The 144,179-nt window shown below is 37.0% G+C and overlaps 3 protein-coding genes and 1 long non-coding RNA gene across 18 annotated transcripts in view; 2 read left to right on the top strand and 2 right to left on the bottom strand.

Moving 5' to 3' along the window:
- The first annotated feature begins 44,931 nt into the window (after positions 1–44,931).
- Positions 44,932–98,551, top strand: brip1 (BRCA1 interacting helicase 1). 14 transcript variants are annotated; one of them, XR_006156577.1, is made up of 26 exons: positions 44,932–45,096; positions 45,515–45,634; positions 45,799–45,910; positions 47,135–47,323; positions 47,430–47,572; positions 47,667–47,831; positions 56,544–56,846; positions 59,077–59,298; positions 59,738–59,937; positions 60,162–60,294; positions 60,378–60,532; positions 61,125–61,293; positions 61,401–61,541; positions 61,753–61,914; positions 68,668–68,839; positions 68,913–69,034; positions 73,561–73,673; positions 73,776–73,858; positions 74,157–74,435; positions 75,471–76,133; positions 78,275–78,598; positions 78,684–78,777; positions 78,858–78,914; positions 81,848–81,925; positions 91,832–91,913; positions 98,328–98,551. XR_006156577.1 is itself a non-coding variant. In XM_042739628.1 (24 exons), the coding sequence occupies exons 2-23, from the start codon at positions 45,542–45,544 to the stop codon at positions 78,883–78,885; spliced, it is 4,062 nt and encodes a 1,353-aa protein (XP_042595562.1). In that variant the 5' UTR covers positions 44,932–45,096; positions 45,515–45,541; the 3' UTR covers positions 78,886–78,914; positions 98,328–98,551. The 14 variants fall into 14 exon arrangements, 9 of the variants coding, with proteins under 9 accessions (XP_042595562.1, XP_042595564.1, XP_042595563.1 ...); XR_006156574.1 differs by having other exon boundaries at positions 81,842–81,925; XR_006156576.1 differs by lacking the exon at positions 81,848–81,925.
- Positions 98,552–99,650: 1,099 nt separating this feature from the next.
- On the bottom strand, positions 99,651–122,245 carry tbx4 (T-box transcription factor 4). 2 transcript variants are annotated; one of them, XM_042739624.1, is made up of 9 exons: positions 121,967–122,245; positions 115,780–115,925; positions 115,452–115,546; positions 110,736–110,855; positions 109,184–109,331; positions 102,357–102,509; positions 102,166–102,254; positions 101,861–102,096; positions 99,651–101,191 (listed from the first exon to the last, which is right to left on the bottom strand). In XM_042739624.1, the coding sequence occupies exons 2-9, from the start codon at positions 115,921–115,923 to the stop codon at positions 100,545–100,547; spliced, it is 1,632 nt and encodes a 543-aa protein (XP_042595558.1). In that variant the 5' UTR covers positions 115,924–115,925; positions 121,967–122,245; the 3' UTR covers positions 99,651–100,544. The 2 variants fall into 2 exon arrangements, with proteins under 2 accessions (XP_042595558.1, XP_042595557.1); XM_042739623.1 differs by lacking the exon at positions 121,967–122,245 and adding an exon at positions 118,993–119,474.
- A 9,208-nt stretch (positions 122,246–131,453) lies between these two features.
- Positions 131,454–139,450, bottom strand: tbx2b (T-box transcription factor 2b). Its single transcript, XM_042739620.1, has 7 exons — positions 138,671–139,450; positions 137,600–137,867; positions 136,271–136,417; positions 135,142–135,218; positions 134,787–134,953; positions 133,593–134,200; positions 131,454–132,987 (listed from the first exon to the last, which is right to left on the bottom strand). Exons 1-7 carry the CDS (start codon positions 139,030–139,032, stop codon positions 132,553–132,555), a joined length of 2,064 nt encoding a protein of 687 aa, XP_042595554.1. The 5' UTR covers positions 139,033–139,450; the 3' UTR covers positions 131,454–132,552.
- A 264-nt stretch (positions 139,451–139,714) lies between these two features.
- Positions 139,715–144,179, top strand: part of LOC122139824 — a 7,675-nt gene continuing 3,210 nt past the window's right edge. Inside the window, exon 1 of the long non-coding RNA XR_006156573.1 lies at positions 139,715–140,285. This is a non-coding gene — a long non-coding RNA (uncharacterized LOC122139824). The remainder of the gene's footprint in view (positions 140,286–144,179) is intronic.

Here is a 144,179-nt window from a genome sequence, read left to right as displayed (position 1 = left end):
TGAGGCAGTCTCAATGAAAAAATTATATTATATAGACAGAGAAGTAAATACCAGCTCAAAGAAAAAGTAAATATAAGTGAAAGGTTCCAGTCAAAGGAAAAACGAATCACAATAATGGTGAAACACAACTATTTGTACTATTAACTTACAATGCAGCAAAATGCTTTGTTTTTATAGCCATTTGTTGAGTCATGAAAGAAAATGTATTTAGCCTGCTCTGATGTCAAGGTAAGATTCTAAATTATAAAAAGCTTTATTATTAAAGTATTTACAGTGAATACATTTGGATCTATAAACACATGTGTTTATGTAACACCTGCATTGTCCTCATCCATACCTCCTTGCAGTTCAGCAATAGTGTTTTCATGCCAGCCTCTCCGCTCCTCTGCAACATATTCAGGTCAATCTGTGTTGCTCCCACTTCTTACTCCTCCAAAAAAGAAGAGTGTAAAGCAGATTAAACGCTCCTTTAAGATGATTGAAGGAGCACAGAAAAAAAAAATCTGAACAGTTTCTCCCTGCATGCAGAAACAGAAAACCAAAACCAGAGGAACATAACACACTTGGCTAACTAGTTTGCACCAGCTTTGCAGAAGCCAAGGTTTGAGTACAGTCTGGTTCAAGTCTCTGTGATGGATGGAGGTACAACATCCTTACTTGCCCAGACATCCATTTCCACTCAAGATACCCATCTATAGGCTGGTCTCTAGTGAGATCTCTATTGCTTTGGGCAGGCGATGTATCCCTATCACTCTGATCAATCAGAGAGTAAAAGGGCTCGATGTGTGCAGACGGGAGGGGGGTCTGTAATTTAGTATATGAATGAATAAATAGATGGATATTTCCAGCGCTAATCTCTCAGATGACTAAAATACTTCTCTCGTCTGAAGAAGCCCATTGTATGTGATGAGAGTTTGATTGGATGTCTCCCCTGGGGTGCGCTCTCCATTAGCTAAGGTGATATAACAGGTAATCAGGAGATAATTAAAAGGCTTCAATAGTGCGCACGCGGTTGGGAGGTTCAGAGTTTGCCGGGGAGCAGGAATTGCATGATGCACTCTCAGTGACAGGTCCTGTACCACCATTTTAAGGTATGCTTCACGCATACAGTCACATAAATACACACTTTGAAAGTGTTGAGTTTCGTGAACTAAAGTCATGACCAACTTAGACTAGAAGGATGACAGATACTGGAATGTAAGGTTTTTTTCTTAGCACAGGAGAGGCTAGAGAAAACCAGGGTTGGGCAAAATTTAAAAGTGAACTCAGTTCAGAATTTGATTTGAATTGGCCATAACATTTAAAATTACAATTCAAATGCTATAACAAGTGGAATTTAATGCAAGGTAATGTATTCTATGAATAGTCGAACTGCAATTCTGCATTATGTGTGCTACATATTTAAACTGAATTCAAAATCAGAAATTAAATTGGAATTTAAAAGTTATTCTCAATTCTATCCTAAGTGGAAAAGACATCAAGAAAGAGGCACGCAGGGTACACAGTCATACAGCAACAGGCTCTATTATCACATCTGTTTGATACTGACTTGATATTGACACAGACATGGGCATACATACTGTGTGATCATTGCCTGATCACTCCAAATTGAGACAATTTTTACAAATATGTCAATGTCTATTTTCTGCTCAGTTTACAGCGTCTCAGCTGTAAAGATTGCTTGCACTTCCCAAGTGGTACAAGAACACACACTTAAAGTGAAAGTTCACCCAAAAATGAACATTTTGGCATCATATACTTCCAAAACTGTATTAGTTTCTTTCTGTGAACACAAAAGAAGATATTTTGAAGAATGATGGTAATCAAACAGTTGATGGTCCCCATTAACTATGGAAGTCAGTGGGGACCAACAACTGTTTGGTTCTTCAAAACAAAACCTGTATAAGTTATTTTCTTATGTTGAACACAAAAGAAGATATTTTGAAGAATTCTGAATAACCAAACAGTTCACAGCTTCCATAGTAGTGGTCAACTGTCTAATTACCAGCATTCTTCAGAATATCTTCATTTGTGTTCAACATAAGAAAGAAACTTATACAGTTTTAGAATGACATGAGGGTGAGTATATGACAAAATTTTCATTTTTGGGTGACCTATTCCTTTAATGAGAGTGAGAAGTAGGTGTGTGTATGTGTGTAGGTTGAGGTTACGTACATTAATGTCCCAAAAAAAGATGGCAAAAATTGGTTCATAAATAAAAATAACACAACAAAAAGTCCCCAATGCGTAGTCAGAAGACTCAAGAGTCATTTGAGGCTGAATCAGATCAAATAAATATGTTTAAAAAATAATTACATTCAAATTTAGTGTCTTGTTAAGAACCCTAAAGGTGTTGAGATGCCACTTCAGCACTGCTGTATTGGCTAACCCATGTTCGTCCAACCAAACACTCCCCTTGGGTTTGTGGCACGTTAGATTCTTAAATGCCCTTTAAGTATCTAATCGCCTCAGTAATTACTTAAATGACCTCAGGCCTGAGGATCACTTGAAATAATTATGAATTAGGAGGCAGGGAGAGGACCCTTCATTGGGGAGATCTTCTAGTTAGAGGCAGTCCTTCACGTGGCCCCGCTGGGGCCCAGAGGAGCCGGAAGCACACAGCCACACTGTCACACAAAACTCTGCTCTCTCACTTTCTGTGAGCCAGTTTTGTCAACAAGCTGTGCTTTATGGTATGGACACTATACACATGATTTAGACCGTGTGTACTAAATTCAGACATTGCAAGAGCATGTGTGCAAGATAGGGAGGGTGAGGAAAATGAAGGGGAAAGAGAAAAAGTGTACTATCAGTAACACTGTGCGTGTATGTTTGCTTTCAGTACGGTGTCGATGAGCCTCCTCGCTGTTATGCGGAGCAGACTGTCAGCTCCCAGAATCCCTGGCCCATCAGCTGTGAGATTGATCTCTGTCAAAAGCAATCCGTCAGCCCGCACACAGTCCGCCATACACACAGGCCTGACAGCAGATGCCTATTTTCAGCTGAGAATAAAATCAATTGCTGGAGAATGAAGAGCATAATCAGCCGCTGATTGATCTTATTGACATGTTTCCCCGGGGAAGGGCCTCTAAAGGGTTACAGACACCACAGGGAGGAGATGAGCCAGTTCAAGCCATACACACACACACACACACACACACACACACACACACACACACACACACACACACACACACACACACACACACACACACACACACACACACAGACACACACATACACACACAAAGATACTGTCGCATACACTACTGTGTATGCAGAATTACAAACAAATATATTTTTCTATTAAAATTCTGCAAAGTGCTTATAAACTCTTTGCATTAATTAATATAAATACAGAAGTTGTTTTGAAATACAAACAGGTAATCAAGTCAAATAAATTTTTTTGAAGACTACATGAAATATAAACAACCCTGTTCCTGGCCTAGTTTTACATCACGCATCAGTGCCTGTCAGTACATTAAAAAAGTTGTTGTTTTCCTTTCTAAATAAATGTTCTGATCTACATCATGACCAGTTAGTTTAAAGTAAGATAATAAATTAACATTTATAATAAAAATGATAATAATTTTCTAAATCTTTTTTTAATTCAGCAAAGTGCTCATAAATGCTTTGCATCAATTCATATGAATATAGAAGATGTTGTCAAAGATAAACAGACATTCAAGTCAGATTACTGTTTTGAAGAGAACGTAAAATAAAAAACAACACTATTCCTGGTTTAGTTTTACATGACATAATCAATGCCTGTCAGACAGAAGGAAAAAAGAAAGAAAGAAAGAAAGAAAGAAAGAAAGAAAGAAAGAAAGAAAGAAAGAAAGAAAGAAAGAAAGAAAGAAAGAAAGAAAGAAAGAAAATATTTTCTTTTCCTTTCTAAAACTATTTTCGTGATCTTGTTGATTGTGAAATTGTTTTAATATTTTTTTCTATTTTTCAAAATTAGCTACATAACTCATTATAATGTGACCTTCACAACCACCATCAGCTGGGTCCCTGATCCAATCAAATCCAGAGGTTTCACTCTTACTGAAGTCAACATTTAACAGAAGGGTAACAGTTTAAGGTCCCATTTGTTATCATAGTTAATGCATTTGCCAAGATGAACTAGCAATGAGCAATATATTAATCTTTGTTAAAGTTTTTTTTTCATTGTTCATTTGTTAGTTCACAGTTTTAAAAGAAACAATTTAAAAATTGTATTAGTAAATGTTGTACTTAAGATTAAGTTTAATAAATGCTTTATTGTTAATTGTGTTGTGCTTAAAAGCATTGCAATGTGTTTAATATTCAAAACATTCCCTGTAAAAAAAAAAAAAAAAAAAAAAAAACTTTTGGTTTTGCAATTTCATAATACAAATGTAAACCATTGTTATTTACCAAGGACAAACACATACTCAACTTCAGCGAAAATTTACCTGCCATTAACACAAACAACTAGTATCCTCACCAACGCTTCTCAGTTCGACTCTGCACGCTGAGCACTGCTGAACTAATCTAAATAAGTCGTAGCATGTCCATTTAAAGACCTTTGCCAGACTGTGTGTGTGTGTGGGGTGTGTGTGTGTGTGTGTGTGTGTGTGTGTGTGTGTGTGTGTGTGTGTGTGTGTGTGTGTGTCTTCATAATGATAGTATTTGTAGGGGGAGATGCTAGCGGGATGCTGTTGGAGATGGGAGGGTTAACCTGGTGAGGCCCTCTCTAATGAGTAAGCATTCAGCGGCCAGGGCAAGATAAATGGAGCCGACGCTCTTCTGCAGCAGTCAGCAGGAACCAGGGCCTGCGGCTTGTTTGTAGCAAATGGAGTGCGCAAAATATCAAAGGCCAGCGATCCAGAAGACGCCCTGGTTTGACAAATTTTAAATTAGCCAGAAAGAGTTGGGGTGGGTTGTAAGAGAGATAGAAAACGAGGGAGAAAGGAGAGATGGAGGTAAATGGAGAGAGGAAGAAAAGGGTACAAATTATGCAATCCTTTGTGTTTCACGACACAAGTGAAATCTATACTCTCTCTGCAAACCCCCCCCAACCCAACCAAACCCGGTGTTTTTCCTCCTCTATCTTTTGTAATCGTCTGCTATTATCGCCATTATGAAAACTGTTATTATTCCGACTGCCTAGATACAAGAATTGCTGTGGGTGGCGACGGGACTCTGGGATCAGTGGATGTTTACTCCTTCAGCTGCTCTAGAAAACATGAAGTCCCACAACACGGCCCTTTAGAAAGAGGAGGAAAATGGCAAAGGGAGGGAGTTTTTGACCATCTTCGCTGCTTGTGCCTACTTCTTTCACTGTGAGAAGCCTCTGCCTCACATAGTCTGTCATAGCATTCATTACCAGAGTTGCTGCTGGCATAGTCGCTTTCAGAGATTAAAGCAAACAGAAATTTTCAGTAACGACGGAGCCCAGTGTGGAAACGGTAATGACTGTAGCAAAGTGTCTGCCCTGGAGCCTCGTTCCTCCTCTCATACATGCAGCTCAAATCTTTAACAATTTACACTCAATTCTCTCGCACAGTCCACCCGTTCGAAATGGCACACGTTAACCCTTTCAAAATCTTATTTTTTTTTCTACCAGGAATGGTCTGATGGACGTTATGACATCTTGAAATAAATTGTGAAGACAACATGTTGTTTTTAAAATTTTATAATTACATTTAATGTTGTCGTTACACTAAAGCCAGAAGAAGTGATTGAAATAATATCTGAAAAATATTTACTTTCAAGTAAATATTTACTTTCATGATTTTTGGCCAGTCTTTAAAAAATGATGATGATACAATAATAAATGTAAAATTCTTTAAATATTAAATATGAACTTTATTTATATTTTATTTTATTTTTATTTTGCAATTATTTTTGTGTAAACTTTTCAGTGGACTGACAAGCATCCCATTACAGTCACATAAACTGAACACTAAAATTGTGACATCATCAGAAATGGCAAACTATGAATCTACAGCTCTGTATGCTGATTATAAAAAACTGAAGGCCTATATTTCATTCATGTATTTTAATGAATAAAGTAAATTAGTTAAAACAGTTTTTTAACTTCCTATTTGTCAAATAATCCTGAAAAAGTATCATAGTTTGCACAAAAATATTAAGCAACTGTTTTCAACATTGATAATAAGAAAAAAACTGGCACCAAATTGGCATATTAGAATGATTTCTGAAGGATTATGTGACACTGAAGACTCGACAATTACCACTAAAAAACTAATCCTTGGCATTAAATAAATAAATAACACAAAATAAACATAATACACTAAAAAACAAAACAGACTTTAAAAAAAAAAATAAAAATCAGAATATTACTTTTTTTTAAGTTTTTGGGCAAATAAATGCAGCCTTGGTGAGCATAAGAGATCAAAAATATAAAAAAAATGCTGTGTAATGAGTTAAAAATGAATTATAATACATGCTAATTCAAAACTTTATAGAAACCAATTCTGAGTTGAAATTCTTGTGATTTTCCTGATTTATATAGGCTGCAGTGTAGAGTGTTTCAAATCAGTCAGTTACAGGATTACATTTTAATAATGCTGCCTATGCAGGCAGAAGACAGCAAGGCAGTTCACTAGGTTTTGAAACAGAGCTTACTGTATATCTCTCTGTAAATGCTTTAAGTCAGTCACTAAATATATAGAAAACCGTAGGAGAGGAAGTCAATGCACTATGACGCTGTGAGCAGGGCACATGTGCAGCGGTGGAGCAGCAGCGCTCAGTTTAATGCACTCGCAGCGGTGCCATGCAGGGACCTGGGTGTTTATTTCCACTGCATTTCATGCATGACTTCTCCTCCGTTTGGGTCACAGGCAGAGGCGGCCTTCACGAATAACACTATGCCAAAACAACACAGCAATCTGCTCCTCTCTACGGTTAATCTGATTCTCCATTATGCCGTATAACTTCATAATAAGATGGAAGTAAAATCAAGACAAGCCAGGACACATTGCACCTAAATTGCGCACATTTTTTTTTTTTTTTTTTTTTTTTTGCGTGTTTGTTTTTCCCCTTATTTTCTTCTGTTAAGGCTTATTTCCTTTTACTCTCTCTTCTTATGGACTAATTTAGCGCTCCAAGCCCGCCTGGTAAAGAGTTTTCTTTTACTAATGTCAATTTACAGGCTAGCAAGAGCTGCGTCTAATCTTTTCCTACTCATTACACACAATTTCCAAGTCGTTTGGCCGACACAGCTATTGGCTCCTCATGGTGTGTGCAGTGAGGGGTGCTGTGATTGTTTATTATTTATTTACCCCACACCTCCCCTCCCCACTTTCACAAGCCCCCCAATACAATTTTCTATGAATAATCAAACAGTGCCAGAGAAACCAGATCTTGAAGTCTGTTCTGTCTTCATGCAAATACCCACACAGTGCACAAAACACACACAAACAGAATGCAATGTGGCTTGCAAACACACACACACAAAGTGCACCTGCATACACTGAGTGCAAATATGCTACAACCACACAAACAAACAATTCAGCGCTGCATCATAAAGCACAAATATGCACTTCAGGATGCACACGGTCATGCGTGCTTGCACTCATAAAATCACACAGCAAAATGCGCGCACACACATATAGTGGCAAACATCAACATACGTATCAAACCAAGATGCATCTGCAAACAAATTATGCTAAAGCTTTTCATACTCATGTTTTGGAATCAAATATATTATTTGATGTATGTGAGACAGTTTTATGACGTGAACTCTCACTCTGCGGGTTGATTGCTGCAGTATGAGGGCCGAGACCCTACAGACGGGCCTATTCCCAGTATGCAACAGTTCTACCTTCATTCTGTCTTTTTTACACAACGGGGAGACCCGGCAGCCCGTGACTATCAAAAGCCGCACAGGACAAACAAAATTAATTAAACAGTGGCATGTTTGACACCTAGCTGTCTCAGTTTAAAAAAACCATTAAAGCATGATCTGACACGCTGTCTCAAAACACACACACTCACACACTGATTCTCTCTCTTCCTGTGCCGCCGTCACACCACTGTCCAAACTGCATAAGAAACGAAGGAGAGAGAAAAAGAGCAAGAAAACATTCCTTGAATGTGGTACACTATGGTGTGCCATATTTGATGTATTTTATTTATAATTATATATTATTTATATATTTTATATTATTTAATGTTTTTCTATGGTTAATTTTAATTTAATTTTAAGTGATTAATATACACATCATTTTATATTTTAAGATGTGTTTTTTCATGCATTTTTTATGTGTATTTTATGTTTACTGCTAGAAAGTTACAAATCAGATTTGTATACTCACTTTACACATGTAATTTTTTTTTTGCTGTGCAGGCAAATTAAGCAGCATTATTAATATTATTGAAGACTGGAGCAATGGCTGCTGAAAATTCATTCAATTCAATTTCATTTTAAAATACAGTAAAATAGAAAGAAATTATTTTGATAATATTTTCACATTATTAATGTACTGTATTTCTGGACCAAATAAATGTTGCCTTGGGCATTTAGACACCTTTTAAAAAATTACTTCAAACAATGTTACCCAGTCTGGTATTTTATTTTACATTTTATTTAACATTTTTCTTTAGATGCTTTTTAATTTCTATTTTTGATGTTTATTTAATTTAATTTAAACATGTTGCAAATTTTGGTTTCAGGCCTAAAATGAATTTAAAAAAACACTCATATAATATTTACTGTGACAGAAAAAGAAAACTTTAAGATCTTATTTTGTACTATATTCATGGAAAGTATCATTTATGCTTACCCTCAACCTACAAAGACCGCTGAAGATGGCCTAAGACTGCAAAAATTCTTTGAGTCTGAAAACAAAAACAAGACAAATCTTCAGCACCTGAGCATGCTGCTTCTATACCTACAGGAGGAAAAGGTCAAACTGAAGTCGAAGGGTCTTCGAGTCCTTTACAGTGATATAAAGTGGCTGACCATTACAAAGGAGGGTGTTGGGTGAACATTAGCGTGGGCCCTGCAGCCAGGTTAGCAGGGTCACCTGAGACTGATGACTGAGGCATCAACAAATCTGGTTTCCATGGCAACCACATGGAATTATTTATAACAGTTGCTGCCTATGTAGGGCTAAACTGTTCACTCACAAGGTACTGTAGCATCAAGTGAGAAGGGCACCAAGGCTGCTCCTATGGTTTTAAATTAAGTAACATATACTTTAGTTTATGATATTTAAGTTTAAATCCAGTTGTCCTAACCAGTGCTTTACACAACTAAGGAAAGGAAGAGCCAGAGTCCATCTTTGCCTTACCCATAAAAAAAACAAAACAAAAAAAAAAATTCATTACCTCAACCAATTCTGAGGGCTATTCAGAGCATTGAGGTAATTGTGGTGTTTTTCATTAAAGGGAAATGAGTATCCGGAGATGAAATTGGCTCATCAAGACCAGTGAAGTGTTTGTGCTGAACCAGGACAGTGTCTATGTATGTGTACATGACACAAACACACACAGAAATATCCCATACAGAACTAAATTGTCCCTGTTGCTATAACTGCAGGCTCTCCCTTCTGCTATTATGGCAGAACATTGGAAAAGAAACTGTCTGAGAGAGAAAGAAATAGATTATGGGATAAAGGGGGAAAATGGAGAAACAGGAGATGAAGAAAATGAGGAAGACTCTAAAATGAGGGCTATGATGAGTCTTCAATCCATTCAGCTCAATTGAGACTGGAAAATAGGAGTGAGGGACAAGTAGAAAACACATAGAGAAAAAGAACGAGAGAGACGAGGGGACATGAGGACATTGAGGGCCGTTGTTTGTGGAGTCCAGGCCAGCAGTCTGATGCGGCAGAGGAGCACCAGGTCACTGCTGTCCAAGTGAGGGGTTGTGGTGCAGATGAGGTGGTGTCAGGGGACAGTGGAGTGGGAGACCAAGCTTTACAGGGTCATTTCATCTGTGGCTGAGTGTTTGGTGCTTATAGGCTAAAGAAAGTGAATAAATAAAGAAGGGAGAAGAGAAGTACATACTCTGGCCTTCATCAAGAGTCCTTTAAAAAGTACAGCCATTTATCTCTGTAAAAGAAATATGAGAGGAGGAGGAAAAGTATTTCCAGTACTTTTATATTATTCAGTTTCAATAGTAATACTCTCATACAATACCCATACATATGTGGGATTTTTTGATCTCTATCTATCTATCTATCTATCTATCTATCTATCTATCTATCTATCTATCTATCTATCTATCTGTGAAGGATTCATTAAACTAACTCAAACCTGAATTTACAAGTTTTTTGACCAATTCATTTAAAGAACCGACAAAAACTAGTAACATTGTAACATATTATATTAGGGAACACATATTCACTATTAAATAAGAGTTTTCCCTTGATAAGTAAGTAAGGTAGTTGTTGTACAAGTTATGTTTATGTGATTTGGTTAAGGGTTAAGGGATCTAGAATATGGACATGCAGAATAAGGCATTATTGTGTGCTTTATAAGTACTAATAAACAGCCAATATTCTAATAATATGCATGCAAATAAGCAACTAGTTAATAGTGAATAGTGTTCCCTAATCTAAAGTGTTATGGTACTTTTTGTCATGATTTATTCACCATCAAGTTATTGAACATAAAAGAAGACATTTCAAAGAATGTTGGTAACCAAACAGTTGCTGGTAGCCATTGACTTCCATAGTATGGAGGAAAAAAAAATATACTAAGAAGAGTCAGTGGCTACCAGCAAATGTTGCCAGCAACAAAATGTCTTCTTTTGTGTTTAACAGAAGAAAGAAATTCACATTGGAACAAGATGAGGGTGAGTATATGATGACAAAATTTCTTTAAAAATGACTAGGTGGGAACTGGTAACAAAGGCATATCAAAATGACATATATTAATACTGATGTAATATGCAATTTGTTTTGATATTTTGATATAAACTACACAATCTCCAAACACCTCGAAAGTTTGTCCACTGAATATGTACGTAATGCATGAACAACCAAGACTGAGTCTTGTGCATGCACTGCTGATGTGCAGAGCAGGCCAGTGCTTTATCAGACACATGGGCAGCACAAGTCAAGCAAACAGACGAGTGAGCTCCTCGAAAGCCACGCTCAGCACTTCCCATCTCTCTCTCTCTCGCTCTTTCTCTCACGGCTACGTTAGCACAATACTTCCAGAGGTTACCATTCAATTAAGCTGCCTGCTTGTCTAAGGCCAGACAAAGACCTCTCATTCCCCCCACACCTCTCTCCACATCTCTCCCCTCCACCAAACTTGTAATTACAATGTTCAACACTCTGCTCTGCCATGACCCACTGTAAAATATGACCATCAATTCTGCCATTATCTCTGCATCCGGATTCCAGACCGATGGCCATGATTGGGCGGCTCGTGCCGGGCGTCAGAATGAAGAATATCACACCACTATCTGTCGTAATGAATTACTTTAACTTTTAACCTCACGGATCTGCGCTTGAACTTATCGCCACAAATCATCACCTTTTTACTTTTCCCTCATGCCCACTTTTAACAGCAAACACTAAATTAAAATATGAAGGCACTCCATTTAGGAAGATGCTGCTGCAGCATTTGTCTGATAGGTGATATGGATGATGGGTAAAATTGAGTAGAAATAATAAAAATGATGATTTAAAAAAAGAAGGGCTATATCCTTGAAAACACAGAAAACTAATTTGAGCTGACGATTTTAGGTGTTAAACACGGCCTGTGAAGTGCATGCGAGTCTGAATCCTTGACCACAGCTCATTTTTTCTCCCTCATCATAAAACAATATGAAGGCATGCTGAGAGGACTGACCATTACTGAAGGTCATTCAGATGGACGTGCTATATTGTTTGCATTCTCCTGCGCCTGTGTCCTTGGATCTACGCTGCATCCCTAAGAGCTTTAGATTCATGCATTTAGTGGCTGGAATGCTCACAGATCCCAGAAGCGAGTCTGTCTGAAGCGGCACTTTTTCTCCCTGTGTAAGCCGAATTCTGGATCCTTTTGTTTGCAACAATTTTCTATCCTTGAATGAGCTGACAAGCATTTTAATGGCATGGTAAAAATGCAAGGGCCAGGAGGGCGCAAGGCCCTGAATGGAGAGTGATGAATGGGCAGTGGGGCCGGTTGAGGCGCGGGACAGCATCATGACCAGGGCACTTTGCCAGCATCCGCCGTAAGTTGTAAGGCACCTTAGTAGGCATAAATTCCAGCAGACACTTATTAAGGTCTTTGGCACAAGCAATTGGCAAAGGTACACGCATTTGCACAATGGTGATTGAGATTTGGGCTTTCTACTGGAACCTTAAGAGATAATTTAAAGGGATAGTTCATCCCTTATACTAGTCAAAAAATTCTGTCACCCTCAAGTTGTTCTAAAACTGTATGACTGTTGATGCCATGTCAAGCTAATGCATTTAAAAGATATAAAATCAAATTTATGAGAATTAATTCACATTACAAGATGTTGTAGCATTATGATATTAAGTAATATTTTGAGAATAAAATCTAAATCATGAGAATAAATTTTTAGCATTACGAGATAAAAGCAGTAATATTTTGAAAGTAACAATGATATATAAAAATGGCAGCATTATGATTTTAAATGTATCAAAATTAAGAAAATAAATTAGAGTTACCAAAATTATGAGAATTTGTAGCAATATTCAATTAAAGTAATATTTTAAAGTAAAAAAGATGTTTAAAGTTGGAAACAAGTTTAAAGTTGTAAGTAAAACATATTTTGGACCCTGTTTACTTTTATTTTGTTGACAGAAATAAACCAAAAAAACACCAAGATATCGGTATATATCTATTGGTATAAAGTTTCTTCTTTTGTGTTCCAAGGAAAAGAAAAGTCATGTTTGGAATGACATGAAGGGAAGAAAATGGCATCATTGTCATTTTTGAATGAACTATGCAGTTATGTATTCTTTCTTGGTGGCACTGAGATTACTGATGGAAGTTGTGAGAAGCAGGGATGCCACACAGGCTTTAAAGCGGAAGGGTGACACTCTCTGGTGGGGTCATTGGGGTGGTTGTGTGTGATGGTGGTGTTAGTGCCCTTGCGTCCCCTCTCAGTGCCGCCCTGAGAGCACAGCTGCTCGGACATGCAGCCTCCATATGCCTGCAGCAGTGGGGAGCCACACACCATCAGCACAGCCAATCAATCACACCTAGAGTTAAGTCCAAACTTTCCTGCTCAACTCATGTCCTGAGACCATGAGAGTTGATGCCATGGTAAACAACAGCTTCAGCACAGCTCCAAAATTGTTTCAAAGATAGCTGCTTTAAATGACGGTAGATTAGCACAAAAAAATAAAAATAAAAATAATTTAAGAAAAAAAATTGAGAATAAAGTTTCAATATATTACAAGAACAAAGCAGAATAGTAATATGTTTTGAGAATAAAATAATAACATTATGTGACTATTTCTAGTAATATTTTAAGAATAAAATAAAAATTAGCTTCATGAGATTAGTTGCAGTATTCCGATATTAATTTAGTAATATTATGAGAATAAGATTTTAATCATAATGATAGATTTGTAGCATTATCAGATTAAAGTAGTAAAATTTTGATAAAGTAAAAATAATGTGAAAAAAGTTTAGCATTATAAAATTAAATCAAATTCAAATGATGAGAATAGTCACATTACAAGATTAAAGTTTTAGTATTGTGATATTAATTTAGTAATATTTTGAAAATAAAATCTAAATCATGGGAATAAATTTGTAGCATTATAAAAATGAAAAAAAGTTGAATGGAATTACATAAAATCTAAATTATAAACAAACATTATGAGTTTGAAGAAGTAGTATTTTAAGATTTTATCATTTATTTTTTATAATATTTTGAGAATAAAATCCCAGCATTATGAGTTTAAATGAAATGAAATTTATGAGAATAAAGTAACATTACAAGACTGTAGTATTACAAGATTAATTTAGTAAGAAATAAAGTCATGAGGAATAGAGGTAGGGGACATTTTTGTAAAACATTTAATGTTACAAACACTTAATGTAACACAAATTACTAAAACAATGACTAAAGGCCTATGAGATTATTCACAAAACATTAAGACTTTTTTTTTTTGAATGCTTCATGTCTTTACTTATACTGGCATAAAACACTGTTGTAGCTTAGAATCAAGGCTAGTGTCAAGTTTAAAACTATGCCTTCCTCTCGTCAGTGTTTACTCAGCAAGCTATTTTGGATCAGCAAACCTAACCCAGACCTTAGGGAGCTCACATCAACATTCTACATACTATAGACCTGCATCAGGTAATTAGAGATCTCACTTCATCAGTTGCTGAGAGCAACCAGGTGTGCTGGTGCTTGAAATTGAACAAATAGTATGTGGTATAGAGGCAGATCTCTGGAGACAGACTTACAAGCCACCAACCCATGTAGCACCATAAAGACACTCCCTATGTCTGAATAATCCAACTTCTTCACAGCATTTCAAAAATTGAGTAGTATGTCTGAATAGGCAATAGTCATAAAACAGTAGATTTACAGGAATAGTTTCAAAATTATTCACCCAAACGCCTTTCAAGATGTATATGAGTCTGTTTCTTCATCACAACATATTTGGAGAAATTTAGCATGGCAAGAACAATGAAAACAGTGGAAACAAGAAGCAACACAATGAAATTAGCACAACACAACAGAAACAAGCCGCAAAGTCGCGACACAATGGAAACAAGTCACAACACAACGGAAACAAGCTGCAACAAAACGTAATTAGCCCAAAACAATGGAAACAAGTCGCAACACAACAAAATGACCGCAACACAGAAACAAGTCGCAACACAATGAAATTAGCACAATACAACAGAAAGAAGTTGCAACACAACGGTGACAAGTTGCAACAACAAAATTATCACAACACAACAGAAACAAATCAAACGTGCCATTTTCCCAGGACACGTCCTGGCCAGGATTTCTATATTGCCTAAAATATCCACGTTTTGGCTTTGTTTGTGCTGCACAGACCAATTGTTGTATGACAAAGTACTGTGAGAGCTCTAGAGAGCAGACGCCTCTCACGGTACTTTGATGTCATACACCGATCGGTATGCTCAGTGCTGCTTTTGGATGAACTATTAAAATATTCTTTATCTCTTGGTTTAGATAAACAATACAATTTACAAAAAAGCTCTCTAATTATTAGAGCTATAGCATTTTGGTGATGTTGATCCATAGTGCTCACATGAATGATACAGGTTTGAGTCTGGCCGTCACTTGTTCCCATTACACCTCATTTTCCCTGGACTATATCAGATCAATAAATCAAAACCTAAAAAATAACATTGAAAAGAAGAGTTCTAATCAAACAGGAAGTCAAGCTTGCAAGAGGATCACAATATCACATGTTCATCTGATCATCAGATGAGGTAGTGTGTTGCCCTGCTGGGCCTGCTATCTGCCCCCTGTGTTGTAATCCCCTTCTTAATCTGTCCATTATGGAGCAGTGAAACTGTGCATGTCAACAGGGCCTGGGTCCCAGGGCTCCGGATCAATAAAATCATACACAGGGGGTGGTTCCGCAAGCTCTGTGGGCCTTGTGTCTGGGGGGATACGTCGATACTGTCGATTGGGTATTAAAGAGCACTCTGTCAGCTGGCGGTCACAGGGGGCCCCGACACACAAGGCCTCGGGGAGGTGCTGGGTAACCTCCAGTGTGTATTAATACTGGGACCCTTCCCAGCTTGACACACCATCCCTCCTGAGTATCGACAGGTAAGGTGACAAAGAACCTGCTGGCTGCCGCAGAGACGCAGTGCTAAAGAAATATGAGAAAAGGAGACACATAGTGAGAGAGAGGGAGATTACCCACACCAAAGTTTACTTCGATAGTTATGATATGAATATGAAATTATAATATAAGACTGTATTTTGCCTGTCCTGTCTGTCTATAATAAACTTGCCTATTCACAACAGTTCAGCTGGGTTGTCCGATTGTCTCTAAGCCATACATCCATAAAATATCATGGGCTTATTTTACTGAAGTTTGCCTAGCAAAGAAAAATATATCATTAGAGCCAACAACTAATGCACGGTATTGAAAATTTGTGCCCAAAACAGAAACAAAAAATGATGGACATCATGCATTAATATAACAACAACAACAATAATAATAATTATTATTTATTATTATTATTGTTGTTGTTGTTGTTTAAATTACACTTGGTCTTACAGGCATTATTACCAATATAATATAATATAATATAATATAATATAATATAATATAATATAATAATATAATAATATAATATAATATAATATAATATAATATAATATAATATAATATAATATAATATAATATAATATAATATAATATAATATAATATAAAAGTTGAGTGATGTACAGTAAGTAAATGCTTGTGAGTGTGTTTGTGCAAGAGAGGTGAGAAAGGTCTGTGAATGATAGCTCTAAGCATGGCTAACTCATTTCCACTCCAGCGTTGACCCCATGGCCTCCAGGGCTCATTAACCCTCTCTTCCCATCATCCCATGCAGCAAAGGCCAAAGGCAGAGTGGCTGGAGGGGGGTGTGGGATGTTGAATGGGGGGAATCTGTGTGGCCATCTCACCCCTTGTTTTAACCTCTTCCACCATCATTTATTCTTTTATTACCTCCATTGGATATGTGCATGGCTACAAATCTCTGGCACGCTCCTAAAGCTGTCAGGGCAGCCTGGGCCTGTGGCAGCCAGCATGGTCACCTTGACGCCAGAGAGCTATGGCCAGGAGAGACAACACACACTCTGTCACACACTAAGATGCAGATGCACAGGCATATACTCACATACACACACGGGAAGCACATTAATATCCTAACACAAAGAAGAGGGGAAATGAACCCCCTCATTCTTTTTTGCCTTAAGGATGTCTTGTTCTGTTAATCATAAAGTGGTTGTATGATTAGCTGCTGCCATTTCTACAAGTGGATGAAGTCTAACTCCCTGGCAGGCTCCCTTATTCCCGGTTGCCACTATGCTAGTGTATCTGAGAGGTGCTGTGATGCTCGTGGGCACAGCAGGAAGAGGTTTGGTGTGAGGAAGCAAGGAAAGCAGCAACACCCTGATGGAGGTGTGAGAGAGGAGGACAGCCCTCTGGTCCATTACCTCAATGAGTCTGACACAAGGTAAAGCACAGATTTCAAATTCAGAGGTGTGTGAACTATTTAATGATGTCTCAGAAAACTTGTAATGTAAAAAATAGCATTTATATATATATATATATATATATATATATATATATATATATATTGTATATATATATATATGTTTAATGTAAATCACAAATTTACAAACTGTGATTTGAAGCAAAAAGTATTAGACAAATCTGATAAAAGCAAGACAAAAAGGTATAAGACTGCATTTAAAGGCTTTACTTAGGAAAAGAACTATGCTAGTCAACATTTGAAAGTGGATCAAAACCTTTCATCAAAGTTGTCCTAAAACCTAAAACCAAAATGTGCTCTCGTCTTAGGACAACTTTGATTAGCTTTTTTGATCTCTAGAAGCATTTTGAACGACATTTATTTTGTGCAGAGAAACTGACTTATTTTATTACACATTATTTTGCAGTGCATCGTGGGAGTTGGTGGGCACCTAAGAGTCCCTTTGGCATCATTTACTTGTTTCTGCTCTCTGATTGGTGGAGGTCTCTGTGCAAAATTATGGGTAATGTAGTTTTTCACCAAGATTTCCTCTGTGGAACATGATTATTTAACAAAAAAACTATGTATTGTTAAGTTTAAATAATTGAGGCTGATAGCTTCAACAAATGCATATACCATAGATTAACCATACAATAGATTGACCTTACAGATCGCAGTAGGTCAGTTTTTCATGATTGCCCATTGGAGAAAATGGGATTTTTACTAGATAGATAAACAGACAGACAGACAGACTGACAGGTAGATAGACTGATATACTGTTTAGATAGACAGATAGATCCTGCATGGTTGGGATTTAAGTGGACTAAATATTTGTAGAAGTTCTGCATACATCACCAGAGATAAGTCTGTTGTTTTCACTTAAGATCCAGTCAATATATTGATTAAAAAAATTAAAAAATGCAAGGATATATTGTTCACAATAATATCTAACACATGCATGTGTAAAATTTCCATTTCATGCTGACTATAAGAAGCACAGTATATATGTGACTATTTACAATGAATTCAATTAATTAATCTGCATGTAAAATTAAAATTCGACTGAAAGCTTGATATGTGCCAACAGAGTCTCTCCTTCTTCCTTGTCTTTGTTTCTCTCTCAGTCTCTCTGTTATTGTCCTCTCTACTTACAGTAGTGGAGCAGGACAGGACTTGCAGTTGGGTCCCGCTGCGTACAGTGGGGTGTTTGCAGGCTGGATGGCACAAGTGTGCTGATGAAGTGCCAGCAGATCAGAGGTAGACGCTGGCACCGTCTTGGCACAGCGCCCCATGCCCTGTCTAACCATATCAGCCACGCCACCACTCAAATGCCCAGCATCAGCCCTGCTGACACAGAGGGAGAAAGTCACACAATGCCAAGGGCACTCTAAGAGAGAGGAGCCACAGCTCAACATGATGCACACACAAAAACAATCACAATGCTAGAGAAAGAAACTCTCAGACATGCTGTACTTCTAAAACATATTAATGTTTATCTGTACTGTAACTGTTCTGTATCTGTACTGTCTTTCAACAACTTCCAAAAAGCTCTGAGTTACAAAGGACACAGACCTTATAGGTTATAGAGCCAAAGTACCAGGCATATTTAATTTGATGCTGTAAGGGATAGATGTACATTCAATATTTTATGGTCCTTATTTACAGTATGAAGGAATGAATTTCCTTAATCATTCATGAATCTGTTTATACAGTATGTATTTTTTGTAAATATGTTTTTTTATGAATGGATTACATGTTCAACCAATGTTGCTCAGCCAGAAAAACACTGAAAATTTTCTTTTTTCTCCTTTTATTAATAATTTTTTAATTAGTTATCCAGTAAACTGTTCACTTGAGGACCAGAATTACCAAAGATATCAATATGTTTTCAGAGGATCTTGGATTAAATGTCAAAAATCATTAAATGATAAGATCTATCTATCTATCTATCTATCTATCTATCTATCTATCTATCTACTCTATCTATCTATCTATCTATCTATCTATCTGTCTGTCTATTATCTATCTGTCTATCTTTAAATAATATTTTTTTTTCCTTATTTTAAACCTTAATCTAAAAATTTGTAAATTAGTTTTATGCTTAAATGTTTAAATCTTTGTTTTTATTAATTTTGATGTTATTTATATAATTCAATAATACTTCCCCTAGAAAACAAACACAGAAACATTAAGAAAATTATTATTATTATTATTATTATTATTTAATTTTTTATTTGTATTTTTATGTTCCGTCCCTTATCTGTCAGTATTATTTCCACACTGTCAAAAAAGAAAAAAAAAGTCTATGGACAAATGTTTTTAGCAAATAATAAAAAATGGACTACTGTAGGTTGGCTTTTCTGCTCTTCATTGATCCACTGCTCTGTAAAGTAAACTTTCGGGAGAGAAAGTCTGAACAATATGCAAGAAGCCTGTGACCCCAGAGCAGCCGCCAGGTTATCTGGGTTATATCGAATTTGTGTGTGCGTCTGCATACCGAATCCTGCGGCCCAGTGACAAAGGCTGTGCACAGTCCACACACAGTTTTCCTTTCCACAGATCCGTCCTCATTCTGAACCCACACTGAGCTGGTCGAAGAGTCATCCGGATAAAAAAGCTCCGGCACAAGATGAAGTCTCCGGCCAGCTTGGGCTTTGACACACACACAATGGGGAGAAGACGGCACATCCCAGCCCACCGCAGCAGCCTCCCCATTCAGCATGGCCACAACACACACTTCTATTAGAGCCTGCAAATTGAAATTTACATGTTATTGCATCCTGGCATGCAGAGATTTGCAATGTGTCATCTAATTTTAAATCGAGCCGCGTTAATTCACCATGGGAGAAAGAGAAGACAGGAGGTGGCGGCGGGGTGTAGTGAAGACTGTACGGGGAGGGGGGGGTTGAGACTGAAGAGAAAGAAAAAAATCTCTGCCTCAGCAAAAGTTTTCATTAAAATTTTAGACAAATGATCTCTGTGTCCTTCTCCCAAGCTGCCTGGGGCGTCATGCTATTTCTATGCAAATAACAACCTCACGCCTTCGTCCTATCATTTCTACTGGTGCTGCTGTAACATGACCTGAGAGAGAGAGAGAGAGAGAGAGTGAGAGAGAGAGAGAGAGAGAGAGAGAGACTGTGTGTGCAAAGGAAAGGAAAGCAAGCAAGACGGAGGGAGAGATATGTTGCAAGCGAGAGCGAGCGAGACAGAGAGTGAGATAGAACAGGAGAAAAGGAGTGACAGAGAGCAAGCATAGCAGGGCACATGATAGAAATGAAGTGGGAGAGAGAGAGAGAGAGAGAGAGAGAGAGAAAGCAAGCATGGGAAGGATTCACTGAGGTGTGAAAATATATAACACTAAGAGTGTGAGAGAGAGACAAGAACAACACAAAGACACCAGGATAATTTGTTTCTCTACGACTCCCCTTTAATATATTACAGCCCTCCTCCAGCAGGCTGGTTCAGAGACTACTGCTGTTTACCCACTCACACTTTCAACCCCATCAAAAACAAAAACCCAAACAGCAATAAAAAAAAACAAAAAAACAAAAACAAATATAATATAATTAAAAATAAAAAGTCAAGTATTATATATATATATATATATATATATATATATATATATATATATGCACAAATCAAACTAATTTGTTTTCTCCTTGTTGTTGTTAAAGGCAACTAAAGACTGAGTATTGCGCATTCTACTCAGCCAGGTGGAAACTATTGATGTCGGCACGTTTTTACAGAAAACAAGACTAGATCTTCAATGACATGTTTCAGAGGGAAATGTAAGATTTCACAATTATTTTTGAGATTCAAAACTAAAGATTCTGTATTGTCTTGTGTAAACAGAAGGGTAATTGAAAAACTACATTTCTACAAATCAAAAACAAGTTAACGTGATGACATTTAAACAGCATATGCTCTCTGAGTTTCATCTGAGAAAAAAACAAAAAACAATTGTATCATTTTCAACAAAACAATGATTTTGAGCAATAAAAAAATGTGTTCAGTATTTTTCTTCTACATTTACGTTCAATGCCCTATTTTATAGCTATAAGTTGATAACATTTGTCACCAGCACTTAGCATACAAATTTTATCATGACTGTGAGGCCAGAATAATTTTAACACTAGTTGATGAAATAAAAATTGAAAAATATGGAAGGAGTATTATGCACAAGCTGGTTATTGGAATGATTAAATCAATTATAATGTAATTCCCACTTATACTTTTGCTTTAAAAATATATCATTACAAATAGTACTGGTATCATATAGGGAGAAAGAAAGTAATATTCAAAATATTTAATATTCACAAGTATTAAAGTAATGATATAACTCCAATGTTCTTATACAGACTTATTATGTACTCGCCCTCATGTAATTCCTTTATTTATGGAAAATAAAGACAGAAATATTAAAAAGTGAAAAGTAATGTGGTAAAGTAGGTAATAAAAACAAATTAATTAATTAATTAACAAAAATGTTTTTTCCTTTTTGTGAAGTTGCACCAGAATACCTTAACAAAAATGATTTTTGTCCAGACAGTGAAAGTTCATGGGGTCCAAAGTTGTTATACAGAAGAAAGTCACATAGTAATGGAAAGACATTAAGGTGAGTAAATAATGACAGAGTTTTCATTTTTGAATGAACTATCCATTAAATAAATGCTAAGTTTACTGTAAATAAATGTTTGGACAAGATTACAATAAAAATAAGATTTTCTAGTTCCTTTATAAAGCTTTGTTTGGTATTCTTCTGAAGCCATTTACAGAAATTTCAAATTCAAATTACAGAAAATTCAAAGAAACATACAGTATATATGTGACTGGTTTTCTGTCATAGCGAGGTTTTTATACCGAGCTTAGCTATATACATATAAGAAAGTCAAGAACATTTTATTATAGATTTTGTTCCACATTTTCATTATTTTGTGTGTTTATTAAACAATTTTTTTGCAATCCTCACAATGTAGGTGATTTAAGGTTGCAGTACCCTTGAGGGGACATGATCCCTCCACACGCACTCTACATTGCTAAAAGCAAACTGTAAACCATTAAGTCAGAACAGTGGCCTGATTAGATAATTGCAGTTGGCTCCATATTGAAGATAGCATAAACAACTTGCAGAGACAGGGTCAAGTCCGAACAATACAGCGTCGAGGACAGCTCATGACACGACTTTAGTTATGATCAATCTGTGTGCAAGGCGTAAAGAGAAGACCTGCAAATACCCCCATAGTCAGTACCCTGTCACCTGTCTCGCACACACACTTTCACATCCAGCCCCTCCTTTAAGATTCACTGGGGCCAAGGCAACGGCACTTAATCCATCTGCTCCACATTGTCATTTGCATTTCATGCCTCCCGGCTTTTTTTGAAGTGGCAATACTTTGATGCAGTCAGAGGGACACATTATCATTATTTCAATTTCTGTGGCGACACAACGCAGCATTGTGGAAAGCAGCAGAGGGTCGGTGTGACACGGTTGCTGGTGTCTACAGATGCATTGAATGGCGATGGAATCTAAACACGCTACTCACTCCTTCAACAAATCTGTGTGCCACAATTCTGTACAAAACTGTGTGCCGCTTGTATATGTCTCCAGGCAAATGTGAGCGGATATGCAGAACTTCAAGAACAAAAGAGAAAGCTGGCTGGTAAATAATAATAGATATTAATCAGGTATTTGTTTAATGCAGAAATATAATACACCCGACTAACTCTTATGGTAATTTGTAACTGTTTTATGTTTTGGCGAGTATTTATTTTTCATTTTTTGTGGCTAATTCATATGAATTTGTACAATCTTATTTGCATGTTTTCATACAGTCTTCGTATGCACTGATGGAGGGTGGACATTAATGGGTAATTTATTATTATTATTTTTTTTTCAAAATCATAGGTTTCCTTGTCAAATATTTTTTTCATGAGTTTGGATTAATCCACCACTAATACAGTATATTTGAGATCTTCCTTCCTCAGTGCCTGATCAAACACATCACTGTCATCACTCAAAAAAAAAAAAAAAAAAATTAATTAATTAATTAAAATAAATTAAACCAGCCCAGATGGATTTGCTGATATTAGCTGGTGTCCCAGTCTGGTCAGGTATTTCGCTGGCGGGCACTTTTCAGCAGGCTGCCTAACTAGACCAGCATGGACTAGGAGTCTATTTTAAACCAGCTAAGACCAGAAAACCAGTTTACACTCGTAAAAATAAAGGTTAAAGGAGATTTTATATAAGGTGAGGTTTTCACAACAATGCCTTAAAGATCAATTTTAGGTTCCCCAAAGATCTTTAAGTGAACAGTGTTTAAAATAATATTTTTTCTTGGTGTAAGTACATTCACATTTGTCTTAAGAACGTTTTTCTACTATAAAGAACCTTTTGTAAAATGGAAAGTTTCCATGGATAGGCTATTAAAGATTCTTTATAGAACCATTGATGCTATTTTGAAGAGTGCATAACGAGAACTATAACGCTATGCTAACCTAGTAGGCTAAGCTGGCAACTTGGCAAAGGCTAACTGAAAACACAAAGTAAGGGAAATATTTGGTTTAATATGATGTAATTTGATCAGGGTTTGAAATTAACACCTGCCAAATGTGATTTCCAAATAGCAACCATGAAAGACACATTAGCAAGTAAAATGATCATGATTTTAACAGTAAAAACTGTAAAAACACTACATTTAAAACTTGTTAATTAGTTAACAGTCAGTTTTTGTATTATAGTGAATAACTGCAAATACATTTAAAATTACAGGTTTTGGAAATGAAAAAGAACAAGCAATTGTATAATTCACACTGAGAAAAAAAAAGTAAACTGACATTCCCAGAATTCTCTGCACGACGTTTCACATTTGATTTTTTTTCTTTTAAATAACTGTATCTTCTTAGTTTTTTCTTATCAGTTGTGTACATTAGAGTTTTATCTTACATCTAATGTTGTTAAAATAATATTCATTGCATTATTTCACTATCATGTGTGTTTCCATGATGGTGTTCAGTATTGTTTGAATGACACTGTGGACCTTCTATATACACTGCAAGTATTTCCCTCTTCAGCTTGTGGAAAAGCTGTTTGTGATGAGCTTTCATCATGTGACTTTCTCATCACCACCTGTTTTTGGTGGTTGTCAGTGTATTACAATGGTACGAAACAGTTATTAGTACTTAGTGTACACAATTAGTACTGTGAATTTAAGACTATAAAAATGTCCCTTCAGTGTGCAGTACAGTAACTGTGAGATTTCTGTGAAACACAAAAAAAGGGAATTATTTGTTTTGACTACTTAAAAAGTTTTTCCATTGGTGGCAACCATAGTGGCAACACATGCCACTTCCTGAAAAATCTCCTCAGCCTAGCCAGAGACTCCATCTGTACCATCTTAAACCTGCTCCAGTGCCAGGGACAGAAAAGAGCTGTCAAAATGATTAAAAGGTTTCTTAGGGCTGATTAGCAGGAAAAGACGGCAAGAACATTGGGATCTGCTGATATCACTTACCTGCCCTGCTTCTCAGCATCTACACTGAGTTTGGTGCTGACATTCACTAAAAGGAGACAGAGGTACTTGAATTCTGAAGGAGAGACAGCAGGAGGGGGCAAGCATAATAGGGCAGACCAAGAGCTTCTTGCCAACGCAATGCATCAGAAGCACTCAATGTCTTTCCCCTGCAAAAATCCACTTTTCTGAGATAAGCCTGGGCAACCTGCTGCTCTCCGCCCACCCTATGAGAAGGCTTTGCCACCTTGCCAGGGTTCAGAGGGCATCTGGGCAGCTTCCAGGAGCAAAGCAGCTGACTGGCTGCAGGACAGAATCTGCCACCCCTGTCCACCTGTGTAATTTAAAAACTGAGCAAAAGCAGCACTAGGTACTATTGTGGGGGAAGAGGAGGCTGAAATAATTTGTCCTTACCTCAAGAAGTCCAGAAACACTTCTAGCAGATTCCTTATTTAGTCCCTCTACAGGAATTTTTCATGCAAAAGATGACAAGTCCATCATCATTTAATCACCAAATCTTCTAATTTCTAAATGGAACACAAAAGAAGATATTTTCAAAATTGTGTTTTCTTCATACAATGAAAGTCAATGGAGACTAGTGTTATTTTGGACCTCAATGACGTTCATAGTATGAAGCTGATCTTTCATGTTTCACAGCAGAAAGGGAATATAAACATCTGCTCAAAAAAGAAGCCAGAAAGTGTTTCTCTCTTAAATATAACATTTACTTTTGTCTATTAAACAATATGTATATTTTACGCCATTTTATTAATTTATTTTGCTTTTGACAAGCAAAATTGGCTGGGCAATCAGCAAATCATGGAGAATGATGGAGCAGAGGAGAGTGGAATTACAGAATGTTGCAAGCCAGATTCGAACTTGAACTGACTGCAAGAACACCAAGGCTTAAGCCAAGTGTAGATTATGGGTTTGACAAAATCACATTATATGATAAATCTAACGAAAAAATACAGACAAATACAGCATGTATTAATGCAAATACAGCATATGCATGAATTAATGCGGAAATACAAACAAATAATACAAATAACATTTCATGCCAACTAGTTTCCTGTAATATCTGCCCGTGCATCAATCAACTACAGAGGTAAGCTGTTATTTATTAGAACTGTCTCGATCTATTAAAGTGCACAGGATTAACCTTCTGCCTTCCCCTGTCGCTTTCTGGGGTTAATGTTAATGATGACCATAAGAGACATCTCCTGTTCAATTCTACATTACTTTACTCTGGGTCTGCAGAATCCATTACAGTATACAGCTGTGTGTGTCCAGACATAGAGGCAACTGCAATCACCATCAGAGAGAGAAGATGCACTGCTAAACATTAACATACGCTTGTAACATCCTCCAAATTTCAGCTCTCCGCCCAGACGTTGTATTACACCTGTACAGCCTCGCAATTTACCAGAAAATGAGAGCCTCTCGCATCAGTGGACAGACGCGCGCGAGAACGTGCAAGATTGCTCTCATGCACAAGGGACATTATTATGGCCGCCTGTATTTTTTGTGGCTCACGCCGCCAGATCTCGTAGTCCAAAGAGTCTGTGCACTGAATGACTATAGAGATGGGCTCAGTGTTTTGTAAGATACAGGTTTTCTGTTTTCAGAGGAGGAGTGTGGACTGGAATGAGAGGACAGATACAGTGCAACACTAGGGAAGAAAAAGAGAGACACCTGTGGGTCAGTCTACAGCACTGCATGGACAAAGGTTTCATCAGTCCTGTTCAACGTTCCTCACGTTAAGGATGGAAACTATGGAATACACAATTAAATCTCAAAAGCATTCACTTTCATATCTGGATAAAGCAACATATCTGCGGGTAAAAGTTTACACTTTATTTAACAGCCAGTTTGCTTTAAATAAATGTAATGTACCATTTTCATTATTAAATGTTTATTAACACAGTTATATTTTTTATTTACTTTTTTTAGCATGCCAAGCCTGGTCAGTTGAGGGAAATCAAAAAGGCAGAAAAATTACAAACATTCAAACATTTCATGACCAAAACCTCCATTACCAGCTGAAGGGGTTTCTGATATACAGTAAATTACTTTATTAACAAATAAATAAAATAAAATAAAATAAAATAAAATAAAATAAAATAAAATAAAATAAAATAAAATAAAACATTGGATTGCATTTAACGTATTTTATTAAAATAAAACAAATAAAATCTATTTAAATAAATAAACATATTTAATAATCTATAAAATTAACATTTGTCTTATTTTTTATTTTATTTGAAGTTTTTGGAACCGCCTAAGATGCTACACAACCCTGAGATATTCATCTGAGATAAATCCTTGTGCTTTCTCACCCAAAACCCAAGACAGGAAAATTATAACTCACACAAGTTGCGTGAAAAGAAAGCATAAAAAAACTGGGCAAAGGCATCATTGTCCAGAAATCCTGCATCCGTAATGGTTCTATTATACAGAGGCAAGAATGAGCTTGCCTTATATCTACTGTGGTAAGTGTTAATTAAGAAGGGTGAATACAGTGCACTGCAACTGCATCCTTATTTAATGCTGTCTGGCAACTCTAAATAGGAAGAAAATGAAATCCTCCCTCTCCTCCCCACTTCACGCTACAGCCACTTTTCTGTTTATAGAACCAGAATTACAAAATCACATTACTTTTTCCAAATGCAAATGTGTTATTTTGTAAATGCGATGGCTGTCTGAAATTATGTGTGATAACTATACTAAGAAATGCAAAGGCAATATTATTACAAGAGAAAAGCACATACAATTTTAATTTTTTTTTTAAATGCATTTTGATATCTATGAGTGTCTTTGTCATAAAACTTGCAAAAACTACCTTGAGTCAGAACATCATTAGCACCATTTCAAAAGGAAGTTCTGGTGAAGGCTTGACTCACCACAGGATATATAACAGCCCATAAAAAGAGACGCAAACTGTCACTTCAGGAGAGTGTCTCTTCCTTCCGATACAAGAAGGGTATTGACTGTTTGAAGGATAAGGAGTTTATTGAGATGGAAAATGGCCACAAGTGGAGTGCCCAGGCCAAGTAAATGAAATAAAGGCCGATCACATCTTATTAAATGAGACTCATTCCTCTTAGCGAGGCAAAGTAATTATAAAGTTCATTACAGTAATGAGTTAGGCTATTCTGGAGGAGCAAACGAAGGCCAAGAAGGAGAGAAAAGCCACCATTGATCAAAACATCAGGCCACTCAAACTCGCTGAGGCAGAGGAAAGGCCTTGGGCAGGATAGCTGAATGAAAGAATGATATAAGGAAGAGAATGACGTCATCTATGACTTTATTAGCATTTTAACACCAGAATCATGAGAGCTACCTACAGTATGCCCTCAAATTGAACCTTGTTGCATTTCAGTTTCGAAGCACTGCTTTCATTTGATATTTATATCTACTCGAAATGTAGATTATGTATATTGTATGCATTTCTGGTCACTCTAGTTTATACACATATGTATAATCTTCCATCAGAAAACTAAGCTGGTGATATTGGAACAAAGAAATTAATACAAATTTTAAAATAACTGGCACACTTTCTCTCTTCTATTTATTTTTTCAACACTAATTTCATCCTCATTACTAATAGTCACTTTAAAAAAGAAAGTAGGAGAGAAAGACAGAGAGAGAGTGAATGAGAGAAGGAATGAGTGTACCAGGGCAAGTGGGCCCCGCTGGGCAATAATCTGATCAGCGTTATGGAAACAATCACAATAATTCCCTTAAATTAGCCCGATGCGGCACCCCCCGCCAACCAGGAGATTGGAAAGTGATCGCAGAGAGACTCATCCTAATATGAGCGCTAACTACCCAGCTAGGGCAGAAAATTGGGTGTCTAACAGTGGTGAGTTCCTAATTGGCAAACACACGGTGCACAAATAAAGCACTGTAAATACAAGAGGTGATCTAGCGGAGACCCCCGAAAGAGTATGCGTGATTCATCACATTTTTTTGTGTCTTATTTGGCCTAATATGCATTGCAGTGAAGATAATTTTATATAACCATACACTACTCCATTACCCATGACAAGAAAATCACAACTCGTCTTTTTCAGAAAATTGCAACAAAGCTTTTCAAGTTCTTAAATTTAGATCAATAGTTTTAGATAAAAAAAGTGTTAAAAAAAATCAAATAAATAACAAAAAAAAAAAAAAAAAATAACAAAAAAATAATTAAAAAAAAAATAAAAAAAAAAAAAAACATTAAAAAACTATAATAATAAAAAACATGAAAAACAAAATAATATAAAAGCCATTTAAAAACAATTCATAATTAATATTTATTTTTATTTATTAATAATAAATACAAATGACTACACTGTAATAATAATAATAATAATAATAACAATTCAAAATTAAAAATGCATTAAGTAATCACATTTTAATGCATGTGTAAAGCCTAAAGAACTAAACATTTAGCTGAAAATTGTTCCATAGTAACTTTTGTGCTTTATTTTTTAAGGCATGTATATTTATTTAAATATGGCAAAAAGAAAGCTGTTGGAACAGTGATGCATGCTTACAAATGATGGGGAACATTTCTCAGTAACTGGAAGCGCAACTGCCCCCCATTTTCTGCAGTGATACTGTACCAGATGAACTGTGCCGAATAACAGGTGAGCTCTGTGTTTCTTGTCGGAACAGCAGCAATTGAGCTTAAATATGTGGGGTATCCCTGGCACTTTAGGGTCTGTGGCTCTTAGCTTGATTTGACAGCACTACAGCAATAACACACTGCAATTTTCATTAGCATGACAAATTCTCTGTAACAAACTCTGCATGTGGACGGCAGCCAATCAACGCTTAAAATCCAGCCAAATGTGTGAAGTGTACAAACCCTTTTACTTCTGACTGGCAACAAAATGTGGAGGAGGGGAGGAAAACATAATCCACTTTTCACTCATGGAGGAGGCACACACAGCTAGAATCTTTACACAAGCCAAACAAAAACAACTGCATGGGAGAGTGAAGGCTAATTTAATAGGATTTAATTCAGAGAGAGGGGTGGCGAGGGGGGGGGAGGCAAGGGGCAATTGAAGACAGCACCTTTTCTGTGTGCGGCAGGAAGACCTTACAATTGCAGAAGGGGGGACACAATGATGCTGGTGATTACCTTTGAGGGCCACAAAACAAATCGGCCTTTTCGCAATCAAGGCCCTGGGTTGTCTAATCAAATGAAAGAGAAAGGCAGTAATCCTAGCATTAAAGAGGGAAAATGAGCCAGTGTTGTCATCCATCCAGATCCACACAGGAGAGCATGAGTAGCACATGTAATGCAGAGCAGTGATGCCAGCTGAACTCAATAGCCCTCCAACACACACACACACACACACACACACACAAACACACAGAGAGAGATACAAGTCCCTGCAGATGTGCATGCTGGCTGTAGCTTACAACCACCTATTGCAGTTGTCTTGTAGTGTCTTGGAAAAGAACAAACTGAAAAAATTAAATGACAGAAAGTAAAGTTTGTGTACTTATATTACATTGCTTGAGCTCAAAAATAAAGACAATTACAATTACTTAAAACAATCACATATAGTCATATTAAATTTCTCAAAAAAATACATTTTGATTAGATTTGATCGCCACACATATGGTTTCATTTCACGAGGGTGAGTAAGTGATGGCAGGATTTTCATTTTTGAGTGGCTATTCCAAAACCTTTGCTTTTTCAACTTCCACTGTGGTAGGATAGCACCCAGTCTTTGGAAAACATCTAAGAGGTGTCAGCATGAAAGTGGATGTGTAAGAGAAACATAATAAAACTAAAATGAATTTGCCATAAAAGTGCTTCAACACTGTGTAGAGCAGTGCTGCAAAGTGGACCACATACGAAGACAAATGCACTGTGAGCAGTGACACGGCCTGCTGTGTTCTTCTAGAGATAATATGGTTCATATCACTGTGAGTGACTCCTTTAGTGTCGTAGCAGTAGTAGGATGGGATGGCGACACTGCAGGTAGCTGATGACCAAATCTGGCCCTCAGAACCCAGGCCCTGCTTTCTGAATCAGACACAGATGATAACAACAGGAGAAGACAACCACACACCCTTTATTATCTGACATTCATGCCCTGATTGGACCTCCATGAGCTGGTTACAAAGAAGCCTTTTTTGAAGCATCTGTATATGTAACTGTGCATGTGTGTTTCTCTTGAATGCATAGAAACATAGATGAATGCATTGATATTGCTATATAATTAGCCTATTTAGTGTCTTATATATATATGCTTACTACAGTTCCGTAAACTATTTAAAATGATTTTGTCTGTGCATTTTAAGAAGTGCTTTAGAAAGTCTTTAAAGTCAAAATTGAACTATATTTCCAAAAAATATTTTTTTTTATCACTTTGAAAGCAAATACTGCTCACAAGATCAACACCAATCAATGGCAAGACACTAAACTGGCTACTTCGCAGCTAAATCACATTTATTTAGCTATTTTGTGTATAGTGCTACACTAGTGGGGTCACAAGATTGCCTTTTTTTTTTTTTTTTTGAAGGCAGAATCTTTTTTGCTCACCAAGGCTGCTTTTAAACATACAGAAAAATATGCAATATTGTGAAATATTTTTACAATTTAAAATAACTCTTTTATTTTCATATATTTTAAAATGCCATTTATCTATATCATAATGAAGTTAAATTTTCAGCAGTCATTACTACAGTCTTTAGTGTCACGTGATCCTTTAGAAATCATTGTAATATGATCATTTGGTGCTCAAAAAACATTCTTCTTATCATCAATGTTGAAAACAGTTTTTTTATGGTTAATATTTAGTGGAAACTCGTGATACATTTATTTTTAAGGATTGCTTGGTAAATAGAAAGAGCATCATTTATTTGAAACGGAATATATATTTCATAATATAAATGTCTGTACTGTCCATTTTTATCAATTTATTATGTCCTTGTTCAATAAAAGTATTAATTTCTTCTTCTTTTTTTCTTTCTTTCTTTTTTTTTTTTTTTTTTTTTTTTTTTTTACTGACCCCGAACTTGGGGTCTTAAGTGTGTATAAAAAAAGACCATTATCATATTCAAAATTGTGTGCAGCAAACCCTGACACAGCCTTGCATGCAGAAAATTCAGCCAAGGCAGTCAGATCACAACTTTTGAAAAATACAAGCTGAAGGCACGATTAAAATACCCAAATGTGTAAACGTTTTTAAGAGGCTGAGACTCTATGATAAAGCGTGATGTACGTTTCTGGAGGAGACGCGGAATGGAAGAAACACGCAGACTTTGTCAAATGTGGACCCTTCAGGATGTTCCGGGCAGGGATATACCTTCAATTTGACTGTTTTCCTTTTTCAGCTGCTGGTAAGCCTTCAATTAAATGACGGCTACCTTTTTCATGTTAGTAATCCTCTTAACATAGAGCCTACCCTTTGCCATGTGCAGTTTTAGCTTCTCGCAGGAAGACGCATAAACTGAGAGCCGAATCCTCCTTCTCTGCCTCCTACAGGGTCAAAGCAGGGCAACATAGCCAAGCAACTGCAGACTCAGCACACACACGGACAATAATGCTGGACTTAATGACTTATCCTATCTAAACTAAACCTATCTACTGAAAGAATAACCAAAAAAGCTTCTTGTTGAACCTTATTCTCAGACATAAAAGACAAAGCACATATACACAGCATAACATACAGTATACTTTGATGCAAAGCCATAAAGGCATTAAAATGTAAAGATGCAGCGTGTATGGGCTCTGACTGAAGGGTATGGTGATTGTAAGACACGTTCACTTGACCATGTTCAGTTTGTGTCATTCTTTTCCTCTCAAAACCATTTCAGTGCCCATCTGCCTCCACTCGAAAACAGAAAAAGGCCAACTTAAGACTAAATCTCAGCATGTCTGATTGGGAGGGCTCCTGTAATCTGCCTCCCCATTAAATTGCTCCTCCACCTCCGGCTCCTCTACAATTTGGCAAATTTGAGTAAGGAAAATTACCATTGTTAAATATTTCATTTCCTTCAGCGTTCCAGACCAAAATTTGGTTCCATTTCCATCTCAAATTCGTTTCAGAGTGGGAAATGGGTGGGCCGCAGAAATTACATCAAAACTATACACATGCATCTTGACATTCTTGAAAATAATGGGGTTTTATCCATTCTGGTCAGGGGCAATCAAGTGAACTTCAAAAATTAAAGAGATAGAATGAGGTTAGGCGGCAGAAAATACTTCTTTAACCCCCTGTAGTCCAAGAAAGGTGGTGGGGAATTAGGCAGAAAATAGACAAAAATCTCATAACTGTTCCCTCTAAAGCAGGGTTTCCTAAATTGGAGTTTACAAACTCCAAAATATATATATATATAAAAAAAATCATAAAATGACAATAAATAAATAAAATCAAACTTTCCAAAAAGGTTAAATATTTAGTTTGCTTACCTGCATGTCAAGTGACCATTAATGAATATACATGAACCCTAAACATGTGAATGTGTTGTTAAGTCACTATGAAATCAAAATCTGCAATTCTTATTTGATTTTTTTTTCTTTTCTTTTTGCAGTATTATAAATATTTATAAGTGGACAAAATTATTATTTTATTATCATGTGCCTTTGTGATCTCACCTCCCTCTCGCAATGGCATCTCTTCTCTAATGATGCACTTTCTGATGCAAAAGCTGGACAACCTGTCACTCACATGAGATTGCAGCAACTGCAAATCACAATGATCCAACAATCCAGACAATTCCTGATGGACAAAATCAAGTCCCGCCTAATTCTTTTCTTGGTGGAGAAGCAATTTCTTTCAAACATACGTCATACTGTTAATATGGATATACAAAAATAAAATGTAAAAAACTTTAAAAATCTCAGGTTATTTAAAAATTAAATATCAAAGATCAAAGACGTACAACAAACAACAAATGGAAAAAAATTATGAATTTACATATTATAATAAATTTTAAAATTGACAGACATATAATAAATGAACAAACAAACCAACTAATAAATTAGTAAATTTACATATAAAAAGTATTTCATGTCCGAACTGATCATAACCAGACAAAAGTGTTTACTGGATTTACATGACCATAGAAAGCTCTTCTGCCAGCTTAAGGCTCTCTAAAGTCTGTGTTGATGTCACCTTCTGACCAACAGAAGCACCATGGGATCTGCTGTCTTTTCAAAAGTGACTTCGCAAATAAGTTCTGATTATTACCTTGTCTTGTTATTGTCAGAAAAATGGACACCACTCTCTTTATCTTCATATTTGTCACTAGCCTCCTGCCAAACTGAGAGTGAGGAGAGCATCTAGACACTAAATCACTGCAATATTGGCATAGCGAAATGGGCCAAACCACAGAGTCAGGGTGAAGGGGGTGGATGGGTTAGAGCCAGAGCAACCGATGTATGCTATAATCAAAATCCTTTATGCCTTTAGACAGTCACCCCAAACTTGAGTGGTGATGGGCAAATAGACAAATAAAATCAAATATACTTAAAAGCCTGTGTCTTTTCCATCATAGTGACAGACATAGATTGAAGGGAAGGATGTGGGGAGGTAAAGGAAGTGTGAAAGAGTATAAATAACAGTAACCAGTGACCTGTGCACATGTGGGAGTGGAGGAACTAGAGATGAAGATCTGGAGCAGTGACACCTTCCCAGAACTCCCATTTTCCTCTCAGTGAAGGACATCCGGGCAGACTAATGCTGGTATGATGTTTCACTGCAAAGAAAGCACGGACTGGAAAAATTATTTAGTGATAAAAGGTTTATATAAACACATCTTCATGAACAATAAATCAGCAAATTGTGGATAATGGAAAAGCGATTACACAAAATAAAGCAATTATTTTATAAAACAGTGTTTACTGCATAGATGACAATGGGTATTGGAGGATAATAAAAATAAAGCCTCTGAACGAACAAATCAAGAGAGAAGAAAGGCATTATCTGTCAATATCACTCTCCTTCATGTGTCAGAGCAAATTTCTCAGACTTCTCTAAATTACATTCCATTTTCCACATTCCACATACGTATCATTCGAACATACAGTACATGATTAACACACAATTGCTGTTGATTTTTTGCAGTTTATGTATCAGAATCAGACAAAGACATAACCATAGACAGATTATGTATACGAGTCATTCCCAGCTGTCCACTTTTAATCAAAATCTTATAATAGGGTTGAGATGAGCATCTCCTTATTTGTAGCGCTAAATCACCTCTGGCTGATACAAATTTAAGTCATCACTCTGGTTTGACTAAACAGCAAATACCACAGAAAAATTACACACATCCATCACAGTAATCAAACGGAAATAGGTCAGTATTGATTGAATTTAGGCATGAAATTTGTTGAAACAATGTTTTTTTCAGATTTCCATTTTACATGTTGACTACTATAAAGGGCATGGATTTTTTTTTTTTTGTTTTCTTTTTTGGAAGTTGAGATTACTCACAGTTTTTTAATTCACTAAAGCACAGAGCCATGGTGGAGATCATGTCGGCAATATGAGATCATTATTAACTGAGATGTATTGTAGATGTAATATGTAGTCCTAGTTAGCCACTTGTTAACAACCACCTTTTTCAAGACACATAAAAACTTTTTAAAAAAAGAGTGTGGTATTACTGATGTATTTTATGCCAAAAATACAAGAAAATAAAAAGTAAAACCACAGACCTTATTACAGGCATTTAATCAAAAACCCATTCAAAAAACCTACAATCGAACCAGAAGCACCAAAAGGCTAACTTGTTTCCAGGTTTTTTAACTTCCTGCAGAACTGTTTTATGTACATGAACCTCAACCAACCCAAAGTTCAAGTTTAAGTTTTCACGCATGCACAAATGAATTTCAACATCTACAAGTTGCACATAAAATATGCTGGGAAATGACCATGGAATCTAAATTAAACTTCACAAATCTAAATATATTGGATGCAATGAAACAAAGCTGTGACAAAATGTTTGAAAAACTGGTACATTGCCAGTAAAAAAAAAAATCATTCTTGGAGCGTTACCTCCATCAAGTATCTAATAACTGTTCTTAAAAGTGACAAAAATAGCTAAAAGCACCAAGCACCGAGGCAAAGACAGGTATGACTATACCTGTCAATATACAATCAGTGCCAAAAATAGCACAAACATTGCAGTGACTTCAAACAGACACCCTAACTGCAACTTTAACACACTGCTGCACAAAAACACCCAGACAGAATCTGGTCCTCTTATTTACTATCTATGCACTGCTGCACCAATTAGCAGCAATTGACACCAGCTACAGAGCACCTGCATTCTGTTTCTCACTGAGAGCTGGGCCAGAGCATTTGGGGCTGATGGTGAGAAAGCTCCTCAAACAACCCCCACCTCAAACCCTCATATCTGTCCATGCGTTGCATGCTGGGTACAAGGCAGCCAGGGAGCAGAGGCTAGCTGTGTTTATGTGTTTAGCGTGTTTATCAGTAAGCTGATGATTACTCTGGTCTTTGTCAGTAAATGCTACTGCAGTTGCGAAAGGGCAGACGGCTTCGTGGAGGCTGGGGAGGAACAGGATAGCACAGGTTGGGATGGGGAGGGCTACAAGAGAGACAGAGGAGGACCAGATGAAAGAAACAGCTGTATACAAATGACAAGCATGCATCGCTCACCGCCTCCCACTGAGAGAGGACCTTGTGCGGTCATTGAGCAGCTTCAAAGCACCAGAGCCAGCCGCAATGCACAAAGAATCTCAAACAAGCTCTTTCTCTCACACACACATATATGCATGCCAGTGCCAGTCTGCTGCCTCATGCTGGAAAGGCTGCAATGAGACACTATATGTTTCTATGCCTGCCTGAGCATGCCAGCCTGGCTTGATGATTTTTGAGAGCAAGTGTAGTGGGTCAGAGGACTTGTGGGAACAACCTGGTGAGAACCATTCCAATATGGGCAGTTTGTGTCAGTCTAATCAGCTTCTTTATTCTTAGGCTGTCATTTTATTTTCCCCATAGACAAAGCCATTCACAATAATTAAAGATGCATTCAGTATTTTTGTTAATAAAAAAGCTTTACACATAAATAAATATATAAATATATAAAACATTACACATACTGTAAATAAATGTGTAAATTTATTCTAACATGCTGACATTGTGCTCAAGAAACATTTCTTATCTTATTATCAGTGTTCGTTTGTTTTTTAATGATTATACATTTGATATTAGGATTTTAGGAAAAGTGCAAAAGAACAGCTTTCATTTTAAATACATTTTTTCATAACAATGCAAAAGTCTGTTTGTTGTAATGTTACTTTGGATCAATTTAAATGTATCCTTGCTGAATAAAAGTTTTTTATTATTATTATTTACTGACCTTTTAAACTTTTAAACAGTAATGCATTTAAAACAATACTAGATGAGGACTTTAGTTATATTTATTATATGTGTTTATAGTAGCCTATTAAAACACATATTTACAGTACATTTTTATTTTACATATAGTGAGTTGCTGCATCCACACCACTAGGTGTCACTATAACTCCAATACACAGCCAAATCAGGTGTTTTTTATTGTATATTATATACTAATAATAAAATAAAATACTGAATATGGGGGGGGGGGTATTTGCGTCAACAAGCTCAGATCAGGACAAAATGGTACAAGAAGTAGCTGTTCGGCATGGAGATGGTAAAGCGCTTATTGCTTAATGCAAGTTTTTGACACTGCCATAGAATCCTGGCAAATCATGACAAATAAACAAAGTGTAAGTGAAAGTGGACTGCTAACCAGCTGGATGGGGCCGTGTCGCCAAAGCATACGGAGAGGGTGTGCTTTGGGATGTCTATCTAAACACCAGACATATTTGGATCTAGTGCCTTCACCTGGGGCAGAAATGAGATGGGGGTGTTTACAGGAGGTGAGTGCAAGGGACGTGGGGAGCTGAGAGCCGTCGGTGGGTGCAGGCAAGAAGGGGGTGAGTGTTACAAGGAGAGGGAATCGCACCTTCATGACACCCCATAGTAATTACACACTTGAGTGGCTGGACTGTGGAGGAAATTGAAGGCCTGAGCGGGAACCCAGCTGCCTCCTTCTCCCTCCCCATCAGCATGGTCGTGATTGAGCCTGGCCGTTCGCCCCCCTCGCCCCCCTCGCCCCCTCCCTTCCTCCCTCCTTCACTCCCTCACTCAATCCTCAGAGGAAATGCCGCTTTGTGTCCTGATAATGAGATTCTCACACACCCAACCTTATTTACCATCCCAGAGAGAAGGAGAGGAGAGCAGATGAGAAGAGAGGAACCCAAACACAACCCAACTTTCTCTCATCTACAGAAGTCCTCATCCAAACAGATCTGAGGCTCAGGTGCTCCGGACTGGAAAAAGAATTATATATATATAAGCTGAATCATATGTAATCAGACATTTTCACGATACATTTTTTTCAGCATCTTTTGATGAATAGAACATTTAAAAGAACAGCATTTATTCAAAATAGATATTTAATAGATAAGTTAATATTTGTTTGGAATGAATCAAATTCATTTTTAATCATACATTATATACTAAAATTAAAACAAAAATATAGCTGCAAGCAGCAGTTTAGGGGCCAAGCACAACAGAGACAAAATGAGGAGCTAAGCAAGCATGGCAGGGAACATCAAACTACAAAAATGAGCAACTGTAAGTCTATACATGATTTTAGGCAAAATGGCAAAAATAAATAAAAATAATTGGCATAAAACATCAATTGTTATGTGATTTGATTTCTTATTACATTTGACTAATAGGATGCGCTGTTCCTGTTCCTAAATGATGTGTGTGGTCATTGTGTGGTGACAACAACACGCTAAGTTTAGCATCAATATGCCAAAGAAATGCAGCCTCAGAACCATTTTGGCATCATGCCTTCAAATTTTTGGATGAGTTACACAAAAACAGTTTGAGATATCAAACTTTTTTACCAACATGGTCTAATGGTGGTCTGTGTAAAATTTGGTGATAATTGGACAAACAGTTTGGGGTGAGTTTGAATAAGGTTTTTGACCTTAATTAAAATACTGTAAAAGACTGCTGAAATATAACATACATTCTGCATATAACATTGTATTTTGTATGACCCAGGGAATAGAGAGAGGTGAGATTCGTGGCCATCAGAATTTTGTTTCTAGCCCTTATGATTCAAAAGTAATTAGCATAAACATGAGTACAATTTTGGGCTGTTGGTGGCACTGAAGGGTTTGAGATAGAGACTCCAATTTCCAAATGTTGTGGTCAAAATTAAGACAGTCTGCTATTATCTATGTGCCAAATTTCATAACTTTCTTGTAAGTAGTTCTACGTGCTGCAAGCGTAGGAATAAGTAGTAGAAGTAGAAGAAGAAGAACCAACAAAATCCTCATCCAAGTCCTCACTCAGGGGCTCAGGACTATAAAAGTAATAACTGATATATGATGTTACATATCTAACTGAAGCTTATTTAATTGGACATTTTCCACAAATAACACTATGACTCAAACCATTCCTTTGGTCTGGAGACAGTCAGTTGTGGCCACTTCTTTCTGACCACCTACTCATATGACAGTACATAGTGGCATGCGTTGGCAAGGCTGCCCTTGTTCTCTTGGCACAATGTGAACGCGTACTTGTCATAGCAGACTGGGAACGCACACAATTAAACACGTCAGCATGGGGTACCTGCCCTGGGCCGGCAGGGACACAGCACTCACTGTCACCAAAAGCAGCGCCTCCAATACACACACTGCAACCAGACGGATGTGAATGTGTGTGTGAGAGGGGGGCAGATGATTAAGAAGTTAGTCTGAGCAGCATACAAAACAAAGCGTGACTGTGACCTCAATTTGCACCATGCCGCAGTAGTGACACTCAGTGTGGATATTCAGAGTGAGCGAGCAAGCAGGGAAAGTCTTGCTGTACGGCTCGAATACGCCATTCTTAACAGCCTGACTGGGTCACAGAAAAATATGTGTGCAACTGTGCATGTGTCCTGACAAGTGACAACCTAAGTCCTTATTTCTCTAAGAAATACATTTACTTGTGATAAAATAAGTGCCACAGTTAGGCCACAAAACTGCAGTTTGTCTGACAAACTCAGTGACAGTGTATAGACATTGGCAAATGTTTGCACAAGCACTGTTATTCTTGTTTGTGACGGAGGCAGAAGCAGAATTACCTCGATTATGTGCAAAAAGTCAATTAAATTAACTGTGAAAGGCTATTTATTTTAACCCGAGGATACATTTTTTTCTGTTCTTAGTAATTATAGAAAAACAGCACAACATGTGTTGGCAAGAGAACAAAGAAAGAAGCTCTAAGACTAGTCCTGGCATCATACTGCCATCCTGTGGTAAGAGAGCAGCACAGCTGTTTTGGTTTAACAAGAAATGGACAAAACATGCACCTTGCAGCACCGTATACAAGTATCTGCAGGTACACAGGTATACTGAAAGCATAAACAATAATTTAGTACTTTTATTCAGCAAGGATGCATAATAAATTGATTAAATAAATGCAGTTCTTTTGAACTTCCTATTAATCAAAAAAAATTGGTTTCTACAAATACATTAAGCAGTACAACTGTTTTTGACATTGATAAGAATAAATGTACTTTGATCACCAAATCAACATATTAAAATGATTTCTGAAAGATCATGTGAAGCAATGACAGAAAGAACTGAGTAATGACTGCTGAAAATTCAGCTTTGCCATCACAGGAATAAATTACATTTTAAACTATATCAAAATATATCGAAAACACTTATATGAAATTATACAGTAATATTGTTTTTATTATTTATGTAATGTATTTTGATTTAAAAAAAAAATGCTGCATCTGTGAGCATAAAAGACTTTCAAAAACATTTAAAAATCTTACCAACCACAAACTTTTGAACAGGAGTGTAGATAATATGCAAGAGTGTATGTGAGATAATATGTAAGAGAATATGTATACAACCAGTCAAAAGTTTTTGAACAGTAAGATTATTAATGTTTTTAAAGAAGTCTCTTCTGTTCACCAAGCCTGCATTTATTTTATCCAAAGTACAGCAAAACAGTAAAATTGTAAAAAATGTTTACTGTTTAAAATAACTGTTTGAATATATTTTAAAATGTAATTTATTCCCATGATTTCAAAGCTGAATTTTTAGCATCATTAATCCAGTCACACGAGCCTTCATAAATCATTCTAATATTCTGATTAGCTGCTCAACATGTATTACTATTATGTTGAAAACAGTCGAGTAGAATTTTTTCAGGTTTCTTTGATGAATAGAAAGTTCAGAAAACAGCATTTATCTGAAATAGCAATCTTTTGTAACATAAATTTCTTTATCATCGCTTTTGATCAATTTAAAGCATCCTTGCTAAATACAAGTATTAATTATTTCAGATAAATGCTGATCTTTGGATCTTTCTATTCATCAAACAATCCTGAAAAAAAATTTACTCAGCTGTTTTAAATATTGATAACAATAAAAATTTAAAAAAGGTTTCTTGAACAGCAAATCAGAAAGCAGTTATTTTAAACAGTAAAAATATTTATCAATATTACTAATTTTGCTGTAGTTTTGGATCAAATAAATGCAGGCTTGGTAAGCAGAAGAGAATTCTTTAAAATAAAAAACATTAAAAATCTTTCAGTTCAAAAACCTTTTTTCAAGGTGCCCTCCACCAGGGTCCTGGATAAAAGAAAATGCTTTACTGCAGCAGTGAATTGTATTGGTTTTTCAAGAAATAACATATAATTCAGCTCCATACACTACATTTCTTCATCCTACTTGAGCATTGCTGTACACTCTAGGTACTGTGCTATGAGCTCAACTAAGTTGACAAGAAGTATAGCCAAAAACTGACATACTGTGGCTTCCAAGCAGCGATAGATTGATATTCTGTTTGACCAATATTTTACTGATATTCACATTTTGACTTAATCGATCAAATCGAATAAACGATAAACTGCACCATTTGCCTGGTCTCTACAAAATAGCACTGAACAACAGCAATACACCACTGTGTGTTGAACAGCGGTTCAATATCCAATTAATTTAATATTTCAATATGTTGTTTGCATAAATTATTAAACTTAACATTCATTCATGCTTAAATGAGATATTAAAGAAATGCTTGACGTACAGTAGCATAAGATAAATGATTCATATTATTAAAATGTTCAATGCATGTTTTCATATATTATTAATTTAGTTATCATTGTATCAGAAACAAAACAATAATTAATTTTTTTTATGAATAACAGTTATCAGACAAAAAAAAAATCTCTATCGAATCAGTTTATGTTTATATATACTGTATATATAAACATAAATATATCACTCTAATCTCTGATTAGGAGCTAGATGATGTATCTATCATGCCAGTTTTTACTAATGCAATTAAATGATTACATTTATGCATTTAGCAGATGCTTTTATCAAAAATGATTTTCATGAGCTGCTTTGTGAACCTTGTTGTGAACAATTGTGATTGCAACTTAGCTGTAATCAGAAAATGGTTTCAAAGACAAATAATACTAATAAAAAGCATGAGCATGACATATGCTTGGCAACGTCAAGGTCATTGGTTTATTTCCCAGGGAATTCTTGAACCAATGATATGTATATTTTGAATTCAGTGTAAACGAACAGTGCCTTCATATTTTAATTTAGCTTTAGCTGACTGAACTTCTATATCCAAATACAATTTAAAATCAACTGTGATCATCCTGCAACTATTAATTCAATCATTTATTCTACAGGACACTAATGCAAAGTTCCAGTTTGCATCTGAATATAAATTAAAAATCACAACATCTGACAAAAGCAGAAGAGAAGCAACAAGACAACTGTGCATAAATCTAGTCCTTGGATGTTTGATGACGACAGTTGCTTGCTTGAGAGAATCTGGGGAATATTAGATTATAGATTGCAATGATACATTAAGATATGTGTAATCTATTTCTGCTCTACTGGTTTTGTCACTAACTCTGAATAAACAAAGCAGCTCTTTCTGTTTTACTGTTATCTTTTCAAAATCACCAGTAAAAAATAAATAAATTAAATAAAATGCCATAGCAAATGCAATACTGAGACACAATTACCTTTGACAATGACATCAGCACTACTGCACTCCTCGGCTGAAACTTAACAAATAAAGAAAATTATCTGCATAATTAATATGCATCTTAGGTGATACCACAACATCATGAATGTAGGTCATGAGGTCAGATGCTGGTACAGCTGGGGTGGAGATAAAATTAGTCTCTTCTCTCAGTTATACACACACATATACAAATCACTCTGAGTGTTATATTTGTTATATCAGTTATGGTATCTGGAGTAGGAACGTATTATACTGTACCTCTAGCTCGAAGTGAGGGTTATGGCAGGTCTTTAGGTCTAGGGAATTGTACACAACATGTAAATGTCATTGTTTTAACTGTTGGGATTTGCCCAGGGATGTGCTATTGTTTTGCCTTAATTTGGAGCATATGCAGCTGCATACTGTCAAACACGCACAAAATAAGGCTTGAGAATTAAAGCTCTCACTTCTCTGAGCATTTCTGAACACCAAACCTGCAGAAATATCACATGTGAAATGCTGAGTGATATGGAAATGAGGTTTACGGCACTCTGATCATGTTAATAATGCTAATCCTGGGATTACGGGCACATTTTCAAGGTGCAATTACATCACCAAGCATCTTGGGATCACCATAATCACAGATTGTGCATGACGCTTCAGTATAATCCTGCCTCATCCTTATTAACTAGTTGGTGCAGACTCCTGTTAAATAACACTGTTTTAAAATACTTTGTTTTTCCTAATTCCACGTAAAGAAAATGGCATCAACTCTGTCAGACATTTTATAAATCAAGCGAAATCAAAACTAGTCAACATCCTGAAGGTTCACTTTCCATATTTCACCTGGGGCCTGTTTCATAAAACTGATTTGGTTCAAAATAAGTCAGACTAACTGAAATAAGCCTGGCTTATTTGGTAAACTTGTTTTATGGAACAGGCCCCTGTTATGAGTTCAACAATGGCCCACGTGTGTTATTTTTTGTTGTTTGTTTGTTTATTTATTTAGAAATAATAAGCAATAGTACTTAATTTTTTTCTGTCACCACCATATTTCAACTCTGTTACACTTTTAGGTTACTTTGCTTTTTTATTATTATTTTAAATAATAAATATTAGCAGAAAGCAACACCAGAAAAACAAAAATGGCTGGACAAAATGAAGTGCTGAAAATCATATATATTTTTGATCCTTTATTGAGATTAAGCCCATAATTGAAATTCACACATAATTTTTAGATCTGACAATGCTGACCCAAGGAAAAACACACATATTGTGACAAAATCTATGAAGGAGAATAATTAATTTATTCGTAATAAAGTCAGCTCTTTTATTTATTTATTTATTTATTTATTTATTTTGCCACAGTTCTAAATAAAATAAGTGTTGTAACAAGAACAAGATATGTTTCTGTTGTCTCAAACTCTATGGTGCCTGTATAAACTTTCTCAAAGTATCATCTCTCACCTGTATGTGTGTATGACTGGGCCACTTGGGCCGAAATATTTTCGTAAATTATTAGTCCAGAAACATTCTTCCCGCTAAACTCAGTTCGTTTTAAGTGCACTGAATTATTTAGTTGCGCCCATATCCACTCAGACATGTAGAAAACTAAGTGAATCTGACAGATTTTTCAGATTAAACACTCATATATTTATTCATTTATAATTTCACCAAATCTAAACTTACCATTATTTATTAAAATTCATTCATATATTTTTTTATTTATTCATTTATGTAAAAATCTATTTTTTATTTATTTATTCTGGGGGGGGGGGGTCTTCTCTTGTTATATTTATAGTTTAGCTATTAATCATGCTATTTTATCACTACAATCAAGTTGCAAAACTGAATGTAGTTTACCATTTAAGAAATGTTCTTTACCCAAACATCTTTGCTTATTAATGATAAAATAATAATAATTATAAAAATGTCTGTGCGTTTGTATCATAAATCCTCACATAATGTTTACAGGATAGACACTAACTTTACTTTGATTTTTTTAAATGAATATTCTTTTATATATTCATTCATATTTATATTTATTGCTACAAAATGTATATATAATAACTGTTCTCTAAATTTCAAACCAATTCAAAACTCCAAACATTTCGGGGAGAAAATAAAATCACTGGAATATGTGATAATGTACATATTTCTGAGAAAAAAATAAAGTGACGTAAAGTGTCTTTTATTTTGACTGCGGACGTCGTCACGTTGACGCATGGACGTCTTGTTTGCTGCTGCTGCGCGGGAGTTTCATTTTTGTGCCTTATTTTGTTTACACAGCTACTTTTAACCGTCAAAATGCATCTTTTCTTTCTGAAGTAACCCATCTGATACTCCTCTTAATCACTTTACACCAGAGGTAAATGAAGTAATCTACGGGTGTTGTTTAAATGCAGTAATAGCAGAAAATATGTTGCTGCGTAGTCAGTTTTATCGTATATGCTTATGATAACGTTAAAACATTTCTTTATCCCCCTGTAGCCGGTTGAATTGTATTTAGTAGTCCTCTTATCGTCATGTTAAGTGTTAGTTTAAGTATTATCTATGTAAATAGATGAATTTAGAGCAGATAAAAATCCCCAAAAATTAAATTAGTAGAAAATTATTTTTCAGTTCTGTAATCTGTTTTGCCACATTCCGAAATAATCAGTCAGTTTTGATGGTCAGCCAAGCTAGGTGTAAATTTAGTGTTTACCCACAATTCGCTTAGGTGGAGCAGAGCTGTCAAATGAAGCCAGTTTTCCAGTCTTATGCAGCTGCACTGATTGTATCCTCAGACAGTGACATCCTCCATTGGACACAGAATGGCTGCGGCTCCAGTGGAGTACACCATAGGAGGGGTGAAAATAAACTTTCCCTGCAAAGCTTATCCTTCTCAGCTGGCCATGATGAACTCGGTAAGATCTGTTGTACTGACAGATTTGTTCTTGTGTTTTACAATCAATAAACATATTTGTAATACTTTATGATCAGTATCATCCTAACATCTTCATACAAAGTTTTTAAAATAGCTTCTTTAGTTTTAAATGATAGCTGTCAATAATGTTTTGATCTTTCTTAGATCATTCGTGGACTTAACAATGGGCAGCACTGTCTGTTGGAGAGCCCTACTGGCAGTGGGAAGAGTCTTGCTTTGCTTTGTTCAGCGCTCGCATGGCAGCAAGCACAGTTTGGTATGTCTAGAAATCTTTTCGACAACTTTTAAACTGACTGTTTTGACAAAAATGGGATGTTGTCATCAGCATCATAATCCTAATATTTACATTAAAAAAAAAATGCATGTAAATTTATATCACTATACTTTGTATTGTGTTACCTCTGCATTAAATTACAAAAAAATATATAATAATAATTTGCTAACGCTAATGGGAGGGTGTTTCTAATACAGCATCTATGGGAGTGATGGTAAATTTGACATCGCTCTCTCTTCTGACTGCCATTATTAGTCGTTCTCTATTTTTTATTTATTTATTTAATTATTTATTTATTTTTTAAAAGTCATTACAACACTATCGTGGAGTTTTTCTTTTTACATTTCAGCAAATGGGAATGCAAAATATATACAGTATATTTCTGGTAGTCTCCCATTTATTGATATTGAAGTTTACCCACCTATGATGACTTATACAGCTAAAAAAACCCTGTAAATGTGAAAAGGTCCATAGTTCTGGCATCTACACTTACTAAGGTATAGAGAGGAGGCAAAGGTGCTGTATGGCAAGTTATTGTAGGTCAGATTATTCTTTGATGATCTATAGATCTTTACGAAACTTGCCATAGACAAAACAAGCTCTGTTTATGATAAATAATGCCTAAAAACCAGACCTGCATTTCTGTTCAACTTTGGGGTCAGTAAGTGTTTTTGTTTTTGTTTGTTTGTTTTTATGCTCACAGAGTCTGCGTTTATTTGATCAAAAATACTGCAAAAACAGTGATACTGTTAAAAAAAAAAAATTACAATTTAAAATGATATATATTTATATTTTTGATTTATATTTTAAAATGTAATTTATTCCTGTAATGGCAATGTTGAATTTTCAGCAGCCATTACTCCAGTCTTCAGTATCACATGATCCTTCAGAAATCAGGAATTTTTCAGGATTCTTTGATAAGGAAGTTCAAACGAGCATAATATATTGTATTCATTGCATATCAGTGTTAAATCAATTTAATTCATTCTTGCTGAAGAAAAGTATTATTTTCTTGCAAAATTGACCAGAATTTCCATGTCAAATTAATCACAACTTCCAATTCATGTCAAATATCCAAGACCTCAAATTAACTATTCTGTTATGCTTCACAGAGACAAGCTAATCTGTCTATGACTTCTGTGATGATAAACTCTCTTCACTCTATAAAACAATGTATTATAATGGTTCCTATTTTGTCATGTGTAGGTAAAGAACAGGATGCAGGTTCTAGTTCAGCTGACTGTAAGAAACCAGCAGTGGCTACTCCATGTCAGTGTGCGTGCCATAACCAAAATGCACACCCCACTTCCAGCAGCACAGCATCTAAACCACCTCTGGTTGATCTTCCATGTGAAGGTACTTCTGTTCAAGCTACAACCCCTCTCTCAAAAGAAGGTAAGCATTTTCTAAAACATTTTGACCAAAAAAGAAAAAACATGAATCGCCATGATAAATTACATAAATGGTGTCTGTTTTCATAGAGTATGGTTTCTTGTTTCAGCAGTCAAAAGTGACCAGTCTAGAAAGTCCACTTTGTCTTCCCGTCTCTCTGAGAAACTTCAGGTCTCTCTCTCCAATGGAGAACAAGATGATGATTTTAAAATTGACAGGAAGCGCATTCGTACACCAAGCACAGAGCAGAAGGTACCTCTGCAAATAGCTTCTATTCCTGTGACATTATTGTGTGGCTTGTTGAGTCTTGTCATTACACTGTTGTTGTTGTTTTTTTTTTCCATAGAGCAGCAAGCGAAGATGTTTCGAGCGAGGAGTGATTTACATTGATGATGATGATGATGAAGAGGCGAAGCATCTGGAGAGACTGGTGCCCGGGGCTCAGAGTTGGACCATGGAATTGAACAGTGGTGCCAGAGCTGACAGCTGCCAGTCGCAGCCACAGTGTTGTGTGAGTGCACCTCAGACACATTTTCTTCTTATCTCTAATTGGGAGACTATGATGTAATAAAGTGTCAGTAATGTCCATGGAGAGCACTGTTTGATATTTCTCCTCATTTCATCATCCAATACCATTAAAGGGATAGTTTGCCCAAAAATGAAAATTCTGTCATTATCTACTCACCCTCATGTCATTCTAAAGCTGCATTCACACTAGAACGGCCGCTGTCGCACTTTTCGCCAGAAATCATCAGCTCTCCATTGAAATGAATGGGATTGTGTCGCTTTGTTGCTTGTAGTATGAACGTGGTATTTCATTCTTAATCACATTACATTATATACCACAAAAGAAGATATTCTGAACACAAAAGTTTAAAAATATTAAAAAAAAAAAATAATGGTATCCAAACAGTTTTGGTGACCATTGACGTCCATTTTTTATTTTTTATATATCTTCTTTTTTGTTCCATGGAAGAAAGAAAATCATGCAGGAATAACATGAGGCAGAGTAAATGATGACAGAATTGTCACTTTTAGATCCCTTTATCCCTACTTCAGCTGTTTTACCAATGCTGCCACTGGAATAGTGTGTTTTATTAAAGATATAAGATTATAATAAACAATATTATAATTATTTAGTTGCAACCTATAATTATTAAATAAATTATGTAATCTTATAAATATAATATTGCATATGTTGTTATTTTATTGTTGACCACTTGGTGGCAGCAGAAGATGGCTCAAAACATTTCAAAGGTTCATGGGGATATTTTTGGATTTATTGGATTTATCACTTGTGTTGGATTCTTAATTATGTGTTTGTAAACATGAATTATCTCTGAAAACATGAATTATCTATATTATTATCTCTGTCTTTTTACTAGTACTGTGCCACAACAAGCCAAATGACTCCAGATTAAATGTATGCACACATAGTTCCTTTTATCCTACATACTGTAGAATGCCACCAAAGCAGTGTCTGCGTCAATGCAAAACAGGGTTATTATAGACATTTGAGGTTGCTGGATTTGTTTATCTTTAGTTATAGACATTGTGGGAAGGCCTTTTGGATGTTACTTTGGAAATCTGCCTGACATTTTATATACATAATTTGATAACCTTAAACAAACAATTAGCACCTCATCATTTCCATCAAGCAGAAATCCTCCTATCTGGGTTTATGAATTGTTATTATGAAGATGGTGTATTTGTTTTGTTTGAGATATGCTGATATGTAGGGTTATAAAATGCAGTATAAGGCCTCTTAGAAAATCTGATGCAATGTAACAAACACCACAGGTATTCACATAGCCAGTGGTGAAAAGAATCTGTGTCAGCGTGATTGTCCTGTCACACTGTAGGACATATTGCTTACAACTGGCACAATGGAAAAGGAGTGACTTGTGCTATGCGTTCCCCAAGATTGGTGGACTGTCACCGAAGAGGATGGCCCTGGCCTGATGGGCGGGCCGATGGGTGTGTTGGGTAAGGGGGTGCAGAGAAAGCAGGCCTTAGGTTTCACTCTCTCACCTGACACCATTTTCGGCCCCTGCCAGTGCTGACTGACATCTTCAATGGGCCCTTTGAAGCAAGCTCCAGTTTAATTAAGAGGTTTGCCTTGCTTGGCAGTGATCTGTGAAAGCCAGGGATAAATATTGAATGGGGTTCACCTGCTGGTTACGGCGCTCCAGGGATAAACAGGTGCTTTGTGAGATTGGGGATTTGCGGGTTGGGGGGCTCCGGGGCAGCTATCAGGAGGGCTATAAGGAGTAAAGACCTCACTGAAATGCTTCACTCGCTGTCTCTCGCCTGCTATCTCTTTCTCTCTGTCCATCTGTATGGTGAGGGTGCAGTGGCCCAGGCAGGCGGACAGTGTGAGATTTCAGTCTCTCAGGTGTCAGGCTCTCAGAGCCAGCCTGTTGAAATGCAGTCTCCATTGTTCGTGCTCACACTCAGGCCTGCATCTTCCACCACAGGGCCATTGTAGAGCACAGACAATCTAGCCTCACCATCTCAAACACAGGAGCTGCTCTCTCCACACCTCACCTGGCAAACAGAAATGCCACTGTCTAACAGAACAAACCCAGCTCTTATAATGTTTTTCACCAGTAACTGATAAGTACTTGGTAGAATCCTCCACCTCTTCACACAGGAATTTAACAATTCCTGTTCTGATGCTGATTGGTCTTAATAATTCTACTTTCTTAATGGTTCCACTAAAGATTATTTTGAATTTGAGTTTAAGTCATTGACTCTTCCATCTAATTTGTATGTGTTTGTGATTAGATAAAACAACTTTAGCACGAGAATAGAACTTTATTAGTTGCTGTGAATGTTTTGGAAATTCATTAAAAAGAAACGGTTCATTAAAGTTGTTTACTTGGGAATCTTTTAACTTCATTGGTAGCGTTGTAGTTTGTGTTTATGAGCCAGTTGTTTTTAGTGAACAACCCTCTACATTGTGAGTAAATCACTTGCATATGCGACTAAATCTTCACTCTGGGAGACTAAATGATGTCTTAAATTTGCCAATGGCTAATAAATTCTCAGATTTTACTCGCCAGGGTGAGAATTGCAGGCTAAGTATAAGTTTAGATCAGATATATTTTAATTTGCCGAACAAACTGACTGAACACTTCAGAGTTTTTCTCTCCATCAGGCAATCTGTGATATTTTTATCTGAATGGATGCGCAGCGCACCTGTGTTTGACGTACCGTAAACTCTAGTGTGAAGGCGCACAACTCCCTGTCGCTTTATCTCAAACACACGCAGAGAGAGAGAATTGACCCGCTACATGCAAACCATTATTTTATTTTATTTTTGTATTTTCCTGTCAAAATAACAGCGTTCCTTTGGAATTCTTCAACTTTTAACAACTGCCTCTTTCTCATAGGAACTAATGCGCAAACGGCAATGTCATTGGCTAGTGCTCGCCTATTATCATCCCTATTTTGATTTCTGCAAATCAGTTTGAGCGAACGCACACAACCTGATTAATATTCTTGAATCCATCAGCTCATTAATCTTTATTGCGTTTTATATTGTTCTTATTAGTAGAATTTGTATGATTATCTTATCAGTATTTTTGTTAGTTTTTTCTTCCCAATTTTTTTTTACAAAAACATAGAATCACCAAAAAAGCGCCACCACCAGTCCTAAGTTCAGTTAAAATCACTAATATGCATTCATACATGGTTAAGTTTTAATTCTAATTATTAAAGTTCTATCATTAAATAATACTTGATTATCATATTATAATGTTTATGGCGAATCAGAATCATCAGCCCAAGAATCATACTAAAAAGAAATGTCTCATAAAAGAAATCTTTTGACTTTAATCGCAGTCTGTAGTGGATCGTAGTTGATCCGTGATCCGTACGGACCAAGCCCCGTGGTTCGGCATGCATGTGATCCGCAAAATTTTTGATAATTGCAAAATGTAACCATAATAGAGTATACGTTTATCATTTGTTTGTATTTAGAGAAGCAAGCAAATTTTAAACAATTCCAGTACTCGCACGCTGATCTTCAAAATACCCATCTCGACAATCATTCAGGTAAATGCAGTCAGTTATGTCTCAAGTGAATGAAAACAGCTGAGAAAGAAATTGGATGTGATGTGTATCATTATATCGGTTCCGTGCATCAGGTCTTAAAGGACAGCCTATACATACTGCTGCTGTCATTAATGATTATCAAACAGCAAAACAGCTGTGATAAAAATCTATATTTAATTTATAAAGTGAACACTCTGCAGTGTTATTTTCCCTAATTATTACATTTCTATATTAGAATGCTACCTTATTTTAATTGTAACGTATTCTGTTGTATTTATCTATGCTTGTAATTTGTGTATTTGTTTTTATTTTTACTGGCTGTTCTCTTGTCTCTTTAATCATGTTTAAACTTTCTTAGTTAAAGGGGTCATATGATGCGATTTCAATTTTTCCTTTCTCTTTGGAGTGTTATAAGCTCTTGGTCCATGTAGTAGATCTGTAAAGTTGCCAAGACTAAAGTCTCAAATCCAAAGAGATATTCTTTATCAAAGTTAAGACCCTGCCACGCCCCCCTAAAACGGCTCATTCAAACACGCCCCCACATGTCTACGTCACTATGTGAAAATATTTGCGTAATGCTGCCCAAATGTTCACACAAAGAAAGGCGGCGTGGTTTCAGTTAGTGTTGAAGCAGCTATCTCAGGGAGGTGCTGTGTGTATCTAGACGAAAGCAAAAGCACTTTATTTGGCCTTCCGAAAGTAGATGCATTTAGGAAGCTTTAAGATTACTTACAACAGAACAGCATTTTATGGATGACCATTTCGTGAACCTAGGAGAGGAGGTAATTCTGACTTTGCTATGACAATCTGGCACTTCTGAATCAGCTAGTTGTTTTGTTATTAGGTGACTGTTCAAATGCAGAGTTTTGCGCATCGTGTGTGTGTGTGTGTGTGTGTGTGTGTGTGTGTGTGAGAGAGAGAGAGAGAGAGAGAGTCAAACAGTGGAGTCAGCTGTCTTAACCATCCGTGTCTTCTGTACTGCAAACACATACGAGCTTCATCACTGTGTCTGTCACACGACTCTGATCCCCTTTCGGGCTTAAACTGATGCCTAACTAAGGACATTAATAACTGTCTTTACATTTATTTGGAAAGATGAAGCTCGCGATTATGGAAAGGGGCGTTACATTTCCGATGAGTGCTTGCGATGTTCGGCCAATCACAATGCACTGGGTCAGTTGGCCAATCAGAGCAGACTGCGCTTGTCAGAAGGAAGGACTTTGTAGAAAACGACGTGTTTGAGAGAGGCGGGGCATAGAGGACCTACAATAATGTACAGTATAAAGCATGTCAACATATTCTGTTACACCAAATACACAAAATAATATTTAAAAAAGCATCATATGATCCCTTTAATCTAGTAGTATTTGCTGTGGTATCAAAGAAGTATCGCTTTAAGTAATAAATGGAAAGCAAGTTAAATTGAAATATTTTTTATTTTTCTGAAAAATGATCAAATCCATGGGTCAAAAACCGTAATGTGATCCGAAGTGATTTGTGATGTGTTAAACCATTAGCAGTCTGTTTAAATTCCTAATATCACCTGCCTCAAGTTTATTTGTTTGAGAATCTAACCTCACAAGTAGAGCTGTATGATTTTGAGTCATTAAAAAGAACGTTGCTGTATGTTTTTTTACAAGCTAGTTGTTTTTTGTAAATCAGACTCATTATTTCAGGAATCGGACATTACTAGTTATGCTGTATGTTTTTGATTTAAAACAACAACAACAAAAAATCATGAAAGTTGGTCACTTGAGAAGCTTTTGAATTTATTGATCACACTTTGTGTTTGATTCATTAAAAGCAACTGGCTCAAAAGAGTAATTTGCTTGGGAATCTGACTGTACTAGTTCTGCTGTATGTTTTTAATCCATGTAAAGTCAGTTCATAAAAGTCCTTTGGGAATCTGGCTTTATTGGTCATGTGTTTGATTTACTAAAAACAACTCATTAACATAGGAAATGGACTACACTTGTAGCGCTGTATGTTTTTGATTCATTAAAGAGAACCAGGTACTAAAAGTCATTCACTTGGCAGTCTTTTGACTTTGGTTGCACTGTATTATTTTTTTTTTCTCCAAAAAGAAATCAACTTATTGGAGTAATATGTTCGACACCAGTCGTGCTGTATGTTTTATGCTATTAGAAAATACTTTCTGGCTCACTTTCATTTTGCACATGCTGGAACAGTTAATGTACTGAATGTCATGAAGATCATTTAGTTCTGGTTTGGAAAAAAAAAAAATTATTAGTTCCATACTCTACTCTTCACATATCCATTATCCCTAAAATACACCATATAGTGACAAACAGCTAATTTTATGTATTTGTAGTATGTGTGCTGGCCCTGAACTGTAACTAGTTGTTAGGCCCCAGAAGAGCTGTGAAACGCTGTCATTGTACACCTGTGCTTCTACAAACCCCCAAAGACACTTTCCCAATATCCTTTTTTTAGTGCCAGAACAATGGCCACATTTTCTTAGCAGAGCATTGAGCTGCTGGATGCATCTGCAGGTGTCTGCCCCTGACTGGAACAGCATGCTTGGGTTAACGCTCCCACACAATGCCACGCACTGTTTTATTAGGAACCGCTGTTGATGTCTTGAGAGGCCTGAGGTGTAGCTCTCTGCTCCACTGATATCAGGGCCTCGCCATGAAAGAATGAGCCACTCCGCCTGAATGTGTCTGTGGCGGCAGGTTCGGCCAGTGGAAGCTGTTATCTGCATTCCAGGGGTGTCTTATTTGCTGTGCGGTAGTGAGAGGGGCCGAAACTGTGGCAGGCTGCGTGTAACGGATACCCTTGTGTCAGCTGTTTCCTGCACGGCTGCTGACAAGGCCTCCCATTCACAATCAGCCCTTTCTCTCTCCCCTGCGATGAATAAGTAATTATTCGGTATAGGAGGCAGGATACTTGGACTGGCCTATTGAATGTGGCAGCAGCAGGTAAGGTAATCGGCAGGGCCGTAACTCTTGCTGCAAAGCCGTAACCTTAGCTGCTGCCAGTTCTCTGTTTATTTAGCACGTCGGCCCGGGTCTTTGTCCCATCGGGGGACAGTTTGCAAGACAGGCTCATGTTCGCTTCCATTCTATCACTTACTGTAATATTTAATGACAAACAAGGTTTGAGAAGCAGCTTGGGTAACCGGAGCTGGACCTCTTCAGTGGAGTGCAGGCTAAAGGACAGCTTGATCCCTAATGTGAAGGTGTAACACACGCCGTGACTTAGCATTTGCTTATGAGGGATTATCTTACTGTCACTCTTAGGAAAAGAAAAGAAGCTACTGTTATTTTGAAGGACTGAAGCAAGACAGATATAGGAGGATTTATTCATTGGTATCAATCAATATTGGATATTTAATTGTACATGCTCATTTAGATTACCTTTGCCACCATCTGACACTTATTTAAAGTTCAAAACTAATTTTAATGGAAATACTAATAATAATTTAATAACCGTTAAATGTAATCTTTAGCAAATTTAAAAATGAACAATAATTTTTCATATGCAAAATATTGTGATGCTTAAATTCACTTGTTATATTTAAAATTATTGGTGTGTGTGTGTGTGTATGTGTGATTTATTTTTTATGTATTTATACAAAATGAAAATAAAAAAAATAATAAAAAAGTTGTCAGTCATGCCTGGACAAAATCATGTAGTTGAGAGGGGGGAAAATTACACGCATCCTTTTAAAAGTCACATTTTATTTTTAGATAGGACAGAACAAGAAACAAAATAGAAAGGTTATAAATGATATAAATAAGCTTTGCATTATTTGTATAGTCAAATCTTTGAATAGGTTTTTAATAGAAATTAAATAGTGCTCTAGACCAATTTGCCATTTACAATTTCTTTGACTTTGATTGATTGATTGATTTTAAACATGTTTTGTAAGCATACACTAACAAAAGTTAGTGGTAGTAGTCATTTTTTAATGTTTTATGCTCACCAAGTCTGCATTTATTTGATCAAAAGTACAGTAAAAGAGTAATATTGTGAAATATTATTGCAATTTAAAGTTTTTAATACATTTTAAAATGTATTCCTGTGATAAGCAAAACTGAATTTTCAGCAACCATTACTCATTTTCATTATCAGTGTTGAAAACAGTTGTGCCGTTTTGTGAAAACTGTGATATTTTCAGTGTTCTTTAATGAATAAAAAGTTCAGAAGAACACAATTTATTTGAAATAGAATTGTTTTGTAACAGAAATACATTTGCTATCTTTACTGTCACTTTTGATTAATTTAATTCATCCCTTCTGCATAAAAATTCTCATTTTTCTGAGGTAAAATCTTACTGACCCCAAATTTTTGACTTTTTGAACTGTATGGATTTAAAATGTTACCATGCTTAAATCCATTTGGCAGAATTCTGCTGATTTTTCTCACTAAAATCAGGGCAGAATTCTGCTAAATGGATTTAAGCATGGTTAAATGTTAAAAAAATACAGTTAAACGTCAATTAAAAATCAGTTTAAAAAAACTGCTTCTTCCATCTGCACCTACCTACAGTATCAGCAATGATTAGAAACCTGATTCATAAACATGCAGGGAAAGATTAAGCCCACTAATCCCCAAGGTGAAGAAATATTGATTCTGTCCAGTTCCTTTATAACAGTTCCTATATTAAATATTCCAGGCATAGCAGTTCAGATATAATGTATATTTAAAAATTCACAAGCTTTTCTTGTTTTATGCATGCAGTATTTCAGTACTCAGACAATACTGCTGTCTCCCACAAAATGAAGCAGTGACTCTCTGCTTGACCCCAGCTATGTTACACATGAGTTGTGTGTTATTCCCATGAATGGGGGGGAAAGTGGGACACTTAAAATGCTCATACCATCCTCAAGATCAGTTTCACCACTAGAGCTGGCTGCAGGCAAGCACAGGCCTTTGTGTTAAAGCTGCAATTAAAGAGATCCAATCAGAGGAGCCAGTAGCATTAACAATGGAACAGTCTAAAATTACAGTCTTGCTTGAGGTCATTCTGTCTTGACTTATAGCATTTGCCTGTTATGTGAATGATTATCTGTATGATCGCTAATACAAAAGCCTTTTCATGATCTGGACAAACAAGGTCTGTAGCATTGCTTCAAGTAGGTTGTTTCTCTTTGTAATGTTTATGCTTGACTTGTTTTTCTCTCTTTGTATTCCATAGTCTCCCGTGTCTTGTTCACTCTGTCCTTGCGCCAACCTCAAAGCAGGACAGAAAATGGTTGAAAAGTCCAAGGACAGTGATAAAGACAAAGAGGGAAGCGGAAGGAAAAAGATCCCAAAGATCTTCTTTGGCACTCGTACTCATAAGCAGATCACACAGATCGCACGGGAGCTTAAACGAACGCTTTACTCCACTGTGCCCATGACGATACTGTCCAGCCGAGACCACACCTGTGTCCATCCCGAAGTGGTGCCTCATGCCAACCGCAACGAGCGCTGTAAGGAGCTGCTGGATGCCAAGAACGTGAGTCGGCCCCTTCCCATGTTACTTCATGTGACATTGCAACCACCTTTGAGTAGAGGTTGTTCACTCATCTGTCATCATTAGAGCCTCTCAGAGGGATAAAAGAGAGTAGACTTAGACATCTCCTGGTTTAATGAGTTCAAGGCCTGAACCCTGAACTCTGCCAATATAAGTGTTTTGAGAGAAACCTAAAGATCATCAATAAATCGCTTGCTCTTGGTTGTCCTAAAATCTCCACTTATATTTTAAGGACGTTAAAAAAAAAAAATTTAACTCTCAGAAACAAAAATTCTGGAAACATTAGGCCAAAAAAGCTTAATGTATTACTAAAAGTACTTATTTAAAATTTAGCATTTGTTGTCTGTGCTGATAGCCTTGTGGACAGCACTCCGACATACAGCGCCATTACGCTACAGGTGTCCCGAGTTCGAATCCCAACTTGAGCACCCGATCCTGCCCCGTCTCGCTCCCACTTCGCTTCCTATCAGTTCTGATCTGTCCTATCATAATAAAGGTGAAAATGCCAAAAATAAATCTTAAATCCTAAATTAGCCTTTGTTTGGAATAACTTAAATTTGATTTAATATTTTTCATATTCTAGATATTCTATTCTATATTTACATCATTTCAGCAATTGTCAGCAATGTATGAAGCACAGTTCATACAGAAGTCACTTTCAAACCAAAGATCTTGGTCAATGCGGTAAATCCACGTAACTAACTTGAAACTGCTGCGAAATCTGCATGGAGAAATCTTTTACATGGAAATCCTGATGCCTATTGGAAATGACTGGATTTTGCCCACAAAATCCACTGAAGAGCAGTAAATGTGGCCGCACCCAAACAGTTTCTGTCTGTGATGTTGGCCTGTTTTCTTTGGCTGCAAACCGGCGTTTGACTGAAGATTTAGTATTTTTGGTGGTCCAAATTGGTGGTACATTATTAGAATGGTCTCATTTTGTGGTTTTGTGTGTATATAGCAAAAGATAACCCCTTCATCCACTATTTCCTCTGCCCTCCTAAATGTACAGGTTATGGCCTGTGCCCTATTCATCCTTAAGTGTTGAGCCTAAGTAGTGATCAACTCATCATGAATTTGTTAGCCATAGAAAGTCTTGAACTGGATCTTGTGAACGGAGATTGACCCACTCTTTTCTGTGGAACCAAACACCTTGTTTCCTGATCTTCACAGGAGCCTGCAGGCCAAACAGCGAGTGTGGCCACTTATTCTGTGAACCCTCTTCTTAATATCCCCAATCAGTCATACAGACCTTTTTTGTTGTGCAGCCTTGCTGAAATGCAAACCCTTCGCTTTAAGGTTTCACAAACTTAATCTCCGTCACCAAAGCTGTGGAGAAGAGTTACAGGCGATAATATCCCCAATCAGTCATACAGACCTTTTTTGTTGTGCAGCCTTGTCAAAGGCCTCAAACGCACTTTGTTCCAGTGGGAGCTTCATTATTGTCTGGGTTGCTTAGTCTCTGACCATCAGGCAGCCCACGTAATGATACCTATTATGCTGTCACCACAGGTGTCCACTCACCTCTCGACTGTGTTGCACCCTTGCACATGAAAGCAGGGAAGACCGTGCCTACAACCCCGCTCGGAGAGAGGAGAGAATGAGCTGTCGTTTTCCTCATCCTCCCTGGGGCCCCATCTCTTGCCCTACTCTGAGTCTTTATTCCGCTATCCTGGTCTCACTGAATGGCTGAAGAGCATAAGCCTTTCAGACACTTGTCATTAGGTCGCACACCCCTCAGCAGTGCCATCATCACTTTCATAAGAGTTGGAGGACAGCGGATCAAAACGGCACGATCGGGTTGACATTTATCCTTTGCTCTCATTGACGGCTAATCCCTCTTTGAGTATGGATACTGGAAGCTGCCATCAGCCTTTCAGCAGCATGTTACAGGTTCCAGTGAATCACGAAACAATGCACAGATGCTTCCCTTTTCTGCAGGGAGACACACCTGCCTAAATAATTGTATAAAAAGCATATTTATTATAAGCAAGTGTTAGGAATATTAATCTGTGTCCAATTATGTGGTTTAATTGCAACAAAACATGTACATTTTTCAATAAATGAATAGTTTATTGTATCAGTTCATGCATTCCCTGGAATTCAAACCCACAACCTTGGTCTTGCTGGTGCTTGCTATGCATCTCAAACATTACCTATTTTCATAAAATAGTATTATTTGGGTGTGTTTATATATTTTCATGTCTTTCAGGGTCTGTCATGTCGGTACTACCACAATGTGCATAAAATGCGTGATCAGAACACTTTACAGTGGGTTCATGGGCTACATCAGGCCTGGGACATTGAGGATCTGGTCCGTCTTGGCGGTAAGCTGCGGTCCTGTGCTTACTATGCAGCTCGGGAGCTCATGCAAGATGCTTGCATCGTGTTCTGTCCTTACAACTACCTGCTGGATCCCCTTATTCGTGAAAGTGTGAGCATCAGTGTATAAACTACTATATAATATATGCATAAACTGCTGTATAATTGATATAATATAATGTAAAATATAGGGCTTTTTTTGCGTTATATAGATTTAAGACTTTTTGGCTGTTTTTTCGAAAAAACAAATGAGGTGATTAATTTTAATTGTTGATGTGTGTATAAAAAGACTAAATTTTTTTGAATAATATATACACTGATAAACACATATTTTTAATGAATTATTTAAATTAGTATATATTACACAATATATCGTTTTCTATATATTTGATGAAGGAAATGCATACTTAAGAGACTAAAAACATTAATGCAGTCTGTTCACCCCTATTTTAAAGTAGTCGGTTGAAGTTTTCGAATAAGGTTGATGACACATTTGTTAGGATTTCTGTGTTCATCATATGGTGATAACTGTCATGTTGTTCCTCTGCCAGATGGAAATCAATCTGAAGGAGCAGATTGTGGTGCTAGATGAGGCTCATAACATAGAGGACTGTGCCCGTGAGAGTGCCAGTTACACTCTGAATCAAGCTCAGCTGTTGCTGGCGCGTGATGAGATGGATGGAATGGTGACACACAACATTCGGCGCGATCAACATAGGCCTCTGCTAGCCTTCTGCTGCAGCCTTGCCAAGTATGGCCCATCTTTTCTCCAACAGTTTCTCATCTTAGGCAGTAGGATATCCATATTCTGCTTCATCGTGTGATGTAATATGTCGGAGATCAGCTTTCTGAAGATTCTTGATATTTCTTTATTTGGACAAATCTGTAATTTGTGTTAACTTGTGAGCTTAATATTGCTCTTTTAAAAATAAAGGAAGTTAAACTCATTTTGTTTGTTTCCTTACAAATATATAGTTGGGTGCAGGAAAGCTGCAATAGCTTGGAGGAGCGTGAATATGAGTCTTCCTGTAAGGTCTGGACAGGGGCCGAGATTCTTGGCATCTTCCATGGCCTTGGCATCACTGCAGACACCTTCTCTTTGCTACAGGTATCCTTCCTCCCCTTTGACCAGGAGGAGTATACTAACAGTCTATCCCCTTTTTTTATCTGATTTGTCTCTGCTTTGTGTAGAAAAACCTGGCAGCAGTGCTGGAGAAGGAGGAGCGGATTGGGCTAGTGAACGGGAGAGAAGACGTGGTGCAGGTTCCCACCATCAGCTCCAACACTCAGTCAATGCTCAAAAGCCTCTTTATGGTGCTGGAATTTCTTTTCAGACAAAATTGCAGGTCATTATCACAAACTACCCATCATTCTTCTTACCTTACTATCTCTAAAAAGGTTTTTTTAAAGACCCCTTGAAATCACAGTTGGCGTTTTATGGCTTCTAGTCCATGTCTTTTAGCTTTAAGGCTGTCTTTATGCTGGTATACTCCTAAAAGTTGACAAGATTTAAGTGTAAAATTTATAGAGGAACCATAAATTCAAAATAAACTACAAAAAGTAAAACAATTTTTTTTTTTAATCAGATACGTTATTAAAACATTGCTGTCTAAATTATACTTGCAAGTCGCAGGATAGTGAGGGTTGGTGAAATTATTTTAATGACAGTCTTCAGGAAACTTCATAGCCAAATAAATGTTGCCTAATTTAATGTTGGCAGCAAAATCTTCACAAATCTATGTTGAATAATTGACATGTCATCCAGCATCCAATTTAATGAATGAAAATAACTTCCAATGTATTTAAGTGTACTTGATGATCCTTATCTTTCTAAAAGCTTTTATTAAATATTCTACTACATGCTCTAGTAAGCCACTTTAGTTATTCTACATTCATCTGTTAGTTTTACTTGATTTTTCTTTTTGTCAATATGTACAGGTTTGCAGATGATTACCGTGTGGCCCTCCAGCAGAGCTACATGTGGACCACCCAGCAGGACCTGCCTGACGCTCAGGGCTTTTTTGCACGACCCCAGCGTCGCCGACAGAGCACCCGCACCAAAACTCTGGTGCACACCCTGAGCTTTTGGTGCCTCAACCCTGCTGTGGTGAGAGCAACTGTTAATTTCTGAAGTACTTTTAAAATCTCATTGGGATGTTGTCAGTATGAGTATGAATCATAATCTGTTGTGGCTGGTGATGTGTGTCACGACAGGCATTTTCAGACCTGAGCGGCACAGTACGGAGTATCGTGCTGACCTCGGGCACCCTGTCACCCATGGGCTCCTTTTCCTCTGAACTGGGCATCAGATTCTCCATCCAGCTGGAGGCGAATCATGTCATCAGCAAGTCACAGGTCAGCATTAGATATTTTAATATTAATAGTTAATTAAAGTTAAAAGAACAGCATTTATTTTAAATGGAAATCTTTTATAAAATTCTAAATGTCCCTGCTGTCACTTTTGATCAGTTCAATGTGTCCTTGCTGAATAAAAGTTTAATTTATTTTATGAAAACATCACCCCAAACTTTTGAATAGAGTTGTCTTATAGTTGTTTATGTTGCAGGTCTGGGTCGGTACAGTTGGTGCAGGGCCTCAGGGTCGTAAACTTTGTGCCACATTTCAGCATGCAGAGACATTTGCCTTCCAGGATGAAGTAGGGGCCCTGCTGTTGAAAGTCTGCCACACAGTGAGCCGAGGGGTTCTCTGCTTCCTGCCATCCTACAAGGTACATACGTCAGTATTGCATTGAGCAATAGTATAAGCATCACTATTGCTCATATTTGGCAACTGCATAGCAATACAGAGCCTTTCTGTTTCTTTGCTTATAAATAATGGGTACTAAATTTAAGATTCTGAACCACAAGTTGTTGTTTTTTTGTGCAGTTTGCTACTGCAGCTCTACAAAGCTGCCACTGGGAGGCCTTAGAGACCACAGCATTTCTTTAAACATGCTGATGTTTTCCATAAATTGCTATAAAAAATATAATCTGCATGCTGTGTAAGACTGTGGTTTCTGTCTAACATTCCGTCAGAGGATCCACTAAGCCATAACTCAAAAAGTAACTGTTATAAAATTCAAAAGCACTGGTCAGATGATGACCGTATACACTAATATGTAGTTGTAATGTATTATGGATAATGAACAAAACCTTTGAGTGCTGGCTCATGGTTTTTCTGTATCCTTTTTCAGGTAACAGGTTCAATTACTGAAAGCCATTGAAGAATACTTTGTTCCTCATTGTTTGTTACGTTTAGCTCATGAATAATTCAGCCCTATTCAAGCTGCCTGTCATGATGTATCATCAGAGGGGATGATTACCTTTCTTAAATATCTGTGTGTGTGTGTGTGTGTGCGCGCGCATCTTAATGTTAATATATAATGTTAATGTAAATATATTTCATCCAATATATATTAGCCTACCAGGATCATAGTATGCGTCCCAACTTTAACACAAGAACCAGTTTCATTTTACATTGACCACATAAATTCCCTATTGTATATCATGTCCATGTATGAATGTTCCATGTGGATTAATATTTAATCTGGAAACTGAGCAGTTTAGGGACTCATTGGAGACTGTAGAGGAGCCTGAGAGTCCCGTCTGAGGAAAAGCAGACCATCTGTAGTCTCCAGACACCTCTCAACACTCATGCTTGATCCCTATTTCTCCACTTCAAGGGACCATGTCGATGTGTGTCTGTTCTGGCCATTTGTCCACATGACACCAATTGTGCTATATCACCCTCAGGCCCCTCAACAATATCATTCAGAACTCACACAAATAGACACGCAAGCGCTTTACGGTTCTCGAGGTGAGGTTTTGCAGCTTCCAACCAGTCTCAGTTGGACCCTGTTAACCACATTGCCCCATGTTGTCTGGCATGACCTCATGACAAGAAGGGCTAAACAGCTAAGAGGGCCTACTTATTAAATGTTGCCTAGGAAAGGTGAAAAGATCTTGTGGAAACGCAGGATGCTTTTAAAGCAGATTAAGATAAGGGCCATTAGAACTGACGTCGCCAAGCTGTCTGTGTGAAGATGCATCTAAACTGGCGCCTGGCGCTTGAGGTGGGGTGAAAAGGAGGGGTTGGTGGATGTATCTGTGCAACTTGCATCCTCTCAAAGTTAAAGTGCTCTACAGGGGGTCTGAGCATAGGCTATGAGCCCCCAAGGCCTTTCAGCATATTGTCTGCAGTCTCAGCAGTATCAGTAAAGGTACTGCAGCACATGTGATTAAAGAGATTTCTATTACAGAGATACTGTATTTATTTATATAACAATCTTATTTTTTTTTTTATTGTAAATTGTGTGTATGTGTGTCTGTGTGTGTGTCTGTGTGTGTGCACACATTTTAAATTTCAAGAGGAAAGACTGCAACAACAAATCATTTCAAATCATACGATTGCACTACCAAAAATCTTTTTTCGTAATTTTCACTGAGTGGGCTGTAAATTTTCATTCATTTTCTATTTTCAGAAGTCAGGAAAATAATGTTATGTTAGATATATTAATATAACAACAAAAAACAAAAAAAACTACATAAAAATCCCCTTCAATACCTCCCCACTAATTACCTCCATACTATTTCATGTTTCCTTTTTATTCCACAGTAAATAAGTGAGTGAAAAATGACAACAACAATACTGTGCATTTTTGGTCTGCTCTCCCGATTTAATTTATGATATAAACCATGAATATAAATATTTCATTTTTGTCCCCAAATCCTAATGTGTCACCTCATTGTACCCAGTTTTTGAAAATGCTTATTGCGTTCATAGATCGAACCTTTTGCTTATTGTTTACAGTGTAACCGGAAGTTACTCCCATAATTTGTGTAGGAGAAAGGTAGATATAATTAAAAGTTTTTGAATTTTTATATTTTTATAGAAATGGACTGTATATTAGCAGCAATGCTTTATCCCACCACTAACTTCTCTTTTCTCAGACAATTCACATGTTTACTTATTAGCTGGTGGAAGTGAGATTGTTTTGCTCAAACAAAAGTAAATGTTTACTGTATGTACTATATGACGTGCCACTGTTAAGTGTGTAACTCTATTTCTTGAAGCTGTCCATTAGTGAGGCAAGCCCTTATTCCAGCTAACGCTCTTGACTAGATAACAACAGATCCATACTTCAGCAGATCTTGTTCTTTATCTATGGAGTTCAGTTCTCACTGTTGGCCTCACACTAATGGCCTGCTCCACATCAGCGCTGAAGAGTATGGGTGCTTGCAGGCAGGTGACAGGGGCGCCACTCTGCTCTGTCCTTGGCGTGATCGTCACTGTGATATTTGACATCTGAATTATTTATAGCAACTACATGTCTTCTCCTGCTGCCACCAGGGCCCTATGTTTCATTTACGCCACCCTACAACCAAGTTTGTCCATTATTTAGAGGCCTCTTGCAAAGAAAAAAACAGCAATGTGTTGCCACATGACAGAATGGCGTCAAGGTTGGAGGAAAATAGATAAAGAGCAGTGTAGGTGGCAGAGGAAATGAGAGCGAGAGAGAGAGAATGCACAGAGTTGTACCTCGCAGTGCCACCTCGCCACAGTGTCCCATCGGAGAACTGCATCCGGTCGACTTAATCTAGCATGGTGACACAAGCTGAGTGATGCATATATTTAGACGACTAACCACAATGAATTATTCACCTTTTGTTGTGCCTGTGGATGTTCGCTAGATAGTCTTCATTCCACTTTGTTTTATCAACAGCTTCTCTAAATGTTAACCCATTGTTGTGCAGACACCTCTGAGATGTGACCCTTGTCTCTTTACTGTAGAGTGCAGAAACATTCACATGTACACAAACAGTTTGATTATTCCCAGTAGTCAGAGTAAGGATATACTGAGATTAAGATGGTTACGCCATCAAACCCACTGACACGCCACTTGCCCTAATTTTGTTTCTTTTCTAAGAATTATGGCTCTTTAACCTCCATTTTGTTACTTAGACATTTTAATAGTGAATCAAGACATATTCTGCTAAAATGGATTTTCAAAATATTTCTGATAAAATATTGAATTAGCTAGATATTGTTAGATTGTGTAATTATATATTTATATTTTTGGAGTCATTTTTAAATTTTTAAATCAAATAGTTTTCATCTAAGCATTCCATTTAACATGAGACGTTTAAACATCCTAGGATTTAATTTGCTTGTTTATTATGTTTATTGTGCTTTAAATCACAGATGTTAAGACTCTCTCATTTTATGAAAAATGGCAAAAAGTAAGGGTATTTTGTGTGTAGACACAGACAAAACGTCTACTGGGTGAATAGAGGATGAATACAAGGGGAGATGGAACCATAAAAAAAAAAACTACATAATTTACTACAATGTTTTTTTATTTACTATTGTAACAGGCTACAGGCATTAGTACGCAACTTTTAGAGAAGTGGATTGACTTAAGGTACATAACATTTGATTCACTTCTGTCTCCTTTTTATGTACATGATCAATTGACTTTGTGAACAATTTGTCTGTTGTTAATCTGTTGCAGATAATGCTAGTCTGCCACAGAGATCTGAAGATGTGAGATTCTGGTCTGCTGTAACGGGGCCTTGAATAAGACATGAGAGTAGGTCACTGATGTTGTGTGCTCCCAGCCCTCGGGAGGAGTGTGAGAGACAAGATGTCAGAAATGGGGTTGCATACACCTCATACACTCATGCTGATGGTTAAATGTAGCCTAGTACTTTGTTGTCAAGCACTCTCACACTTCATAATCTCACTTCACTTCTCACACTATAATATTATCATTGGAAATTATTATATTAGCACTTTAAACCTCTTTTAATCTGAGATTAAGCAGTCATTCTCCAGATGTACACAGTGAAATGACTGCATGAGGTTAAATGCCTCTTATCATTTGTCGGAGCTTGTTTGGTACTAGTGCGTGCATGTCGTTTTTGAGCACACCATCTGTTTGATGGCACCGTCACTGACCTCAGAGAGGGATGGTGTAGGGTCACTTCTGCCATGTTTGTGCACCTGAGCCTCAGCCAAGTGTGCAGATTGACATTTTCATTCTGCTGTGTCCTGGTCTAGGCCCTGTGGAAACAGCGCTGCTCTTGTCAGATAATGCCTATGAATTAGGCATGAAGGCCATGTGCTCATCCCATCACTACCACCCCCACAAACTCCCATTCCTTGTCCAAACATCTTAAAACACAAGTGCACACTTGCAGTGGTTAATTTCATTTGGCAACATTGAATGCTGTCCACTTATTCTGTCTTTTTTTTTTTTTTTTTTTTTTGATAGATAAAATGTAAGGTGTTATGGGTGTACTGTTAATAAGATGGATGGATGGATAGTTAACTGTATAAAGGATAGACACTGGTGATACAATAGAAACAAGTGATACGGTAGGTAGAGAGAGAGATAGATAGATAGATAGAGTGAGAGATACGACAGATACAATACAGTGTGTATATATATATATATATATATATATATATATATATATATATATATATATATATATATATATAATATATCTAGCTCACTGCTGTATTTAGTTTACATTAATATTCATCTTCCTGTGGCCAATTCAATTCGAATTGCAATTCTCACAAATTAAAAAGGAGCTGTAATGAGTCTGTAGAATTGAACAGCTGCTGATAATCTTGAGTTTCTAGCTCACTGCTGACTGGCTCGTCTTTTGGTTTTTCAAACTACGGCTCTAGTCTGTCAAGATGAGGGATGTGGAAAATGTGCCTGTAAAAAATGACTTCATAGAAGCAGACATAGAGTGATGTTTACTCACAATGTCTGTGAGATAAAAGCATTAGGACCATTACCCTTTGAGCCAAGGGACTCCTGGAGTGGCACTGTATTGTATTTCGCCCGCTTTTATAAGGCCTTACAAATTACAGCTCTGGGAATATAAACAACAAGCTTATACAAGGAGTCTTTGTGCTTGCATGTGTCCCTGTCTTTTAAGGGCCAGCATATTATAATCAGGTTATGCTCAGGTCATCATCGGGTTACACTTCAGACCAAGCACAAATTAATAACGTTGACCCTTAAGGTAAATTCAAGATGCCGAATACACCTTCCAAACCCATCAGTTGTATCCATCAAATCAAGACCATCCATTTTTCCTCCTCCTCCTCTTATGGACTCTTCCTCAGAAATCTGAATTTCCACCAAGTACAGGGTGTATACTGTGCTGTTTTATTCTTTGGGCATTCTACTGAGAGAGAGCATTAATAATTCACCTTTTATTCATATTGGATTTGAAGCAAATGCGGAACAATTGGTTTACTGTTAGTGTTCGAAACAGTGATGTTTATGAGCTGTTGCATCTTCAGCACAAGTGTCATGTTTTATTGAAGAAAAGTGGCTTGTTTGTTCCTATAAGCACAGACCTGATGAAATTTGTGCTTGCTTCACTTCACAGCCACATTAGTGTGTAAAATAGTTTTCATGGTGCAGAGGTCTCAGCCACCTTAGGTGAGATGTAATTGTGCATTAGTTGAGGTGAATTTATTGTCTTCCTTGAAGTGTGGACGTAATTAGGTTTTGTGTCTTCTAAATTACAAAAGTGCAATGATCCTAATACTGAGCCCTGAGGCACTCCTCCAGTCCTTATATTATTATTTATCTGAATGAAGCCACAAATTTTTGCTGATCACAAGCAGAACTTTTGTTTGACCCTTCTAACACATTTCCAAGCCGGTGAATATTCGCTTGGATTGTAAAGCCATGCCTATTCAAGAGGAAAATGCGTACAGCAGAGACAAGAGTTGCTCCCTGTGTGGAAGAGCTTTTAGATCAGTGTTCCCCCTTTGGGAGTCACTGACTTTTTTGCACTAACAATAGCACTGTAACAGTGATTTTTATTATAAACTGAGTTTAAACTTGCAGTTTATCTGCTCTCAGTAATGGGAACTAGAGTGAAGACAGAAGAGAAAACATCCTGTGTCTTGCTGTGATGTTTCATTCTCAGGCTTTTAGAGTGCAATGTAATATGCCTGAGCAGCGTATTCCATTATTCATTAAAATAAAAAAAAATAAAAAAAGTTCCAAACCAGCAAATTGTTTACAGTGCAAACAGGAGGTCTGTATTTATTAAACTATGAATTACTGGGCAACCCAGGGTTCAACCATTTCTTTTCAACTGAGTCTTGTTTTTCATTTTAATGGGTGCCACATGAATGCTGCAGTTTTGAATCAGATATTTGCGTTCCAGAATTTGGTTTTCATTATGTTTGTTATTAAAAGCATCCCTGTTTACCCTTTTAGCTCACTGGTATTATTACTCTACACTAATTACTAATGTGTTGTGTCAGAACAGGAATAAAAATTATGTTGACCCATTGAACTTGCATATTATTATAGACTGAATATTATGTCCTAATAATAACTACTAAATTTGTTACATACTAAAAATATCCGATTGTCTTGATTGTCTTTGGGGTCCATTGCAAATAATAAATTATTTATGGTGGATTTTTGTTTTTTATGATGTTAGATAAACTGAGGGACCGCTGGATGAACACAGGTCTGTGGGACAAGCTCGAGGAGCGGAAGACTGTAATTACCGAACCACGTGGTGGTGGCAAGGGTGATTTTGATGAGTTGCTGCAGACATACTACGAGGCCATCAGAGGAACAGCAGCCAACAGTGAAAACAGAGGTTAGTGTTGATTCATTCCAAATGCCTTGTTTAAATGTGTTTGCTGTATGTTGATTATGATTTATTTTCCCAGATGGAGCACTGCTGGTTGCGGTTTGCAGAGGAAAGGTTAGCGAGGGCTTAGACTTCACTGATGATAATGCCAGAGCAGTGGTCACTATTGGTATCCCGTTCCCCAATATCAAAGACTTGCAGGTAATGGTCTGCAAAAATCATATGACAATTATAATTGCATATACTATATTTGACATGTCTATGAAGTTTCTCAGTTATATTCGATCTCTTGAGCCATGTTCAAATCTATCAAAAATAGTAGATTTAATTCACAGAATTCTGTAATAACATGGTGTCATATTTGCATTATTTCTGAAGTCACTATAATGCCTGACCTTGAAAAGTCTATTGCTTTAGTAGTAGTTCTAGTCAATGTGATTTTTATTTTTTTTTATTTTTTTTGGTTCAAGATGATTCAAAACCATCTATGTAGCTTCATGAGCTGTGAACTGATGATAGACATTTCTAATAGAGAGTAACTTTGCTAGGCTCGCCTAATTTTTTAATAAACTTATTAAAAACATTTTCTTCATCCTCATTTCAACCCTGGAGTATCATTTGTCCTCTCATATTGTTCATGTTTTTAAAAAGTTACTTTGTAGGCAGAACATCAGTTCCCCCTTGCTGTGATCTGTAAATGAATTGTCAATAGGGATTGTGCTGTGTATACTCTGTCCTTAGCAGATAGACCTGACCTTTAAGCTTCCCCCTCTGTCTACCTTGCTGTCAGAGTATGTTGAAGCTCTCCTAACTGGGTCTGTCACCGTGGGGATATGTACAGATGATTGACACTTCCGAGCCCTTCACCTTAACGGAAGCTGTTGGCGTGGTTGTACCCTTACCTCTGGGGAAGGCCTTTGATTTTTTTTCACTTCTGCTCCAGTGGAGTCCGATTGAGTTTGCCATTTTGGATGAGTTTTGGAGGGTTCTGAGGTAGGTTTTAATCATGTGGCTTGTTGAGGACAAGCAATGAGTTGATTTGCCAGAGGGGGTGAGGAGCAAGGAGGCAGGGGTTTCTAGTGCACCTGGCCAACCGTAATGATTCTCCTTGTTTCAAATGCCACATGAAGTGGTTGACAGCACTCAAACGTGTTTGTTTGCTGCCCTCGATTTCCCCTCAGTACATCCCCCATCGACATAGGTGATGCTTTGCCTCGTTTGCCTAGTGCAGGTTAAAAGATGAAGGATGGTGAAGGAGTTTTGGCTCTTTCTTATCCTAAACAGAGAAGAGAGTATGCTGAAACCTTTGCTACTTGTGAAATGAGAATTATTTTTGCAGTTGGGGAATAAGTCTCTCTACAAATCATCTTCAAAAATCATCTTTTTCAGTTTCAGTACTTTTTTTCAGGATTCCCACAGTGATGATTGCCAGACCTGAGAAAGTCAAATGCCATTGAAATGAGAAAATACATATGAAAATGAGAATATGCTTAAGGCTGCATTTTTGTTTAAATATACAATAAAAACTCTAATAACTTTTTCTATTTTGATTTATTTTACCGTGTATTTTATTCCTGTGATGACAAAGCTTACTTTTCAGCAGCCATTACTCTAGGCTTCAGTGTCATTGCTGTTTTTGTAACAGTATAAAATTCTTTACTGTCACTTTTGGTTAGTTAAATGCATCCTGAATAAAAGTAATTGAGCAAAAGTAACGGAATAAAAGTATTAACTACTAAAAAAAATCTTGAACCCAAAATTGTGAATAGTAGTATACATTTTTTTTGTAAGTGTTTTGCAAGCCTTAATGATGTTCAAATTGTCATTGAATTGTTCTTTTGAGCAAAACTTGAACTGGTCAAATCAGTTTACAGAATAATAAATTATGTAGTTTCCAGAATATATCTGAATCCAATTTTTTTTTTTTTAGTCTTTATTCTGTAAACACAAATGACTGGCAAGGTCATGGAAATCCATTGTTTAAAAAGAGTACCAAGTCTCTTTTATGCAAGCATTTTATGAAAGTCCATCTTTTCATTGTTCATACTAGGAAACAACAGTTCACTTAACAGTTAACAACACAAGAATGTTTATATATACTGATAGCCTGCATGTAAGCTTTTGGTTGAATGCATGGGGGGTGGAGATGACCCCTGGGGATATCTAGGATATGAACCCATTAATGCAAAGGGAAAAGAGGACACTGACACTATAGTAACTCTATACAAAGCCAGTCTAACGAGCACATTAATGTTTGCATTAGCCCTCACAGGGAGTCATCCAGATTTTTTCCAAAAATGTAAAAATATAAATTTAGTTTCGTTATTTGTTTCAAGCTTTCAGATAGGTACGCACATGCTTGAATTTATTGCGACTTGTGGCTGTTCCTGTTGTGTGGATGCCTGCACAGTCTTCCCAGATAGACAGAAACGCTATTAAAGTGCCTCTGAAACGAGAGTATAGCTTTTATTAGTCCGTTATTGGGAGCAAGATCAAAGGTGAACTTTAAACAGTCTAAGGCATTGTAAGCTGATGGTGCACACATAAAAATAGCCTCTGGTGAACATAAAAACTGGAGGGAACATGTTTTGTTTCGCTAAGAAAAATCATCTCAGATTTAAAAGGCAGTAAAAGGACTATTCCAGCTGATGCCTCGATGCCTAATGAACAGCTTGTGCAAGACCATGGAAAGTGTGTTAAATTGTAAAGGTTTGTGTGGAATGTTGTATCTCGTTTCTCTTTGATTTTCCTTTTAATTATGGAGCCGAGGACTCTTAGTGTGACCCGCTCTGCTGTTTCCTAACACGGACAGACAGCAGGCTACGAGATCTCAGTGACGAGCGCTGCCGCGGCAGTGTGTTCCGCTCTGCTGTAATGCATGCCTCTTGGTCAAATGTCTGTTTTTAAGGATGAACAGGTATGGAGGTTGAAGCTGATGTGAGAGTGGGCTATCTCCTGACATTTTACGTAATACCTTCCAGCTTGCGGTTTCTTGCAGATTGAGGAGATTTGGCTAGCAGCGAGAATTGGCTTTTTCACATATGTAAGCTGTCATGTCGGATTGAGTGTTGACGTGATACCGGAAGGTGAAGGGCCTTGATAGTGAAATAGACTCTGATTGGATTTATATGACAGTCTGCCTCGGGGTAGCGGCCTTTAGTTGATGACAGGATCTCTATCCAGATGCTTTTAACCCTTCCACTGGGTTAGAGATTGAGATTGTGCATCAGATGGCGGATTCGGTCATGCTGAAGTGTTTGCTCTTCAGTTCAGCCCCATGTGTATGTCAATGTGTCCATGTGTTTCTAAATATCCCTGATTAAGGTGTGTGACAACATTGGGGATGACGCAGAGTTGATGTGTACAAGAGACAAGCCTTACCTGTGACGGTCATGCCCTTGTGCAGGTTGTGGCATCTGAAAACACAGTACCTGTCACAAATAGTTAAGGTTGTGGCCGTCCTGTCCCATCCGACGGTATTTGAACTTTTCACTTGTCAATTCATAAAGGTTAGCATTAAAACCGTGAGGGCAGCGGGTGAAAATTGATGGATGCCTCCCTGGCTTTTTTGGCAAAGCAGATGCCTATTGTCTGGTGGCATCTTTCTTCCGCCTCTTTGCAATGGATCAGCGGGTGTGGACAGGAGAGTATGAAAGCACTTCAGGCCCAGGGTGTCATCTTCAGGGGAGTTTTGCCCTCTGCAGATCATTGCTCTCCAGCCCTACCTCCTGCCAGTGTTAATCTAATTAGTTCTATATGAGCGGCACGGTGGTGGTGCAGCTGCCCAACTCCCAGCTAAGAATTAAGAATGAGTTGAAGATGAATACTGTCTTCTTTGACCATTTAAAATGGAATCTTTATTTGAACAAGAGCAAAATTCTGTCAGTTTACTGTCATTTTAAACTTGTAAGTATTTGGGGTTTCACAGAAGAAAGACAGTACGTCTAAGTTAAGCAGAATGCCTCAGGATTGGCTCATGAATTGCCTAAACCAGCAACCTTCCAGTTAGAAGACCTGTAAATTTACCACTATACAGTGCTTAACCCATGATATACTGTTTGTTTATTTTGCTCAGGGATGGAATCTGTTTATCAGAAGTTTAAAATGGTGTTTTCCAGGCCTATAAATGAACAGAATAGAGAAAGTCATAAAAGTCAGCAAAAGTTCTGTGCATAGACTACCATTAAAATATTTGAGCCTGTAAGATTTTGTTTTTAAAAGAATTTTCTCCAAGACTGCATTTATTTGATCAAAAATTTAAAATCAGTATTGTGAAATGTTATAATTTAAAATAACTGTTTTTTATTTTAATTTATTTTAATATGTAATTTATTTCAGTGGTGGCAAATCTGATATTTTAGCAGACATTACTCCAGTCTCCTCAGTGTCACATGATCCTATTTTTTTATTGATGTTGAAAACAGTTGTGCTTCTTAATATTTTTGTGGAAGCAGTGATACTTTTTTCAGGATTCCTTAATAAATATAAAGTTTAAAGAAACATAAAAAAAACATTGTAACATTATAAATGTATTTTCTGTCAGTTTCTATCAGTTTAATGAACCCTTGCTGAATAAAAGCAGAAATTCCAATAATTCCTTTCTGACCCTAGTCTTTGTTGTTTTTTTACCCCTTCCATCTGCTGAAATTCTATGTTTAATGTTTTTATAGAAGCTATTTTGGTCCAAGTCAGTTTTTTTTTTTTTTTTTTTTTTTTTTGCATTGCAGGTTGAACTAAAGATGAAATACAATGACAAGCATGCCAAGTCACGAGGGCTTCTGCCTGGTGGGCGCTGGTACGAGATTCAGGCATATCGGGCACTAAACCAGGCACTCGGAAGGTCAGAGCCACATGAATTTTACAGTTGGTATTTATACATATGTATTTCTCTTGACATGATACAAATCTTTTCAGACCATTTTGGTGTTTGCTGTCCTCATAGGTGTATACGACATCGAAATGACTGGGGGGCACTTATACTGGTTGATGACCGGTTTAGGACGAACCCAAACAAATACATCACAGGTAAATTAATAATGGTCTAAAAGTGCTAAAAATGATTGTCCCTTTGTGTCACCCAGCTGTAGTTCCATTTCTGTATCACTAGATGGAGATAATGACCTACCGCAGGGGTTTTGACTGTGGGCTGCGGCCAGATAATGTGTACATAAGGTCTTGCTCTTTTACATGTAACAGTGATGGGTTGAAAACATTCATTACTTGAAGATCTACACGTATTGACAGTACTGTGGTAGTGTTATGAAAATAGTGGTGAAGTAGAGTGGTTAAATGTTTGTCAAACGCTGCTGTCCTCTTCTCTCAGGCCTGTCAAAGTGGGTGCGTCAGCTAGTGAGGCACCATGACACCTTCACTGGCGCCATGCAGTCCCTGGAGTCCTTTTCTCAAGGCCAGCGGGGGGCAGTAGAGACCTTCGAAGAGACACAATCTCAGGCTGCCCCTCAACACCCCAGCCCTTCCACTGTTACCTCACCCCCTCCTGAGATAATCACCCCCCTCAAGCCATTTGACCATAGGCTTGCACCGCTGAACCTACACACTGAGGTGCGGGCGGACAACTCTGAGAGCAGGTCTTCTGAATCAGGTATATGGCTTGAGTGGAAAAAAAATATTAATTGTATTTGTTTAACATTCTCATTTGCGTCCTGAAAGAAGTCACGTTATTTGGTGATGATGGATAACTGTTGGGCCAACGGTTTCCTGCTACACTCCATTAAAGGCCAGTAACTTCCATGCAGTTCTTTTATTTCTGTCTTTTAAAATGAGACCTTTTTGGATTATTTACATCTTGCTCTTCATTTCGTTTATAGGAAAAGTTCACAGAAAATTTTAAAAATAATTTTATTGTAAATTAACATGTTTTTTTTTTTTTTTTTTTGCTGTCGAACAAAATAGAAGAATGACTGATTATAACTAATTATTTATTTATTATTATTTATTAATTTCTTTTGAAACTTAGAACTTTTACTCTAGTTCATGTAAACAAGTGATCAGTACATTCTTCAAGAGTTTTCTTTTAGTTTACCAAAGAAATCTAAGGAAGTCAAATAGATTTAAACCAATGTGAGGGTGAGTAAACAATGACAAAATGTATTTTTGGGTCAGCTATTTCTTTAATATTGTTGGAACCTTTATGTAAAACCATGTGGTAAGTGAGCGTGCGTTTATGTGGCATGTACATCAATGCGTGTGTGCTGTACACGCTCTTCACTCCTCATTGCCCCTGTCAGACTCTGTGGCCCCTGACTGACTGAACAGCATTGGGATGAGCAGATGTCAGACTGTTGCTTTTAATGAAAGCCCTTTGACCTTTGTTTGTGGTAGATTGAGCGTGAGTATTTGCGTACACTTAAGAACAAATCAGGGACTCCACTCATTCAGACATATAAACCATATTGTAGACCCAAACCTAAAGCCCCATATGCAATTATCATAGAGACCCTGTGGTCCACCATTTAATCAAAGCTAACCCTCAAACGTGTTTTGTCTGACGAACAATGCAGGCTGTATTGTTTTAACCGAAGATTCTGATTTGAGGCATACATTTGAGCTGGTATACACACCCAAGCGTTTTGTATAATTGTCACTTAGATGTCTTTGTGACTGTCTGTTTGAACAGGTAACAAAAAGAATATGCAGCATCCATCTGAACCAAGCAGAGAACATAATGTCCAAAGGACACCATGGCCTACAAGCCACCTCTTCGCTTCCACTCCAGTCAGTAGCCAATTCAAGACTCCTATTTTTCAATCCGAGCCAGATGCAAGTTCAGTGATCAACAAGCAAGTTAAGCATGAAGTCATTTCTGTGGCACCAAAGCACCAAATAAATGTTGTTCCTGACTTAAATGACAGTTCAGTTGAACCTCAACTTGAGCAGGTTTTTGTGATACCTGCCTCTACTTCAAAGGACACCACCAGCAGAATGGACAATGAAGATACTGAAGAGGATGAACAAAGTATCTTCTACAGCCCGGAGCTTTTTGAAGGAGCTGAGGAGGAGAAAGAAGAGACTACAGAGATGGAGAAATCTCCAGAAGTCAGCCATCCTCTCGCTAATAGCACAGCCAGTGTTCTTTTAGAGGACCTCTTTGGTTCCGAGGAAGGAAAGAGGACATTGTCTGAAGACCTTGTGAGCAGCACTGTCCCAGACAACACATTGTTACAGGGTAGTACAGAGCAGACAGGTTTAAACTGCAGGACAGATGTTGGCGCCAGCAGTAGTCGGTTACGTAGACTCTCCAGATGTAGGCAGAAAAGGCCCAGCACATCAGCAGCATCAGGTAAACTCACCAACTATTTTAAACATGTGCTCCCAACTAGCCAGCCATGCATCATTACAATTGATGACTGATTATGTTTAGCTTTGTGTATGATGAAGAAAGAAAAGAGCGAATGTATGCAAGTCTATTGTGTCATATTTGGTGTAATAATGAACATTTTAATCATACCCCCAAAAATCAACATACGGCCTCTGATCGGTCTTTAATAAGCTTCTGAGAATATGTGTATCTTTTATAAGAATTATTAAAATAAGTGACAAGCACATCCTCCTCTGTGTGATGTAATGTCTTGACGGAGTTGATTTTAATAAGATGTACTGTACTGTGGGGGCTAAAAATTGGAAGGTGTGGGGAGGGGGTGTACATGGCTGATTTCACTCGGCTGAGAGGTTCTGCATTTTTACTCAAAAATTACAGCCCAGTAAAGTTTTATTTGTGTGAACTCTGAATGTAAACGGGGGGCAGCTGTGTAGTGCTGGGGGCCGGGGCGCCAAGGGCATGTGTGTCTGTAAACAGACACATAAAGCTGCCTTTTTCTGTCTCGCTCTCACTAAAAGCTCTAAGAAATGACATGGCGTGAAGGATTATGTTACATGAACACACAAATAATAATGCTTAGAACCGGGCTAATTCTATAGTAAAATATTTTCAGTAAAGTGGTAATTAAAATTGTAATTATGTAAATTGTAATTATTAGTAGTAGTGTTATTAAAAATATAAGTAATTGTTTATTTTAATTAATTAATTAATTGTTTAAATAAAATAATAATACTGTAATGGGTTGCACAAATAAGGATTATTTTTAATTACATGACGAATCCATCATGGTGGAGATAATTAATTACTCTTAGATGGAGGTTTCAATCACAGGTTAGAATTCCAATCCCCAATTTGTTAATTTCAATTTAAAATTAAGTGGTGCGTGCAACAAAACTCGATTTAAAATAAAAACTTTGCTTTGCTTAATTTAATCCTTGTTTGTGCAACCCACCCTAATGTTTTTTAATAGTGCGTGTTCTGGGCTTCTGTATTTACTAGTTTTGTTTTTATTTAAAAAATAACATGTTACTCCTTCCTCTCTCATCTTGTTTCCATGACTTGGAGCAACAAAGAACAACAAAGCAAGCTATTATTATGATTATTATTGGTCAAACTTTATTTTAAGGTTCGATTCTCACTATTAACAAACCATTAACTATGACCTTTGCTTCTATAAATTTTTATTATTATTATTATCTAACAGAATTTCTATTCTCTCTCTTTGTGTCCAAGACCCTATGAATTTTTTTTTTCTTTTTTTCTTTTTTGTAAACATGTTAATTTAGAAAATTTCTCAGTAACCAATTGGACAAAAATTTCTATTACTATGTCTCTTAGCAGAACTAGAAAAAGGTGTCTTAGTATTTGAATACATAAATATGACAGTATGTGGTTACAGTGCTTGTTCCACATCTAAAGTATAATGCTTTTTTAGATAATATTTTTGAAAGGTGTTGTTACTGGCAGCAATATTCGAATAGTCTGACAGTGATAAGAATGAAAATGGACTCTAAAATATGTTATTACTCTCATTATGTTCTGAGGAACATATCAAATTATTTTTTTTTCTTTCCTGAGACTTTGCAAATAGGGGGAGGCTCTAGCAAATTAACCACCATTAGCCTGACAGGATTTGTCTCGTTAGAGGGGCTTAAACGGCAACACCGTTAATGTGGGGGCAAAGGAAGAAATTTTATTAAAGCTCATCCTTCTTCATCTGCCCTGTGCAGAGGCAGCCAGTTCGTTATTGTAATTGCATGGCGGGCTGAGACCGGCCCATTAGTATCAATCTGAATGAGGATGCTAAAGGCTAAGGCATGAGAATATGTGTAGTTCAAGACATCATAATAAGCTGTCTGCAGCCATGCATAACTGCAAAACAGTTGGACCCTACCCCAGCTAGCCATTTATTAAACTAATACATTTCATTGAAATAGCCTAATTCATCCCTTGTCTCTTCAAAATCAGTAAGGTTTTTTTTATTTTTTTTAATAAGAGCAGTGCTGTACAATAAAGCTCATTCCACTGTTTTAAGCATTATTCTATTCAGGCATTATGATTTTCTCAGTGCTCATTCTGAAGGTGCATGTGCTTGAATTCAGCAGGTCAAAGTTCAGACACAAGCATCAGGGAGAGAGTGCCAGTGAAGTCCCAAGCTCCACGCAAATCTAGTTCAAGGCCTCCAACCTCACTTAAACTAGACTTAAACCAGAGAGTGAAAGGCCACATCCTGAACAGAAAAGAAAGAGAGCAGACACAAAGAGGTAACCAGCAGAAAATTGTGGAAGCGGAGGCGCCATCTGCAGAGAGGTTAAAAAGAGAGAGAAGAACTAGTGAAACAGGCACTTGTATAGCAGTTGAACCTTTGCTTCCTACACCTTTACTGAATGTATCAGTACCAAAAGACAGCTTAGAGACCCAAACAGGTAGGAATATCTGCTTATATGTCCTTAAATTTAATGTACTAACACACATCTTAGTATTTTGTATTTATTTCTATGATCCAATAAGCAGGAATCAAAGTTCACAGATCATATTCAAGGAAGAACAGGCTCCCAAAGAAGCTTAAAATGGCATCTGAGGGCAGACATTCCCAAACACAGAGGTTAGCCAAGTGTTGGCAGTTTGCAGTGGATGCTCAGTGGTTGAATTTTCCTTTTGTGACATGGAGCCTTTCTATTCCAGTGGTTATCCAGTCAATCTGCCTTTGTGAATGAATTTGAACTGGAGTCTTTAACCAAGGTAAGTGAGACTAGGGTTTGGCTGTTGCCAAAACAAACCACTCCACAGTTTCCTAGTGCTCTGTGCTCACCAAAAAAGTATTTGATCCATTTTTAACATGATCAAAACTTGTTTGTTCAGAGCATTTTGTTTACTGCTAAATATAAACGTATGTGTATTGGACACTACAGTTAAACGGTTTGGGGTCAGCATAATTTTTCTGTGTTTTTGAAAGAAATCTCTTACACTCATTTATTTGCTAAAAATACAGTAATAATATTTAAAAAGTAATTTTTGTAGCCTACATCTAGTGAACTGTTTGCTGTAGTCTGACAAGACCACATTCAAGTGCTTTACACCATTAATGTCCCAATGGGGTGTGGTTTGCATAAGCTCCTGCTTATGCAAACCGTCACTATCTGCTATATCCTGTGTAGATCAGTGTCCTATTCACCTGACAGAAGGGCAAACAGGCCGTGATGAATTTTGACCCTGTAAGGTCTTTCAGAGTGCCAAATAATTTACTTTTCTGGCAAAACAATTTACTTATTTATGCCTTTTGAATATTTTTGTGACAACAATTTTTACATTACCTCTATTGCAGTTTGTACTGTATTAACTTCATATTTGTGGTAGAACAATAGACAGGTTTATTTTCCTTTTTATAACCCATTTAAATTCTTAGTGATGAGGTTCTGTGTCACTAAGGGAAAGCCTAAGCAAACATGACCTCTAAAACATTAGCTTGTCTTTTTGCTGTTTGTGCTGGTCTGCTGACACCGAGTCAATATTAGGCCAGCACTTACTTCTATTTTAGGTGAGAGCGCGTAGATGAATGCACCCTATACAAAAAACATCTACCATGTTTGTGTACGATACCATATGGAATGAATTCTTCAAACTGGAGAAAAAAAATCCTTATTGATTGGAAGTCCTTGAGCTTTAATTAAATCAATCAGAACCAGACAGGTACTTAGACAAGAAAAGGAAGCCATGAGGTACTTAAAAAACACAATTGAGGTATAATAAAATATTTTTTGTTGTTGTTTGTATATATTTTACAAATTAAAAACGCTGTTAAGTCCAGTCTATATCCAATATTGTATAAATCAGTTTATCATTCCGTGAAGTATTGATCAAAATCATACAAGAAGGGCTTATTGGTTTGTTGGTATTAGGCTATTATAGTCTGCACCCCTACAAATGAACAGAAGTTTATTGATCCACAAAGTCTGCAGAGCTTGAGTAGTCGTAATTTTTCAGTGCGTATGGTGTGTCTGGATTCAGATGACCCATCAACTGAGGACAACATATTATAATGTCAAAACACTTTTATTTTTATTTTTTTGCACTTCTGGTCAAAAGTTTGGGGTTAGTAAGGTTTTAGTTGTTGTTAAGATCCAAATTAAATTGATCAAAAGTGACTAAAGATATTTTACTGAATGTTCTTCTGTTGAACTTTCCTGAATATATATATATATACATATATATATATATATATATATATTACAGTTTCTATGAAAATATTAATCAGCACAACTGTTTTCAACATTGATAATAATTAGAAATTTTTCTTGAGAACCAAATCAGCATATTAGAATGATTTCTCAAGGATCATGTGACACTAAAGACTGAATAATGGCTGCTGAAAATTCAGATCTCAGGAATAGAGAAATTGTAAAATTTAAGGGGAAAAAATAAAAATACTATAGAATAGAATACAACACAATAGCGAGCATAAGAGACTTAATCATACCGACACCAAACTTTTGAACAGTAGTGGGGTTTTTTTTAGTAGTAGAAATGTAACAATTATTTGGAATTCATGTCAATACTCTTATAATTATTTTAGTTTTATAGATAATTATAAAAGGCTGATATAAAATTTTCTCAAAAATGTTTAAAAGTTTAAATTTAGGCATCACAACTTTACAATATGAAAAATCCATTATGGAACAATATATTGCACAGCCCTATTATTAATTTATATTTTAACAAAAAATCAATTCCAATTCAGTGCCACCAAATATGTTGTTGATGCCATTTGTTAAACTGTAAAAATACATTTTTTAAATTACGAATTTTGCTAAATAAAATATTAGATGCTATACGTGTGGAAAATGTCCTGTAGCCATCTTTATTACAGCCCACCAGCAGCTTTAAACTTATGGTGCAGTCGGCTCTCGTCACCCTCCAGTCCTAGCCTCACCCGTCCAGCCTGACCACCAATTGGGTGTGTAGCATGGGACCGACAGACTCCCCAGAGTTGTCATCCTGTCATTCACATGGCCACCATCGCACGATGTTAAACATCTCCCGTTGGTATGTAATGGTGGTTTCATCTGCTGTCCAGCCCTGCAATCCTTGCTTTTGCGATACCGCTGACCCACCATTCTTCCCCCACCCCTTGGCCTTTTGTCTTTGTCTCAGAGCAAAGCTCGAAAGCTCGCAAAAATGTTAGTCTCAGCCGTTACCTCTCAACGCTGTCCAAACTTTAATTCATAATGGGCGAGGACATTGAGGGCACATTAAATAATTGGCCATTATTCACAGCCTGTAGGGAGCTCGGCACACATGGCATAGTTTGGTGGTTTTTAATGTGGAGAAGGAAGGTTGACAGACTCTGACCCCATTACGGAGGTTAACGTTATATTTGTAATTAAACTGGATCATTTTGTCTCATGAGAGGAAATTATCACGCTTCACTGAGTATAAAATGTGATCATTCAGAGCAGAGCTTTTCACTTCACTGCTTTTTGGATGAAACAAAAGAAAACATTGCTTCATTTATTTGCCAGATGACTAAGCCTTTTTCATACTGTGTTAATAATATTTTAATCACTTTTGAATATCTTGGTGGGGCTTTGGGAATTTGTTTTCGACCATAAGTTCATATATTTAGATTTATGTGGATGTTTTGTATGTCACAGCGCCTTTTGTATGTTAAGTTACAGAATCCAAGTTATTCTTCTATCTTTGACTCCCACCTTGATCCATTCTTCAATATGAGCAGTGGACTTGGATATGAAAAGGTAAACACAACAAACAGGACATGAACTCAGGTTTTACACTACATCTTAGGCCATGTGTCACCGAGGCGTCACGTTGCACAGCAAAGGAAGTTGTTAGCCAGAAGCTGTGATAGCATTGTTAGGGCCGGTGGGTGGGGTGATGTTGTAACTGCTTGTGTTTTGGGTTTGGGTGCTTTAACTAGGAGTGGCTTGTGGACAGGTGGTTGCCTAGTCACTGAATGTTTGTTGCTACAGCAACAGTCTGCACCAGTCTTGATAAATCCTTTTTTTTTTTCTCTCTCTCTCTCTCTCTCTCTCCCAAAGGGGGATGCGACTAGGCAGGTGAGGCGTAATCTATAATGTAATGGATAGCTAATCCTCATTTTGGTTAATCTGTCTGTCATGTTACCATCTTGTGCTGGCTTGGATGCCAGTTTTTACAGCCTAGAATCCGAATAAAAACGCTTATGGGCTGAAGAGGCTCTGTTAGAGGTTTAGACCTATAATCTCCGGCAATAATTGGCTCATGAGCAGACAACGGCATTAAGGAACACACAAAGAATGAGTCTGATATGCCACTTGTGTTTGGGTCTTTAAAACTACAACAGTTTAAATTATTGTAAATGGTTGATTTAAGTATAAGCAAGAGATATATTGTATAACAGTTTGTGTAATTTTCAAGTCTGGGGGTCTGAAGGTGCTGTTGGGTGGTTTTGATCATCCTAGTTCCTAAACATCTCCCCCTCAATCTGTCTGCAGACACAGCTGTCAAATCTTGGCTTGGGTTATAGTTTTGGAGCCCCTTGGATAATAAACCCGGATTTCTTTCAGAGGTTTATTCAGAATTAGACGCTTAATCTGACTTAACGATTTGATAAGTAGACTGATCTGAGTATAGACATTCTTTGTTGTGGTTCATCCTCTGTTGTTTACTTTGAGCCTTTAATAATTTGTATTCTTCGTATATGTACATATGATATGTGTGATATCATAGAGGCCACTTGTTAGTAAGGTGATTGAGTTTAACCTCATGTGTATAGCTTAATTATAAAGTCGTAATTAATTTGTTGCCAATAGGTGAATTATTTTATTTATTTTGTATTTATTTTTTTTACTGTGTCGAATACTAGTTTTATTTTAATTAATTTTGGTTTTATTCATATTTTTGTATTTATTTATTTTAATTTATTTATATTTTTTATGTTTTTTTCCCATATACATGTACAGTACTTAGAGTATCTGAAGATTTAGCCACTAACAAATGGCACTTTCATGTAGTTTTAAGTACTTCAGTGGCCATCAGTTAAATCAATTAAACACTTATTTGGTAACTCCCTATTGTCATTTCCATTTGGTAGGAAATTGATTTCTTAATTATAATAAAGAAATCATGTGTTGTTTGTTAATTAATATAGTTAAACATTGCTGCTGACATCAGTGAATCAATAAAATTGACTTTTTAATAGAGATGCTGATGGACCTTATATTGAACCAAGCAGCATACTTCTGTCTTTGGGGGGACTTTATCCCAACTTGGTCTGGACTGCCAGTGTTTCAGAGTTATGTTTTTAAACGTTTATTTTTATTTCATCTCCAGTTACCGTGTTTTCAACCCTTTTGGATCTAGCTGCTTCCAATAGTCAGACGCACCATGGCTTAGATTGATCAGAGACTTTTTTGAATTCTTTCTTTGTGATTCAGGTAAAAGCATGGTCTGGTACAGAGCCACAGAGAACAGCAAATCAACCAGACAATGGATAACAACCTCTCATTGTCTTGTTCTGCTGTGGTATTGCTGGACTGCTCATATATTACCTCACATTCCCCTTGTTTTGTGAGCTAGGTGCCTATAAAGTTGTCTGATTCCACCATGTGTTTTTGATTTCACTGTAGGCTGGGTGGAAGGCTTGTGAAGTTCACTTCTCTGGGAGAACTGTCTCCTCGATGCTGATCGTTGCGAGGATTACTTAAGCTATGAGCCTTGGCGGTCTTCATGCCATGCTATAAGCCTCAGCGCTTACTCCTATTGGAGGAGAGAGCACTCCTTCCTGCCCAGGGTGCTAAATAACCATGTTCTTGTGGGTCTGTCTCCTGCTCACCAAAGAATGTCAAGAGGCTAAATGTAAGGTTAAATGTAAATCAACGACTATGGGCCTTGTTGTTAGACGTTCCATGCTGTTAGTGATTTGCTGCCATCTAAATGCTGCAGACAAGCTATTTTGTCTGATAACAAGCAGGTCATAAATTCTACACAAGGTCCATTTATTTCCCTCATATTCCCCTGCATGTGTACATGTTTATCTTTGTTTGGACTTTGTTCAAAAAAGACACTGATCCTATGGTTTGTCACATTGGTATGACAGTGCTTTTTTCCTGGTATAAATTTTTTTTTAGTGTAAGCTATAGATATTACCGTTCTGTGCGTTTCTAGAGTGCAGTTAGGCACACACATCTTTAGGTGCATTACCTAATATAAATCTGTTTCACAGAATTTTGCAGAATTATCGTAGGCAGTGAAAAAGTGCAAATATTTTGTGTGGTTTTAATACTAATAATTATTACTAGATCACTTGTAACACTTTACAATAAGTTTTTTATACATTATCATTACTTAATGCTATAATGTGAAATGATAGTATTTTTACTAATCTTGGTTATTGTTCATTTCTGTATTAATCCATTTTTGACATTTCAAGTGGTATATTATGCACATGGATTAACAAAGAACACTTGTATATTTATAAGTTAACTTTAATAAATGTTGTATTAATAATTTATACTGGATGTTACCAGATTAAATAGTTTTGTTCCATAATAATCTTAATTACATTGGTGTCCACATATGCACATTTTTTTTATTCTGACATATGCAATGTGCCAGAGCACCATTACTAAGTAAACAGTAAGCATGTTCTTAACAAGTTGATAGCGATTTCATCAGAGAAGCCAATCAATCGTCTACTGTTAAATCCAGCTGCCAGCCTGGCCCAGAATGATGGATGCTACATCTGTTTGTAGAGGTTTGTGTGAAAAAAAAAATCTCCAGGCTGTGAGAGAATGCCCAGCTCCTCCTCTCTCTGGTTAAGTGTCAGAGCTTGCAAATGAGTGAAGGAAACCTAAGTGAAAATTGAATGCTTTAGAAGCACGTATGCACGCCTGTGAGCGCATTTGTGTGCCTCGCTAGAATGTAGGTGGTCTGTGGTTGTGTAAATATTGGAAGCTCTGAGACACAGTGTGTCAAAACACACACGGCTTCAAGTGCCACGCTAATGAATGGGGGCCACATGTGGAGTGCCACGGCGGTTTGTTTAAGCAAATGAACTCTGCTGACAGACATCTGCCCTAATGTGCAGGCAGAGACAGCTCCGATGTAGGATTTATACACAGACACACACACTAAGACGCACCCTTCCCTTTTGTGCCTCTGTGTCGAGAGGCAACTTCAGAGGACTTTCAAAGTGGCAGTCAAACGGCAGAGGCTGACAGAAAGACTGTGTAAGAGACAGAGGGTGGGTGAATTATGCATGCACATTTTCTTAACACTCAGTGCTTGCCTTGACTCACCATTACACAGTGCACAAGCGTTATGAGAAAGGCAACTGTTTATTTAGCCTCTTTTCAGTATTTTTATTCCTGTTGCCTTTAATCCCGCTCAGCGCGACCCAAGATCAGTGGTGTTCATTTTCAAATTGATGAAACCGGTTTAAGGCCTTTCAGAGGTGGAAGTTTAGCATATGGACACAAGCCAACGGTGCCAAATGTCTCAAGGGTTTCAAAAGATTCAGTATAACAAAGATTGAATGAGTTATGAAGAACTAATGAATTGTCATCTAAAGCGCGGCTGTGTAAAGAATGTCTTTTAGTGGGAATTCGGATCGCATTTTTTGCTGAGTAGTTGACTTTTATTTTTACAACTTCATTGAACCTATCTCGTCTTTTTTTCCCCCCATGCTTCAAGTTTCTTCTGCAATAACTTTTGGCATTATCTTAGTCTGAATAACATTTTGCAGTAATGTTCAATTCATTAACATTGGTTAATTTATTAAGTGTTCGGGTAATTATCTTTTTATAACATTTATTAGGCTAATGTTTATGTATTTTTTTCTTTCAGTTCATAATTCAAAAGTACATTTTCAAAAGTTCAGCATGTTAAGAAAATACTTTAAAATAGTTTAATTAAACAAAGCATTTATTAAATCAGACTAATGTTAATTTATTTATTTGTTTTTTTTTTTTGTTGTTTATTGCATTTTGTTCTGTGTTAGGCATGTAACAAATAGTTTTCCACTGTAATATTGCAGTTATTAGAGTTTATTAAAATTGAAATGTAAAAAATTAATATATATATAGGTTACCATTAACAGAGATGAAGAAATGCTTTATATTTTTTGTTTATTGTTAGTTCAAGATACTTAGATTAACTAATGTCACAAATTGAACCTTATTGTGAAGTGTTACGGAAGGTAACCGGTTATATTTCCTCACAGTGAAATAAAAGTTGACCAGAAGCAGGTGTGACTCCACAGTCAAAGAGATAAAATACCATCACTTTTAATACAATATCTCCCAGCTTAGTACCAGGAATCACACCCAAAAAACTAAATGGTGTCAGAACAGCCCTAAGCCAGAATCTTCGCAACAACAAGAGAGGTGATACCTTAGAAACTGAAAACAAGTCAGTGCTGTCATTTTCCAAAAGGATGAAAGGCACTTTTGTGGTGAAAGGATCCGTGCTCAGAAGTTTGTATGCTTTAGCAAGCGAGGGATTACTTATGTAAAATAACAAGGGGAGGTGTCAGCACAGGTGCCTCTCGCTGTTGAGAAGCTCCACTGGCCGAGGTCCAGACACACTCACGCATCTGCAGCTCCCCTCCCTTCCTCTGCGTGTCAGCGCACAAAGCCCATGGGCTTTCTGACAATGAGAGCATCGCTGTCGCACCAGGAGAACACCTCGAAAGCAAACACGGTCATAGCTGGCCACAAAAGCGTCCAGGGAGCACTGCACTTTTATGCCCCTGAGTGCCTTGTTAGGGGCACAATGACTTGCAGGCCTGGACAGCAGGTGTTACATTAAAGCATGGCTCTGATGTATTGTGGCTGTCTATTCGCACTACGACCTGTATTTGCTTTCTCTTTATGACTTTGCAATCGCACCCAACAAAGCATTGTTTTTGAGAACACAGGAAAGTGCAGTGATAAGCTTTGTTTTCAATTATGTTTATAGAGATTGAGGTGCTCTCATACTCGGCATATCCCTCTTCTTTTTTTGTTTGCTGAAAACCAAGCCACTCAGTTTCTGGTTGCCTTTTTTTTTTAATCAGTGTGTTTATATGAAAAGCATTTTGACTATGTAGTCAAATTTACAGCTATTTTATACATTTATATTTACAATTATATTGTAAATAGGGGTCGGCAAGATATTTTTAATATTTTTGAATCCTCACCATGGTTGCATTAATTTACAGTAATTAAAATTGCATTAAAACAACAGTAAAATTAAAATAACTGTTTTCTATTTAAATTTTTTTAGCAATTCACTCCTGTGATGGCAAAGCTGTCTCCTGAAAAATCTTGTGAGTGTTCAGCAGCCATTTCTCCAGGCTTCAGCATCACGTCATCAATCAAATGATTTTAACTAATGCTTTTTCATATAATAATATATGAATAAACATAATGCTTTTATTAAAATTATTTGATGAATAGATTTGAAATTGAAATAGAAATCTTTTGTAAAATAATAAATATCTTCTATATAACTTTTGATCGATTTAATAATTTTTTTCTGATTAAAAGTAATTTATTTTTAAAAAATCGTTCAAAAAACTTGACCTTTTAGAACAGTAGTGTTTGTATATGTTTATTATATATAAATACCTGTATGTATCTCATTTTGTGAAACTATTTTAAATAGTTAAATACATTCATTCATTACTAATATATTAGGACATTTACTTATTCATTCATTCATTGAAGGTCAGTAGATGGCAGTATGCTCCACTGCATTGCTGTTTTGCCAGCATGATCTGGCTTACGCGCATTGTCTTACAATATCTACATCCTGCCTTTCATAGTCATTTAAAAAGCCGATGACATCTTTGACTGCAGCAGGATTTTAACATGTCACAACAAAGAAGCACAGCTGTCTCTGCTTGACATAAATATGTACAAATATGCTTCTGCACAACTGGCATTCATTGCCTCCTTTTCTGCTCAATCATCTCATACATGGTCATCGATTAAAGCTGCGATGTCAACCATACACCCTTGAACCCTTGAACTCCATAGCAGCTCACTGGCTGTGTGCTGCTGGTGTGTTATGAAAAGCAGGACATCGTTGCTGTGTATGACCTCAGAGGGCACATGCTTGGACTGGCTGGAGAACTGCGTTCTCCTAAAGCCCCAAAAGGGTTCGTGTGACAACAGTTCTGTCATCATGTGATGAAGCCCTCGCAATCCTCTTCTGCTTTCATATGTGTTAATGTTTGCGCCCAGACCATGAGAGACAATGAATTGCCATTAGAAACAAAAACATGTTTATAATTGCCATACACATATCCTGCAGCGCTGCTGAGCTCTATCTTTGTAGAAGCCGTTTGCAGAATTAGGGGTGAGTCGGAGGCGTTAAAGCTTGGGATAATGAGAAGGCAAACAGGATTATTGACATAGACACAAAGACAGCTTTAGAGGTGTCTCCACCAGCTGTGTGAACGTAGCACACACTCCCATTGCACTGGGATCAACACAGATATGGCTGAAGCTGTTAACCCTGTCATGTTTAGACCAATTCTTAGCTTTAGAGCTATATTAGTATCTTTGTGGAGTCATATGACCCAGATATAACCATTAACCTCATTTTTAGGGTGCTTTATATGAATGCGCCATCATTGTCTGTTAATTGGCTTTCATTCGTGACCCACTTTTTGCCCGTGAGGCTTCAGCTCCCTGTTGTGCATCTCCAGTCATGTGTCCAATTGTGAAGTGAAGGAGGGAGGAGGGACAGTGCATCTCTGAGTTTGTCGATTGGATAGTTGCGCCATTTCTAATTACCCTCCTCTTTGGGAGCGCCAAGGTGTCACCGACATGCTCACTTCACCCTGTCATTTTTTCCCCATCAGTAAACGCCTTCCCACTCCATTATTTTACATCTCATTTGATTTGCAGACAGGGGGCGCTGTCCGCTTACACTTCTGCACACCTCTTTATGTTTATTCAAATGAATGGACTTTCCTCTTTACGATTTGGGAGAGTCGCGAGAAGATTTACTTATCACTAAGTGGATGATATGTAAGTTCACAAATGGTGCGAGGACATCTGCTTCTGAATCTCGTCTCATAGAGTACCGGCTGTTCAAACTCCTGGAAGCCTCCACCAATCAGCAATGCAAACACAAGCAAATGTCTCTCCTTTGTATCAGGCAAATCATTCGTCTGTCCTAGCAGTTTTCACCAAAAATGCTTTGTGTACCGAAGCAGGCTATTGTGTTTTGGCGTACTTGGGAGGATTTTGGAGTTTTAAAGTGTGTAAGGGAAGATTATGAGGACGTCTCGCTGGAGAGGCAAAGAAAATGAAAAGAAAGTACACATTGCTGACCCCCCAAAACTAATTGAGTGTCTAAAACTACAAGGTTTCCCAGGGGGACTTGACTTGTTGTTTCATAAGTGTTAGCTAACATCATCTTGACAGCATGCAAACAATGATCCTTCAATGCCTATGTCTAGACCAGAATAACTTTTTAGGCCTAAATTCATCTCCTGGTGTTTAAATCCTGATTTCCAGTGCTGAAAATACAAGTTTCATACAAAGCAATTTTTTTATATTAACACAACTTAGAAATTGTAATAATTTTATATTGTAATGATAGTAAGTTTTTTTGTTGTTGTTGTTGTTTTTACATTGAATTTAACTGATAATTTTAACTGTATCGAACTTATATTTTCTGCAATGGTAAAAACCTTAAATATGCATAATTGTTTACAAAAAAAATATTGGGAATAAAATAAAATAACTTTGGTTTCTCGGTTTTAACATTTTGTATATTTGTACAGAAAAACATAAATGTAGCGGTTGCTGTGTTTTTCTGTAAAATAATATAGATTCTATGGTAATTCATACTTTTTACTTAAAAATCCAAACATTTTCCAATAAAATTGTAATACAGTGTTACTTCACAGTATATTTTTTCACTGTGAATGGCAAGGTTACAGTTTTAGCTGTAGCTGTTATTATAGCACTTTTACTGTAGCATCTTTTTTTTTCTGTAAAATTGCAAACATTTTTAACCATAAGTTCATAAGGGATAAAATTGAGCCTCAACATCCCAGCATGTCTATTAGTGACAGCAAAGGTGAGATCAGAAGCGATGTTTTCTTCACACGGTAAGGTATGTTTGCTCGCCTTTGATTTTCAACAGCAAACAGTTTTTTCTGATGACAAAGGAATAAAAATGATTTTGAGTCACGCAATTCTATGTCATGGATGTCTCCTCCTCTGTTGCGCTGTACACAATAGCCTCTGGCTTGATAGCTCTGCTTAATCTTGCTCATGAACAAAAATTTAATTGCTAACAGTCAATATTTACCCGACTAACAGTTAAGCCTCTTTAAAACGCAAAATTTAGAGTGATGTTTTATATTAGCAATCAGATTGCTAATGGCAGCAAGGGTGTTACTGCTAAAAACAGAGAAAGCCTAAGGATTCTCCTTCTCACACATGTTGTCACTTGAACAAAAGAGTTGTGTGCTCTCTCACTCTTGTGCTCATAGTGTATACACAAACACACAACACAAAGACCAATGGGGCAGAAGCTATGAGAGTAATCCAAAGAGCAAACAAGGGTGGGGACTGGGGAGCAGGGAGAAGTGAGCAAAGCCATGAGTTTGGGGAGAGGCTAGATGTATGTTTCTACAGGCTTCACCAAGCTTATATCTAGTCAAGCTTCACCAAAAGTGTTTTCCAGGTCAGCGTTTGATTGATTTAGATTAACACCATTAATAAATAGTTAATTTTGTTTCAATATTTTCTTCTCGCTGTTAAGCACAAGATAAATATGAATAAGTGATTCATCACAGAGACTGCCACCTGTAACTAACAGTACTATTAATACTTTTCTCTCACGAAGAGGGACTAAGAGTGTTTGTATTATCTTAGGATCATTCATCCATTTTCAACATCTTACATGATGCTTTCACGATCCTTTCAGGTATAAATTATTGTTTTTGCTTTAATATTTCTGGTTCATACACGTATTTTGGTAAAAACTAACCTGCATACACCTTATTCTCGAGCTAAAAGCTTCAAAAAGGTAAAACTGACCACTGATGGATTTATTATTTATAGATTTGTGTGTGCTTTGAGTTCACAACATGCTTTTTCAATCATCTTCGTGCACGAACAGATTGTTTGTCATGCATGTTTTGTACACTGACAGGATGTCAACTAAGCCTGCACTTTAGACACCCGGCGCTAGTCCACTCTTGTGACACAAGGATGTTTGCTGGTTCAATCCGGATGAGAATGAAGAATTGAAGGAGACAAGCTGTTGCGTCATTTGGGGGATAGAGCAACTTACCAGACTCATGCTGCCCTTTGGCTAATTTATAAACGAATCACACTGGCCTAGAGAATGTGACCTAAAAGAGCAAATGATGCATTTATTGCACCTTTGCACTGGAGCTTTAAACATAAGTGTTTTAAACTTTGCGTTTTTCTTGATAAAGTTTGATCATGGTGTCTTTTTGTAGCAGGAATGTTCATAGTGTTTCTGTGTAACATGTTGTAACTGGGATTCATGGTGGTTTAATTTTATAAGACTTTAACGACCCTTAATTTTTAGTGAACCTACCTTGATTCTTGTTTTGGAACTCAGTGATTCTAACTGACTGATTCTCCTTGTGGTTTATGGGTGCTATTTTCCCTTTTTTTAAACAGATGGAAACAGCCGTGCCCATGCAAATAAGCAAAATGTGTCAACCAACCACTGTGCATTCAGTTAGCAATGCTGTTGAAAGAGGTAAGGAATAAACTAGCCAAATGTAATGTCCTGCTGTATGGCCCAGTGTGCAAGGATTCTGATATATTCATCATCATTGATTGTGTATTAGTTATATTTTACTGCACCAAAGATCTTTTCTCACCAATGGCCAAGTCAACCACAGTCAGCTCCACCCCCATTGTGGTCTAATATCAGGTGTTGAGATTTTGAGGTCACATTCTCAGCCGTTCTCGATATCCATCAGTGTCAGATTCCAAACCACGCTGCACCTGACCTAACATGCCTTGGATTTGGTGTGGAAGATGACAAGACAAAGGCCTGAGCCATATACAAAGGTCACTGAGAATATGACCTCTTTCAGAATTGAGAGTGTTATCCATGATAGTCGGGAAACTGTACCTAACTGGAGAGGAAAAACTTAGTCAGAATGTCTAAAAGAGTAAAAGAAATATCAGACTGCTTATTTTAAACCAGAAGGAAGATTAACAGATAAAGTGGGAAACAAAAGACCATGTTAAAAGAAAAGTAGAGAGGTATTATACGGTATGTTTCCCTGTTTGCTCGCTGTCACTTTAGCCTGACCTGAGTGGGTCTCGTTTCCATTGTTCTTGTGTTTTTTGTTAATTAATGGTGAGGAGGTTGTGTAATTGGTTTGTAATTTCTTTGTCATTGGTTTATGCAAGTGATATGAACAGACATCGTGCTGTTTATTTAACGTAAATGGTGTGCCATGTCAATGGCAAAATGTATGGACACGTTGAAGTTCAGTTTCAGCAAAAAGTTTCATGGTTGATTTCGCTACTAAAGTAGCATTCTTCTGTAGAAAGGAATGTGTTTTCATGCTTTGTTCAGCCTGTCAAAAGGTTAGATTTTTTTATGAGATATTGAAGCATGTTGGTACAACATGCCAAATGTGTGGACGTATCAACCTCCAGTGGAAGTTTCATTGTTTTTATCAGTCTTGTTTGACTAGAGGTGGTACCATACCTTACCATATGTGCATAATTTTACATTGTATTTAATTTTATTCATTTTAGTTTAGTATTAAAAATACATTTGCTCTATTTTAGTTTTATTTTATACTCTCTTTTTATATTTTAAATATAATATATATGTGTGTGTGTGTGTGTATATATATATATATATATATATATATATATATATATATATATATATATATATATATATATATATATTAATAAATTGAGCTTGTATATGAGTCCAAATTTCCCTCCACATATTAATTTAGAATGACAGGCAGACTTAGAAATCTCTGCTAAATCTCTACTGACTCAGTACAAATACCTTTTTGATTTTTGTCTCATTGTTTTTGACATGGTTTTGAATGTCCAGAACATCTAAGAAAAGCTAACAGCTGCAGAAACATTACAATCCAGACTGTCTTTTTGTGTTTGCTACAAAGTAATCAAATTTGCTGTCTTGGGTGGCAGACAGTTATCTGAGCCATCAGAGAACAGTCTGTAAACTGGAATCTCATTCTCAGCGCTGATTCCACTGCCTGCAGCATATTTGCCTTTTCATACAGCCATCTGATATGTTTTACACTTCTAAAGAGTTCTCAGAGTTACTGTATTTTGCAGTTTTTACCATTTGATGATTTGCATTTCGTGTGAAAGGATGGTAATGGAAAAATTGTTTTGCTGGTTTTGTCTGCGAGGTTTAAAGATTAGAATCAAACTTTGAAAAAAAAAAAAGGTTAGGCAATTTTATTTCCATTCTATTGTTGCTATTTTGATAAGTTTAAAAAGTTATGCTAAGAAACTGCCTGAAGCTGAAAATATCAGTGAGAAACCTGGATTCATGCATTACACTTTAATTTTGCTCATTTGATATGTAGAATTTTATGTGAGGTCTGGGCAACTGCAGCAGCTTATATAAGAAAGCCCTTCTTGCTTCAGTAGCTGTTTCTTTTGTTGTTTGTCTTTAAGCCATACCAAACACACAAATAATGACCTGAATAGCACTTGAAGTAAACACACGTCTGTAACAGAAACAACATTCTTCTGCTCTCTTAAGGCTTTTCAAACTCATTTAGAGTGGTCTAACCTTGGCATCTTTGTTTGCGTAGCCCTTCTACTAATATACAACCACCCACAGTACTGAAAATGAGGCTTATTAAAACACATAAGGATATGAGAAAGATAATGTGTTAACTGGCACTGATCGTGACAATGACAGCTCGACCTGTCACTAATCTTGTGACCTTTCAAGCATTCTTCGCATACCCACCATTCCTGCAGTGTTTCAGTGGTGTCCAAGCACAACAGGTAAAAGGTGTATTGCCCTTCATTCCGAGCCAGAACACAGACGCCTGTGTGAATTGCCACTTTATCTGTTTTGCTTGGCTGCTCGTCAAAGGTAGAAACATTGATTTTGATGTAATACAGCGTGCTCCCGTTTATCTTCTGAATCTTACTGGTATATGTAATCTTAACTTGTTTACCCTCATTACCTCTGGAGGGAGTCAAAACAAACTTGAGGGCACGAAGGTCAGCTACACAAGACTGAGCAGAAAATCCCCAGCTGAGATTCGCGTTTGTTGTTGAACTTTAATGTCGATAAATGCTCAGAAACCAATGGCTTTGAGAAACAAGTAAATACTGACTAAATATTAATGCTTTAACTTTATTAGCTTCACTTTAGCACATTTTATTGATATAGAAAAAAGACCTTTAATGCATGTCGTTTTCCTATATAGTCACTAAACAGACCCATTTTTTTCGTGCAGCTTGTCAACATGAAGCAGTAGACACCTGTTCTCACCAAGGTGCCATATCAGCTCAGGACAGCTTTACATAAGCCAGCAAGGATGAGCTTCAAATCACCTGTAAAGACTCTCTGAGCATTAACTGAGGACCTTAATCCTCTAGTTTGCCTTCCATCACAGGCTTAGGGCACTTACAGCGCCACAAGTTGGCATCGCTTTTGGCCAGAGGCCCCGGGAAAGTACATTTGTCCTTTGTTAAATTCAAATTCTGTTTGTGCTAAACTTAGATCTGTCTCCCAATTGTTTAAATACATGTATTAGAGATTCTTTTGTACATGGAGAAATCTGTCCATGTTGTTTTTTGAAGTAAAAAAGAAAAATGTTAATTAGTGTGTCTTATGGATCTAATTTGCAGTTTTCAGCTAAATTTTGTGCTAAAGATTGTGTAATGGTTTTATTTGCGTTTACGTCTACTTAGATTCCAGAACATCACCCTTATTCCTTTAACGTGTCATATTCTGTGCTAAAACGGATTGCGTATGCTGCTAACCTGAACCTGTGAGTTTTCCAGAAAGCCCACAGGTGGACGTGGCAGATGACTCACGAATCCAATCTGCTTTAGTTTTATTTTTATTTGCCTGTTGGATCTGGCTAATTAGCATTACAGGATTTGCTTGGCAAAGCGTGCAAAATGACAAACAAGGTTGTATTATGCTCCTCCTTTAGCCAGGTAATCACTTTTCGATGGTCTTATCCCCTCTGCCTGCTCTGTCTGTCACTGGTGGCCTGATCTTCCATAAGCTGTATTTGTCAAACTAAACACTTGATCTGTGCACAGGCATCAGCTGGAGGTGAGGTCTTGGGAGGCAGAGAATCTCAATTGGGATTTTAAAGAGGACAAATGAATTAGCCAGGGGCTTTGCAGTTGCTTTTTCCAGGCTAATCCTAAGATCTTCTCTCACAGTTTATGGGATTGCCAGCTTTTCCAGGGAGCAACATTATAAGGGACAGAGGTGATTCTGGAAGACACAGGCCTCAGGTTCTGTCACCAATTACTTACTATCCATTTAAAACTTAACATTACATTTGCACTTCCAATGTTGTTCTTCCTTGTTTTGTTTAATATGGACAACCAATAACTTGTCAAAGAAACAGTGTCATTTACATTACAACCTTATTTGTCCAACACCTTCATGGCTCTGCAGTAAGCTTGTTCAGCCAGTAGAGGGGATTGGCACTCTAGATGGTTGAAAACTGGCAGGCATTCTCCTTTCCTTACACACAATACCTTGTCTATTTGAATAGACCTGTCCCTATTCATTAAACCAAAGTACTATACACTCCAGACAGCCCCTATTGAGTCTTTTCTGTCAAGTCTTGACTTCATTCATTTGTTATTTTGGTCAAATAAACGGAATATGTGCTGTAGTAACAGAACTGGTACAAGTGAGGTAAGCATAAACAGTGTCTCGAGCTTTAACAAATTGGTTTTCCACTTCTTTAAATGACTAATGCCTTTAAAGGAGTTCTGATGTGGAAGTTGGACCTGTGGAAGGAAGGAATCCATTGTTGTAAACTCATTTTCGTCACTAAGATGCTTTGTACTCGAGGAGGTCTCCTCAAGAAAAAATGCTGCACCTTGTTCTCAAAACAAGCAATGCCTAATTGTGTGCCTGGTCATGTGACTAAGGAATCTGAACTCTTGCCTTTGACCTGTACAGTTGCTCTACCACTGATAAAATACAGAGTTAAGCAGACTCGGCTACTTTAATCATTGATTGGTTGCTTGATAGGTCATGTGTATGCTGCAACAACCCTCTCGCTGGTTGGTTTATTCGGTGCAACACTTCCTGCATTTCCTTTTGGTTCTGTGCACACACTCTAGGATGCTGTGTTAAGATTGGGGGGCTTAAGAAAGGGGCAGCCCTTGGTGTTTTAGCAGCTGATTGGCTCTTTAGACCCAACAGAAATTCTGTTGAGAGCGCAGAGGTGGAGTATTAAAGTGCACAAAGGCGTATGACGCTTTCAAACACTCATTTGCCATCCAGAACCCGCACTTTCTGCACCCGCACAGGTTCACATGCTAAGCCAAAGTTGGCCAGCAAATGTGACGCAACAATGAGGTAATGTGAAGACTATGCATGTGTAGTCCTCAAATCCAACCACAGCAGTTTTTATAATCATATCCTGTTTTTCTGAAAATCTTTGTATTCCAGGGAAGTATGTAGTTGGATACAGATCAACTTTGTTCACTTTGTGAAGCTTTGTTGTGATTGGTTAAATAGCCTTTTATAAAAATTAGGCCCAAATTTAAGCTTGTTTGTTGCCTGTGTTCTTCTGCCATCGCAGCACACTATATATCAACCTCACAGGCCTTTATATAATCCGATGGATAAAAGATTAATCCATCCAGCGAACTCTAATCCGCAGTATGTATATTATACAATTATTAATTTTTATTGGTCCTTTTATCCAAAGCCACTCAGCAATGTTGGACCCCAATTTTCTACAGTTGGGTTTATGTTTTATTGGAGTCAACCAGATGTACCTTTTGATCAAGGGATACCGCCTTGAGTTGGACCTCTGAATCTCCCAATTTGGCCTTCCTCCTGAATCCCACCCTCTCGGCTGAGATCAGTCAACCCCCCTCAGTTCCAATGCAGCAAGACCACAAACAACTCCAGCTTGAGGGATTATGACTTTGCTTTTATTCCAAAGTCATTGAAAGTACAAAAAGTAACTTAGACTTGACAGCATTTATGGCTGCTGCAATGGGCAGGTGAGGCACAAAAAGGGCTACATGTGGTGCCCCGCCCATTTCAGTCACCCCCTTTTTTTCCCAAGAGTGTTGGCGGGGCTCTCTGAATGCAAAGCTGTCTGGTCGCCCCAGCGGATCTGGCCGCATGTGGATCGAATCAGAATTATCCACTAATTGACTATTTACTGGGCTCCAAAAAGGCCATAATGGACTTGATATTAAATCTCCTCAAAGTATTTAAAGCATGCTTCTGAGTGCTCCTTCGAAGAGCCGATTCCAAAGTTTTACAAGGAGGAGTGACTTAAGCTGCTAGGTCAGAGAGTTGCCTTGCCAAGGCGGCTCTCAGACGGGATTTAGGGACGACAGTGGGAAAGCTGCAAGTGGAGGGCAAGGGAGATCTCCTCCAATGAGTTCCAGATGCCCCCCCAGTCCCAATGTAGATAGATACTACAAACTGGAGTATTCTATGAGAGGCTTAAACCTGGCTCTGTTTTAATGGAGATAGACGACTTTTTATTTGGAAAGTTAAATCGCATGAATCTTATAGGTCCAGATTGTCTTTTTATGTGCTACCAAAGCTTTGGTTTAAAAAAAAAAAAAAAAAAAGCCCGGCTAAGTTTTGATCAGATGACAATGAGGGCTCTTTTTAAGTGATCCTAGATTTATCAGATGGGATTTGGTAAGGGAGAGTGTTTCAGTTTTTAAAAGCATATTAAAGTACCACATGACACTTCCTGTACTTGAACCCAGTCAAATACAGAACAGCACTCCATTGAAGTTATGTATAATACAATGGCTATTTACTTCATGCTCATATGTCCTATTACTCTGTTGGTACTTTATGGGATTCATTCTTGGATTGTGTCTCACTCGTGTAAATCAAAATGTTTTTGGTGAATTTCAAAGAGCCAGAATCTGATGTTCTCATTTCCTCCCTTCCCCTTAGGTCTGCTTAGTTTCATCAGCAGTCCAGTTCTCTACAATCAATACCCTGGGACCCATTCGGAGGAATCAACTGCATTTCCCATTTGCCTTTTAATGTCCCTTTTATTTTTATCACAACAGGGCAATATTTTTTATGACTGTGTTTTTCCCTTATGTTCTGAGAAACCTGCTTTATACAAATCAGCTCATTTTTTACTTGTTTGTAGTTAAATAAAGTCACAAAAATCACAAGTAGCACTTCTGTTCATCAATGAATCAAATGAAAACATACAGTAGTTTAGCAGATACTCTCATCCAGTGTTTTGTTTACTTTTCATGTGAAAACATTATAACATATTATAGCATATATTCATTATAGAATTATGGATTATTATCATAAATATTATTTCATACATTATAGCATATTTCTTGTGATGCACCATTTTATATATATATATATATATGTGTATATATATATATATATATATATATATAACCATATTATATATATATATATATAATATATATAAGATATGTCCAAAACAAAATTCTGCAGTCACTTATTTTTTTATTTTATTACTTTTCCTTATGGCTGGTAGCTGATATTAAAATAAAAATATTTTTTAATAAATTTGTTCTTAAAAACATCCTTAGATATTAATTTGATAATTTTAGTTAGATCTTATTATGAGTATCAACATGGCAACAAAGTAAACATGTCTTAACCACGCAACCAAAAATCATCCAACGGTCCATAAAAAACACATCTGAAATTTTAGCATCTAACACATTCAGGTGGGTTGAATTTTGAGTGTTTATTGTCAGTTTTCCCAGTTTAAGATGATGTAGTATGAGTAAATTCACCACTATATGCTCCCTTAACACATCCTGTTTTCATTCATTAGAACTGCAATACTTACCAGTGATACACCATTCTCTTTGAGTTTGACTTGTGGCTGCCTGCCCGCAAAAGCTGTTTTACATTGTCGACCTCTCAAGGATTTCCAACCCAGCCAGTTTTGGACTTCAGATGAGTTCTCTGGTTCTCTCTTAATGATCGTTCTTTAAGCTTCCATCTGGTTGAAAGGAATTCTCTGATGTCACATTGCGCTAATTGAACAAATTTGGACAATGAGACTCTCAACTCACACACTTCTCTTCTACCATATATTGTTAAACCGGACAGACACAGTCCAACGAAATTGAAGGAAAAGCAAAGGAGCCTATTCAAGACCACTGGGATAAAGATTTCACAATTATTTTCTGATGAGATGGGATCTGGAGCAACTTCACAAGGTGCTTGGACACAAACTATGTATAAGAATATGAAAAAAGAATCCAGCACTACTTATGATGAAGGGAATTTTAATACTGTAGAAGTATCTCAGATAGAGTTTTTCTGAGCTTTAAGTCTGGTATGCAATTTTGTTTTTTGCCACACAACATTTTTATCATTTGATTATGGTAGAGGGTCAGGTGTTTTAATATTTAATAGCTTGAATTGCATTACAAAGATTGCATAGCATCAGTACATGAGTAAATTCCATTTAAATGTAATATATATATATATAAAATGGGAAAAAATACATTTTTTTTGTTTAAAACTTTATTGCAATAATAGGAAATAAGAATCTCTTAATAACACCCAGAAAATTACTCCAACCAATCTTTGGGTTTGGCACAGGTTTTGCACACTCTAACATTTGAAGAGGAAAAAGGCAGCCTTAGTAACTAAGTCTGTTTAGGTTGATTAACAACTAAACTTTTCAATATAATCCTCATACACAAAATCTCTCAAGCGTAGCATAATTTCGATTGGCACACACACATTTTGTGCTTCATATAGAAAGTCAAAAAGGTTCATCTTAAAGAGACAGTTCACCCAAAAATGAAAATTCTGTCATTATTTACTTTCCTTCATGTTCTCATGTGACCGTTGTAGAAGAATTTGTTGAAGAATTTTTCATTTTTGAGTGAACGATCTCAAACAACACTGCATTAGGTATGCCGTTTCTGCTTGGCTTTACCACCTGCACAACTCTAGTCATATCTCAAATTCAAATAAATACACAGTGCCACAAATTTTAGGTTTCCTATACTATTAGGCTAAATAGATTTATGGCTTTGCAATTTAGCATCATGGCTGTATGTAAAAATAATCTCATTGCAGTTGTTGTTCAGAGTTTGTTGCTCTTAGCTGAAGAGGAATATAGTTGTAGATGGTGTTGTGGGTAACTCTTTAACTGTCAGTCCAGTGCGGCCCAACACTGCTGAGGCCCGTTTGGTATTGATAGGCTGGTTCTCGTGTTGAAGTGGGGCTATGGGTCGGATACCCTGTGAAATCCCTTTGTGAACGAACCGGTGACCCAGGCTTCCTATGAAACAGTGAGGAATGTGCTCTGTCACGGGGGGCAGGACCAGAGGGGGAGGAGGATGCTGAAGATGGTGTGGGTGGCAACACCCGCTGTGTGGTAAACGTGACTAGGTCTGGAGGTGCCGGATGTGGACGCTGCATGGACGGTGAGTGGTGGGGAACCACAGAGGCAGCGGAGGCTGTGCTGTTGAAGTGGGCGGGAAAGGGCTGGTATGGCATAGCCTCCATAGTTTGCATGCCGTAACGAGGATACGGCTGCACTGACGCCCACATATTGCAGTTCAGGGAGGGGACCGGGAGGTCATCGGTACCTACTGTGCCCCCTGCCTCTCCCTCCATTCCTCCATACATGCATGCCTCTCTAGAGCCCAACGCATCGCTGCAGTATGGATGGGACAGCAGGGGTGGATCGTAGGAAGGAGGGGAGCGGTAGTAGTGCTCATCTGAAACTGCGGAGGCTGTTGTGTCAAGATAAGGGCGTTTGCATCCCAACTCCAAATGCCTTGTGTTATCTAAAAGAAAATTTTATATTTGAATACACAAAAGCTTGGAAATTAATCACATTTTAAAAAATGCATTTTAAATCATTCATAAAACTGCAACTAGTCATAATTTCTTTTGGGAATTGGGAATGTACCCATGCCGATATTCTTATTATTATTATTATTACATATTACCATTATTATGTTATGTTAATTATTATACTCATATTATAATTAATATTTTATATATATATATATATATATATAGATATATATATATATATATATGAAAAGAATTTTATGATGCCTAAATTCACTTTGTAGCTTTTAAATTTTAGTGATTATAATCATAAAGTGAATTTAGACATTTTGCCATTGTTTTATTTATTTATTTATTTATTTATTTATTTTATTGATGATGATTATTTTTTATTGATTTTAATAATTTTAAATGCTACAACTCATGCAGGCTGCATTTATTTAATCAAAACTACACTAAATTATACAAGTGAATTTAGGCAACAGTTTTATAATGCAAAGTCTAAAAACTGAAAAAATGAGCACAGCTTATATCGAATGTATAAAACCTGAACGATACAGATACATATCAACCAATAACCTATATTGTACTAATTTTGTGCATCCCTAGTCAGGATTCATGTGTTTTTGGCAAATAAGGTGGTTGCTTTAGCCCTGTACCTCTGTGCTTGAAGCAGTGGTAAAGAAGGCTGGATTCCCGGCTAGATGGGAAGGAGTTAGAGAGAGCTTCCTGGGAATCAGAGTTCGGTAGAGGGACGCCACTGTCATACTGATAGTGAGAAACCACCTGCGGGTGGCTACTCAGCACACCTGCACCCAGTTTTCCTGACAGATGGCCATGTGATGAGATAAGCCGCTGCCGGACCATGTTCTTAGAAATTACAGGGTAATCTTTCCTAGGAAAAGGGGCACAGTAAGATATCTATTTGGTACATTTTGCAGCATATTTTAAACGCTAATCTTACCCTTGAAGTCTGGACACACGCAAATCACCCTCATCGCTGCCACGGAAACCTTTGGCGAAAGGATTGTTCTCAATTTTTAACTGGGTGATCTATAAAAAACAAACAAGTAAGTAATTGTAATGTTTATTAAAAACAACTGCAGGTGTGAGCAATAGTTGACACTATTTGTTATGGGCAGGTTCGGTTGGTACCTTATGGTTCTGATAGGATGTAACAGAGATGAAAGCTGTCTCATGGAAGACATGAGTGCAGTAGGCCGTGTTCTTAGAGCCAAAGGCATTGTTTTCATCAGCCTTCACGATGTGTAACCTGGGCTGGTATTTGTGCATTGAGTTCAAGATGATCTGAGAACAGAAATGCAGGCCTACATTAGGAAAGAATATTAACAAAAAGAGTGCATGTATGTTTTATATATATATATATATATATATATATATATATATATATATATATATTATATATATATATATACACATATACAGGCCCTTCTCAAAAAATTAGCATATTGTGAAAAAGTTCATTATTTTCCATAATGTAATGATAAAAATTAAACTTTCATATATTTTAGATTCATTGCACACCAACTGAAATATTTCAGGTCTTTTTATTGTTTTAATAATGATGATTTTGGCATACAGCTCATGAAAACCCAAAATTCCTATCTCAAAAAATTAGCATATTTCATCCGACCAATAAAAGAAAAGTGTTTTTAATACAAAAAAAAGTCAACCTTCAAATAATTATGTTCAGTTATGCACTCAATACTTGGTCGGGAATCCTTTTGCAGAAATGACTGCTTCAATGCGGCGTGGCATGGAGGCAATCAACCTGTGGCACTGCTGAGGTGTTATGGAGGCCCAGGATGCTTCGATAGCGGCCTTAATGAAAAATGAAATCTTCATCTCCATAAAGCTTTTCAGCAGATGGAAGCATGAAGTGCTCCAAAATCTCCTGATAGCTAGCTGCATTGACCCTGCCCTTGATAAAACACAGTGGACCAACACCAGCAGCTGACATGGCACCCCCCAGACCATCACTGACTGTGGGTACTTGACACTGGACTTCAGACATTTTGGGCATTTCCTTCTCCCCAGTCTTCCTCCAGACTCTGGCACCTTGATTTCCGAATGACATGCAAAATTTGCTTTCATCCGAAAAAAGTACTTTGGACCACTGAGCAACAGTCCAGTGCTACTTCTCTGTAGCCCAGGTCAGGCGCTTCTGCCGCTGTTTCTGGTTCAAAAGCACATGCCTGTGCACGGTGGCTCTAGATGTTTCTACTCCAGACTCAGTCCACTGCTTCCGCAGGTCCCCCAAGGTCTGGAATCGGTCCTTCTCCACAATCTTCCTCAGGGTCCGGGTCACCTCTTCTCGTTGTGCAGCGTTTTTTGCCACACTTTTTCCTTCCCACAGACTTCCCACTGAGGTGCCTTGATACAGCACTCTGGGAACAGCCTATTCGTTCAGAAATTTCTTTCGGTGTCTTACCCTCTCGCTTGAGGGTGTCAATGATTGCCTTCTGGAACAGCAGTCAGGTCGGCAGTCTTACCCATGATTGCGGTTTTGAGTAATGAACCAGGCTGGGAGTTTTTTAAAAGCCTCAGGAATCTTTTGCAGGTGTTTAGAGTTAATTAGTTTGATTCAGATGATTAGGTTAATAGCTCGTTTAGAGAACCTTTTCATGATATGATAATTTTTTTAAGATAGGAATTTTGGGTTTTCATGAGCTGTATGCCAAAATCATCAGTATTAAAACAATAAAAGACCTGAAATATTTCAGTTGGTGTGCAATGAATCTAAAATATATGAAAGTTTAATTTTTATCATTACATTATGGAAAATAATGAACTTTTTCACAATATGCTAATTTTTTGGCTTTTCTCATCATCCCCATACTTATATATATATATATATATAATATATATAATATATATATATATATATATATATTATTTTTATTTTTTTATGTATATTCTACTGCATGTATATTTTCATACAATTGAAACACATTATTAACATGACAGCACTTGACGCATGATGGACTTTAGATATGTACATAACAAATCCTTCTAGTGTCACAGAGTATTAAATTATTGGGTTGAATTTATTGTACTTTTTGTATTTGATTAATTACATAAATATATGTCTATATAGTATATTGTAACTAAATGTACTGTTGCAGTACATTTTATCTACCTATTACATTCATTTTTTATATAAATATATTAATAATAATATATTTATATAAAATACCAATGGTTAGGTTTATGTGTATGGCTTGGGGTTAGAGCTTTATTAAATATACATATATATGTATGTATGACTGTATATTTAAAATTATTTGAACATTAGTATTTTTACTGTTATAAGTAGAACACCAAAATTATTAGAACACTAGTATTTTCACCAGCTAAATTCTATATTTTGCTGTAGTGTGTCAGTAGGAAATATCAGTTTACATTTCCAAACATATATTTGCCATTAATTGTAATAATCCAGTGAGATTTTTGTTTGAACAAGGAGTCTAACAAAAGCCAGTGCTCCACACAGAGATCTGATCTCATCATCATCCAGTCTGTCTGAGACAGAATAAATTCAGAAGAACTGTGGCAACGTCTGCAAACAAATAACTGACTTAAAACCATATTTTAGCTGGTGAAAATACTAGTTTTCTAATAATTTTAGCCAACATTGTATATAGCCCAATTGTTTTTTTCTTTTTTTGCATTTTTGTCAAATTTAAAAGATTCAGATCAAGAAGCAAATTTTTATATTACACAAAGATAATGTAAGTAAATACAAAATGCAGTTTTTAAATGATTTCATTTATTAAGGGAAAAAAGCTGTCCAAACCTACCTGGCCCTATGTGAGAAATTATTTGCCCCCTCCAGTTAAATCATGAAAAAACTGTGATTAACCACATTATTTTAGAAAGCTGAGTTAAATTTCACTAGCCAAACCCAGGCCTGATTACTGCCAGACCTGCTGAATCAAGAAATCACTTAAATAGAACCTGTCTGACAAAGTGAAGCATGCTTAAAGAGCAACACATCATGCTGTGAACTAAAGAAATTCAAGAACCGATGAGAAACAAGATAGTTGACATGTATCAGTCTGGAAAGGGTTATAAAGCCATTTCTAAGGCTTTGGGACTCCAGCGAACCACGGTCAGAACCATTATCCACAAATGGAGAAAACTTGGAACAGTGGTGAACCTTTCCAATAGTGGCCAACCTACCAAAATTACTCCAAGAGCACAACGACGACTCATCCAGGAGGTCATAAAAGAACCCAGAACATCATCTAAAGAACTGCAGGCCTCACTTGCCTCAATTAAGGTCAGTGTTCATGATTTAACAATAAGAAAGAGACTGGGCAAAAACAGCATCCATGGGAGAGTTCCAAGGCAAAAGCCACTGCTGACCCAAAAGAACACAAAGGCTTGTCTCACATTTGCCAAAAAATATTTATCAGAAAATCCTGAAGGAGATTGTCCGGCCGTCAGTTTGTAACCTCAAGCTCAAGCACACTTGGGTTATGCAGCAGGATAATGACCCCAAACACACCAGCAAGTCCACCTCTGAATGGCTCAAGAAAAACAAAATTAAGGTTATGGAGTTGCCAAGTCAAAGTTCAGACTTAAATCTGATTGAGATGCTGTGGCATGACCTTAAACATTCATGCTCGAAAACCCTCCATTGTGGTTGAATTAAAACAATTCTGCAAAGAAGAGTGGTCCAAAATTCCTCCACAGAGATGTGAAAGACTTATAAACAATTATTAGATTTAGGGGGCAATTACTTTTTCACTTAGTGCCAGGCAGGTTTGGACAGCTTTTTTCCCTTAATAAATGAAATCATCATTTAATACCTGCATTTTGTATTTACTTGCATTATCTTTGTGTAATATTTAACTGTTATTCCACCCCAAGATGAAAATTTTGTCATTAATCACTTACCCCCATGTCGTTCCAAACCCGTAAAAGCTTCATTCGTCTTCGGAACACAATTTAAGATATTTTGGATGAAAACAGGGAGGCTTGTGACTGTCCCATTTACTGTCATGAAATTTACACTGTCAAGGTCCCAAAAAGTATGAAAGACATTGTCAGAATAGTCCATCTGCCATCGGTGGTTCAACCTTAACGTTATGAAGCAATGAGAATACTTTTTGTACGCGAAGAAAATAAAAATAATGACTTTATTAAACAATTAATCTCCTCTGTGTCCGCATCACCGTAGCACCATTTTGGAGAACATCCGCTGAACGCAGCTTATGCTCTTCTGTGTCAGCCAAGACACAAGGATACGTTTTCTAGGTGAATTTACGATTTGATTTGAATGAAAAAACTGTGCATCTGTGCAGCAGAGCTGACACAGAAGAGTGTAAGCTGCTTGCGTTCAGCAGATGTTCTCCAAAATGGCGTTACAGTGATGCGGAGAGACACAGGGGAGACGAATTGTTGAATAAAGTCATTATTTTTGTTTTCTTCGTGTACAAAATGTATTCTCATCACTTCATAACATTACGGTTGAATCACTGATGGCAGATGGACTATTCTGACGATGTCTTTCATACTTTTCTGGACCTTGACAGTGTAATTTACATGGCAGTAAATGGGACATTCACAAGCCTCCCGGTTTTCATCCAAAATATCTTACATTGTGTTCCGAAGACAAACGAAGCATTTACGGGTGCGGAACGACATGGGGGTAAGTGATTAATGACAACTTTCATTTTGGGGTGGAGTATCCCTTTAAAAAAATTTTTGCTGATCTGTGTCTTTTAAGTGTGACAAATATGCAAAAAATTTAAAACAGAAAGGGGGCAAAAACCTTTTCACGGCACTGTGTGTGTATATATATATATATATATATATATATATATATATATATAAATATTCCTACAATATATTTTACATTTAAACATTTATAAAGCTGTGAATACAAAAATACCTTTTTTGTATGATCCTGTTACAACCATATTGTAGATTTTAGGGAATGTACAAAACTGTACGTTGAACACTAATGAGGTTGTTAATGTACAGTATATGTTAATGTGACATATGATCAATAAATATGTCAAGAGGTATTGTTCTGTGTTGTATGCAAGTAATCCAATTGAATCCTTTGTGTATGTATTTGATCATAGTGTTCTAGCACCAGTCTGCTCAGTGCCTCTGTGTGTTCGGTGTTCAGTGAAGCGTTTAGTTAGGGTCATCCCCAACACAGTTGTGTCAGGGCCAATAAGCATCAAGGCATTTCCCTTTGTTATGTCGACTCTCAGACAGAGAGTGAGGCAGCTCTCCTCATAGCTGCACATTTTTAAGAGGAGTTAGGAGTACCAGTGCACAGAGGGCAACCTCAGGTCAATCCCCCGTCTCAGACACAGACGGTACCCCAGCCAAACAAATGGTTTGAGCGCTTTATTGGGTGAATGCAGACACATGTGACCTTTGCCTGGTTGGCTGGCTGGCGTCTTGAGGTAATACTATGTGATACGAGATGCATTGATGATTCGGATACAGGGATGTGCGCTGTCCAAGTATATTATTCAAGCACCTTTGTCAGATCAATGCAGACTCCGTGGCTGGCCCTTGCCTTTCATCTCAATGTTTTCTTTTAATCTAAGATCTGTTTTTGGGAATAGAAAGTTGTGTCATGTGACCTTAAAGATATGGCCGTGCACTAAAAAAAACTGTTGCATGTTCAGTCCACAGAACACTTATAAATATATTTGGGTGTTTGGTGTGTCAGGTCAGTGGCTTATTAAAGGAAATCAAAGCAAGGTATAATGGAAATGCCAATAAATATCAACTCCTATATCTCCTATATATGAAGTAAAAGTATCTATATACTTGAGTGCACTGCAACAACCTAAGGTCTTTATTTCATGTTTTTGTTATGGAACAGTTTTGGTCAGGAATGCCCAATATATCTTTTTTTTTTTTTTTAAATCAGCATTTTTTTTGAACAGCTTAATATTTTTGTGGAGACAGTCATGTTTTTCTAGGAATAACAGGAAAATAATTATCAGCACAATAATTTTCCTGACTCCTAGCATCAGCGTATGTTTTGACTCTGACTTGTGTAGTGAGCACTAACATGGCTACAGTGGTGGCCTGTTTAGGGGCTCTCGGCCAGCCGCAGTGTCCCTGCTGTTGTGGGCATCAGTAGAGCTTAGCAACCTCTTTCCGAGCTCATTACTCGCTCTTATCACTTCCTAGGCATTCAACTAATCCTGACAGGCCAACTTTGTGCCGTTCTGACAGGTTATGAACCTAATGAGCTTGCTTCTGATGTTATTGCATCAGACATGCTAGGTCTACAAGCTCCTTTGGGCAGCGCTGCCGTGGTCAGACTCCTCACTTCTGCTTCACTGTCTCTCTTCTCCTTTCTCCTACTTTCTCAAGATGACCCTTACCATATCTCTCAGATGAGGTGTATTCAGTCTGAACTGAACAGGATTCAGAATTGCAATTCCAGTTAAATATTTAAAGAGTTGAAATGTAATTTCTATTAAAAAAAAATGTAAAAAAGTTTTGTCAAGATAGACTTAAACATGTTCGCTTGACAACCTTGCTTGAAGGTTTAATTCCAATTTAATTTAAATTTAAAGAAATAAAACTTATGAGAAAATAAATGCTTTTCTACCTTAGTCCAGTTTATCACACAGATTTTGAAAAATGTCATAACCTGATCTTCTGGTAAAACTACACAAAACTCTATAACTACCAATACTTTCCAACCACAATCACCCCTTACACTAAAACCATACCTTCCTCCAACAAATAAGCTTACATTCAGATCTGCCTCCATTCAATCAACAACTGACAGATAGAACCAACCCCCCACCCTACACTTCATTCTTTTTACAATAATCTGTTTCACTTGGATTTATGTCACAATACTGAACAAAAGATTGTCCAACTTGTAATTCCCTCTTCTTTGCTCACTCTCTCCAAAGTTTTATTGTCAGCTTAGATTTTTAGAAAATTATTTGTTCACAGCCACTCACGTGCCCAAATGGATCAAGGTGGTTGTTTGTGAGCTTCAACTTTTGAAAGGAGACCAGCTGTCTCATCCAATGGGCCCCTGTTGCAGGAGAGTCTGGGTGGACGTAGAGTCTTCCAGGCATTGCAGGCTCTGCTTTTCCTGCCACCATCCTATGGAAGAGAACATAAGAATTTCTTTAGTTGTTTGACAACTTTAAAGAGCACTCGCAACATTTGCAAAAGTCCTGTAGTTTACAGTTGTTTATGTAGTGGTTTAGGCACTGTCCCCTAGATTTTCCCTTCTAGTATTATATAGCTTTCCAGCACCTCTGACATCATGCCATTGCGTTTGAAAAGGAAAACTGTTTTTCAGTGTTGCACAAATTCTGTAGGATATAGCAGCAGGCTACAGAAGGGCTTTATGCAGAACATCTGTACATTAATGACAGTTTCAGAGCACGAGTGGTTATGTCCGTGACATTATGGGAGTAATTCCCAAAGATTTGGGGTGGCTGCTTTGACCATAACATCACTGTTAATTGTGTGCCTCGAAGGTGTCGCTGAAGATCTCCAGAACCATTGCTGGCAAATGCTGGAATTCCAGTCTATCCCACAGATTTTGAAAAATGGTCATAAAATACTTGTTCTCGTAACACAACATGCAATTCATTGAGATTTGCGTGCCATCATTATTTTATTTTTTCATGCTGGATTCAACCAGATCTGACTTATTTGTGGTGCCAATTGTTGCATGGGTGGATAGTGCCCATATCTTGTGGCATTGCTAGAGGCACAGGGTCACAAAGAGGACAACATGCATAACCCAGCTTTTTTAAGCCCATTGGTTTTGACAGACTGCCTGCTCTGGCCTACAGTAATTAACTGTGTGCTAATGACAGTCTACAGCCAGAACTAGCTAGCATTGCATGGTTAAACTGTTGCAGACTGCACATTGTTTGCATATAAATATGGCTGTAATTTGAGTTTCTTTCAGTGTTGACCTTTGCAAAAGTGTTTTATTGGATAAATTCTCATTTTATGAAAAGACTATTGAAAACAAGGCCAAAGCATTCTTTGTTGTTTATTATTTACCAACATTATACTCATGAATTCAAAGTATTAGTAAAAGTAAAACTATTGAAAATAACCATTACTTCTATACTGTAAATCATATAAATTGCATGAATAATTATTTTAATAATTGTTATATTGTATTATATAGTGTGTTAAAACTTGTAATGTGTAGTTAGTGCGAATGGCACCATTTGTTCACTCAAGTCAGCTAACTTAGAATCACATAGACTGGAGGAGACAGCAGTATAAAACATGCAAATTTTTGTCTCTTCACAATGTAGTTTGAATAAGCGCTTGTCCAGATGCCTCAAGGGACCAGTCACTGTTCTGATCCAGTCACTTTTGCGATTGCATGTTTAAGTGGAATTTCCAAAGGCATAGAGTATCCTTAAACAACTTTCCAAAATGTGGTTATTCTAATTACTCTGCTGTGAGCTTGGCTTGTTTTTTTTTCTTCCACTGCAGAAACATTAAATATAGACAGAGGGATGTTAAACTCACCACTTGTTGTCACAGAACTTGTACCGATGGTCATCAGCTGGAACAATGTCAGTTAAAAGTATGTATTTGGTCTTGGGATTCATTCCTGTGACTTTAACTTTGTAGCTGGGAAACATCCGCCTAAAAAGAGTGCATACCATCAGGGTTAAACAAAAAAGTGCCTTACCATTGAAAGAAGATGTCACATTGAAATAGATAGAACTTAATTACTTCAGGTGCTGTTAAACAATGCTAAATAATTGTATTCATTCATTCATTACTTATTTTATGTTGATTAATAATTTTATTTCTGTTTTTATACCGTGGTTTTGTCCTTAAATGACATTTAGATCTAACTTGGCAACTTGTTAATGTGCTTTCGTGCTCACTGAGGTCATTCTCTTTCAATCGCATCTACACAGGCTTATCCCATTTGTGTCATTCAGGTATCTCAATGTCGTCTTTATTGCTCATTACAGGAACAGCTTTTTTGTCCAAGCGACTTACGCCCAGGGTGCGTGTGCACCAGCTGAGCACTGACAGTAAGCATGGATAAGTCTGTCTTATCAGCTCTTTCGAGGGTTTTAACAGGCCTTAAGTGCAAGAGAATCACGGGAAGTGTTTGTTTTGGGCGGATGAATGCACGATTAGTGATCAGATAACAGCTTAACCTGTTTTTAGGACAGATTTGTTGTTTAAGAAGCACAAAAGGTCGCTTAAATCTCAAAGAAGGCTGCATGCTCAAGCATCCCCAGACAATCCTCTGCAAATCATCTCACACAAATGGCTCTTCTATAAAAGGCTACACTTCAAAAAAGTCATAAAACGTAAAGCATAAAATTTAACTGTTATGCTTGACATCCCCATATAAGGAGTCGTGATCTGTACCTGGTACTGATTTGCTTTTAGGCAGATATATATTTTTAGGGATTGAATCTGTTTTGAAGGAGCCGCTCTATAAAATGTGGGGTCTCTATTTTGTTCAGATACAGGTAAAGCTGAGATGACAGACAGAATATGCTAATATAGCAGACACAGTCATAAAACAAATCAGTGGAGCTACCTTTGGTGACCTCTTCACATGAAATATCCAAAAGAATCTTTTTTATCTCATCTGCAAAGCTGCAAAAAGATCGCGTCCCCTTATAAATTCTGAGTGCTTTTTTAATGGCAGATCTTTTAAACAGCGGGCAGCTAAACAGCCCTATTGAACCACCCCACTCCTTTAAAAGTTCTACTGCACTGCTTTACTTTTTTGAGGCTTTCTGAAGGGTTCCACCAGCAGTCATACATTTATTACGGCAAATAAATGTACCCTGAACTGAATCATTTCATTGCATTTGCAAATGCAGAGCTGCTCAGGCCTGCACAATGTAAAAAGTTCCTGAGAGCACTACCTCTAATACCCAGAGGAAGAGCCCAGGGAAAGGTAAAGCTCCATGTCTGGCCCAGGCCTGCAATCCAATCAATGTAAATCACTCTGGGCAAGAGATTGCAAAAGAGGTGCTTTAAGCCATCAGGAACATCTTAAACAAACCTGTCCACCAGACTTATTCTGAAAATGCTGTGTTTCCTTGTGTCAATAATTACATTTATCATCCACTGTCTTATTCTACTGTTGGTTCCAACATTGTTTCTAGACTTTACAATCAGGTTAAATTAAATGCATTTAGAATGATGAACTAACAAAATAACCTTTACAGCATTTTTATAGAATTGTAATTTTTATTTAAACTGTATTTTTAAAATCTAATTCAATTATACATTTATATTCATAAAGTCAGTTTATAAATTTTGTAACATATATTTATACAACTTTTAATTTTTACATTTTTTTAGTATATGTAAAAAATTAACATAAACCCAAATGCTGTAAAATATAGTTTAGCAATAGTTATGTTAATATTTTATGATACCTATTACATTAATTAAATAAAACTTACTGTAAAATGTTACATTAAACATTACAAGAGTTCTTGTGTACTTTCATGTACTGAACATGTAGACGTTTTCAAAATATGCAAACCTATCTAAAATAAATTATTCATGTTAAGAAAATACAGTTAGGAAAAATTAACATCAGTATTTACAGTACTAACTGTGAGGATGTAATAAATCTTGAGTAAAACACATTTACTCAAGACTCGTATGTAAACACCTGAGGGATATGTAATGCTCTTTCCATTTATGCAACACTTTGGCATAATGGCTGCCACAGTAGATCACATGGCATGTCTAAAGGGGCCTTACAGTGGCTCTGTGACAGTATTCTGTTGCTGTAGGTAGTCACGTTGCAAAATTTCCTTCTTTTTCTTGTTGCTTAAAGGAATAGTTCACCCAAAAATTTTAAATCTGTCATCATTTATTCATCATCATTGCATATGACTAATTTTCTTCTGTGGAACAAAAGAATATATATTGCAGTGTAGTTAGGACCTCTGCATTCTTCCAAATATCTTATTTGTATTCTGTAGAAGAAAGTCAGACATGTGAGCCATGAGGGTGAGTAAATGTTGTATGTGAGTTAATTTTTGGTTTATATTATGTGTCAAGTGTGTAGATATCCAAGGGAGTGAAAATGCTTTCAAATGATATGATTACTTTTTTAGTTATCTCAGTAAAAGCACTGTTTATGGGTGGGCCTGCGCTTCAGTTTATATGTGTGAGGACGACATTGAGAAATGGCAAATATGAAAGTGTATCGTATCGGTGTCAGCATCTGCATTATGCCAGCTGTTTCTTTTAGCGCTTTTGTACGCCTGTGCTTTCAGTGATTCATGCTATCTGAAAGAGTCGGCAGAACGCCTAGATCAAAAGAAGCTTGATGATGAAGCAAGAGAGGTCCTTTAGGGCCTGGGAGACGCGATCAAACGGGGCACCGTGCTTCTCTCATCAGCCTCGCTGATGCTTACTCTGACGGGCTGTGTACAAGTAACACCAGCCGGCAGCTTTCAATAGTCATGCTTAGTACTGGGCCGAAGACACGTATGCGCAAGTTGTAGCAGAGTTCAGCTAAGTTTCATCATTTCCTCAAAGGGATATTCTGAGTTCAACACAGAGTTCAAATGACAGCATACATAATGTTGATTACCACACCAAAAAAAAAAATGACTTGTCAAATTTGACTTGCAAAAATCAAGGTTACAATAAGGCACTTAATTAGGACGTCTAGTTTTGGAGGACTCAAAACCAGAAACGTGTGTCATTTTATTAATGCACTGAATTATTCGGTTAAAACGTATGTATTACTTGAGCTGTGAAGCGGTTTAAATCATCACTTTCACTGTCATTTTAGGTTTCATACTGTTATGTTGTCATGTCAACAGAATTCTCAAATTGGATAAAACTTTGAACAGAAATGTTTAGTCACGTTAAAATTATGCTAACACACACATTGTTTATGTCTTGTGGCTGACCTATTGAAAGTGAATATATTAATGTTTATAAATGTAACGCAGGAAGAAAGGGACAAATGGAAATTAGTTTTTGTGATAATCAACATTATGCCCCAAATGCTGTTAACTGAGCTTGTACTAAACCCAGAATATTCTTTAAAACTATGTATGACCCAGTTTCTCTGCATAGAAAGTAGTGCTATTCGCATGACTGGGGGATTGTTTTACTGTTTATGCTAAACTAAATCGCTTTTTGATGAACTAAAACACTAAAATTTTAACATGATATTATTCTTTGGATTTTCACCTTGTTTGTGGAATTCACAGAAGCTACTGTAAATATTGTCATAATCAGTTTTTGTTACTATATTACACCCGATGAATTTTATGTAACAGTGTATTCTTCTTCAGCATAAACCTGGCTATACTGTCAAATGGCATATACCGTGCAGACATGGCTCAAGCCTGCTTTGTAACACAAGACCACGATGAGAATCATTGCATGAAATTGGCCTCAATTTTGTGTAATGGGAGCCATCGTGAAGAAACCTGGCAAGTTTTCTCAAGATTTACAGTTCAGTGAATGGCTGTCTAATGTCCTACAAGTCATATCCCCTCAAAAAAAAGAAAATGAAACAGTGAATAGCTCTTCCTGCTTCATGGCTCGATTGACATATTGAGCATCTTTAACAGAGCCTGGTGTCCATTATACACTAAAGTATGTAAAATGAAATGAGTCCATCTGTTGTTGAACTATGTGGAAGTACAGTCTCCTGTTCTGTGAACAGCTGTCCGACTGAACAGTGCTTTGGCTCTTCAAAGGGTTTAAGGATTCTTGGAGCACTTTATCAGTTGGACAAGGGGAAGCCCATCCCTCACAATGTTACAGCATTAAAGAAAAATTGTGGTGACCTTTTGCATTTTCCACAGAGAAGCGCTGAGATACTGCCTGGCAGAGAGCATTGACTCATTCTCTGCTTAATATCCAGGGTCCTGCTCTTAATCCACAGGGCACATTAAATCTAACACACGGGGCAGCCGTTTGTGTTTTCAATTAGACATTTGCAGGCACAGGAATTCAGCCTTGCTTTACCTTGGTCACGTAATATTTTATAAACATTCCATTAAAAGCGCTTTCGCATTTCATGCAACCGAGGCTCTTGGTACAACAAGGTTTCACATTTGCATTTCTTACAGGAAGTGAGATGACCTAGTTATGTTTTTGTATCCCAGTCACAAAACCACTTTTCTCTTTGTGTCTGCTTATGTTTAAAATCTATGAAAATCAAGAATCTGTGAATCGATGAATTGAAATGGAAAATGGGAATGATGCTCTTCTTGCCTGCCTGCTTTGGTGATGATCATCTCGGTTCCGGCCTCATGGAACTTTTTCCATAGTTCCCTGTCGTGAAGAACCACTTTGATGTTTTCAATGTTCTGAAGGTCCACGCACAAAAAAAGATAAATGATGATTAGTCGTTGTCGATGAAAAAACTTTAAAATGGTGCTTAATTTATTAAAGTTTTTTTTTTTTTTTTTTTTTTTTTTTTTGCTGTAATTCTTTTTATTGTGTTTTAGCAATAAATCTATGTTATGTTACATTACATCTCTTTGCATATGTAAAGACCTACAAGTCAGGCGACATTAAAAGATTGCAACTGATTGGCTACCTGGTCAGACTCATTGTTCTGGGGAATGCTGGGAGTTGTAGGCAGGCCCAAATGTGAGGAATCACTGGCAAGCTCAGGACGCCCACCCAACTGGGCCACGGTCATACCTTCATCAGCCACAGCTGAAGCCTTCTCCTGTAGCATTTCTGTAAAATTACAGAAATATTAGTTAAATGATAACTTCACAATTTAACTTTCACAATAGGAAAAATCATTTCAGGTTAATATGAAAACTGAAACCTGTGTTTTTCCACTTTTTTGGCAAACATCTTTTATAAAATTAAAAAAGAAAATAGAAAGCTGAGAATGCTCATGCATTATCTTGTTGCTTATTTTATTTTCCTTCTGCTGAAACCTGGCATAATGATGTGGACAAATAATATATACTTTATGAATCTAAGAAAATAACACATTCAACAATAAACATGAAAAAAAAAAACCTAATACAAGCACATACTTCGTTTGTTTGTTTGTTTTTTATTTCTAGTAATTCGGCCGATGTAAATATAAAATAGTGTATACGTAATTTAAACTATAAAAAAGGAAAGAACAAGCCTATGAAAAAAAGAAACGTATCCTGTAGTTTTAACACAAGCTAATGATATCCGTATAATGAAAATACCAGAGATGCCATAGTTCCTCTTTGTTCTCTCATAGTCTGCTGTAATTGATTATACACACACAGACAAGACATGGGCTTCAAAATTTGAGAAATAGCGAACATTAACATTTACATTTTGTGAGGGAAAGTCTGTCCTCATAACATGGCCTGACAATTCATTTCAAGGAAAGGGGTCGAGATCCGTTTGTTCTGAAGTATCGCAAGATTAAATATTTACACTTCCAGCATTCGGGCACCTCGGTTTTATGGAAGCATGCTAAACACTGCTGATTCCATTAAGGGAGGTCACAAACTTAGCCTCGCTCTCACGCCCCTTCTCTGCTCACACTCAGACATCACACCAGAGGTATGTCTCATTACTGTACTACAGCACACAGCCTTCATAAATGCTGCCTATCTGCACCATGGACAACAAACCATTCTCATCGTGAAATCCACCCAGTCCTAATCTGACGCATGTAAACAATGTGAGTGTGCGCCCTTCAGATAAAAGAAGAAGAGCGGGATTCCGTGTAAACTTGGGCAGGCATTTGCCAAAGCTAATAAAGATAAAGTCTGACAGGCACCGTGAGGCTACAGCAAATCAACCCTGGACTTTTCCAGTCCAAAATGTGCCTTTCACTTACACTGTTTAACTAAGCCCAGTGAGCGAGAGCTCTGTTTACATCTCTGTCACCCCAGACATATAATCCGCTAAACTATTCCTGGCAGATACTGCTCTGTGCACACTGAGGTTGGCTGGATATTTCCAGACCCTGTTGTCCAAAATGTTCAACGCTGACCAAATTTCAACTAGCCCCATGTTTTAAAAAAATAAATAAACTACAATTGTTTAAGGATGGGCTGCATTATATTGGCCATGCTTTTGTGGTCAGAATTCACACAGTTCATTGAAATTACTTTCGGAAACCTGCAATAATCTTTTGTCTGGAACCATGATGAGTTTTCAGGTAGTCCATCAGCCAGTTCTGTTTTTTGTTTTTAGTTTTGATGCATGTTTTAATAGCGGCCTAGTATCTTTGGCCTTCCATTTGGTAACAGATTGGATACAATGTGTGTAGAGGACATGCCCGTTCATTTCTAACACAGTAAAACAATACAATTTCCTTCTTTCCTTCTATAGTGATATTCCGCAATATTTATTCAATGATATTTTAGAACACATAAGGTTTAGTAATGCAAACTTTTCTTATCCCTTTTGGCTGTATAAATGACCCATAAATGCTCTTCCGAAGCCAAAGTTGTTTTGGAAAGGTATAAGACCCTTTTGTATTTTATTAGAACATTTATTTTTAACATATGTAGGTTTTGTTATCCCATGACTGCGCAAATTTTGTCACCGTCACAATCACAGTGGGAACATGAAAAATGCTCGAAATGGGTTGGCCCCCTTCAGGTGCCCTCTAACCATGTGAATTAAATTGGATTTGAACGCTGAAAAATAAAATATTGTAATTGGGTTCTATTATAACACAGATTATTCTATTGAATGCATATTGTAGCTTTCGTTTGATTGTTTTTGGATTATGTTCAAGAATTAGTGTGGGGAAAAGATGAACAGTTTGAGATTACGGTATAATTCTTGGTATCTGTCTGGTATAACTATTTTAGTTGTGCATTGCGTCTTCGTTGTGATATAAAATAGTGCAACTAATAGTAATATTTATTATTAATAGATGCTGTCGATTATTAATTTTGTTATTCCGTTTGTGTGCAAATGCGTGTTTTTCTTGGTTAATTTATTCCGAAATTTCAGTATTTCACCTACCTAAAATTTTTTAATTTTAAAAAAATTAACAAAAATCTGTATTTTAAAATGAGAAGTTATGCGGTTTACGTATGTGAATATTTTTGTTCTTTTGCATTCACGTCAATCTTCTATTTATTTGCGATAATCAGTGTATTTTTTACATTTTTATTTCTCACAAGCGTCTAAATGGCGATATTTGCCATCATAGTTTACCAAGCACTGTGCCATCCGAATGAATTAAGCTGATGCTTTAAGGCCTTAGGTCTACTCCATCCCACCCGATAAAAGGATGGATCAGGGATTGACGCGAAGAAGATCAAAAGTATCTGCATTATCAGATGTTTATGCATGTAAACAATGTGCACCCAACAATTAAGCGAAGACACACGTATACAGCCTACAGGCCCCAATGCTTTCTTTTGTTATAGATCACATTTACACGCAATATTACATGCAAAAATATGAGGAGTTGTAAGATCACATACGTAGAATTAAATAGTATATACTGTAAAAGAAGGTTTGTACAAGACTAGTATTTTTAGGAATCATAATAAAAACAAAAGAATGGCTGCACATTTAGTGTACAGTAATATGAACTTGAGGTTGCGTTGTTTACATCACATGCTAAGACGATCTTTAGATATTGTTAAAGAAAAGACCAAGCCAGGGTTTTATGAAAGAGTGACGCCTGCTCGTTGATCACTTAATTTGATAAAGAAGGATAGATCAACTGCGTCAAATCGCATTACCGCCCTCCATGCACACATAAGTGAGGGTTCAGTCCGGCACAAGGATTTCAGAGCAGCATGATTTGACCTACTGAAAACAAATGTAATATTACCTCATAAAATATTATGTTCTGAAATCCTCCATATCATTCCAAACCGCAATAATTTGTCCACTGCGACATTACAGCAGGAAGTTACGTCCCGGTGTGGCGTTGAGTTCAGTACACTAGCAGCTCAGCATCCCCTGTCTCTGATCATGAGCAGACAGAGCTGTCTCTTCCCCAGAGTCTGCTTCTGTTCAAGCACCGCCGCGAGCCTCGTGGTAACACCGCTGAGTGCCCGTCTCAGAGGCAAATGGTCACTACGTGATGTTTTCTTGGAAACACAAAGTATCCGCAGAACAGCTTGAATTGTTAAAGCACAGGGGTGAATATGTTGGCTCATTCACTCATTCCCTCCTTCCCCCCGCGCCTCATCGCTGACGTTGCTCTCAATAACACCAAACCCGACACAACCCGATGCGCAGGGTTCACTCACTAACGGTCCTCTCATGAGGAAAGCAAGTCTATTCATCGTGAAACATGACTTGTAGCCTCGTCTCATTGTTCTTTCCCCCGCATCAATAATATAAAATGCAGGTATTCAAAAGTATCAAGTCAAAAAAAAACACATTTTGGAATGTTGATTTGCACTTGGCATAAGGGGAAATTGTTTCCTTTGAAGAAAAATATATTTATTATTCTTTTTATTTTTTTTTAATGTTGAACAATTATTTTTTTTCTATCTTTTCCACTTGTTCCCCACCCAGAACTCCCCATTACAAATATTGAAATTATAGAAATTCGACTTTACATTCACCCCAGTTTGTCTTGTTTTAAATATAGGCTATAGCCATAGTATGTCTGCTCAAGTATGTATGCTCTCATTGCCAAACATTTTAGACAACACTTGAGTTGTTAAAAATAATAATAATAATCTAATTTCCATGACTTTTCATGGAAATGAGACTTACAGAAGAGAACTACTAGGACAGCAAAGTAACAATTTGAAGATTATAAATTTAAAAAAAAATTAAGATTTTTGGATCATGATAAAAGAAGCTTTATTTTGTCATTACCAATTACGCACCAGTCATTATTTAATAGTTTGAATTCGTTTGAAATAATTTGAATTGAGTATTTATCTGTCATTTTGTTTTTGTAATTTATCAAGTCCAAGGTTTTTTCTATCAAAATGGCATTATCACACATCATTGCCATCAGACATCCAAAAAATCCACCGCATCACACATTATGCCATTATACCAAGATGATAAAATGTGTGATCACACATTTTACCACACATTATACCAAAATCCACCCAAAGGTTGATCAAGGTTATCATCAGATCTTTAAAGAAGGATCTGATAGATGTTTTAACAAAGACGAAACAGTCTGACGAAGTTTCATTACTTAAGATTTTAAGTTATAGCCAAAAGTACTTCTAATTGAAGAATCACCCATTCATGCTCGGACATAAACAGGTTGAACGTTAGCCATGTTTGTGTAACAATGTCATTTGTATATGTTGTGAGCTTACTATCATTTTCACAGTTTAAAATGATTCAGTTGTTTTGCATATTTGTTCCGATTTTATACGTTCGGATGTTTGAATTTAAAATCTACTGAGGATTTCGTTTAAACGTCCAAGCATTTCCAGTGAAATATGGTTGCGGTTTTAGAGTAAATGGGTCGAAGCACAAGGCTGAAAGATCAATAAATCACCTGGAGCAGTTCGAGGGCCGTGGGAGCCTTGACTTATATCTACTGGTGACATGACCAAATGAATGGCAACAGCCAGAATATGTCCTTCTCAAACGCGTTTGTCATTCGCGCCAATGTAATTTCCCAAACAGGTCAAGCAGATAAGAATAAACGCAGGAATAATGCAAGACGGTTTTCTGTGTTTGGAGATACGCCTCAATAATGGGTGTCATGAAATAGTTTAGTTTTATTTGTTTTACCCTCTTATTGAGAGAAATTCCGGACGACACAATAGGCCAATATTATATATTCTTTCGTCTATAGAGGTAGACAAATGTGTTTAGATTTTTAAAATTCTAATTTGTACAGTCTGTCCTCTTAAAAGCTGACACATTTGCTACACTGTGTCAATAAATATATAGGCCTACGTGTTTAATTAAAAAAATAAAAGTTGACTGACACTTAAATAAGGTTGTTACACGTTCGTTCGATAGCCTTAGTTTGTTATAAGTAGCCTACGTTCGCTTAATTTTTAAACCTTTTATTTAATAATTTAAAACAGACATATTCTAATATAAATAATAAATGTCTAAATAATAAAAAATTGTATTAAAACATAATAATAATAGCACGGACTATAATGTATAGGCTATTTATAGCTACTTTAAGGAATTTATTGTCATTGGCCTGTTTAATTTAGCTATTTTTCCACTGTACTAGTGTTTGCTGTCAAATACAATGTCTCTTCAATCACCTTTGCATAGAATATTGCTCTAAAACGATCTTTGTCCAGACATTCAGCCATCTTTTAATGTAGGCAATGTAAGCCGCAACAAATATAATTAGGCTATATCACGTTTACTAAATGTCAAAATGTCGGATTATATTCACGTCAGGGCCCGCCTGCTTTATTTATCCCATCAGACTTCAGTAAGTCAAACTATTTTTTGTCAATAGACTTATATATTGAGGTAGAATATATAGCCTACTCTACAGTTTAAAAGGCGTAAAGTTTGTTTGAAATAATCCTTAAATTTGGCCTATAGGTGCATAGGTCATTCATTGTTTAGTTCAATCTCAAAACATTTAATTCTTGAAATTGTTTCGTAACTGTGCTAATTACTCAAATGTTACTGACATCCTGTCACAGATTAGAAAAAAAGAAATAGCTTAATGTTTGGTTTATTTCACAACTAAATAAAACCATCTAAAACGTCATAGGCCAATAGGCTGGATGCACACAAATATTCTCATGAGGAATAGTAATTTTAGGCAGTATTTATTTGCTTAAACCTTAGTGCATTAGCTGCCGATATCACACGTGATTGAAAATAATTGGTCTTACCTCCACCTCACTGATCTTGGTACACCTTCTGTGTGTGTGAACCTCTGGGTGAGTCTCGCTCAAGATGGGCGCTTTCTTGGGGATCCTCAAGTAGGCAAGTGATACCTTAGCGTGCTATATAAGATGTCGCTATAAAAGGGATGATTTTTTATAGGGGATGAATTGAGCTGCCTTTCTGAAAGGGAATTTAAACTTCACTCACTCCCACCGTCACGTGGTCTTGAAATTAGGAACAGCAGTAGGGTTAGTTTATGTACTGAGAGCAGGGTGTTACCGAATCGACACTGAGCGATGCTCTCAAAACTTACACGTTACAGTTGAAGCATTACCGTCACACCGCTAGTTTTCGTTTAGCTACTCTGCCTCGTGAAAAATGTTTACCTTTAACAACATCTGTTACGGATGGAAACAACAAATAGATGCTATAATAAATCAGTCATCTCATTTAATAATACAAATGCTATGATCATTCAAAATTAATGCTGAAATCTTGATTATTGAAGTAGCCTAGCCTACACTGTAAATAATTCGGCGTCGTTTTACAATATAGGCCTAGCCTATATTTGTTGTTCTTCGGGGCTTTACGGATTACTAATACAGTTTTTAAAAATCAGAATGTTAACACATTTAATCGAATTTAGCGTCAATGGTTGAATATTCACAATAAAATGTTATGAAATTTTGTGTGACTAATTAATTTTAGGTTTAAACTGGCAAAAATTATTAATACCTAGACTATAGGCCTAACTTGATTGTATCTTGTTGTTGAGTTTTGTCATTTAGAAGAAGTAAAGAGTAATGCTATCTTGAGGTTATTATTATGGTTCGTTTTTATTTATAGCCTGTATTTAACCTCTGTGGTACCCTAATAAATTAGCATATAAATTACCATTTTTTTTTACTGTATACAGTTGTTTTATTTGTAATGTTCTTTTTATCTACCTAATTCCTAATATAAAAATTGCTTGACTAAAGATTTTTAAATCAGATTTTAAGAAGTTCTGTCAGTTGAATCAGTATCCCTGTGGAAGCATCAGTGAGTGATTAATGTGTATGGGAGTGCAGGCTCTTTTTCCTTAGAAAAACATTTGCCTGTATAATTGGTCATGGGCAAGAGGGGTCTCTGCTAATAAACAACAAAGAGTAAGGAGGCTGATGGGGGGCAGAAAATCCCCTCGTCCTACATTTCTCTTTCCCTTTTTCCTTCTCATACCTGAAATCTTCATTCAATCCTGTGCATTATGTTCTTAAATATTTCCAAAATCCTGCTTATCCTGCACAGATCCAGTCTTTTCACACTACTTAACCGGTTTATACTGTGGTAACAGTGCCTAGTATAGACTTTGGCATGAAATTATCGGGTGAGGATGCTCTCATCTCTTCTCGGCTTGCTGTATTTCTCAGAAGAGCATTATGTGCAGTTGGCTTTACACTAGGACATTGTCTATGCCCGGCGGCAGATAGTCAGTACAGAGCAGTGACATCACAATGGCTTCATAGTAAAACCTCCGACCGACCCGCCACCCTGGAACCAGCATAACCCCATACTGCCATAGTCATTAGCTCAGATGTCTGTGTGCAGTCAGTGTGTTTAGCATGTATGCTGTGTCTTTTCTTCCACCATTAGCCCTCTTCCCATAAGCACCCTTCCTGTGTGTAGAGCAGTAAATGCTTAGGAAGATTTTCACAGTATAGCAGGCTTGCCTGGGTGCATGCAAATATATGTTTTTGTTTTTTTTTTGTTGTTGTTTTTTTGCTGTTTCCTATGGCATGCATATTTCAAAAAGTAATATAAAAACAAAAATGATTGCATGCTTTTGTAAGTGATTTTCTTTTTTTTAATGAGAGCCACACTCTCAGAAAAAAGGTGCAAAAGCTGTCACTGGGGAGGTACCTTTTCAAAAGGCACTTATATGTACACTTTCGGTACTAATGTGTACTTTAAAGCAGTAATATGCACCTATACCATACAACAGGAGGAAATTACCGAACTAGGGCCATCTATAGGGTACCGCCATAGTGACAACTTTGTACCTTTTTTTTTCTAAGAGTGCATATGCTTTAAATTAGCATTTTTATATTTGAAATCCTTTAATTGCCTAGATTCCTTCTTATCACAATTGGTTTAATTAGTTTACGTATTTAAATATGAGTAAAAAGATCTAGTGTTCTAATTCGGTTGTTTAACTGGGAAGGATTAATCTTATCATTATTTAATGTAAGCCAGTGAGTTTTGCCCGGCATTATCAAATGTTTATTAATTCCGTCATGACCTGCACAGTGATGTGAACCATCTGAACTTTGATATACCAATGATATATCAATAGTAGAATTACTCAGTGTTATAGGCCTTTGGTATGTAAATATATACAATACTTCACTGTAGTTTGGTATGGTGTTGAGTCTTGAAAACATAACCCTTTATTTTAATTTCTGATTTTTACTCGATTTAACATAAACATTAGGATTATATAATTAAGATATATAAATTCAGTGTATTTTATATATACCGCTCGTTAATATTCATGAGATCAACTGTTATTAATATTATTCATACTGTTATTAAATATTAATATGGCAGTCATATGCTCTGTTTGGGCTGTTCAGTTACAGAAGACTAGATAAACTCCTTCTCTGTCATTGAACTAATGCAGCACTGATCAGTGGGATAAACCATCTGATTACAGATGGTTTGGTTTTGCCTTTGACACAAAAGTATGGCCTACAAATATATTTATATAGTCCTAAACATTTCTTTAACAGGTCTTTTTTCAACACACCAAGAAATACTAAATGTCCAATTAAGGAAAAAAGACTGTGTCTGATTAAGCTGGAGAAACAGGGTTCAAAACACAGTGTGGTTGGGTCAAGTCTAGCATTTATAATGACTTATTTTGCTTGGTTGTGGTATTTTATGTGATTGAAAACACTTGAAAATGGTCAGGTCATATTTATTTTTTATCTTATTAAGCTATTAAAAGTTATAATGCAAGCACTGTAAAAGTTATGATTGCAGGAACAAGAAGGAAAATCTAACAGGCTAAATGGTCAGGATTAATTTCTGACATATGTTGCATAGCTAACTTTATCATTCTAAACTGATAAATCCCAAATTTATCAATTTTGCTCCAATAGTAAGTAAACTTTTTTTTTTTTTTTTTAATTGAGCAAAACCTTTTGCACTCTTACACAAGTAGTGTTATTTGTGACCTGTTAACCTGAGAGGTATAAAAAAAAAATATATATATAGCCGGGAAACGACCAAATGACCACTTTGGGCCATGTACTGTAACTGTGCTCATACACAGTCACATGGCAGCATTTCATCATCAAAAATGGACCGTTTATACACAGGATTTGCTTGAGTTGAAAGCTAGCAAAACATTGACCCAAAGCTGTCATTGAGTGAAGGTGCTGTAGTACAAATCTTTGTAAAAACTCAGTGGTTTATTTAGCCTCACACTCATGTCAAACTCAGTGGTCACAGGCACTACCTATCTGTACATTGATAGATCTTACAGTACGATGATCTCATGTTTGCAAAATGATGTAGCACAGATGGTTATGGGGAGAAGAGCAGTATAACTTTAAGGTATAGGGAAACTAAATGCATGAACTTTTGCATTTCGTGGCCACGGTTCACAACTATACTTCGGTGTAGGTGTATTTGTGTTAGCATTGCATATATCTAGAAGCAATTATAGAACTTTAAACATTTTAAAACCATTAACTCTGTTCAGTGTTTTTGTATAGCTGCTGTCCAAATGCAAACATGTTACCACACAACAATAGATCGATTTATAAAATATACTTTCCATTCTCCCTTCAACTCCCAACTCATTTCTTACAGTCCTTGTGTGACTTGCACAGGTGTCGTTCTCAAATGTTTCAGCACCTGTCAGCTACAGACAGAGTCATTTATCTTCTGCCTCAGAATTTGAATACAGCCTCAAGGAAAAGCCTGCACATGGCCCATAAGGACCGTTGCTTTCAAACAACAAACATTTGTGTATTGCTGCAGTATTGATTTGCAAAGTGGAAATGATGAATAGGGAAAGTTGGGAAGGGCATCATTCTATAGAATCAACACGTGCAGCATCATGGGTCATATGTTTCTTGTAGTTCCACTGAAAATACATATTTGAATTATCTGTTAGCCTCACAATATGACTAAAACTGCAGCATTAACAACCTTATAAAATGAACAAGAGTTCATGTATGTTTTTATTGTATTGCACAAATGCTAATTATCTATAATAAACACAAAATTTTAACTCAAAGAATAGTTTATATATGAGTACCATTAAATACTCCACAGATATGTAAATGCATGCATAAATTCATTTATTTGTGTTGCAAAAAAAAGCTGCAGTTCAAAAGTGTGGCCTTTAGCAGTTGTTGTGTCTTAATTAGCCAGAAATCTGATTTCAGCTGTTTATCATGCTTGTCATTGTCAATGATGATTAACCTTAAATAAAATGTACTATTTCTGTTCCTTGGATAAAACATGTCAAGGCATACTGGCATAGACTCCATAAGGTTCATAATATCATTTTCAAACAGTCATATCAGAGGATATGATATGACAGAGGATAAAAAAACAGAGACCCTTAAAATGACCCTTGACATTGACCTCCCGGGTTTTGCTCCAGCACTAATGAACCTGGCAGATTTTCTCTATGCACGTGTCAAAGGCATTATCATGTCTGACCAGCTCTGACCCAGAGCAGAACAACCAAACAAAACTTAAATGTTTGTGGTATTTTTTTAATTAGTTCACAGCTTTAAAATTAGCAAGCTAATAAAACACCCCAGAAACTACCCAGGCACTTGAGGCTATGTATGCGTACACTGTACCCTCTTAAAGTGTGAGAGAGTTGTATGTTTTGAGAAGGGCTGACTAGTTTAGTCTTAGACCCTCCCTGGCCTGACACTTCGTTCATCAAGATCAACTGTTAGTCTTTAATAATCTCTTGTGTTCATCTCTGTGGCAGGACTTGAGCTGGCAAGTATGGGTCAGACATACAAATCCCTCTTAAACTTCATCTATTGTGGTTGGATTCTGGAGACGCCTATTGCCTGAGCCACTCTGGTGACTTCATGGTGATATTCATTTATCTCTTTCTTTTACCTGGAACAGCACTGAGACGTACAACAGAATTTTTTGCAGTCTGTATTTTTATAGTATAAATAAAGATTTTATAGTATAAATTAAACTAAGAAGCTAAATTTGATGTTGTATTCCCTCTAAAATCTTTTTCTTTTTTTATGTTTGAATGCTTCTCAGGTGGGGTTCACTCATTAGTGGGCATCTTTTCTTTCAAGCTATTATGAACTTGGATTTTTTTACCATTATAGGGGTGAAATTTGAGTGCTTTCAAAAGTATTTACAATCGTTTCAGGTTAGGGTTGGTAAAAATATATATATATATATATATATATATATATAATGAGGCAGAATTGTTTGATTTGCACAAAAATGAAGGAAAAGTTAGAAGGTTATTGCGACACCTAGTGGTGGTTTAATGTACTGCATAAATGGTGAGCTGATTTTTTTTTTTTTTTTTTTTTTTTCTGCATGGTGACAACCCACTGGATACAGAGGAAGACCTTTTGTGGTTTGTGTTCATTGGACGATATGTAACTTCACATGCATAAATTGTTCACAGCAAAAAACAACAACAACGAAAAAAAACCTGAAGGTTAGAAAGATATTAAGGCCAATATGATAAATCAGGGTTGGGTCTTAAAATATATATATATAAAAAAAATTCAAACACAGTGATTGGAATCTGTCCACATTCCGTCACTAAAAGTATTTTTTTGTTTTCTTCTTACACGGAACGTTAAAAGTTTTGCGATTTCTTCCTATTGATTTTTGGGACTTTTATAGATACAAAATTATTATTTGGATTTTGGATTGTACCTGTGTATTGTTTTCTTCTAGTACATAATGTATTCTCAGCTACATGCTCTTGTAATTTTCACTAAATTTGTGATATCTCTAACTTTTATTATGAATTGCACGCACCAATAACGTAAATGTAGACATTAAATGTTACCAATTGCTTATATTCATTAATATGTCCAGAAGGTGGCGATGGATCCCTTGTTCAGATTTTATTTATTCTGATTGATCAAAAAGTGATTTGTGTATGTTAACAGAATGCCTTTGAAATGCACTGAAAGAATACATGAGAACAGAGAACCCCATCATCAGCCTTTCTAAATGCACAGCCTGTGTGAGAATGAGGCTCCTCTCCAAGATCTACACAGATTCTGACAGCTTCACTCAAGCCTGAACGCTTCAACATAGAGGTGTGATTAGAATTACATGTTTGTCTTGAGCACTGTAATATATATTTTTTTTTTAAATCCATCATATCACTTTGTCTTACTTGATACATTATGAAACCAACTGCTCCTCACCACCCACTTTCAGAGAAGGAATAAAACTTTATAGCTTGTCAGGACCGGTGTTAGTTGTCACATTTTTACGGCACTGAATATTTTATCAGGGTAATTTTTTTATTTTTTTTTGAAAGTCTCTTTCTTCTTTTCTTGGCTACAGTAGTGCTTGTTTTCATTTTCACTGTTATCGCCTAGAAAACAAAAAGGTAAATTTCTATGAACATACAGATAGTGTTGTCACTCTATACGGGTGAGATGGCATCATTAAACATATTAGCATATTACAGGCTTTTCATTGAAAGTGAAACAATCCAGCAACAAATGTTAAAGAAATATAATACCATTGTTTTGGCTAGCAAATGTTGTACTTAATAAACTCTACAAATTTAAATATTTAAAATATGTGTGACATTTTGCCCTGGCCTGACATTTATGAAAATACTTTTCCTTTAAGTTAAAATCCACATTCATTATATATTGTTGGCCATTGCCTGAATGTATCCCAGTATGATTTTATTTTGTTCACTTGTTTATCCAACAAATGTGTCAAAAATATAACACTGGAATTTTTAAATTTACAATATATATTCTAATTTAAGAACATTCTGAACTGTTTAAAATATTATTGTGATACTGTATATTAATTATATGATTATTATTATTATTATTATATCATTTTAGGTATCATTTTGGGTGTAGAAAGGTGTTTTAGTTGTCAAACATTAGTATATAAATACACCAACATAAACCTGTGTATAAAAAAAAAGTGTGACAGATTGTATGTTCTTCAAAAAATTAACATAAACCAGTAGAGATTGACCAAGTGCATGTGAGCTAAAATGTTGATGCAGTACTGTTATTATTTTAAATAGCAATAAGCCTGAAGGGTCTTTATTGCTCTTTTTTTTTTACATGGTATTTCTGGGGCTCATAGAATTGAATGATATCGGCAACAAGTCATCTCAACCACTCGGTGCCTTCATAGATTTTCAAGCTTCCCAGTGTTCAGTTTCAGCTTCTGCAGATCAGATAAAAACTCACCCAGACGACTGTGAGAAACCCGACGTTGTCAATGGTCCTTTTGTCTGTTTTTTTCCCCTTAATATAAAAGAAACAACTAGTAATTGGCTTCTACGCTTAATGTCACTTTCGGCCTGTGTGCTTAAGATTCAGTCCTTCTCACTTTCCGATTTGGGTAAATATGTAACACTTGGCTGGTTTTTGTCGTGTACCAGAACCGTAATTGCTTGTCATCGCAGTCTATTGATTTGTCATTGACTGATTAGTTTTGACAAAGAGTTAGCTTGCGTTGTTCGGTCTGTTAATTGAATATAACAGCGTTTAACAATGGCCCCTTAATGAAAACGAGGGCTTGTGGTTATAGCACGCGAAAGAAAAGAAGAGAAACAAGGGGGGATCTCTAATTAGGAGCTGTAACTCTCGGGATCTGTCCTTTTGTACGCGGGTGTGGGGAAGCTGCATGGCCGGCAGGCAGGCGACAGGCGCCGGTTGCTGGACAAAGGGCTGTCTGCTGCCAAAGTGGCTGGGCGTCCAAACTCTCATCCTCCCTAACCTCCTATCCGCAGCACTTAACCCTTTCACTATAACATGAGAGTAGTTTCCCCCTAATATTTCTACTCTGCTCTGCAGCTTATCAACTCATTACGGCTCGAGAGCCGAGACTACGTTCTGGGCGCGCTCGAACCATTAATGGTCGGTGCCAAAAAAGCGCACAACATATCTGGGTCGCTGAAAGAGAAAGAAGGGAAGGAGGTGGGGAGAGCGGAGGGTATTCTGCTTCCGAGTTAAGCTTTGTCTATAAATACTCGTACAGTGCAGTTCTACGACTATAAATAGACTTAAAACAACACAATAGGTTGCATTGTACTCCGCAGGAAACCGTGGAAACGATAAAGGGTTCCAATTTAGACCTCTGGTCTTTGTACAACGATGTAGTATATTTATTAATATTATCTATTATTATGATTCGTATAATTTATTATTAGTTAGATTAGCCTTTATAAATTAGATTGCAAGTAATAAGGTGTCATAGTGCATTTTTTTTTACCTGGCGGTAAATTGACGCTAGCGGACGTAAACCGCGTTCGCTGAGGAGGTAACCATAGCAACATTAAGCCACTTCAGCACTTTTTTATGGATCATCATCTGACAGAAAATAAACAAACGCTAACATTGTTATTATTTTACATTGTTATGGATTTACATATAATAAATATGTCCGCCACCACTCCGTTTGCGTTTTTTTAACAGAAATATTTTTTTATATTTAATTTTTAATTAGCCTAATATTTTTAATATTTCATTTTTTATTATTATTATAGTAGCCTACAATGTAGAGCATTGTGTTACTATTGCTCTTAATATGCTATCGTAATATTTTAGGTCTGTAGGCTGTGTTGCAGTTGTAGGCCTATTATTATACAATTGTAGCCTATATTCTTTTTCATGTTATAATAATAATAATAATAATAATAATAATAATAATAATAATAATAATAATAATAATAATAATAAACAAAAACCTAAACCAAAATTGTTTACAAGTACCTATGAAGGCCTAATAAAACAACTGGGCCACTGTTGTAGCGGTCGTTATCTTAGAATCACACTGATGTTGATGAGGGGTAAAATAATCCGGAACATGAGTCTACGACAGAGGGCGCAGTAGCTTTTGCTTTGGCTAGGCTGCTATGCTACATTTAAAAAAAAAAAAAACTTTAAAAACCATGATGAATTTGTATTTCTACGTAATATTTTCAACATATTATTTCTTACAAAACATGACGTTTATTATTATTACATGCGACCAGTAATCACAAATAGTGAAGGAATGGCTGACCTAATTTGCAGCAATTTAAAACAAACTGGCCAACTTTTTTTTTCTGCTATTATGTTGCAGTTATCCAAATATTGCTATTTCTTCTTCTTCTTCGTAGGAATTGTATTTATTTATTTTTTATCATTTTGTCGTTGTTCTAAAAACATTTTCAGTGATCTGTTATAAATCCGCATAAGCTACATAGGGCCTACCTAATTAATTTATTATATGTCATTAGTAAGTGTGCAACTTGTCACTGAGATAACGTAGTCCCATAAATGTAAAAATATTTAAACACGTTGATTTTTTTTTTATTGAAATTGTGAAAGAATCCTACAACAACATCAACAGAAAAATCCGGACAGCCAGCACAACGGGACACGTTCATATATTTCTTTATATAAACTCAGCTCAAGAAGAGGAATGTGGGTCTCTTCTGTTGGAGTACATTAACCTGAGGCTTCCCAAACCTTGTGAGTCCCGCAGCGTGGTAAGTGTTTTACAGCGACAGCTACAATGCAATGATGGCACACGCTTTCATTACGTGTCACAGGCAGATTAAACAGCAACGCATCACAAACAGGAACACCTTCTGTCTCCAAACAACAAATGCTATAGCTTTCATTTACAACAACCATAGTGAAAAATGAAAAAGAAAAAAAAAATGCAACGAGTTAAATTCTAAATATTATGTACACGCAAATGTACAGCTTTGAATAAATTAATACCAATTTGCATATTCTTAGGTCCGTGTAGCTTATTTACAGAATTAGGTTTCTTTTATTAATAATTACATTAAATAGTTCAGGTACAACTGTCTGTCGGATTTAGCCTAACTAACGGTCCAACTGTCGTGTCAATCCCTTTTGAAATATCCTTTTTATTTATTTTTTCTTCTTCTTTTTTTCTTTTCCTTTTTGGATGTAGCTTGGATGTTTTTAGTCTACAGGTTTTATGTGAATCACCATTCAGATATTGCAACCAGCAGTGATCCTACTGACGTTACGCAAAAAAAGTATTTTATTTGTAAATTCCTTTTTTTTCTTTCTTTCTTTTTTTAATAGATTGGTGTGGTCTTGTCAGCATGTTCTATAAAGAGTCAGTTAGGCTACACCATAGATTGTCTTCGCAGTGCTTCCTACGCAGATCTTTACCACCAAGAGCACTGAGTCCAACGTTTTCTTTTATTAATTGTTACTTGTTGACTGCTGTTTGCTTTTTTTCCACTCCAGCCATTCATGCGCAAAAACAGTACGTAATGAAATTTCTCGCAGAGAACCACTTAAAATCCTCTGGCAATTCAAGTCATGCCCTGGATAGGTTTGGGGATGCTTGATCACTTGGGCGAATCCCTAGGTGAGGATGTCTCCCCATGACTCTCTAGGCCGCTCACTAGTCTCTGAATGTTCTTAAGTTCATTGATGGATTCCTTCATTGTTGTTTTAGGTGAGCCGTTCCTCTGACTCGCCCCCGATTTGTGATCAGGCACAGGACTCGCTTCCCTGCTACTGCATTTAGACGATTCGGATAAGGGGTTTAGGCCGCTTGGCAATCCGGTGGTGAGCAGGTTTGTGCTTTGAGGGATCGACACGGGGAGCTGGTAAGGGTTGAATCGCAGTCGAGGGCGAGTGGAGCTGCTCAAGAACGGGTTCCTTGAGAGCGAGGAGGCCGTGTTGCTGTTCGTGGGAAGGGCGGAGGCCGCTGCAGCTGCTGCGGCCATGTAGGTGTAGGGGTACGGGAAAAGTCCACCGAAGGTTGGCATCGGAATGCCCTGTAATAAGAGACATTAGTTAGCGACTTTTAGCACATCGAACATGCAACAGTTTGAAAGGTGAGGATCTGCTACATGGCGAATTTTCAGAGAGCCAGTATTTGCGCAGATTAACTAGTTCCACCTGTTCGCAGTCCATCTGACTTCAATGGCAGGCGTATTTATTGACTTTTAGGGCGCATAGATACAAACGCAACAGGAAATTATTGCTGATTGTGACAACTGAAAAACACAAAGATGTAACGAAAATACGTGCCAATCAATCTACGTCACTATTTTCACGAATAGTTTTTTTCCCAATAAATAATAGGCCTACGCGTTTTCAAGACTAATTTGAGATATTTTAAAATCTATATCTGACTTTATTCAATAGCTAAAGTTTTGCAATCAGTTTATATATTTCTGAGTAATGCAAAAAAAATAAAATAAATAAATAATCGACAGCCATTGCGATTTACATGCAAGCAAAATCAAAAGCATCTCTGCAAAAAGTATATAGCTAAATGTAACCCATAGCCTGTTTTTATTCACGTGCTTCCATAACCAGACAGGACTTATGATGGTATAGCTCTAGATTTAAATTTTAATGGCGAGAGTTCCCTTACCTGAGAGGCAAACATGTGTTGCGATAGATGAAAGGGGAAAGGACTCGGAGTGCTCCCAGTTCCCTGGGCCGACAGGCTTCCATTCTCCAGGCCACCAGCTCCTGATACTGAAGCCAGTAGATGTCCCATTCCCATGGCTGAAAACGCTCCAGGTGCCATTGCAAATTGTCCGGGGTGGAATAATAGAGGTTGTCCGGTGTTTAGTGGGTTAAAGAACTGTTGACTGTGTAGGCCGGAAAGCGCCAGACTCTGAAGGTGCCCTGCCCCAAAATGTGAAGGACTCTCTGTCTGTACCATTAGAGGAGAGAAGCTGTCTTTACTGCCGCTAAGACCACCATTTTCAGTGTCCTTCTTTGACAAGTCTGGGTCTTTCCTCGGCCTGTTCTCAAGTTTGTCCTTCTCCAAGTTTCTTATGCTAAATATGGAGTCGCTTGATTTTCGGGAGTCCGGATAATCGTCTTTCTTCTCCAGAGCAGGCCTCTCCCGCCCCCGGTCCTCACATCTCGACCTAAATGGAGATGGAGGCTCTGGTCCAGGACTGCTGGAGCCACCACACCGCTCATCTTGGTGGTCCAATTCGTGCTCACTGTCAGTGCATGTTTTTTCGTCTGTGGTGGGACAAAATACTTTTTTTATACACATGTTCAAAAAAAAAAAAAAAAAAAAAAGTAATACAGTTGCCTACTTACAAAGTTAGCTATAATTTGTTCAAATACCGTTTAAGAGTCGCCTAATTCCAATCATACATTTCATAACGTTTGACAAGCTGACGACATTTTTGTACACTTTATAATAGGCTACTTTATAATACTATGTATTGCTAAAATAATATGTAGTAGGCTAACTATGATAACAACTAAAAATAATTGCGATAAAATAGAAATAATTAGGCTATCCAATTTTAAAAAACGGACTAGCTTTGAATGATCGGTTTTCTACATCCAGGCGTAATGTGAATCTAGGCCTCATGTGTTGCTCCAATCTGATTCATCTTATACCTTGTTTGAGAAATTGATTTTATCAGCACATTTGTTTCATGATAAACATTTTTATTAAAATGACTTTGTCAATTATTAAAGTAGTCTTGAAAAACGCTAAAGGCATAATACAGCGGCTTGTAAATGATATGACACTTAGGCATGTTTCCTGTCAGTGATCGTGAAGCATATCAATATAATTTATTCATAGACCTACCTCTGCTGCTCCGGTTAAATCTAAGTGGGCTGGAAACCGGTCCAGGTGAATGACCAGCATCTCTGCCGGTTGTAGGTTCGCTTGAGGAAGCATCAGATTCCGCGCCATCACGGTCCACTTTACATTGATCCTCATACATGCGTAATGATGGAAGGGTCAGTTGTTTCCTTTAAAAAAAAAAACAATTAAAAAAGTGAAAAAAGGAAATATGACCTAAGTTGACCCACATCACACATTAAAACAAATAATAAATAAATCCGTTGAAATCTAAACACTTTGCTAGGCTTTGAATCCGGTTTCTTTGGCCATTTTACATTGCGTAATGCATGTGAACTATAAAGTTTTCAAAACCTACCTTTTTTCCCTTCTTCCATTCCCTGTGTCTCGGAAGCCTTTGGCAAAGGGGTTATTGTCAATCTTCAGCTGTGTTATCTGAATGCAAAACAAAAAAAATAATAAAAATGCATATATTATATTATTCATAATTTGCTTGTACATTGTTAAAACAGTTATACAGCAGCAGCCTATTAATATTACAATGCTATTAATCGTTGTTATCAATGTTATGCTGCACGAATGCATAATCTACAAGTTATATTCAGATTTAAATGCAGAAAAAGTAAACCCCTTGTAAGTGGTCTGATCATCAGTTATTATCCCAACACCGTTAAACACGCTACACAGACTATTTTAGAGTGATATTTTAATTATTAAAAATGTTTAATGAAAAAGATCAAATCACGACCCCCCTGAGAAAATTCCACGAGTAAACATTTTCCATTTGTCAAATTGGTATTCTCTACAGCACAGCAGAGAGAACAAGAGAGGCGAACTAGAGGAGTGACGCCGACCTGCTATCAATAATTAATAGTGTGGCTTGAATCATTGCCAGTTTTTACAAGTTCCATGAAAATACAGAGCGATGTAACAGAACGATTTTCGTTGTGCCCAAGTGATTTAGACGCTGTAGGCTATAAATTCAGGAGAAACCAAGGCCTTAAAGTTCATAGATTGCTAAGCTAGATGGCCTCTGCTTTTTGCGTTTAGCAACTGACACGCTTTGATTGCTGAGCCTCAGAGTGTGTAGCTCCCGGACAAACCGGCGAGTTTAAGTGCCTGCTAATCGATTGTGACTCTATGTCATAAACTTTACGATACCGACAAGCTCACTAGGCCCCTCGGACACAGACTACAATTAACATGAGCAGTAGCTTGAAGTAGCACTGGACACGAGGAATGTGAAATGCTTTAGAGATACTCTTTTGCATCCACATATTCAAAATAGGCCTTCTACTTCTATAAATACTACTCCTCTTGTTAAGTGAGCATAAGCTATAAATCCGATCAAATGCAGAGCATGCAAAACGCATCGCAGAACAAAAGCAAAAATGCGAACATTGTAAAGTTGTACATTACATAATGCACATCTATAAGGTCCACAGCACGGTTGCTTTAATTCATTAAAATATGTGTAGCCTACATACCTTGTCATTTTGATAAGCTGTGACAGCAATAAAATCGGTCTCAGGAAAAACATAAGTCCTGAAAGTGCTGTATGGAAGCTTCAGAATATCGTTGGCTCTCACAATATGGAACCTGGGCTGGTATTTATGCATTGAATTCAGGATGGTCTAATGAGAAGGAGAAGGAGAGGAAGAGGAATGGAAAACATTAGTGCTTGTCAAAATAATTATCCATTCAAGTCATTAGTCTTTAAAATCGTTTTAGACAATAAATACCGCATAATATATGTTGTAATAGTGGAAATATTGTTCTTGGGTTAAATCACATAACAACAGGCCTGTGCCAGTGGCAGGTAGACAGAAAACAGTCACGCGAACATGCAACATGAGTTATTTGATGGTGCTATCATTATAACACAAATTAAATCTGAAATAGATATATAAAAAATAAGAGTTTATTAATTGTACATTTTAAGAAAGCCTTGCAACAACAAAATGTGATGATCAACACACACACACACACACACACACACACACACACAAAAAAAGGCTATGTAGCCTATATATTTTCTGTTTGACTGTACAAATATCAAATGGCTGTGCCATGCATGTAAATGTTTCATTTGTTTCCAGTCGATTTGTTTGCAAGTCGCGTAAGGGAGCAGGTCACACACTATATTTGACTGCATGCTCAGGTATAGAGTACTGGTCAGCATCGTCTCAACATTGTTCATTGAACTATCAGAGACTGCACAGGTCGCTCTACCTATACAATTCGTTGCTGCGCTTACTCAAAACAGCCCAAATTACACTTTCACTGTTGCTATTTGTAAACTCATTCACTGTAGCGTGATTCAAGGTCTCTCCGATTCCTTTGACCTCATTTTTTTGTCACTTCCTCCCCCTCATAAAAGTTATAGCGCTCTGCGCCTATCATAAACAATAGAAGTAACAGTGGCCAAGAAAAAAACTCAGGATGAAGTATTTACATTACATAACCAAGCTGACAATGTTATCATTATTCATAACGAATAAAATTATGACTTAATACCTCATATCTAGTTTATAAGCTTGCCGAAACAAAGAAAGAAATGAATGTAGCGACAGTAAAGAATTGTACATGGGCCGAAGAAATTAAGTAGCCTAAGCTAAAATATATATTTTAGAACATCCATAATTCTCTTCGCCCAGGAATAAACAGTTTTTACAGCATTACAGCCCACAGATGGCAGTAATTTTATATTTATATATTACACAGCAACACACAATTACAACAGGCCTACATGCAACACACAAAACGGGTTATTTAAAAAAATTATAATAATAATAAATTAAAAATGGGTTACTTACAAATCCGTGTTTGTCCGAAATGTTGTTGGTTAGCTTCAGTTTATGAAAAGCAACAGGCTTGGCCATCCATTGTTCCCCAGTAGCTGGGCTATCCGGATGTATATACATTCGCTTTGGCATCTCCGGGTCGGCCTTCCCCGCGACCATCCAGCGAGAGTTGTGGAACTTGTAGCGGCAGTCGTCGGCAGCCACAATATCCATCAATAGAATATACTTGGCTTTTTTATCGAGTCCATTGATGCGGACTTTGAAAGGTGGAAACATTCTCCTGTAGAAAAAGGAAATATGTCCATAAATCAAAATCTTTTTCTTTGCAAATGTGGGCAGATGCAAGCTTAACGTTTTAACAACACAACCAAATAATATTTAAACGTTTTGTTTACCTTTGGTAGATTTATTAAATAAAACAACCGCACTAAAAATACATGTTCAACAAATATTAACATTTCACCTGGCTGCAGATAATTTAGCTCGCCGCAAGACTTAAATCTTGCATGAAAGTGGCAGGTTATTTACATAAAATAGTTTATTGTCACCTCAGTACATTAGCAGACCAAGAGAAACATTTCTCTTTACGAAATAAATGAAAGCGCGATTTAACTGTGCCACACCGTGTCTTGAAAGTCAATATATGTTAGTATTGATATAAGCAACAAAAAGCCTCAGCTATTTTCCTTTTTTCTAGCCACAGAATACTCATCGCTTGTACTTTCCCCATTTCGTTTTCATAAGTCAAATGAGCAGATGAATCGTTCAGGTAGGCTACACATGCTCTGACAGTAAGACATTCATTTCTACAGTCTCATTGACATAATATTTAGGTCAGCTAGTTCAGGGCGCAAGACATTAATAGTGAAATGAAGGGGAAATGTCTTACGACAGCGATGTGAAAAAGAGAAATGTAGTAATGAATTTACTGGGCCTGCTGTAGCTACTACACATCCGTCGAAACGTACGTGCAACAGACGGCGAATTTATTGTGGAGTATATGTGAAACGCTGAGTGCATCATAGCATTCCCTCCTATAAACACTGAAACAAAAGACTAAAAATAGAGCAACCATGAACTCACCTGCCAGATTTCGTAATAACCATTTCTGTTCCAAATTTGTGGAACTGGTCCCATAGATCCTTAGCTTCCAGTGTGACTTTTGGATCGTCTTCAACCTCTTCCTCTGGCTCCAGGCTCTTAAGACTGCGAAGATGAGCTGCCTGATGATGGTGACTCAGAGCCGGATGGAGCCCAGCCTCCGCGGCTCCGGCGAGGGTATGGTCCGGGATCGGCTTTGTGAGAGCCCCGGGAGGCAAGGTCAGCGCCGGGAAGAAGGAGGGTTGCGCGGCCGCGAGAAAAGCTGACATGGGAAAGTCGGTCGGCCGGTGAGCGTGGAAAGGGTGGTAAGCCATCGCAGTCCCTGTAAAAACTGGATCTCTCATCGGTGCATCCAACAATCGTAGTGAAAAAATATATATTAAGTGGTGTTTTCTGGCAAAAGCAGCGCGTATCCAGACGATAGATTGTCTCACTACGAGGAATAAAAGCGCAGCAAGTCAAATTTGGCAAAATGTGAATCGCGAAAAGGCGAGCAAAGACGGAGGTAAGGATCTTCCGCTTTAACTCCCGTAGCTGCTAGTTTCCACGAAGTCCCCGCAATAATATCAGTCAAAGTGAGCGCAACGACGCTTTGAAGGCAGATTTGGGGATTCCTGTTCTCCAACAGTTGCTCTCATAAAAAGATTACTCTTTCGATGCGGATGTCCATTCAAGCGCAGTCATACTACGCAGACACGGAGTTGAAATGGTTAGATCTTGCCCTGTCCACTGTACAACTGTAACTATCTCACATGTCCTTCCTGCTCTGATCCCAGCACTAATGAACCAAGCCCCCTTGATTGCTGATTTTACGCTTTCTGGACCAATTGTGGGCCTCCATAGGCGTGGTTTTGACAGCTCCGTCCAGGCTCAAGGAGAGGGGGTGGACAAGAAGGTGTCGGAAGCATTAGCTGTAAGAAAACATGTCAACAGAATAAAATATTAACCAATGACAGAAAAGATCGGGAAATCCCACCCCCGTCTCCAAGCCAAGCACCGGGTCAGCCCTCAGTGCTTAGCCGGTGGTGACTGCACCTCGGTCGGCTTACGCTTTATAATTACGATGCCTCCTTGTTCAAGGATCAAACTCACTCTTCGATACACTGAAAACTAGAAATTAAGATTACTGACGTGTAAATTAACAAAAAGTGAATATTGTTATGATTAATTAGTGCAAAATATTATACGCTTTTCATTGGTAGCACATTTTAAAACATTATAAATTGAGAATGACTATTCGTAATAGTCAATAAAAATATCAGCAACACACCAAATGACGTTGATTTTTTCGCTGTACATGTCAAAGTGACGCGTACGAGTATTTTGTTCATAATATAGCACTGCATTCTCATAGTCAAAGGACCTTGTTGTGCGTATGAATTGAATTCAACGTTTCACTGTGTGAATAACTATTTCCGTGCTTCCTGCGTGTGTCGGGACAGACTTCATGTGAGGAACAGCAGCCAATAATGGGACATTGGTACTTTAAATTCTGCCCCGGGTCATTCAAAGCGCACAGCCACGCGCTGCACTACACCTACTGAAGAAAGAGGAAGAGAGCTGATGGAATCTAAAGACCAATGTAAAGATAATTTTGGTGAGTGCTGAATTACTCTTAACTGTTAACTCTTAACAGGCATCTGCGGTTAACTTTTAATATGACTTTTTTTTTTTTTAATTTACTCCATTTATGTCGCAATATACAAAGACAACTGTTTAGGGAATGTAGAGGTATTGTATTCATGAATTTACATGTATTTTATTGATCCTAACGCTGAATGTTCAGGTGAGCGGATAAAAGTTTATGCTCCGCTTTATTATCGGAAAAATAGCATACATCTCAATGCATTTAGGATTAAGTGCAACGCCACTAAATGTCCACCATCCATGTTCGACCTGTAGTTTTAACAGTGGGTCGAGCCATAAGTGTAGTCTATACCTTTAAGAAATCCACTCGTGGACTCTAGATTTACTAGGATTGGGTTTGTTAGATAGCCGCTTGGCGCCAGTCGGCTGACGTGCCGCAGTAAGAACCGTCTCTTGTCAGTTCATATTTACTCCAAAATCCTCTAACAGTGCACTCCAATCCCTTTAGCATTTACGCCAAAGTTTTGGCTTGCACTTGCCTTCTTTGTCTCTAGATGACTTGTGATCGTTATAGGTTAGTATTTCAGTGTATACTTTTCGATCAGATGTCGCACTGAATAGTTCCAATATTTCCAAAACGCATCAATGTCCAATCTATGTTTTTGTGCGGACGGATTCAACCGGTTGCGTTATGTTGTCACTTTTACATTTCGATACAAATCAGCAGAGCATGATGATAGGCTGTATGATTAACCCTTACTGTGCCAGAGAGGACCTGATAGAGTGATTAAATGTTGCTTATAAAATAGCCCACTACTGAAAAGTTACAATGTAAAAGTATCATTTTTTTTTTTACTTTTTTTTTTTTTTTCAACAGCTGGTCAAAAACTTGATTCGTTTGCAGCTGTTCTTTAAAAAGTCAGTGTGGACGTTTAAAATAGGTTGTTTTTTTCTTCTTCTTCTTTTTTCTATTGAGTTGCACGATTTGTGATATTTACTGAATTGGACATAAAATGGTTTAGAGAGCATTACGGATTGCCGCTCACGTCATAATGTCATTAAAACAGCTAAACGATATTTGTTAAAAATAATTTTATTGCGCGTTTTCAAATTGAACAGTAAATATTAATCAAGGATAACAGGTTTAGCAAATTCATGACTGTCTGTTGACAAGTTAAATTGCACATTCACACCATAACATTGCATAAGAATAGCTTAATCCGCGCCGTAAACGGAGAAAGCAGAGGCAAAGTAGGCAGGCACTTGTTGCCGAAGCCACGAGTGAACAGACACAGAGCTAAAGCAGGATTTATTGAAACTGACACTAAAATATGGGATATGCACACCTTTACCAGACAGGTATGGTAATTCTTTAAATAGGATACGATTTTCTTTTAAAAGTCGTGAAAATAATAGCCTACCAAATAAACATAATAGGCTACAGAATGAAAATAAATCAATGCTATTACGAACGAAACAGATTCAAAATTTATTGTATGACAATAAAAGTTTTTCTGCTTTTATGATGAAGAATATTTAAATATAGCTAGCCAAACGAAATGGCAAACCAAAAATAAGTGTCTCCTGATATAACATCTTCATTATTTAAAGGTAAAAATAAGAGCCATGCTAAAAAACATTAGATCAAACGTCAGATGAGAGTATAATAAGCACACAACTCTCCTATGCTGAGTTTTATAGTCATTTAGAATATTAAGTGCTAACTTAAATAAAATCGAATTAATTATACGAACGTCATTTTGACAAACCAAAAAAAAAAGAAAAAGAAAAAAAAAGCCTGTAATATGTTAACATAAAACCACATTCTAGAGGAGAAACTGCCAATTTATGATCAATGTACTTCCTAGTTTAGTGATTAAACTTTTTTCCCTGACACTGAAAATTCCGTTTACGCTTTTATTCAACAGGCCTATCTAGTGCATTTGATGTAAATATTAAAAATCGTTTATGAAAAATAAAAAAAAAATTTGCAGGTAAAGTGTCACCTGCAGCACGTTGTTGAAACTGGACTAATCAATAGTCTTGTTTGATCTCTGGGCTAAAACTTCGACAGAGAGTGATTTGGATTGGGAAGAGATTAACCACACATGGGAATGGTAATGGTTTTCTATGTATATACTTAAGGAAGTAATGACATCAACAAAGTCTCTGCAATTACGCCAGGTTTATTTTTCCTGCTGTACACATCTAAACCGACAAGAATGTAATCATGCGCTGAGCTCTTATCACACATGATTTAAAAAGCGTTCATGCTGGAAAACTTTTCACAGCACTGCCACTGTTTACTGCCAAAACAACGAGGCGTCGGAAAACCAATGACCACTTGTATTCCGAATAATTCTAATGATGAAAAAAACATCATTAAAAGTTTGTCAGGAGATGTAGAAGTGTGCATCAGCTTCGACCAGAGGACATTTTCATTAGTTAAAAATAGCTTGCTGCCAAACTTTTATGCATGATCTGCTTCTGTCAGCTTTTGTGTCCTTGAGACGGTGTCCGCTGTAAGACAATGTGTCTAATTGTGTTTCCAGGTTCTAAGGAAATTAATATGTTCCTGCAGAAAGATAACGCAAACCTTTGCAATACCTTTCACATATATGAAACCAGATGATCCTCTAGGGCTGATCATTAAATGACCGTTGCTCTTTTTTTCAGCTTTTACATTGTTGCTCCTTCTTTTCATCTTTTCATCATCTCTGCATCATCTCTCCTGCTATATTTAGCCGGTAGACTGAGGCCTTGGCGCCAGACCGTTTAAGACCTGTCAAAGTCCCTCATATTTCCCCTTGTCACATGTAGCCTATACCCAGCGCCTCCACCAGCTAGCAGCCCCCTCTCTCCTCCTCCTTTCCGTCCAGCTCTCTCTCCTCCATTCTTACTACCACGCACACCCTGTATACATTTCCCCATGTCTCCTCTTTTTCATTAGGACAGTGTATTTGATCTGCTCGTGCTTATTTTGCCAAATCGTACAATTTGCTTTTCGCATAGCCCATTTTGTATCACCCAACCGAGTCAGCAGAACCTCCTCTGGACGTGGACATACTGTTGGCTATCTGATGGATGCGCAACAACAATTTTATAGACAGCTCTGGTGCTCTGCTTCTTCTCCTCCACTCTCATTTTGCCCAAAAGTATATTGCAATAGTAGCCTATACTCCACAAATCTAAACGCCCTTTCCTTAAAACTCTAAAACACGTAGCGAGTTGCTTTCACTAGGCTATTAGCGAAGATTAATGAAGTCTTTATCCTCACATAAACCTGTTGATTTGACTAGATTTACAGCAAAACATTATTCCCATGAATGAGAACCAAAAACCAAACTAAACTCATATTAGAGATCATCATTAGGTTTTAACTTTTGAAAAAGTAGCTAATACTGGAAAAAATATTGCTTCATATTTATATAATTATGTTGTATTTTTTACAAGACAGATGGCCTATGTTTGAAAGCGAGTCTCGCTTATATTTTTAGTAATTTAATAATAGTGATAAAGACATAGATTGTAGAGATCCTGACAGGTTCCCTGGTTTTAGGCATTTAGGGAAAAAGGAAGGTTCTAGTACATAAATATGCACCGGCATCAGTGATCAAGCAACAATCGCTGAAAAAACAAAAAAACAAAAAATGATATTTTATATCTGGAAACGGTCAATCATACTTGCAAATGTTTTATTAAATATTCAGTAGTATCAAGTAATCCTTCAGTTTTTTACACATAATGCTTTAATAATTCTGAAATTGCAGAATCCACTCAAAATGACTAAATATATATATTTAAATTAATTTAGGCGAAGCACGGCTGATGATTAGCTTTTGGAGGCTACACCTTTTTTCAGGTAACAGGTGGGGGCGCTCTAATGACCTCAGGGAATAAGTTT

This window comes from Cyprinus carpio, chromosome B15 (assembly GCF_018340385.1).
Source record: "Cyprinus carpio isolate SPL01 chromosome B15, ASM1834038v1, whole genome shotgun sequence".
NCBI classification, from domain to species: Eukaryota; Metazoa; Chordata; class Actinopteri; order Cypriniformes; family Cyprinidae; genus Cyprinus; species Cyprinus carpio.
The sequence above is the reverse complement of the archived record's forward strand: the minus strand, read 5'-3'. Positions and strand labels throughout refer to the sequence as shown.

Excerpts from the sequence above, each read along its gene's own strand:
- brip1 (XM_042739625.1), top strand. The coding sequence starts at position 45,542 with ATGGCTGCGGCTCCAGTGGAGTACACCATAGGAGGGGTGAAAATAAAC. Across the intron at positions 47,324-47,429 it reads AACCCCTCTCTCAAAAGAAG|CAGTCAAAAGTGACCAGTCT; the intron begins GTAAGCATTTTC and ends TTCTTGTTTCAG. Across the intron at positions 69,035-73,560 it reads CCAATATCAAAGACTTGCAG|GTTGAACTAAAGATGAAATA; the intron begins GTAATGGTCTGC and ends TTTGCATTGCAG.
- tbx4 (XM_042739624.1), bottom strand. The coding sequence starts at position 115,923 with ATGCTACAGGAGAAGGCTTCAGCTGTGGCTGATGAAGGTATGACCGTG. Across the intron at positions 115,547-115,779 it reads AGAACAATGAGTCTGACCAG|AACATTGAAAACATCAAAGT; the intron begins GTAGCCAATCAG and ends GTGGACCTTCAG. Across the intron at positions 102,255-102,356 it reads CATCCTATCAGAACCATAAG|ATCACCCAGTTAAAAATTGA; the intron begins GTACCAACCGAA and ends TGTTTTTTATAG.
- tbx2b (XM_042739620.1), bottom strand. The coding sequence starts at position 139,032 with ATGAGAGATCCAGTTTTTACAGGGACTGCGATGGCTTACCACCCTTTC. Across the intron at positions 136,418-137,599 it reads TTTCGGACAAACACGGATTT|ACCATCCTGAATTCAATGCA; the intron begins GTAAGTAACCCA and ends CCTTCTCATTAG. Across the intron at positions 134,954-135,141 it reads AATGGAAGAAGGGAAAAAAG|GAAACAACTGACCCTTCCAT; the intron begins GTAGGTTTTGAA and ends TTTTTTTTAAAG.